This window comes from Equus asinus, chromosome 3, assembly GCF_041296235.1.
Source record: "Equus asinus isolate D_3611 breed Donkey chromosome 3, EquAss-T2T_v2, whole genome shotgun sequence".
Classification (NCBI taxonomy): Eukaryota; Metazoa; Chordata; class Mammalia; order Perissodactyla; family Equidae; genus Equus; species Equus asinus.
The window spans coordinates 151,975,730-152,119,908 of NC_091792.1; the positions used below are offsets into that span (position 1 = coordinate 151,975,730).

The window sequence follows — 144,179 nt, forward strand, 5'->3', positions numbered from 1 at the left end:
CTTTTTTTCTGGGTGTTTTAGTAGTTATTCTCTGTTCCTTTCTTCTTCTCTGACTCTCTTCCCTTGTGGTTTGATGGCTTTCTTTAGTATTATTTTTGGGTTCCTTTCTCTTCATTTTTTGTGTATTTTTTATAGGTTTCTGGTTTGTCGTTACCACAAGATTCATATATAATAGTCTACATATATAGCAATCTATATTGAGTTGATGGTGTCTTTAGTTTGATGTCTTTCTAAAAGCTCTACTCTTTTACTCCTCTCCTCCCAATTTTATGTTTTTGATATCATATCTAACCTCTTATTTTGTGTGCATGTATCCATTACTCCCTTATCATCGAATTAAGTAATTTTAGTACTTTTTTTTTTTTTTTTTTAAAGATTTTATTTTTTCCTTTTTCTCCCCAAAGCCCCCCGGTACATAGTTGTGTATTCTTCGTTGTGGGTTCTTCTAGTTGTGACATGTGGGACGCTGCCTCAGCGTGGTCTGATGAGCAGTGCCATGTCCGCGCCCAGGATTCGAACCAACGAAACACTGGGCCGCCTGCAGCGGAGCGCGCGAACTTAACCACTCGGCCACGGGGCCAGCCCCAGTAATTTTAGTACTTTTGTCTTTTGACTTTCATATTATCTTCATAGGTGGTTGATCTGCTGCCTTTACTGTATTTTTGCTTTTACTGTGATTTTATTGCCACTTTTTTAAATGATAATTTTTTTGTTCTTATTTGTGGTCTTCTCTTTCCCACTTAAATAAGTCCCTTTAGCATTTCTTGTAAAACTGTTTTCTTGGTGATAAACTCCTTTAACTTTTGCTTGTCTGGGAAAATGTTTACCTATCCTTACATACCGAATGATAACTTTGCTGGATAGCGTATTCTTGGCTGTAGGTTTTTTCCCTTCAGCACTTTAAACATGTCATGCCAGTCTCTTCTAGCCTGTAGGGTCTTGGCTGAGAAGTCCATCAATAGCCTTATGTGCTTTCCTTTGTATGTCACTTGTTGCCTTTCTCTTGCTGCTTTTAGGATTCTCATTTTATCTTTAATTTTGGACATTTTAAGTATAAATGTGTCTCAATGTGGGCCTGTTGGTGTTCATCTTGTTTGGTGCTCTCTGTGCATCCTGTACTTGGATGTCTGTTTCCTTCCTTAGGTTAAGAAAGTTTTCAGCTATTATTTCTTCAAATAGATTCTCTGTCCCTTTGTCTCTCTCTTCTCCTCTGGGACACCTATGATATGAACGTTAGTGTGCTTGATGTTGTCCTAGAGTTCCCTTAGACTGTTCTCATTCTGTCTAGTTCTTTTTTCTTTTATCTTTTCAGCTTGGGTGATTTCCTCTACTCTTTCTTCCAGCTCGCTGATCCGTTCTTCTGTTTTGTCTACTCTGCTATTGAGACCCTCTAGTGAATTTTTAATTTCCAATATTGTATTCTTCATTTCTGTGTTGGTTCTTTTTTATATTTTCCAATTCTTTCTTGACATTCTCACTGTGTTCATTCAGTCTTCTCCCAATATCAGTGAGCATCCTTATGAGTTTTTGTTTGAACTCTTTGTAGGTAGATTGCTTATTTCTGTTTCATTTAGTTCTTTTTCTGGGGTTTTGTCCTGTTCCCTTGCTTGGAATGTATTCCTTTGCCTCCTCATTATGCCTCTTTCTCTGTGCTTATATCTATGTATTAGGTGGGTCAGCTACATCTCCTGGTCTTGGAGAAGAGGCCTTATGTAGGAGACACCTTTTGGGGCCTAGCACTGTGCTTCCATCTCGTCACTAGTTCCAAATGTTCCAGGAGTGACCCCTGTGTGGGCCACATGTGTCCTTCTGTTGTGGCAGGGTTGCTCTTGATGCTGGTGCCTAGGGAGTCTAGGCTGTCCCCCTAGCTGCCTGGCTGTAATGCTCAGTTGCATGTGGCTGCTATGGACACTTCAGTCAGTTTTTCAGGTTTGAGGAGCCCCAGCACTATTGTCTGCAAAGTCTAAAAGCACATTCCTGTTGCAGTGTTTCTGTTAAGTGGGTAGGCCCCCAGCATGGCTGGTTGCTAGGCTCAGGGGCTTCCAATTGCTGTAGGCCTTTGGCCTGCAAGGCTGTTGTCAATTCTCTCAGGATTGCAGCTAAGTGGGGCTGGCCCCAGGCACTGGAGTCCCCAATTGTTTCAGGCTTTGTAAAGTGGGGGCCAATTTCCTATGCAGCTGTTTGAGAAGCACAGGTCTTCTGTCTCTGACAAGTCCCAATGTCCACAGGTCCACACTCACGGCCAACAACATGTCCTGTGCACATGTCCTGACCCTCCGGAGCAGACACAGTCGCCCCACTGCAAAGGCCCCCCCACACTCCACCAATGCCCCACACACTTCACCCATTCTTCACACCTGCCCTACCCTGCAGAAGCAGACCCACTTGCCCAGCTACAGAGGATCCAGGCACCCAGTCTTCACAGGCTGAAAAGTTGCCTGAGGCCTTGCTGTTGGGTGGGCAGTCCCTTTGGCAGGCTGCCTGCCCTGGCTGAGCTGGATTTAATCAGTCTCTAGTGAGTAGGGCAGACCCTGGGCTAATAGGCCAGGGAAAGAATTCCAATGTTGTCTGCCAGCATCTGTGTCAGCACACCTGCACCAGGTCACAAGAATGGCTGCTGCCAATATCCTAGCCCCTGGAGACATCCCACCTCCCACCAACATGCACCCAGAGCCTACCAGGTGAGTCTCTTTTCACCAAAGGACTTTGCACCTTTCTTTCTGGTGATTTTAGGTTGCTTTCTGAAATTGGTGAGTTTATGCATGGGCCCTTTAAGAGCTGGCTTTTTTCTGCTTATGTCCAATAGCTTTCCTAGGGGTATTCTCTGTTGTAGTTAATATCCAGCAAAGCCAGGTATTATAACACTCATCTCAGTTGTGCTGAGTCCAAAGGATGCTCATAGTGGTAATGTTCTCCCGTTCAGGTCCCCTGCTCCTCCAGGGAAGGCTGCGTACCTTAGGGTTGTTCCTGACCAGCTGTGAAGCTCTGCAGCTTAGGAAGGTGGATTTTTCTCTCTAGACAGGAATTTCTGCCTCTTCCACCTCAGTCAGGACTGTCCCTTGTTGTGGGGATTCTTTTTATCCAGTTTTCAGTTTTCTCTCAGGGGTAATTTTTCCAAAAATATTTGTAACTTGGTTGTGCTTGTGAGAGGAGGTGAGTTCAGAGTCTGCCTATGCTGCCATCTTGACCTCTGCTGAGACGGTAATAATTTTTAAATAAAGTATATTACATTATCTAATTTTGTAAAGTCAAATCAACGTTGCATTTCTGGCGTAAGCCCTATTCATCATGATTTTAAACCATTTTACTCCATTTACATCTTTCTCTGACTTATATGTTATTATTGTCATGCATTTTAATTCTACTCTTTTAAATGTCACAAGATATAATTATTATTATCTTATATATTCAGTGTCATTTGTTTATCCACATATTTATCACTTGCTTTGCTATTCTTACATGTCAGTCCATATGGGATCATTTTTCCTGCCTAAATTGTATTCTTTAAAATTTTCTTTAGCATGACTCTAATGATGCTAAATCATTTTCATTAGCCTAATACCAATCTTTATTTTACCTCCTTTCTTATATAGTATTTTCTCTGTATATGGAAATCTTGCATGGCAGTTATTTTCTCCTAGAACATCAAAGATCCCATTCCTTACTCTTGTGACTACCACTATGGCTGTTGAGAACCCAAGGGTCAATATGCTACTCTTCTGATGATAACCTAACTTTAAGACCCTCTCTTTGTCTTTGAAGTTCTGCATTTTCAAGAATGTATCTGGGTGTAAAATTATTTTTATTTAACTTGTTTGAGATTCATTGTGATTCTTGAATCAGTGGATGAATGTTTTTCATCAGTTTTTGGAAAACTCTCACCTCCTGTCATTATAAATATTGCAGCTGCCCTGTTTTCTCTGCCATTCATTTCTCTTTCTCTTTGTGAACTGCCCATTTTCTTAATTGTGAGGATTATTTGTGGCATAGGGTAAAGGTGCCTTCCTCTACAGATTTGTTTTTGTTTCTTTTGTGTGCCTAGGGGTCAAAGATCTTTATCATTCTTATTGCAGGAGATTCCAAGGGGTTTAGGAGTTCTGTGCCAGCAAGACCAAATATATATTTCTTATTATAAATCACAATATTACAACATAGTAGAAGAAATTGCCTCAAATCAAAAGCTTGCAGAACTATTTTAACTAGAAGGTTGATTGATAGGTATAGTGGGTTGAATGGTGGTCCCTAAAAAGATTTGTTCATGTCCTAACCTCTGAAACCTGTGAATGTAACCTTATTTGAAAACGTGTCTTTGCAGATGTAATTAAGGATCTCAAGTTGAGATCCTTGTAGATTATCTGTGTGACCCCTAAATCCAATGACCAGTGGTTATTCTAAGAGACACACAGAGGAGGAAGATACAGGGAGAAGGAGGAGAAAGCCATGTGGAGATGGAGGCAGGGATTGGAATCACGCAGCCACAAGCCAAGGAATGCCTAGAGCCACCGAAAACTGGAAGAGACAGGGAAAGATCGATTGCTAGAGTCTTCAGAGGGAGTGCAGCTGTAGAGACAACTTGATTTTGGACTTCTGGCCTCCAGAACTGTGAAACAATTTTCTGTTGGGGTGATTTGTTATGACAGCCCTAGAAAACTAGTACAGTAGGAATTACGCATTTATTCTGGTTTTAATTCTTTTTCTATTTTATATGTTGCAAACCTCTTCTATGAGCCTGTCTCTTATCTTGTAAGTGAATATGGGTGATCATTATCTCTCTTCACACAATAAGAGTCCCATTGTCTTCTGAAATGTCTGGGAGTTTTTTTCCAGAAAGATCAACAGTTTTTTTTTCCCTGAAATTAAGGTAAAGTTGGAGTCAAAGTAGTCTCATGGAAAGGTATGTTTCTTATTAGAGGCACTTATAGCAGGGAAGTTAACAGTATCTTTTGGCAAAAACACAAATCAAATTCATAGTTGACATAACATTATTGACAGGACCGAATGATGAAGGACTGCACTTTCACACGGAACATGAAGACAGTGTTTTTATTATCCTAGAAAAATCAGAATTATAGAAAAGTCACTAAAATTTATACATTCAATATATGCTTAGGTGAAGAATTCTCTGTGCATTTGCCTGTGTGTGTTTTAAAGTTCATTGTCTATAGCATTTAAGATGTAGCCTTTTCTAATTTCCTTATATTATTTTTCTTCATTTGAGATATATAACTTTGTATTTATAAATATTTCCCTTTAGGATGACTTTACCTGCAAAATCTCAAACAGATAATATGATGACACTAAGTATTAATAGATGATTATTCAGTAGCTCAGAAATTAAAGTGCATTATCTAAATAGAAAATTATTTTTAAGATTTCTAGGATGGATATTAAATTGCCGTTACTCTCTGAAAGCACAGATCTTCCCTCCCTCGGATCACCAGCAGAGGACCTTCACACACAGTCATATCAATCAGTAAGCATTTTTTCTCATTGATTAACAAGAAAATTGATATTTTTGGTGAGGACGTCGGAGGGGGGAAGCAGGAGTCTCTTACTTGAGCATATCATACAATGGAGCTCAGAGACAGGTATTTTCCCCTCAAGTACTTCGGCTGTGACCTGAACTACTGGAGTTCAGCTTCAACATAATTGCAGCACAGCAAGGAGTCCCTTCTGGAAACCAGCTGCTTGATCAGGGATTCATTTATCAGGAGGATTATGACTCCAAACATTTTTCTAGGCTGTTGTGGCCATTTAAAGGGGGAAAAAAAAGAGAGGAGTCTGGGGAACTAATTAGGAAGGAGTGGCTCCCCTCCGAGTCTTGACCTTAACCCCACTGAGAAAGTATGGGATTTACTTTACCTAAGTAAGGAAGGAACATAAATAGCTGCAAAAATGCTTTGTGGTGTGAGTTCCAGCAAGTAATGAATTGACCTGATACAGAGAGAGAGAAAGAAAGAGAGAGAGAGAGAAACAAAATGCAAAAAAACTCAAAATGCTTTAAAAATAACTGTTAACTATATCACAATGAAATGTTATTGTTTTGCATTTTCCTGATTCCAATAAAACAAATTAATTTGAATCTATGATTAGCAAATACAGAAAATAACATGAAGAAACATATTTTTTTGGTCTTTAACAGGTTATGAAGTGTTACCATGGTGAGTCTAGGTGTCATTTTCTATTAATCGACTTAGTGTATTGTGTTTTCTCTGTATTTTAACGCCTTTCGTTAGTTTTGGAAAATCCTCAGGCTTTATCTTTTAGAATGTCGCTTCTTCTGCATCTTCTCTCTCCTCTCTTTCTCCAACTCTATTTGTATGTTACACCTTCTTGTCTTATTCTCCATGTTTCTTAGTCCTTCTCATTTTTAAAAATCTTTTGATTTATTTGTGTTACATTCTGGGTAATTTCATTATATGTATCTTCCAGTTACTGAGCTGTTCCAAAAGTACTTCTTAATCCAGTCATAAAGATTTTTACTTCAATGATTATCATTTTCATTTCTAAAAGTTCTATTTTTTAAAAAAACCCAGAGGGTTAGTTTTTGAAAGTCTTTAATTTTACGTAGGAGGACTTTATAAAATATAGTTTGCAAAATGGCTAGAAGCAGAAATTTAATCTTTTTTAAAGTCTCTCTCTGCTATAATAAGTAAACTGTAGTACAAAAGAAAACATAATCACTAGGAAGCTCAAATTAACAAAAACAAGTACTTGCACATCCTTGTATAATTTATAGAGTTCTTCAAAATACTGATACTTAATTTGATCTTCATAGTATTCTTGTGAGGTTCTTACTCTTATTTCCATTGTATGGGTAACAAAACTGAGGCTATGAGACTTACCAAAGGCCTCCAAGCTAGTAATAAGTAGAGCTGAAATTAAACCCATGTTTTATGACTCTCATCATATTCCATACTTTTCCCCAGTATCTATCATTAAATAATATTTGTGTTTATGTCATGGTGTAGTGGAGGGTTGAGTAATTAGTGAAAGGTGTGCTTTATTCCACTATACCAAAGTTAAACTTTCTTTGGAAAAAGTTAATTAGGCTCATCTTGAGATAACTCAGAATATTTCCTGAGTAAATGACAATGGATTTTCAGAGTAATTTCTTTTCCCTACTTAAGTTGTTCATTTCCGCATTTTCTTATTTCCAGCTTTGTTTTTTGTATTGTTCTACCCCTCTGATTTAGGATCTTATGGTCTGTAAAACAATTCATAAATTGCAATTTATAATAATTTCAGATCTACTACTTTTTAATTTGTTGGACCATTATGAGAATAAATTATATAATGTATATACAGTTGCTCATAAAGTGTCTGTTTCATAATGGGCACTCAAAAAAAGAGGAATTGGTAAATTCTTTTATTTGCAAAGGTAGCATAAATACTAATCCAGTGAAGTCATAATTCTTCATATCTCTCACAGCATGTATCAGCCGGGGTTCTCCCAGAAACAAAACCACTAACGTGTGTGTGTGTGGAGAGAGAGAGAGACAGAGAGACAGAGATTGATTTTGTAGAACTGGCTCATGTGACTGTGGGAGACTGGCTTGTCTAAAATTTGTAGGGTAGGTCAGCAGGCTGGAAACTTAGGCAGGATTTCTATGTTGCAGTCTTGAGGTAGAATTTATTCTTGTCCAGGAAGCCTTAGTTTTTGAAAATTAACCATCATACAGCATGTAGTATTCATCCACAGCTTTAAATATACAGGGACTATATCAAATGTTTTTATTGAATTCAGTTATATTTTTTAGGAAAGTTTTTCTCATGTATCATACCAAACTTTAATTTATCCATACTTAGTCAGAAAGCTTGCTCTCCCTCCCTTCACCCACCTTTCAAAAAAGATACCTGAAAAATATTAGCATCACTGGCTTAACTGTATAACTTGCCATGGTGACCTCCTCATAGGCAAAATTCACTTGAATATTTATATTCTAGTGTGCTTACTTGATATTAAAATGAGACTTTAATAATAGGCTCTAACATGGATTTGGTGTTGTACCAAGCACTGTGTATGCATTATTGATAAACTTCAGAACAACCCTATGAAGTATATTACTATAATCTCTATTTTATAGATGAGGAAACCGAAACTCATAGAATTTAAATTACCTGTCCAATAAATGTGACTACATCTATCTGAATCTAGGCCACGGCTCTAACTACTATGCTTGAGTAGCTCTTCACATTCTTATGATAATAATTTATTTTGGTAATAATGACAAAGGTGCTGAGAAAGCTTTAAATACCTTCTGAATCAAAACATTTGTATGTTGTAAGATTTAACTATATATGTAAGGAGAAACTGAGGCCTTTTGCATATGAACCTTTCTATAATGAAGATTTGAGTATTAGAAATCAGCTTCTTTCCTTTTAAGACTTCTTTCTGTTCCGGAATGTTTTAGTTTTATAGTGGGGTTTCTGAAATAGTGTTTTATGCAACATTAGTTCTATACGATATCTGTAAATATTACTTTGGTCAAATAAGTTTGGGAAATTTTGGGTTAAAAAAATCCAAAGAGATTTTTTTATCGTAGTATTTCTCAGAGTATGATATGCTCAATTGCACTGTCACTTTCCAAAAGTACGGTAACTACAGCTGTTTCCAAACTTTATTTGAACAGTAATTCATGAGTCTAGTGTCCTAAAGAATTCGCTTTTGGGAAATGCTTATCCCAAGGTTAAGATAACATTTTATAATAGCATCTCCCTTGTCTGAATGTCTTAAACCTAATTTTAACAACATACATAAACTAGATATCCAGATGACATATACTCATACAGCAGCTACGCTAGAGAGCAGAGCTGTGCAAAACAAGGTTTCAGAAGGGATCAAAGTAGAGGACATTAGGTCTTAGGGAACATTTGTACCACTGCCAATCCATGGAATCTGGAAATGCAGAGTTTCCTTAGAATCACTGAGTTTTTTCTATGCCGGTTCTTGATGGTCAGGGAAATTCATGTCCCAAGTGTTCCCACAATCAAGTTTCAAATAATATTTTGCATTTGTACCATAATTTCTAGTTTTCCGAAACATTTCCACACATATTACCTTATTTAACCATGCCAGATTCACTGGTAAGTTGTGATAGGTTTGGTTTTCACAGCTGTAGAGGGGATTTGAGAACTCTCCTGCTTTACAAATTTTTGGTTTTGTCTGGAGCTATGCTTTGGGAATCAATGAAGCACATCCCCAAGCAATGAGGCAGAACTGTGGACAGCTGGGAAATCGCAGCTCACACACCAGCCTGGGGTTCTGTTACAAGCAAGATTCTTTTTTCTTTTCAAACAAAGGCTCAAAGATGATTATGAGACTAGCAGGTTTTCTATTTTAGTGGAATCTACTTGTCACACCACGAATTTCTCATCTGCGCACTCTGAGAAGGACTTTGGGTAACTATTTAGTCTTTTGCTATTATTGATGTACTTTTTCTTTTTCTGATTACAACACACATTCATGCACACTGTAAAAAATTCCTACAATAGAGAAATATATAACATCGAAAGTGATAGTTCCTGAAATCTTGCTACTGTTAATGGCTATTAATAACTTGATTTGTATTCTTCTAGATTTAGTTTTACTATGAGTTTACTATTGACCATATATGTATATATTCATAATTTTAATTTAAGAGTAACATACTTACAGAAAATTGCACTAATCTTAAGACTTTACCTTAGTGAATTATAAGAAACTGGACTTACCCATACAACAACCACCCAAGAAAGAAAAATACAATACCAGTACTCTGAAAGGTTCTCTTGTAATCTGTCTTCATTACTACATCCGCCTTTTTCCCAGAGTACCCATTATTTCGACTTCTAATACCAGAGTTCTTTTTTTTCCCAAACTTTATATAAATGGAATCACGGAGGATGTACTCATTTGTCTCTGGCTTCTTTCATTCCACATGATGTTGATGAGATTCTTCTGTGTTGTAACATGTAGCAATTTATTCATTTTCATTGCTGCATAATATCCCATGGTGGCAATATACCACAATTCAACTGTTGATGGACATTTGCATTGTTTCCAGTTTTGGGATATTATGAATAATGCTGCTATGAATATTCTTGTGCTCATCTTTGAATGCATCTTGGTTGGATAGATACTGAGAAATGAGATTGTTGGACTACAGGGCGTGTAGCTAGCTCTGGTAGATGATGCCAAACAGTTTGCTGAAGTGGCTGAAGAAATTTATGCTCCTATCAGCAGTTCATGGAATGCTTAATGGCTCCACCTCTGCAACACTTGGCAATGTCAGTCTTTGTAGTTTTAGCCATTCTGGTGGGAGTGCGGTGGTAGCTCATTATAGTTTTCCTCTGCATTTACTTGATTACCAAAGAAATTAAAAACTTTTTGATGTTACTGGCTATTTCGTGAAATGTCTACTCAAGCCTCATATCCAATGTTCTTTTGGGTTATTTGTGTCTGTTTCTTATTGGAATAGGTATACTTTCACAAGTCCCTTGTGAGTAATCTGTATTGAAAATATCTTCTTCAATTATGGAGTTTTCACTTTTCCCTTTCTTTTTTTTTTCCGAGGAAGACTGGCCCTGAGCTAACATCTGTGCTCATCTTCCTCTACTTTATATGTGGGATGCCTACCACAGCTTGGCTTCCCACGCGGTGCCATGTCTGCACCTGGGATCCAAACCGGTGAGCCCCAGGCTGCTGAAGCAGAATGTGTGCACTTAACCGCTGTGCCACTGGGCTGTCCCCACTTTTCACTTTCTTAAAGATGCCTTTTGATGAGCAGAATTTTAAAATTTTAATGTAACTCATTTAATCAACTTTTCCATAAAGGTTGGTTTCTTTTGCATCTTCTTGAAGAAATCTTTCCCAACCACAAGATCATGAAAATATTTTCCTATGTTATCTTTTGAAAACTTTCTTACTCTTAGATTTAGCTTTACAAAATGCCTGGAATTGACTTTTGAATATGATGTAAGGTAGGAGTCAAAATTCATTTTTGTTCTATATGAATACCAATTGATCTAGGACTATTTATTGAAAAGAGAGTCCTTTTCTCACTGCTCTGGAGTGCCACCTTCGTGATGAATCAAGAAAAAAAAGTATATCTCTTGGAACTCCAATTATACATTTTGACAGTATTCCATATGTCTCTTACCATCTTTTCTGTATTTTCTATCCCAGTGTCTTCAGTCTAGATACTGTCTTCTGACTTATCTTCTGCCTTATTATTTCTCTCTCCAACTGTGTCTAACCTGCTATTAAACATACTTATTGGGCTAATTTCAGTTGTTGTATTTTTTATTGCTAATTTACGTTTGTTTCTTTTTTATATTTTCAACTTCCCTGACAAAATTCTCAATCTTGTCATACAAACTCTTACACATATCAGCTATTTTCCAGTCCATGTTTTATATCTCCATTATCTGGATCTCTGTGGTGTACTTCTATTGTTTGCAATTTCTCTTGATTTTTAGTCACAAAGTCTTGCTCATTATACACCAAGTTTTTGATTGAGTGCCAGATATTGATCAAGGAAAATTGTGGAGATAATTTGATGCTCCTTCAGGTAGAATATAACTTGCTTCTGGTTGTTCACTGAGGGGCATAGCAACCCCAGATCATCTTAGTTCAAATAGGGATTGAGATAACACAAAAACTGGCTTCAGTTTCTGTGGAGGTGATCTATTTCTGGTTCACCCACCCTTACTCCCAAGATGTAGCTTTTCAGGGTCTTAGTCCAAAGAATTGGGGGCTGGTTTATGAAGGGTCCTCCTCCATGGTATGCCCTGAATGCCAACGTTTGACCCTTCTCCTTCCAGCTCTGTGAGACTATTAAAAGCCCTACTTTTCCTCTCTGTTTCTCAACTCTACTGTTGAATCAGCAGATACCTTCTGGGGAGAGTGGCTCTGAATGCTGACTTCCAATCTTTGGGCTTTCTTCCTCTTAGCCCCATAATTCCTCATATCATGACTTGGTAACTCTCTGATAACTTCAGACAGATTTAAAAAATGTTATAAATAGCTTTTATAAAAAGGTAAATAGTTTTTCTAGTTTTTCTCAGTGAGAATGTTGGTTCTAATCATCTGTTTTATATTTGGTAGAAGCTTATATGATCCTATTGGTGCCTTTTGCCACATGAATGTTTAAAATTTTATGTACCCAAATTATCAATATTTAATTTTTTGACTGAGATTAATGCCATGCTACGTGAGCTATTTCCAGCTTATAAATATTTACCCATTTTTTTCTAGTTTATTAAAGCTTCATCAAAAAATATACTTTAATTTCATGTGGAATTCATTTTGAAGTAAGAAATGAGGTAGACATTTAGTTTCAAAAATTAACACCCAAACACCATGTTTTCCCCCCTTATTAGAAATACCACCTTTACTATGCATTTAATTTGTTCATGTATTGAGACCTTTCTTTTTCTTTTGGTGAGGAAGATTGGCCCTGGGCTAACATCTGTTGCCAATCTTCCTCTTTTTTTTTTCTTCCCAAAGCCCCAGTACATAGTTGTATATCCTAGTGGTAAGTCATTCTAGTTCTTCTATGTGAGATACTGCCACAGCATGGCCCAATGAGTGGTGCTAGGTCCACGCCCAGGATCTGAACTGGCGAACACGGGGCTGCTGAAATAGAGCGCATGAACTCAACCACTCAGCTACGGGGCCAGCTCCCTATTGGGACCTTTTTTCTTTTATAACTTTTTATTGAGATTATGATAGTTTACAACCTTGTGAAATTTCAGTTGTACATTATTGTTTGCCAGTCGTGTTGTAGGTGCACCACTTCACCCTTTGTGCCCACCCCCCACCCCACCTTTCCCCTGGTAGCCACTGATCTGTTCTCTTTGTCTACACGTTTAACTTCCATATATGAGTGGAGTCATATGGAGATTGTTCTTCTCTGTCTGGCTTATTTCACTTAACATAATACCCTCAAGGTCCATCCATGTTGTTGTGAATGGGACGATTTTATCCTTTTTTATGGCTGAGTAGCTATTGGGACCTCTTTAAACTTTTCTGTTGAAAGAATTCAGCTATCTATTTCAGTGTCTATTTCACATAGCTTTAATTATCGTGGTTTAATAATACTTACAAAAACCCTGGAAGTTCTAATCTCTTTTCAATACTTAAAAACATTAGGCAAGTACCACTTATGTTTCATGTAGATATTGCTATGGACTGAATTGTGCCCCAAATCTGTTTAGTCAGTTCGGGCTGCCACAACAAATATTGTAGATTGGGTAGCTTAAACAACAGAAATTTATTTTCTCACGATTTTGGAGGCTAGAAGTCCCAGATCAAGGTTTGGCAGGGTCAGTCTCTGGTGAGGGCTCGCTTCCTGGCTTGCAGCTGGCTGCCTTCTCACCGTGTCCTCTGCATGTGTGGGTGTACAGATCTCTCTCTCTTTCTCTCTTTTCCTCTTATAAGGCCACCAATCCTGTAGGATTACAACTCCACCCTTATGACCTCATTTAACCTTTTTTTTTTGAGGAAGATTAGCCCTGAGCTAACATCTGCTGCCAAGCCTCCTCTTTTTGCTGAGGATCATTTAACCTTAATTACCTCCTAATATCCCTATCCAAATACAGTCATATTGGGGGTTAGGGTTTAAACATATGAATTTTGAGGTGTGTGTGTGTCTGTGTGTGTATGGGAGAGACACACACAATTTGTATGTTGAAGATCTAATCCCCAAGGTGACTGTTGCTCTCCTGTCTCATCCACCTTCTTCTTCCCATGTTAAGGTTATCACTAACTAGAATTTTATGTTTATGATTATCTTTTGGACAATTTTTCATCATATATGTATACACATAGATGTATATACATTTAGTTTTGAGCTCTTGTTTTAGAGTTTTATAAATATGGTATTATACTGTATGTAATCTTTTGGGATTAGCTTTTTTCATTCAATGTTATGTTTCTAAGATTAATCCACATAGCTATAGTTCATTCATTTTTCTCTGCTACGTAATATTTCCTTATGTGAATATGCCAAAATCTTTTTGCTGTTGAAGAACCTTTGGATTCTTTCTTTTTTTTTGAGGAAGATTAGCCCTGAGCTAACATCAGCCACCAATCCTCTTTTTTGCTGAGGAAGACTGGCCCTGAGCTAACACCTGTGCCCACCTTCCTGTAGTTCATATGTGGGACACCTGCCACAGCATGGCTTGCCAAGTGGTGCATATGTCCACACCCACTATCTCAACTGGCAAACCCCAGGCTGCTGAAGCGGAGCATGTGAACTTAACTGCTGAGCCACTGGGCTGGCCCTGGATTATTTCTTGAAGGAAAATGAGCCTATAAAACCGGCACATTTCTCCTGGTGCATTTATGCATAGGATTTTCCAGGATATATGCCTAGGAATGGCATTGCTGGGTCACAGAGTATACAAATCTTTAACTTTACAAAATAATGACAAGTTGTTTTCTAAAGTGGTTCCATGTACTCTCTACAAGAAATGTATGAGTTCTTGGTGACCCACATCCTTCTCAACAACTGGCATTGTACTGGTTGTAAAGGTCTTTAAGCTCCAAGCCTATCTGCTGTACCGACTGAGTGTGATGGGTCTAGTACTCTCCAAACTGTATTGCTCATTTGCTTCCTTTTAGCTTCTGCCAGTGTCAAGAGGCACTAGAGGGAGTTCCAAAGGTACAAGAAGGCCGAAGGGGCTTCCTTTCCTGTTAGTGTGGTATTCCTATCAATGTTCTCCCAATAATGGCATTTCACCTCAGCAGCAGCAGCTGGTTATAGCTGCGGTTATTTCCAGTCTCTTTCTGCACTCCCAGAATCAGCCTCATTGTGCTCATTGTGAGGAAACAGTGGGACGGTTTTCTTTCCTCAGAGCTGAGTTCCAGCTCTGTGGGGCTCCTCTACCGATCTTTCGATGAGCGGCCAATAGCAGCCAGGGGAACTCCCTCCTTAGAATTCTGACTATCAGCTCCTTGGGTCCTTCCTCTCTGTTCCTGAAGAAGAGCAGCGGTGAGACAAAAATCTGGATGCCACTTCCTCAGACTTTCTCCTTCAAGCTTTGATGTCATGACTATCCTTGACCACTTCCCTTTGTTTTCCTCATCTTAGGGGTAGTAACTTCTTCCTCTAGTAAATAACTTTGTGTTTCCTCAGTGTTCTCGTTTTGTTTTTTCTCAGCCCTTCAATACTAGTTAACCAATTCCCTATGTTAAATTCTTTTTGATAACATAACTATGTGGTTTCTATTTTCTTGACTGATAAAGATATTGTTGGGCTTCTTAATCTTTGTTAGTGTACTGGATATGAAATAGTATCTCATTAAGCTCGTTTCTTTGTGTTTCTCTGGTTATATTAAGGAGGTTGAAATTTGTTTTTTTTGAGGAAAATTAGCCCTCAGCTAACATCCGCCACCAATCCTCTTTTCGCTGAGGAACACTGGCCCTGAGCTAACATGCGTGCCCATCTTCCTCTACTTTATATGTGGGATGCCTGCCACAGCATGGCTTGATAAGCAGTGCGTAGGTCCACAGCCGGGGATCCGAACTGGCACATCCCAGGCTGCTGAAGCGGAGCGTGCAAACTTAACCACTGTGTCACCAGCCAGCCCCAAGGAGGTTGAACATTTTTGAATAAGTTTATTGATAATACATGTTGCATTTTCTCTGAAATACCTTTTCATGTAATTTGTTCATTTTTTTACTGGATTTTTCTTCTTATTGATTTGTAGTTCTTTCTAGATTCTGGATAACAGTTGGTTGTAAGTTTTATGTGTTGAAAATATCTTCTCCCAGTTTGTGACTTAACACTTTCACTTTCTTTATGGTATCTTTTGATGGAGTAGTTTTTTTTTTCTTTTTAAAGGCTGGCACCCGAGCAAACATCTGTTGCCAATCTTCAATCTTTTTTTCTTCTTCTTCTTCTTCCCAAAGTCCCCTAGTACATAGTTGTATTTTCCAGTTGTAGGTCCTTCTGGTTGTGCTACATGGGATGCCACCTCAGCATGGCTTGATGAGTGGAGATAGGTCTGAGCCTGGGATCCAAACCGGCGAAACCCTGGGCCACCAAAGCGGAGTGCGTAAAATTAACCACTCAGCCATGGGGCTGAACTCAGTAGTTTTCACTTTTAATGTAATTTTCTTTATATTATCTTTTATGATTAACTCTTTGTGTTACGTCAAGAAGTATTTTTCTATCCCAAGATAAGAAAGTCACCCCAGATTATTTAAATTTTGATTTTCATATTTATATTCTTTTAAACAATTATTTTATTGAGGTCATATTGGTTTATAACATTTTGTAAATTTCAGGTGTGTATCATTGTATTTCAGCTTCTATATAGACTGCATCGTGTTTACCAACAATAATCTAGTTTTTATCTGTCACCAGACATATGCCCCTTTACCCCTTTCACCCTCCCCCACCCTCTTCCCCTCGGGTAACACTAATGCATCCTCCTTATCTATGTGTTTGTTTATCTTCCACATATGAGTGAAATCATGTGGTATTGGTATTTGACTTTCTCTGTCTGACTTATTTCACTTAGCATAATACCCTCAAGCTCCATCCATGTTGCAAATGGCATGATTTTGTTTTTTTTTTTAATGACTGAGTAGTATTTCATTGTACATGTATATCACATCTTCTTTATCCATTCATCTGTTCATGGGCACATGAATTGCTTCCAAGTCTTGGCTATTGTGAGTAATGCTGTGATGAACATATGGTATTTCTATTTTTAATTTTTTGGGAAATCTCCATACTGTTTTCCAAAGTGGCTGCACCAGTTTGCATTTGCACCAGCAGTGGATGAGGGTTCCCTTTTCTCCACATCCTCTCCAACTCTTGTTATTTCTTGACTTTTCTTTGTTGAGGAAGATTGGCCCTGAGCTAACATTTGTTGCCAATCTTCCTCTTTTTGCTTGAGGAAGACTGTCCCTGAGCTAATATCTGTGCCAGTCTTCCTCTATTTTGTATGTGGGTTGGTGCCACAGCATGGCTTGATGAGTGGTGTAGGTCTGCACCCAGGATCCAAACCTGTGAACCTTAACCACTACGCCACCAGGCTGCTGAACTGGGCTACTGAAACAGAGGGCAAGAACTTAACCACTACACCACTGGGCCGGCCCTTTGACTTTTTAATAATAGCCATTCTGACAGTTGTGAGGTGATATCTCATTGTAGTTTTGACTCGAATTTCCCTAATAATTAGTGATGTTGAACATCTTTTCATGTGCCTGTTGGCCATCTGTGTATCTTCTTTGGAAAAATGTCTGTTCATATCCTTTGCCCATTTTTTGATTGGGTTGTTCATTTTGTTGTTGTTGTTGAGTTGCCTGAGTTGTATATATATTTTGGAAATTAACTCCTTGTTGGATATATGATTTGCAAATATTTTCTCCAGTTGATGGGCTGTCTTCTTATTTTCTTGATGGTTTCCTTTGCTCTGCAGAAGATTTTTAGTCTGATGTAGTTCCAAATGTTTATTTTTTCTTTTGTTTCCCTTGCCTGGTGAGACATAGTATTCAAAAAGATAGTGCTAAGACAAATGAAAAAGAGCATACTGCTTGGGTTTTATTCTAGAACTTTTATGGTTTCAGGTCTTACATTCAAGACTTTAATCCATTTTGGGTTAACTTTTATGTACGGTGTAAGATAATGGTTTACTTTCATTCTTTTGCATGTGGCTGTCCAGTTTTCCCAGCACCATCTATTGAAGAGACTTTCCTTTCTCCATTGTATGTTCTTGGCTCCTTTGTCAAAGATTAGCAGTCCGTAGATGTGTGGTTTTATTTCTGGGCTCTCAATTCTGTTCCATTGATCTGTGTGTCTATCTTCAGGCCAGTACCAGGCTGTTTTGATTACTATAGCTTTGTAGTATATTTCGAGATCAGGGAGTGTGATACCTCTAGCTTTGTTCTTTTTTCTCAGGAATGCTTTCACTATTTGGGGGTCTTTTGTTGTTCTACAAAAATTTTAGGATTCTTTGTTCTATTTCAGTGCAAAATGTCACTGGGATTCTGATTGGGATTGCATTGAATGTGTATATTGCTTTAGGTATTTGGATTCTTAATTCCTCTGGAATTTGTGTGTGTGTGTGTGTGTGTGTATGTATGTGTGAACTTATATCAAAGTTCTGCGTATTTGGGAGCCTATTTCATGGCTCTCTATTTTGTTATAATGGTCAATTTTTCTATTCCTGAAACGATAAATACATTATATCTTAATTACAAATTTATGTGAAGTCTTGATATCTAGTAAAACAAGTTCTTTGCCCCTCTTTTCCTGGAATAGATTTGCCATTCTTGGATCTTGCCTTCCATATGCATCATTTCAAATTTCATGAAAAATTTTATTAGAATTGCATTGACTCTGTAGATCATTTGGTAGAATTGATATATTTACAATATTGTGTTTCTATACATGCATGTGGGATATCACTCCATTTATTTAGTTTTATTTAATATCTTGCAATGTTTTGTAATTTTTCCATACATATATTTGTTTTAAGATGCATCCTAAGTATTGCATGATATAATTGCAATTGTAAATAGCGTCTTTTAGAAAAATTATGTTGCCTGTTGATGATCCCTTCATTTCTTTCTCCTTCCCTTAATTTTCCTCATATGTGTATTCTTACAGATGAAGTTTAGCATTGTTCTGTCAATTAAAAAAAGTCAGGGAGGGGGGCTGGCCCCGTGGCCGAGTGGTTAAGTTCGCGTGCTCCGCTGCAAGCGGCCCAGTGTTTCGTTGGTTCGAATCCTGGGCGCAGACATGGCACTGCTCATCAAGCCACGCTGAGGCAGCGTCCCACATGCCACAACTAGAAGGACCCACAACGAAGAATATACAACTATGTACTGGGGGGCTTTGGGGAGAAAAAGGAAAAAATAAAATCTAAAAAAAAAAAAAAAAGTCAGGGAGGTTTTGACTGAAAGTGAGTTTAATCTGTTTGTGTGTAACAGACATCTTTATAATGCTAAACGAAACGCTATGTGGAAACTGAAGTTTCAGTGGAGACCACTAGATACAATAGATGAGATACTCCAAGAGCAAATCAACAAATGTAGATGTTAAAAAGGTATATCCAAGAACCAGTTCCATGATTATTAAATACTCCAACATTTCAAGACTGTAAAATGTAGATGGAAGAATTTGTGTGTGTGTGTGTGTGAGGAGAGGGCTATTTGTGGACTGGGATTTCCTTTAGACAAGGGGTGAGGCAGCCTAAAGGGCTAAAGATATTTTTATAACATCCCCTAACTTGAGACAATCTCTATGTCCATCAACAGTAGGGTGGTTAACTAAGTTGTGGCTAATTTACACAACAGAATAGAAGGTAGCAGTGAAACAGAACAACTACTGCTACACATAACAAGGTGGATGACTCTCATAGAAGTAAGATTTAGTGAAAGGAGCCAGATACTGAAGAGTACGTACTCTGTGGAGCCTATTTATAGGAAGCTCAAAAACAGGTAAAACTAATTTATAGTGCTTGAGGTCGGAGAGATGGCACAAGGGAGCCTGCTGAGATTCTGAATTGTTGTATATCTTAATCTAGGTGGTGGTTGCATGCACATACACACACACACACACCACACATGTGTGTAAATGGATATAGACATATAACCAAGGGAAAAAAGAATTTCAGGAAGAAAGACTTATTTATTTATTTTTTGTCCTTTAGAAGCTTAATAAACCAATGAATTCTGGAGATCTTTGTTAATTTTTCTTATGTTTTTAGAGAAATATGGCAATACCAAGTACACAAGCTGGGAGCATGGCTGTTATTTTGCCTTACTCAGCAATATTTTCTCTCTCTTTCCAAATCTATATTCACTTGGACTTTAGTCCTAAGCTCTGTATCTTCAGAATTGTGAAATATTGCAAAAAGAGGAAGGGAAAATGATGGATGACTATAGAATTTCTTAAGATGATGGCAGAAATTGGCGGTTTTTGAAATCACTTTACTCTCTGATTCACTTACTATTTTCTTACCTTCATTAGTGATGACTAAAAATGTTCAGATATTTTTACTCTTTATCCCATCTATCAGCTGTTTTGCTATCTTTTAAAATCTGAATCTGAAATTTTTCTGTTGACTTATAAAATTTCTATTTCTCCTTGTATTAGTTTCCTGTGGTCATTGTAACAAGTTACCGCAAACCTGGTGGCTTAAAACAACATAAATTTCATCTCTCACAGTTTTGCAGGCCAGAAGTCCTAAATCAGCGTTCGTTGCCTGAAGCCAAGGTGTCGACAGGGCTGCACTCTCTTGGAGGCTCCAGGGGTAGAATTTCTTCCTTGCCTCTTCCAGCTTCTGGTGGCTGCCAGCATTTCTTGGCTTGTGGCTGCGTCACTCCAGTCTCTGCCTTTGTGGTCACATTACCTTTTCTTTTTCTGTCTGGGTAAAATTACCCTCTGTCTCTCTCTTATAAGGATACATGTGATTGCATTTCGGGCCCACCCTGATAACCCAGGATAATCTCTCCACCTTAAAAAGCCTTAATTTAATCACACCTGAAAGGTGCTTTTTCCAAATAAGGTGACATTTACAGGTTCCAGAGATTGGGAGTTGATATCTTTGGGGTGGTCATTGTTTAGTCTATTTCACCTCTCCATCAAATTACAAGTTCCCTGGGAACAGAGCCCTGTTATATTTTGGTCACTTGCATGTCCTCATTGTTTAGAGGAGTTGTGAACAAGAATGCCTGGCACACAGTAGGCATTCACTTAATATCTGTCAAATCAATCATTAATTATAATGGATCAATTCGAAGACATTCCTTTAGAATGGGGAAGTTCTGTTTTACTCCAGAAGACATACACAATACCATTAGTTGGAATTTATAGTGAGAGACTTCAGTTCATCTCATAAAGAATATTCTAATAACCGGGCTTATCTGTCCAGAATCCAAGTTGCTTCATGAGGGAATAAGTGTTTTGAATCTGGATATATTCCAACAAAGTTTGGATTATCATCTGTTAGGAATTCTAGAAAAGATATTTTGAAGTTAGGTGGAGTGGTGGTTTCACAGAGAGCAGTCAGGGTTATCTTGTGTAACTACTTTTGCTTCTTCCTATCTAAAGAACTCTAATTTCTTGAAATTTCTAGAACTCTTCTCTCAGTATTTTGTTAATTTAATTTATTAGTTTTAAGGCCACTGAAAAAGATTCCCCTAGTTTATAATGCTGTTGTGGGCATTTTACAGAGGCTCCAGAGACTTTTTTCTTTTGTGGATCAGCTTTATTTATCTTTAGAATGAGAGAAGCTTTCAGTGCTAGCTAGCACAGTCCTTCACACAATAAGAATATTTTTTCCTTTTAATTTATAAATATGGCTCCAACTCTTCAAATCTAATTTTCAACCTGGAATATTGCCATAGATGGTAAAATATGGTCACTAAAATAACACAATTGACTTTTTGTTTCATATAGTGACACAATCCTAGGGATGAATCCATATCCAAATAAATTATGTCTCTCCAGCAAAGCAGTTGTCTAGGAAATTGATGATCGGAAAATGCAAAGTTTTCTTCTAGATATCCCTTCATATGAAGATATACATGAAAATCCGTCCTATGCCCTTAGCTAAATCTAGTTTTTGGCCGCAGTAATCATGCCAGTGGGATGTGTTTGTGCAAATAATAGAATACACTTTTGTGCAAGTAATGAAATATATCCCCAAAGTGCCTTAGCATTATCTCCTATAACAAGAAGCCTGGAATGAGGGCTGAAGAAGGCTGTTACAGTTCCAAATATTATGCCTTTATCCAAATAATGACAACAAAGGAAGGGAGGGGGAGATCTTTCCTTCCACATCTATCTTTTATTTCTTTCTCTCTTTTCTCTCTTTTTTTTAAATCTGAGAGGAAAATCTTTCCCAGATGTCTCCTAAAGGGCATCCTCTTGTGTCTCATTGGTCGGAACTGGGTCATAGACCATCTCCATTAAGAAAGAGTGTAAAAGCAAATTTCTGCCATATTAGTTCTGCCATTAGTTCCCCTCTTGGACAAGAAGGGGTTAATTCCATCCTCATTAGAAACAGATTCCTCAAAGAAACAGTTACAAAGAATTTTGCAAACCCCTTTCACATATTCTTCTAATTCTCATTAACTCACTGAGTGACGTAGAAACTCGTCGTTGTTGGTAGAGGTGGTGGGGAGTAGAGAAAGAACTGGGAGCTGATACTAGCTACTATTGTGGACCAGCGTTATCTACAGATGAAGAGACTGAGGCTCTACACAAGAAACCTCTGTAACATGACTGGAAAGCAGTGATGCTCCAACATGGACCATATCTAATAATGATGATGAGTGTGATAATTACAGTGGTTAACATTGAGGGGCTTACTATATGTTAAGTACTGTGTTACTTTACATTGATTACTTTATTTAATTCTCAAGCCTATGAAGGAGGTATTATCTCTTTTTTATAGATGAGGAAACTGTGGCCCAAGGTCACACAGCTCGTAAGTGCAGGTCTGTGATTAGAACTCCAGCGCTGTCTCCAGGGCCGGGCACTTCTTTTCACTGTGCTGCTTGCCATTTTCCACGGACTACTGCCTCTGAGCTAAGCTTCTTGTGACGTAAGCTTTCTTATCTGTAAACAGGGATAATTCTACCTATTTTACGGAGTTCCCATGAGGAGTGAACCGATAATTTATGTAAAGTAATTCACAATGGGACAAACATAGTAGGCAGGAATTACTATTGTAGAATTTGTTTCCCTATATTGAAATTTTCGTTTACATCTTATACCTATCCTACTGGACTGAGATCATCCAGGACAACAGTTCTCAAACTTTTTGGACTCAGGGCCCCTCTACACTCTGAAGAATTATTGTGAACCCTAAAAGGCTTTGTTTATGTGAGTTATAGCTATCATTACTGCATTGAAATTAATAGTGAGAAATGTTTGAAACAGAATAAGAAGCAAATGCTCCTTCAGATGCCAGAGCGATAATGTCATACACATCACGAACGCTCCGGAAAACTTTTCTGTGTACTTTTGAGAGAATGAACGTGGAAAAGGAAAAAAAAAAAAAGGTGTTTGTATTATGAAAATAGTTTTGACTTCATCAGGATTCCCCCACCCCTACCCTGATGGTTCCCCGGAAGACACTTTGAGCACTACCGCCCTAGGGTGTGCGGTTGATGAATGAATCTACGGATTCTGTGGCTCGTACGAAGAAGCTCCAGACAGGCCAAAACAAGAGGCAGTGACAGAGCTCCACGGCACTCAGGGCGGCCACTGCAGCTTCCCCACCGGCAGCACTGGACTTAGCAACCGCCCCCTCCGCAGCCGCGCGGCCGCTCCTCCCGGGGCGCGACCCCCGGCGCCCAACCCAGCTCCAGGGGCCCCTCCTCTGTGCGCTACGCCTGGCAACCAGCTTGCCGGACGCCCAGAGACAGGCCCCGCCCCGCTGCCTCTCCTCCAACTCCCGGCTTCCATGGCAACCGCGGCGCGCAGCCCAGGCGTCATTCGCCCCAACACACATTGGGCTAAACCATTCGCCTCAGGGATCTTCTCAGGGCGAGAGCGAAGCCAGGGAATTTGACAGAACGTCTGCGAGCCACTCTGCTCCAATTTTTCTAACTAGTGTGAATAATACATTTCCAATTTTCCTCTCGCCACCTGCCCCTCCGAGGATAGCGCCGGGCTTCGCCTGCTCGGCTAGAATGCCTACCCCGTCCCAGGCCTGCAAATGGCCTGGCCCGCCGGGGAGACTCGCGGTCAGCGCGGGTTGGCGGAGAGGCGGGGGTGCGCGCCCGGCGTTGCGCGCAGGGGGCGGGGCGTCGCGCAGGGGGAGGGGAGGTGGGCAAGATGGCGCCTGGCGATAGTTTCCCTCTGGATACCTTCAGCGGCCGCTGAGACACTGGGGCTGGGGGTCCTGCCCCCACTGCCGCCCTTCCTCCTCTCCCCCGCCCCCGGAGACCCCTCCTTTCCTTCTTTCCTCTACGTCGGGGGAGGGGGAGGCGGGCCTGGTTCCCAGGACACCATGTCGGACTCTGAGGAGGAGAGCCAGGACCGGCAACTCAAAATCGTCGTGCTGGGGGACGGCACCTCCGGGAAGGTCAGTCCTCGAGCGGGCCCGCTGTCCCAGGCCTGCAGGAACCCCGGCGCGGCCCTGGCGCCCCCAGCCTCCTCCCCGCCGCCCGGCGTCGCCTCATTACCCCGAGTGCCGGGACCTCTGGGCCCGAGCCCGCCTTGGGCCGGACACGAAGGAGGCGCTTGGTGAAGGCCGACAAGAGCCGTCCACCTCCTCTTAAATTAAATTAAAAAAAAAAAAAAGTCACTTCCCAACTCCCTGCCTGGATGGGAACTCCTACTTCTTCTTCAAGACTCGGGTCAGCATCGCCTCCTTGGGAAGCTTTCCAGCTTCTTGTCTCTGAGGACTGGCAAGGATCTGCCAAGGCATCTTACCTCTTTTTACTTTAGTCCGGGTTACACTTTGCCGGCCCCCGGACCCCCCGCCCCCTTTTTACCGTTTGGATGCATTGGGAGCTCCCAAGAGCTTGGCTCTGGAATCAGATTCCCGGGGTGAGAGCTGGGGCTCCATCACTTAACTTGTCGGGTCATTGGAGGGCAAATTGCAAGCCTATTTGTGCTTCATCTGTAAGATGGGTATTGATAGGGGTCGCCTCAAAGGGTTAAGTGTGCAAATACACATTAAATGTGAAAATCCACATAAAGCTTTCAGAACATGGTGTGCACTCAATAAACGTTAGTTGGTGTTTTATAGCATCATACCTGTTCTTGTCTGTTGCCAGCACAGCACCTGTCAGCACAAGCATTACCTTCAACAAATATCTGTTGAGCTCCTGTTATGGGCTGGTTGCTGAGGGTAGAGCTGCTAGCATGATAGAGAGGATCCTTGCCTTAAGGTCTAGACTCCGGTGATGGTTGGTTGAGTGAATGAGAGTGAGTGCGTGCGTGAGAATATCCGGCAGCCCAGTCCCCTTAACTCCTAGGCAGAGGTCTTTAACCCGGGGTTGTGGAGCTCCTGAAATGCAATAAACATTGTCTGGTACTTGCTCTTTGGAGAGGGTCTGTAGGATCTCAAAGGGTCTGTGACACAGACCGCAAATAAAGTGAAGAGCCTCTGCCCGGGGTGCATTCACACCTGTCGATTCTGTCAAAGATGCCAGCACTCTTTCTGGGAATATTGCTAAAGTTTGTCTCCTTTCTTCTTCACTCCTTTTCCCCCAATCAGAGTCTTCAGAAATGTAGCTGATTACAGTTAACAGTTTCCCGATTCCAGCTTCACGTTTCCCTGTTGCTAGTATAGTTTGGACCTTGGTTTCTGTGGTGACGATTGCTCTTTGCCTCTTCCCTGGCCGTTGGCACTGCACAGCTGCTCCTGTGTTTGGTTCTGAGATTGGAGTTCGGAGGGCCTATGGGAAAGATGTCATTCAAATGCAAAATTTGGGGAATTCTAATTTCTTTCTTGCCCTCCCCGATATTCTGTTATTGATTTTTATGGCTGAGGAAAATCAACTTAGTATGCTCTGATTACTTTTAAATATTTTGGAGAAGGAAAGAACTTGGGATCACTTTTCTTTATAAAGTATTAACTGTATGAATTTTTGTACAAGAAAAACAATTTTCTGAATGGATGAATTGTTTTAAATAAATCGCCGTTGTTTCTAACACCCTTATTCAATAAAAATTTTGTTTTATATTTTTATAGTTTTCTCATCATTCATATTTTCTTTTGAATGCCTTCTAATTTTTCATTTCCTAAATCTTTTTATGGTCAACTCATAACTGAATTTATTTCCTGTTTAAAATTATAATAATCTATAGCACTAATACACTTGTAAAAAGACAAAAATTGCCCATCATTCTGCATTCTATTGCAATTCTTTAAACTTTTGTTTTTTTTCTCCTAGTAGTTGTTACAGTATATATATTAGTTGAAATTTGTTCATAATTTTGTATCTAGGTTTTTTATTTAGGCTGTCATACATTTTCTTCGTGTTGCTAATTTACTGTGAATAATTATGGCTTTTTATCTTTGTCTAAAATTCTGTCTGGTGTAGGACAAAGCATAATTTTTGCTGTTCACTGTTGTTGAATTAGGATTATTATTTTACTTCAAAGGATAAGATAACAGTGATACTCTTTATGGTGTTCTGATTTAGTCTTCATCATCTTGACTAATTTAAAACCGTAAAGGCTTTTTTCTGCCATAAATTTCTGCATATAAGCGTCAGAAACCTAACCTTTTTTCGTTGTTCATATGTCAAGCGTTTTCTTCCCCCCTCCATACCCTATTCAGCTCTCAAATTATTGTCAGCTACCAACATTCCCATTCTGTTTCCTTTGCTGTCCTTTTCTTCTATGAATTCAGCCTCTCTTTCCTTCTTATTTGTATCCTGATTTAACTCCTGGCCATTTTTCTTAGCATTAGTTTTTCTTGCTAGTTCTAACTCAGGGCATTTTTATACACACTGACAGAAGCAATAAAGTTTGAGATGACCACTTACAGTTTCTCCAAGAGAAATATAGCTCCTCCTCCTAGTAACACGTGTTTCTATTTCTTTCCTGTGTTGATTCATACTTTTGATTTTGTTAACATATTTCTTAAGATTTTTTTGAGGCAAAATATTCTTTTATGGTGTTTTCTCAGTATTAGTAAATGTAGTATTGTTAAAATTGTTAGCAGAAGTGGGCCAAACCAAGAAAAAAATTTTTTTTTGAATCAGATAAAAACATTTTAGATATGGTAGATGATTGTTCACCTCATAATTGTTTAAGAAGGGCATTTATACAATGACTTGAGAGAAATTATTAAATGTGAAAGATGGCACAAAGTCTAGATAATTGAAGAGGAAACGCCTCCCACTGATTTGGCTCATCTTCTGTTTAATTTTTATAGTAAGATGTCTGGAGAGGATATAAGAACCCATTTTAATTGTTCTGTTTTCTCAATGACCAGTACTTCTAACAGATTGTCAAATAGAGGTCCTATCTTTATGTTTGCCTCAAAAATGTGAGGCTAGGGCTTTCAAAAATCTAGAAGTCCCATTTCCAAGAAAAGAACCTTAGAGTTTTTCTGAATATTCATTAATATAAAAATATTGAACTTTGAGAATCTTAAAGGAAAGTGAAAAATTACCTTAAATGACATTATGCTGATGTTGTATGTGCCTTGAATTTCTCTTGGACTTATAAAAGTGTTTCAACCATCCATATAAACATTTTTAAATATCTGTAATAGTATAAGTAGTGATAATTCTTTTTATCTAGAACTCTCAGCCTCTTTACAGATGATTTTGTGCTCTAAGTTAAACAAGCTCAATGGCATAAATAAGGCTAAATAAAAACCAAAAGGCTTTAAAAAGGAATGCTTACCTTTTTTATTCTGACCTCTGAATTTCCCATATTGTTATATGCTTCAAGGAAGCCAAATACATTTTCATTTTGTTGTAGTGAATTTATTTCTCAGTGTCCAGCAGAACCTCCTTTTCAGGGTGCTCAGTAAATATTGACCAGATATCTTAGAAATTTATTACAAATCCTGAGTATTAAGAGAACTGGAGTTAGGGTGTGCAAATTGCCATTTGTGTGAAAAATATGATTCTTGTGTCAAGAGAAATTTTAGGTTTTTTTGTTTAAAAGAATTGAAATTTGGCTAGGTTTTCTTTTGTACTGCTGTAATTATGTGATAATTAATTATAATAAGCTATCTTGGAAATTTTATCTTAGTTTTTGTAATTTTAGGAGTTGACATCTAATTTTAACTTTAAAATTAAAAAAGACTGTTTTTCCTTAATTTTGGGAGTCTGTCTTGAAGAGCATAAAAGCTTCATGAAGCTGTGTTTCCCTTCTTTTTGGGAAAGTTTACAAGTAAATAGTGCATTTAAAATGTTTAAGAAGTTTTTGAGTTATTGAGTTATTTCTCTTATTAACAGAATGATTAATTATTCGTTTGCTTTGATAAGAAATGGTACCCTAAAAGGCGGCTTGAGAGTTTTGAATAGGACTTTGAGTCGTTGTTACAAACGTGCAGATAGATATCTGATCTGGTTATAATACTCTTGTGACTTTTAAGCTTTATGATTCTTGGATGGAAAATATTTATTTTTGCTTGCTTAATATTAATCTTAAAAATACCAGCTTCTTTATTTGAGAGATAAATATTATCAGTCATTCTGTAGAATTATTTTCATTTAACATCTTTAATACAGAGAAAAATTAGACCCTTAAAGATACTTTTCCTGTGGGGAAAAAGAAAAGAAATTCTATAAACAGATTTTTCCCTCCTTAGTTAGTACTTCTTATTATTGGCTGAGAGCACAAACTACTCAGAATATTTAACCTCAGAAGTGAAACTTTTGAGTTCTCTGAAATTTGTATTGAACTGATACATGTGGATATATAAGATTCAGATCTTCAGTCTGAATCTTTAGTTTTAGTTTTCTAAACTAAATCTTTTAGTTTTCTCTTTTGATAAATCTCAAATTCTAATTTCCCAGCAGGAGAAGGAGCTTGACAATCAGGGGATTGAAAGAGATCTAAGGGATTAGTCTGTTGTCCTCAGAGATAGCTGCTGGCAAGTGAAACTTACCTGGTGGAGTGTTTAGTCCCTCCTCCCCTTGTAACTGATCAGAACTGCTTAAAGCTGCTTGTTGGAGTAATAGGAGTATAAATATTAAGATTACTTAATAAGATTTAGTAGTGACTTTATGTTTACATTTCTAAAACAAAGGCAGTAATTTTGATATTCTGTGCATCAATTTTTTAGACCTCCTTGGCTACGTGTTTTGCTCAAGAAACTTTTGGGAAACAGTACAAACAAACTATAGGACTGGATTTCTTTTTGAGAAGGATAACATTGCCAGGTAAGAGACTAAAAAGTCTTAACATAGAAAATTGTGCATATCTTACAATAAGAGACATAAGCAGAAATGTTTAAATAAATTTTGGGGCTGCTTTTGCATGAACATATATGTAATCAGTAAATCTATCTTAGGGAGGTTAAATTTCATCAGCAGCATCTACCGTGAAGACATATTGTCCCTAGGTGTGAGAAAAAAGTTTATATACTCCCTGACTCTCCCACTGTTTTTGACCACTACATATTTTTCAATGATAAACAATAGTTGCTTATAAAATTCTGAAAAGTTAAAAAAACATCAAATGCCATGCAATTATCAACAGATATGGTATAAACTAAATGTGAAAAGACAGGAAAGGATTATTTTTTTAAATATTATTTTGATTAGCCTCTGCTTCAGTTTTTTGTTTGAGAGAAAGTTGGAACAGAAGTATAATGTAGCTATGGAACTTCTCTGCTCTAATATGTGAATGCTGTTTTATGCAAGGCAGCATGAAATTGCTGGCATTTAATAGACCACTAAAATTTAGGGTCCCTAGGCACTCATAAAAATACAGTTTGAGCATTCAAGATGTTTCAGTTCACCATGCAAAGAAACTATTTAGATGCCAGTTGCAGCACATTTTGTGGGAAATACAGGGAAATAATAACAAAAAAAGAGTGGTTTCTGTTTTAAGTTAGTTTCTGAACAATTGGGGCTTTAAAATGCTCTGTCCATTCACTTGTGATGGTTAAATTATGTTTAAAGTATTTTATTAAAAGCAGTTTATCTTTGTAACTTTGTAAACCAGTCCATCCCTCTCTCCTCTGAGGAAACACATTTGAATAAAAACGGTTACCTATGTAGTGTCAGATTCATATACTGAACGTGAGTGATATAGTGGGAAGGGGTTTAATAAATTTCAATATTGCTGAAGTATGTTCACTTCTCAAACACCCCATCTATCAGACAACTCTCCATAAAAGTTTTAGAGCAGTTAATGAAAACTTTTGGTAATGGAAGGTATTCTGCTTATCTCTCTAGTAATATACCCTGTTATATTGTTTGATCATCTGTATTTGGCTACCAATGAAAAATAAATTAGAAGATATAGCATGAGAAAAGAATTCCAATTTTCCATTACTAAGTTATTGTTCAGCAAGAGGTTTAATGAGAAACATATGCATATTTTGTTTCATTTGTATTTTCTTTTAATGTATTCAAAACTGAAAATCTCATTTTATTTTTATTATTCTCTTATAGGTAGGTTAATGCTACATTCAGAATATTAACAGCAGTCATCAGCAGAATGTGTGCACAGATCATATAATATACATGCTGAAAACTTATTTTTACAAGAGTTTTTTCAGAAATGCCAGTTATACACAAAGAACCTCAATATGTATTTAGTATTAACTATTTTGTTTTGAAGCTAATTAGCAAAAGCACCAATTTTCTGTATTGTTAATATTGTTTAATTTTTCTGTTTTTTTTTTAGTTCAAAGAGTTAAATAAAGGAACAAACACCTATTCAAACATTAAAAACATTTTAAGACTGGTTTTGGACATTTTATATATGTGATGTGATGATTTCTGATCTGTTGCACATTACTACCAATATTTAGATTTTGATTACTTTGTAACACATATTTGGTATTTTTGAAATCCAAATTTATAGTATAATATTTTAGAGTTAGAAAGTACTTAGGTTAAAAAATGTTATTAGGAAATGTGTCCTCTTAATGAATGTATATTTTAATTTTTCTGATTAAGTTTTTATTTTGATGGGCAGAGTTCCAGAAAAAATTTTTTTTTAAAGGCAGTTGGTTCTATGCTACTTAATGGACTTAAAATTATGGTAGAAATTTCAATAGGAAAAATTTGTTTTAATGTAAGTTGATTTTATATAATTAATAGGTACATTAAGAAATGAAGTGAATAAATTACAAGGTTTATAGTATATCCTTTATGTACTTTAACCATAATTTTAATTTATTGTAAGTGTCAAATGTAGGATGATTAATAATTGAATCATTTACTAAAATATTACAGGCAGCATTATTGAATTTATAGTAAAGCAACACAGTAGGTGAATCTAATATTTGTTAGTATTCTAGTAAGTCTTCTGTCCATTTAGATTGTTAGAGATGTAATACCTCCTGTCCATCTATTGACATTTTCCTCATGCAAGTTTTCAAGGTCATTACTTTGGAAATACTCATCCATTTTAGTATATTTCATGATTCGGTATGCTGTATAGTCTGGATGCAACCACTGTGCAGATTTTACTGCTTAAAACAGGGTATCTGTTAGTCAGAGATTCTGCTGATAGAGCTTCTTAAGAGCCTTAGTCAAAATACTTTCAGGAAGCTTGTGGGTACAGTCCAGTAAACAGCGTTCTACTGTGAAAAGGATTTCTAAGTCTTTAGTACAAGAAGTGGGCAGACTTGTGTTTTTAGTTCCATCTTGACTATGCAGCACTTTAAGTAAGGTTAACCAAGGCACCAAGTGTACTTTTACAAGGTCACTGTTGAACCCTCTTGGTGGCTTTGCTTCATACCAAAAGCAGCTTACCTGTATTTTGTCACCTCATTTATTTTATTTTTTCCCCTAGTTACATGTCGTTTCTTACAGAGGAGCAGGAATTTTTTTAGCATTTTGCATTTAGGATTAAATTGCTGACAATTTCCTTAATGTTCTTTGATTAGTTAGAAATTTATATTAGATGGATTCTTGATTTTTAAAAATTTTGCAATATTGATTATTTGAATACTTTTCTATAGCTTTATAGGTATGTCATTTTGAAAATATACTAGGAGACTTAGGTTTATGCTTGCAAAGACCAAAATGAATATTGATTTGAATTCCATCCTTCTGTGATTTGCTTCTCCAAATAGGGAACCCCTATTTATGTTTATTTTTATGTGTTACCAAGCCTAAAATTCATATGTGGAAGTTAAAAATATATTTCTAGATGTTCGATATAACTATGAGGTTAATATCATTTATTGAAGCTATAACGATAGTGATTTTTTTTGTTGTTGGCTAGCATTGTATATTAGTGGGTTATCAGTAATGCATAACTATTTTTATTTCTGAGGCACTAGAATATGTGTATTAAAAACAAGCCAACAGCAACAAACAGTGTTTATTTGGAAAGGTATGGATTTAAAAAAATACTCTCAATGCATGAATATAAACCTATCAGGAGACAAGTGAATAAACAATTTAGAGTCTTGAAATGATGTAGTCAGAATTTGAAAACATGTAATGAAGATCATGTGGCTAAAGGATGTATTTGAAGTGTTCACAACACCTAGTTCAGGTAGGATCTGAATATCAGAATTTAAAGCAAAAAAAGCTTCATATTTCTTGATATGAAGTTAAGTGACAAGGTTTATTGGCCTTGAATAAAATGGGAGTAAATGCTTTTTATTAAGTATTGCCTGAATTCTTACTCTAAAAAAGTTAATATTGTTAGGCACTGTTTTTTGAAGTATACAAATGGCTATAAAGAATTTTGCAAGTAAAATGAATCGAGTACTGCCTGTTTATCTAGGGGCTCCTGAAACTATTTTATGCTATAGTTCTAGTGACAGCTAGTCCTTTCTCACCTGCTTGATTTGAGACAGCATTATAGGAGAATGAGTTCAGCTTGGAATCTTAAAATTTTAGATTTTTAAGAAATTGGGTTTTTACAAGTTGTTGGATAAGTCTTAGTCTGTGACATTCTGGTTTTCATATTCATAGAGCTTTAAGAACATTTTGGTCATGACTCTGTGAGCATTGAAAGAGGAAGTATGTGAGAATGATGACGGGTAGTAGCTCTCATTAATGCTAATGGAAGTACCTCATGTGAATCCTCTGCACACTGACAGATGGAACAGACCTACATCCAAATAACGGGAAGATTGTAATACAAACCTAACAAAACTTGAGTTAAGGGTAAAACTTGGCTGGTTAATCCAGTGTCATATTTTGTTTTCAGTTGCAAAGTTGAAGGGTGTGACTAACATTCTCCAATTTTAGTGTTTTACATTGGTATAAAAATTCACGTCTTTATAATCCTTTTTTTTTGAAGTGAGACAATGTTTTTAGTGTCTTTTTATTTTGAGTTTTCCCAATTTGCAAATCATTCATAAATATACATTTTTCATGTGGGAGCTCATTTCTAAGGTACTGTTTGAGAGTTTGTCTACATTTGGAGAAAACTTCATGATGCTATTAGGAGAAATAATTTGAAATGTTAAATGAAAGGGTATAGTGGACATGGTCTTTAACTTTTGTAGTTTAGTCATTAATTGCATTGTTAAGAGAGAATAGTTTATAAATTTTTCTGTCAACCAAATATTTTGAAAAATGGACAAAAGAATTTTAAAGATTGCCTTTTAGTATTTTAGAATGCTTTTATAATACTTGTATGGGGAAGAAGATTTGTTACAGTGTTTTATGAAGGCTTTGAAGCACATATAGTTTGTTTCAATGGAAATTCTTTCAACAGGTATAAATGCATCACAATATTTAGTGATATCCTGGGTATGTATCCTATGTCAGTTCTGAAGAGGGCTATCAAACGTGTTTATATTTATAGGTTAAATTTGAAAACATTATTTTTAAAGTATGTTGACTATTGTGTATAGAGCTGACATTCAAGTTAAAATTTATTCATTTGATTTGAAAGTATGGGTCCATTTTTGTAGTCTGTTATTAATCTATGAGTTTTAGAACGTATAGAATTTAGAGCTTACAGCAAAATTCATTATGTGCAATAGGGTAGGTTAGTATATAAAGTTCAATTTTTATTTTAAAGTATATTTCTTAACCCCACATATAAGTGCTTTGTTGTTCTATTCTCTGTTTAAGAAAATTTTGCTTTATTTTCTTTTGTTTGTTTTTTGTTTTTTTGAGGAAGATTAGCCCTGATCTTACATCTGTGCCCATCTTCCTCTACTTTATATGTGGGATGCCTGTCACAGTATGGCTTGACAAGCGGTGCGTAGGTCTGCACCTGGGATCCAAACCCATGAACCCCTCGCCGCTGAAGTGGAATGTGCAAAATTAACTGCTGCGCTACCAGGCCGACCCCTTATTTTCTTTTGTTTTTAAGGTGATTATAAATATGGTTACATGGAAATGAGGTAAAAGTATAAACCTAAATTCACCCACTATGATTTCTTTTGACAAGATTATTTCACAATTCCACATATTGGACCAAATGATCATGCCGAATAAAAGGCAAATTAGGTTCAGAGTTTATCATTGTGACTTAGTGTTCTGTGAAACTGGATTCAGTTGTTATATTGTTACTTAACTTTTTTTGTATTCTTATTTTTCTTTTTTTATTTTAGGAAACTTGAATGTTACTCTTCAAGTTTGGGACATAGGAGGGCAGACAATAGGAGGCAAAATGTTGGATAAATATATCTATGGAGCACAGGTATGACATGAATTCTATGATTATTCCAATACTGAAAATACTCTCCTCACAAACACACAAGCAGGTACACAGACACACAGACACACACACACACTCTGTCTCTCTCTTCCTAACTTGATTTTTATCTGATATGTGTAGACTAATTTTACATTCGTGCTAATCTTTTAGTCTCATCTTTCCCAAATTGTGTTTGGAATGATTTGGGTCAGGGAACTGGTGTGATTCTAATAGCTTTCATATACTACTTGCATTACTAGATATTGTTGTCAGCAGTTGAATAAATGCAGTGATAAATGATATTTTGATATTTATTAGCTGATTTGGTTATAGTGACTACTTTCAGAATATGTAAACAGAATGAAAAACATTGGGAAAATTTAATTCCATTTTAAGTTGTAAGGACAAAAAGCATATTTTTATGTCTATTTTTGTGCTGTGAATTAGTCTACTAAATGTTTATAGTTCTACAGATTTAATAGATATCTTAATATAACAGAAAACTAAGTATGACTATGTATGAAGCACATAGTATTTTAACATGATAATGATATTTTTTCAGAAGAAAATCTATGTAGAATAAGAAAAACCCCTTGAGTAATTATATAACAAAAATTCTTTGGCAACATGAGTTTATATAGACATAATTTATAAGTTTTTAAATTAAATTATTATACAAATAGAAAATATGCATGATAGTAATATACTTTAAAAAGTTAATTATTGACATGCCATTTACTTTTGCTTTTTCTTCCACTTTTAATTAGTGTGTATCTTTCATATCGTGAGGCATTGGGGGGATGATATTCATAATCCTCATTGTGTGCTTTATTGGAATTTGATGTTTTAAGTGGGAGAATCATAACTTGGTTATGTGGTACTATGTTACACATAAGAAATAAATCTGGAGAATGTTAAGCACTCTTCTCTATGAAGTTTGATGCTTGACAAATACTATTGCTTTAATTTGGGATGGAAAGGAGATTCTAAATTATTTTCTAAAATATTCAGAGAAGGATAAATGACGCTCATATGGTTCTGAATCAGGTATATAGGCCCTAGAGTTTTGCTTTTCGCATTATTAATATATAGATTTGGCTGTTAGAACTCTTTCTTCTTTGCCTTTTCTTCTATATTATTCTTTGTCTCCTGGAAAATCTTTTTGCTCATTTCATGTTTTCACTTCTCACCATATGATTTGATATTTTATGCATGTTCATTTTTCTTTTAAAAAGTATGTCTCAGATTTTTGTGTCTAGCTTTTTTGTTGTTTAATTTTTTCTGTTTTAAACCGATTATGTTTAAAGTAGATATTAAACTAAAGGAAAATTGCTAGACAGAGATTTGTGGGAAGCCACAGTCCTTGTTTACTCACTAGTTGGGAAAATGGGATTTGAAAATAAGCTCTTCTTTGCTCCATTAAAGTGTATCTTCAGGGACACATACTGGATTTAAAAAAAAATTACAGTTAGGCTAGTCAACCTTTTAATGATAATGTCAAATAGAATAGCTTCTGATGGTTTGTAGATATATCTAGTATTAGTGGAAAACAGGAAGATTTTATTTGTCTCAGTGTAAATAATATAAAATTCAATTAATAAATTTTTCTTCTCTGAAAAACTAAGGGAATATAGTGCTCATGAATTGGATTCTCTTAATTTTACCTTCAAGTCATTTGAAAAGTTTTATTTGATGTATGTAAATTTATTAGATAATATTATAAAAATTATCGTGTATAAAAATTAATATTGATGTAAAATTAAACTAATATAAAATTAACTATTTTAAAAGTATATAGGCAGTCGCATTTAGTACATTCACAATATCGTGTGACCATCCGCTCAAGTCAGGTTTTTACAGTGATGTTTTATGCTATTACATAGCTGCTTAATATCAGCAGGCATTAATGGGGAAATATGTAGAAATTTTAAAATTTCCATCTCTTTTGATGGTACTTGAGTTAAGTAAAATGTCTCTCTTCTCTTCTAATGTACCTCATATCTTGGAAGAAAGAGAATATTATATTCCTTCTTAGAACTTGTCACATACGATTTATATTTTGGAGGTACATGTTGACTTTTTTCTCTTTTTGATGGTGTATTATATTGTTTATACTTCATAATTTCTATGAATGTTGTAAGCATATACCCTGTTTTATTAAACAATAATGTAGTACATTATTTCTGAGAAGTTCATAAGCATTTTTCTGCAAATGTACCAGGAAACTAGGAATTCTAAGATGACGAAATGAGTTGTCATAAATTAGTGATAATTTAATAAATTTTCTCTCCTTTCCAGAGATTCTAAATTAAATGCTATGTGAAATCATAAAGTACATTTACCAGTAGTTTCTTTTGTTAAAATATATATAAGTTTTTATCTAGGCCAGAGAAGCTCTCACTATAATTCACTATCATAAATTAGGAGAGATGTTACTTTTCAAAAACAATGCTTTCAAAAACATTCTAATAGCAGTTTAATATATTTAATAACATATAATCATATAATTATTCTTCAAAATGGATCTATATGGTTCCTGGAGTTGTTGTAGATGCTATATATTGCCCATCTGATGAATACTTTGGATTTTGGTATACATGCTATGGGATAGAAGTCTTTCAGAAATAATGATACGACAAACTATTTTAAGGACATTAGTTTAATGTATTATTTAGGGTTTTGTTTTAGTTTCTCTAGCTTATGAGTTGTGAAAGAATTATCTTATACCTGGCTATTAAGTGTTTTTTTTTTTAAAGTGTTTTTTAACATCCAGGAAGAAGCTTATTTGTAGGCTAGGAGTTAACTTAGATTCAAATAAAACTGATTATTTTACCCTCTTCACCTTTCCCTCCAATAGCATTAAACTTTAGCAATGGTGTATTGAATAGTGTTGGTTGAAACAAATTGAATTGACACCCAAGAAAGAATTAGTGAGGTATTTTGACAAGAACTAGTAAGTGTGTCTCAGTTATATTCCTAGATTTTTAAATCAACTTAAAATTTTCTGGGAGTCTTCAGAAAGATGTTATAGGCTATTTTTCCTAGTGGTTACAAGCAAACACACAGAACATAGTGTTTAGTGCCTTGTAACCTGTGGCTAACAGAGGCTAATAACAAACCTCAGAGAAGGACTGGATGTTTCATTTTTGTAGCTCTTTCCGTCCTGGAATCTAAGTGGTTTGCAAACACTGCGCTACTGAGCATAAACTCAATGAAGTGTAGTCATTTGTGAGGTGGAACATAACTACTATTGTGTGCCAGTGCCCCACACAGATGAGCTAGTGTGTTAACCACCAACAAAAGAATTTCGTGCCTGTATGACAGTTGGGGAAAGAGCTCATCTCAAAGCTGTACTCCCTGAGACCTTCTGCTGTCTTTTACTATTAATTTTTTAGTTGACTATTTTAATAACTGATTATATTTACAGAACTCTCTTGCATTAGTGTTCCTTCTTACAGGTTGTACTTATACAGCAAAGTATATGTTGTATGACTATTGTATAATCTGTATGATTTAATTCATTTCTATATATAATTAAAAATGAAAGTAGCTGATTTGTTGTACAAATCAGGGTGAAAAAATACCTGCATTTTTGGAATGGGGAAGCTTTCATTTTGGAGAAGGTTAAATTGTGTAGGTACAGTGCATGTTAAACATTAGAGCTAAATCTATGAAATACCTTACTGTTGGCATACTGTTAAGTGTTGCCATCAGTGTTTGTTCCTTCCAGACTGCTATCAGTTTTTCCTTTGAAAATGGTATCCATTTGATTTACTGACTCATCATGCTTATTAGATATGGTGATAAGTGAAATAGATGGAAACAAAGTACGATATAAAGTAACTTTATGTAATATTTACTAAAGGTCTTGAGGTTTAAAAGAGAAAGAGAAAGGTGATAGTATCTTCTGGGAATTGCAGGGGGAAAAAAGTGAAGTTAAGGCATAGAAAATGTAGGAAATTTTTGTTGAAGAATTTGCGGATATAGAAGGATTTATTAAGCTTACAATCTGATTTCCAAAAGTCATGGCAAAAAGATTTGGGAAGAAGAGGAACAGTTGGAGGGTAAATTGGAAAGAGGAAGCAGAGGGCAGTTGGGGATAAGACATAGGAGAGAGATGAATGGCAGAGAGATGGGTGATAAAAGAGGGTATCAGGAACATGAGACGCAGTGATGGGTTTAGACGGTCACAAGATTGCCAAGAAAATTGTTTCCAATAGTTCCAAGTAGATTCTTCTCAGACCTCAGTTGTTGCCATTATGTGTTGCATTTCTGAGGGAGTTGTACTTTCTTGTGCTAAGAAGATTGTGATAGTTTTCTGGAAGGAGTCGGAAGAGGCCTGGATTGATTGATGTGGTGAGAGACTCAGATCTTGAGGGTACGTGTATTATAGAGGTGAGTACTTAAGAGGTCTGGCTTTGGTGTGCTGAAGCTGGTGGGTAAAGACCTTGGAGTCAGTGCCTGCTTGTATGAGTTTTGGTGGTTTGTGCCTTGCAGAGAATTGGGCCATTTCATCAATGTTATCACATTTTTGGCCATAGAGTTGTTAATATTATTTCTTTATTATCCTTTTAATGTCTGTGAGATCAGTAGTGATGACCCCTCATTAATTTATGACTTTTCTCTCATTTTTTTTGTTAACCTGGCTAGAGGTTTACCACTTTTTGGTTTTGTTAATTTTCTTTATTGTTTTCCTCTTTTCATTGATCTCTGCTAGAATTTTTATTATTTTTTCTTCTGCTTAAATTAAGCTTAAATTTCTCTTCTTCCTCAATTTTCTAAAGTAGGAGCTAGATTATTGTTTCTTCTTTTCTAATGTATGCATTCAATGCTCTACATTTTCTCCTAAGCACTATTTTTGCTGTATCCCACAGTTTTGATGGGTTGTATTTTTATTGATTTAAGATATTTTTAAGCTTCTCTTGGAACGTCTCTTTTGACCAGTGTGTTATTGAGAAGTATGTTGTTTAATCTCCAAATATTTTGAGTTTTTCCATCTATCTTTCTATTATTGATTTCTAGTTTAATTCCATTGTAGTCTGAGAACATGCTTGGTATGATTTCTATTATAAATTTGTTAAAGTATGTTTTATGGTCCAGAATGTAGTCTGTTTTGGTGAATGTTTCATATGAGCTTGAGAAGAGTGTAAATTCTAATGTCTTTGGATAGACCACTCTATAAATGTCAATTAGATGAAACTACCGTTATATAATGGTATGATATATGATACCATTAGATAAATTTCATGTGTATGCCATTATATTTCAATTTCTGTTTAGACTACATCATGTTTACCACCTAAAGACTAATTAACATGCGTCATGTACACATGTGCCCTGTTACTTCCTTTGCCCTCCTCCTTCCCATATTCCCCTCTGGTAACCACCAATCTAATCTTTGTATCTGTGTGTTTGTTTGCTGTTGTTGTTTTGTCTGTCTTCCACTTATGAGTGAAATTCTATGGTATTTGACTTCATCTGACTTGTTTCACTTAGCATAATACCCTCAAGATCCATCTATGTTGTCGGAAATGGCAAGATTTCATCTTTTTTATGGCTGAGTAGTAGTCCATTGTGTGTATATGCCACATCTTCTTTATCCATTCATCCATTGATGGGCACTTATGTTATTTCCATGTCTTTTCCATTGTGAATAATGCTGCAATGAACATAGGAGTGCAAATAGCTTTTCAACTTATTATTTTCGTGTTCTTTGGGTAAATACCCAGAAGTGGAATAGGTAGATTATATGGTGGTTCTAGTCCTAATTTTTTGAGGACTCTTCATACTGTTTTCCATAGTGACTGCACCAGTTTACATTCCCACCAGCATGTATGAGAGTTCCCTTTTCTACATCCTTTCCAACATTTGTTATTTCTTGTCTTGTTTATTATATAGCCATTCTGATGGGCATGAGGTGATATCTCATTGTAGTTTTTATTTGCATTTCCCTAATAATTAGTGATGTTGAATAGCTTTTCATGTGCCTGTTGGCCATCTGTAGACTTCTTTGGAAAAATGTTCAGATCCTTTCCCCTTCTTTTTTTTTTTTTTTTTTAAAGATTTTATTTTTTCCTTTTTCTCCCCAAAGCCCCCCAGTACATAGTTGTATATTCTTCATTGTGGGTCCTTCTAGTTGTGGCATGTGGGACGCCGCCTCAGCGTGGTTTGATGAGCAGTGCCATGTCCGCGCCCAGGATTCGAACCAACGAAACACTGGGCCGCTTGCAGCGGAGCGCGCGAACTTAACCACTCGGCCACGGGGCCAGCCCCGTCCTTTCCCCTTCTTTTAATTGGGTGGTTTGTTTTTTGTTGTTGAGTTGCATGAGTTCTTTATGTATTTAGAATATTAACCCCTTATCAGATATATGATTTGCAAACATCTTCTCCCAATTGTTAGGTTGTCTTTTCGTTTTGTTGATGGTTTCCTTTGCTGTGCAGAAGCTTTTTAGTCTGATGTAGTCTCATTTGTTTATTTTTTCTTTTGTTTCCCTTGCCAAATAAGACATAGTATTCAAGAAGATACTGCTAAGACCAGTGTTGAAGAACATACTGCCTATATTTTCTTCTAGGATTTTTATGGTTTCAGGTCTTACATTCAAGTCTTCAATCCCTTTTGAGTTAGTTTTCGTGCATGGTGTAAGATAATGGTTTACTTTTCCTTCTTTTGCATGTGGCCATCCGGTTTTCCCAGCACCATTTATGGAAGAGACTTTCCTTCTCCCTTGTATGTTCTTGGCTCTTTTGTTGAAGATTAGCTGTCTATAGATGTGTGGTTTTATTTCTGGCGTCTCCATACTGTTCCATTGATCTGTGTATCTGTTTTTCCACCAGTATCAGGCTGTTTTGATTATTATAGCTTTGTAGTATATTTTGAAATCAAGAAGTGTAATAACTCCAACTTTGTTCTTTTTTCTCAGGATTGCTTTCGCTATTCCGGGTCTTTTGTTGCTCTATATAAATTTTAGGATTCTTTGTTCTATTTCCATGAAAAGTATTGTTGGGATTTTGGTAGGGATTGCATTGACTCTGTAGATTGCTTTAGGAAGTGTGGACATTTTAACCACGTTAATTCTTCCAATCTATGAGCACAGAATATCTTTGCATTTTCTTTGTGTCATCTTTGATTTCTTTATTTTTTGTAATTTTCATTGTCCAGATCTTGCAATTCTTTGGATAAATTTATTCCTAGGTATTTTATTCTTTTGTTGCGGTTGTAAATAGGATTATATTCTTGATTTCTCTTTCCACTAGTTCATTGTCAGTGTCTAGAAATGCAACTGATTTTCATATATTGATTTTGTACCCTGCAACTTTACTGTATTCATTTATTATTTCTAATAGTTTTGTGGATTCTTTAGGGCTTTCTATGTATAAAATCATATCATCTGCCAATACTGGCAGTTTACTTCTTCCTTTCCAATTTGGATCCCTTTTATTTCTTTTTCTTGCCTGATCGCTCTAGCTAGGACTTCCAATAGTATGTTAAGTAAGAGTGGTGAAAGTGGGCATCCTTCTCTTGTTCCTGTTCTTAGAGTGATAGCTTTCAGTTTTTCACTGATGAGCATCATGTTAGTTGTGGGTTTGTCATATTTGGCCTTTATTATGTTGAGGTACTTTCCTTCTATACCCATTTTATTCAGAATTTTTGTTGTAAATGGATGCTGTATCTTGTCGAATGCTTTCTCTGCATTTATTGAGATGATCATAAGATTTTTATTCTTCATTTTGTTGATGAAGTGTATCACGTTGATTGATTTGCAGGTGTTGAACCATCCTTGCATACCTGGACTAAATCCCACTTGATCATAGTGAATGATCTTTTTAATGTATTGTATTTAATTTATTAGTATTTTGTTGAGGACTTTTACATCTATGTTCATCAGTGATATTGGCCTGTAATTTTCTTTTTTTATGTTCTCCTTGTCTGTTTTTGGTATCAGGGTAACGTTGGCCTCATAGAATGAGTTGGGAAGTGTCACCTCCTCTTCAGTCTTTTGGAAGAGTTTGAGAAGGATACGTATTAAGTCTTCTTTGAATGGTGGAATTCACCAGGGAAGCCATCTGGTCCTGGACTTATATTTTTTTGGAGATTTTTGATTACTGTTTCGATCTTCTTACTGATGTTTGGTCTATTCAAATTCTCTATGTCTTATTGATTCAGTTTTGGAAGGTTGTATAATTCTAAGAATTTATCCATTTCTTCTAGATTATCCACTTTGTTGGTATAGCTTTTTGTAGTATTCTCTTATAATCCTTTGTATTTCAGTGGTGTGTCCATTGTAATTTCTCCTCTTTCATTTCTGATTTTATTTATTTGAGCCTTTTCTCTTTTTTTCTTGGTGAGTCTAGCTAAAAGTTTCTTAACTTTGTTTATCTTTTCAAAGAACCAGCTCTTAGTTTCCTTGATTTTTTTCTATTTTTTTTTTTGTTTCTATTTCATGTATTTCCATTCACATTTTTATTATTTCCTTCCTTCTACCGATTTGGGTTTTGTTTGTTCCTCTTTTTCTAATTCTGTTAGGTGTGGTGTTATATTGTTTATTTGAGGTTTTTCTTGTTTGTTGAGGTAGGCCTCTATTGCTGTAAACTTCTCTCTTAGAAGCGCTTTTGCTGCTCCATAAATTTTGGTATGCCATATTTTCATTTGTCTCCAGGTATTTTTTTATTCTTTGATTTCTTTGTTGACCCAAAGTTGTTCAGTAGGTTTACTGATTTTCTGCTTGCTTGACGTCTCAATTAACGAAAAAGCAGTATCGAAGTCTCCAACTATAATAGTGGGTCTGTGGATTTGGAATTCCTTACAGTTCTATTAATTTTGGCCTAACATATTTTGATACTGTTTTGTTAGATGTATATACATAAAAGATTGTTATGTTTCTTGGAGAATTGACCTCTTTATCATTATGCCAATCTTTACATCCAATAATTTTCCTTATTCTGAAGTTTGCTTTTTCAGAAATTGATGTAGCTACTCCAGCTTTCTTTTCATTAGTTGTTAGCATGGTATTTCTCTATCCCTTTACTTTTAACCTGTCCTTATATTAAAGCAAGTTTCCTGAAAGCAATATATAGTTGAGTCTTGGTTTTTCATCCACTCTAACAATCTGTCTTTTAATTGGTATATTTGGACCATTCACTTTAAAGTGATTATTGATAAAGTTGAGTTAATATCTTTCATGTTTGTTTTCTATTCCTTGTGCTTGTTCTTTGTTTTACTCTCTCTCTTTCTATCTTTTCTGGTTTTATGTGAGCCTTTTATCTCCTCTCTTGGCCTATGAATTATTTAAAAAAAATCTTTTTTAGCAGTTGCCCTAGAGTTTGCAATATATATTTTTGACAAACTCCATTTTCATATGATACTATTTTGGTCCATGTTTAGTTCAGATACTTCATAGAAGAGTATTCTCAATTCATCCCTCCCATACCTTATGATATCACTGTTATTCACTTCACTTATCCGTATGCTATAATCACTCAATATATTGTTACTGTTATTACTTTAAACAGTTATATTTTAGATCAGTTAAGAATGAGGAAAATAAATGATTTTATTTTACTTTTATTGTTCCTTCTCTGATACTTTTCCCTTTTTTTGGTAGAACTGAGTTTTTGACCCATATCATTTCCTTCTCCCTGAAGAACCTCTTTTAACATTTCTTCCATGGCAGGTCTGCTGGCTATGAATTCCCTCAGTGATTGTTTCTTCTTTTTTAATGTGTGTGTGTGTGTGTGTGTGTGTGTGTGTATGCACATATATATATATTTTATTTTATTGAGGTAAATTGGTTTATAACATTATATAAATTTTAGTTGTATATCATTATATTTTGACTTCTGTATAGACTGTATCGTGTTCACCACCAAAAGTCTGGCTGCCATCTGTCACTGTACAAATATCATGCTTTACCCCTTTCACCCTCCCTCCACCCTGTGTCTCCTCTGGTAACCACCACCTCAGTTTTTTTTAATTTGAGAAAGTTCTTATTTCTCTCTCACTTATGAATGATAATTTTACATACAGAAGTCTATATTGGTCCTTTTCTTTCTTTTAACACTTTACTATTTCACTTCCTTCTTTTCTTACTTACATGGTTTCTGATGAGAAATTCTCTGTAATTTTTATTCTTGTTCCTCTATAGATAAAATATTCTCTCTCTCTCCCCACCTCCACTTGCCCACCAGAAAATCTTCTTTTAAGATTTTCTCTTTGTGTTTTGTTTTATGCAGCTTGAATATATGATGTGCCTAGGTATAGATGTTTTGGTATTTATCCTACTTAGTGTCTTTGGAGATTCCTGGATCTGTGGTTTCGTGTCTTTAATTAACTTTGACTATTTTTTGGCCAGTATTTCTTCAAATATTTCTTAAGCTCCATTCTGTCTTCTCCTTCTGATATTCCAGTTACACGTATGATATACCATTCTGAATTGTCCTGTAGTTCTTTGATGTTCTGTTTTATTCATTCTTTTTTCTCTTTACATTTTAATTTTGGAAGTTTCTATTACATGATCTTTAATGTCACTAATTCTTTCCTAGGCTGTGTCCAGTTTACTGATGAGCCCATCAATGGCATACATTACTTGCCTGTTCTTGGATCTTGTCTACCTTTTCCATTAGAGCTTTTAAAATATTAATCATGGTTATTTTAAATTCCTGGTCTGGTCGTTCCAAAAGTCTGTGTCATATTTGATTCTGGTTCTGATGCTTGCTTTTTCTCTTCAAACTGCCTTTTACTGTGCCTTCTAATTTTTTTAAAAGCTAGATATGATGTATTGAGTTATATAAATTGAGGTAAATAAGCCTTTAGTGTGAGGTTTTATGCTAATTTGGTCTGTGTTTAACAGTTTGTTGAAGCTCTAAGTGCCAGAGACATCAAATTCCTCTAGTGTCCTTGTTTTTTTCCTCCCCCTTTTGTTGGGGGAATCCCAAAGAGCTCTTCCTTAGCTGAAGTTTGTGTTTTGCAGCTCTTTTGTGTGTAATCAACTACTGTTTTACTGGGACTGGTTGGTGTTGTGGTAAAGTATGGGGGAGGGAAAGCATTCTATACTCTCATGATTAAGTCTTAGACTTTTAGTGGACCTTTGCCCTGGCCTGTGACTTTCACAGATGTTTCTTAGCTCTTCCCACTTAGGTGAGACAGGATGGCTAGAAAGGGCCGGGGTTGGGAATTGCTCTTCCCTCGTGAGGAATAAGACTCTGATTAAGCTTTTTTCTTGGAGAATATGCCTTTTTTATGGATAATGTTCAGGGCATATTTTAGAATGATTGCTTTCTCCCTCCCTGTGCCAGAGCCACCGGGGGATTTTTCTTGACTCTTCACCATGAGGATCTGGAGGCAAAACCTGTGAAAGTGTGATGGTACCTCTAAGACTGTGTCCCCAGGAGTTTCTCATTCTCAAGCTAGACCCCATTTACCCTCTAGCAGTTTGTCAAAATTACCATTAAAATGTTCTACCATTTACTGGCTCTAGTGGTTTCTGCTCCTGGTAAGCAGATTTTTACTGTGACTCTGGATTCACCTGTCTCTCCAGATTTTAGGATGGCAATTTGCCCTGCAAACTCAGCTCTCTGCTGTGTCCAAGAAAAGTCATTGCTTTTGGTTTGTTCAGCTTTTTTCTTATCATAAGGATAGATGTGATGACTTCCAAGCTCTTTACATGTCAGAGCTGAAACTGAAAGTCCTAGAACTTCTTTTGTATTTTAATGTCTTCGATTTTTCTCATTTTCCCTTCTCAGATTTTTGTGACATTGGTGTAGTTGAAAACTGATACAAAATTTTAATGTTAGGTACGTAATAGGTGCAAAAAAGTAGTCAACATTTATGGTTATAACCTAAGAAGAAGGAGACATAAATGCTATTAGGGTCCAGACTTATACTGTATGCAGAGCTTTGTATTAAATGTTTGACCACAATCTGGATGAGAATCAAGAATGTGGCACTTTTATTTTTGTGTATGTACATACTTATTCTCCTTCCCACACAAAATAATGGGATATATTAAACGGAATATGATATATAAGAGGCAGGAAGCAGTCCCTCTGTTATATTTGGCTTTGTTCAGGCTCTTATTACAGTATCATGTCCAGTTTTACATTGCTCATTTTAAAGAGGATGTCAAAAAACTATATGTAGTGTGTCCTGGGAAGAACCAACAACTATGATTAAAGGGATAGAAAATAGGTCCTTTGAGGCAAGTTTTAGGAATTGAGTTTGTTTATTCTGGAAAGGAGATGGTAAAGAGTTACTTAACTATCTTCAAGTACATGAATGGTTATTATAAGGATGATACTGTCATGTTGTTCTCCAAATGCACAGAGGACCCAAAGAGGAAATAGACTTATTTCATTTAAAGAAAATTGTGTTAAACGCTGAAATTGACTATCAAGGGATGTCATGGAATCTCTGCTTTTGAAAATATTTAAAAAGAGCAGCAGCAGATGGTTATTTATTGAAAGGCTTAAATGTTTGACGTCATGAAAGTGACAGGCAGGATTGTAGACCTTGCAGCTTTTTCCACCTCTGTGATATGATTTTCTTATATTTATTGTAACTTACTAAGCATATCCCAGATATCTTATTGGGAAGCCTCTTACAATTTGGTAAAATTATTCTTGAGCTTGCATTGCATCTTTTGTTGGATTTATCTTGAATGGAAACATTTCAGTGTTATCTGTCTGCTAGTAACTAAATTGAAGTCAGTTTTATAGAAAACAGTCTACATTTGTATTTTTATACTCTACTAGGCATATCTGAAGTATCACCTGAGTGTTCAGTGTTAATATTTTTTTCAAGTACTAAATTACAAATATTCTGTAACTTTTGTGACAGGGAATCCTCTTGGTATATGATATTACAAATTACCAAAGCTTTGAGAATTTAGAAGACTGGTATTCTGTGGTGAAGAAAGTGAATGAGGAGTCAGAAACTCAGCCGCTGATTGCCTTGGTGGGCAATAAAAGTAAGTTATTAATGCTTATTTATGTATAGTAAAGTTTATTTGCCTATCTTGTAGTTTTTATTCCTAAAAAAATTTCATGTTTGGCAACATAAATAGGTATAGCTTTCCTGGAGTGAGCAAATTGCTAAAGGAGAAAATTCCTAAAGATGAGTACACATCTTTTCAATAACAGTTTTGATTCTCAATCTATCATAACTGCTCTCCTGCTTTGGCCAATTCCTGTTAAGGTAAGTTCTGTTTGGACAGTGTGTGTTTTGGCTTCCTGTGGTCTAAGGAAGCAGCGTGGACTATTAAGAACAGCAACACAGCTGCAGATTTTATGATATTTCACTGCAGCTTCAGTTCTGCCCCAGAGATTTTGAGAGATACATTTCATTAAATGATCCTCTGTTCTAGGGAAGAAAGTAGTGTCTGCGTGGAATTTTGTGTGCATTGTTTCTTGCACCCATCTCTCAGAAAGTTCCTTTTATGAATTTTTGAGGTTTGTCCTGAAATATAGATAATTTTTTTTTTTGAGAAAGAGTGTATTAATTTAGGGGAGGAGTAGTGCTTGGTAAAAATGATGGATAAGTAATTTTTGATATTTGTCTCTTGGGCTATGATTACAGCATATAAAAATTATGAGACTGAATTCAGTACAGGACTGTTATTTGGTTCATAGTCCTGCAATGCAGTTACCTGGGAAAGGAGACATTAATAAGGATTTTAAAATGTTTAAAATACTATTATATGATCTAATCTTTTACAACTTATTTGAGGTCAGAAAAAGAGAAAATAAATTCAGATTATACCATGGAGGATTTAAGTCAGGAACTGTTTCCTGGCTGTAAGCGTTCTTAAATCAATACCCAAGTATACTACCAAGAGAATTATCTTCTCCAATGGTCTTTAAAAATATAGTGTATTTTTGTTAGTAATTGTTTAGGAAATAGTACTTCCTAAAGGACCAAACCAAGATTTATTCATTATGTGGTTTTGCACACTTAGATGAACATTTAATAATTCTAAGCCTTACTTTAAAACCATTGCAAAACAGGTGTGAATATCATTTCTCTGAAGAGTTCATAATACAAATTTTATAATACATTCTAGAAAACAGTATTACATATAAGAAATGGATGGCTTAGGTAAAAGGCACAGTTTTTTTTAAGCTTTAGTTAAATTTTGCTCATCTGTTTTATAAATAATTCTGATTGAGTGAATCAGCTGCTTTTCAATTCATTGAAATCCCCCTTTACAAATCATAAGTTTTGATGAGCTTAGGTTCTATTTCTGAGTGCAACTTTTCATTTTAGGGGATCATTTCTTAGTCAGTTGTCATGTTACCATAGCATTGGCTTATATTATGGTTAAATTTGTGCTTTAAATTGGAGATTTCCCATTACCTTTTGGGAAATTATAGAGTAGGGAAGAGATAGGGGGTTGGAATTTGATTTCATTTCTTTGAGGTTATAATCTAACTACCATCTGGAGTAATGGTGTACTGGTGCATAATTATATACATTATGTTATGTATTTATGCTGTCCTGTGAGGCAACCACCATTGGTCACTGTCAAAGACAGGATATCAGACTAGATGGGCTATTGGACTGTGCTGGTGATGCTATTCCTAGGTTTTAAAAACAAACATTTATGTAAGTTGTATGAATTTATGCAAAAAATTATTGCAATGTTGTGTTTGAGATTTAATAGCATAAAAGTCTGGAATATTTTTGCTTATTGCTTAGCTCTAACCCTTTTCTTGTATATATAATACTGTATTTTAGAATATGTAGTAGAGTATATAGTCATACAGAATGTTATAAATGTAAAATGAAGAGATTATAGATGAACATTTTCGTGGTTATTATTTACTGCATAATCTGTCACTGACTTGATTTCATATGATCATGTAATGGAAGATCTTATAATTTCTGTTTCCAAGTTGATGTTACATTAGCATAGTAGTATGTATTCATTTCCTTTTTTGGGGATATAATTGTAATAAAAAGCAAAGACTTTACATACTGGTTAAAGGCAAAGAAAAAGAAACGTGATGGGAAGACATTTGAAACTTAATTATTATTTTCATTATCTACAGAGTCATCTTCTGCCTAAATGTGCTTTTGAAAATTCATCGTTGTGTCCTATTCTTTGCAGCTTGAATAGAAAGTATATGTTGAAAAGAAATATGTATAGGCTGTGAAAACATTGGCAGCAGTAGCCAACTTTTAGCCAAAGATTAGCATAAGGATAGGATAGAGAGATAATTTCCATACAAAGAGAGAGAGAGTGTATGTGTGAATTTGTTCTATAGTAAGTGCTTGTAATTAGTAAGTTATAAACTCATTTGCTTTTTATTAAAATATAGCAAACTCTCAGAAATTTGGACTAATGATTGAGGGTAGTCTTTGGTGAGGATGAATTATGGCTTTATTTTTGTAAAAAATTGAGTTTTATTATGTTTAAATATAAAGAGTAATTAGAATAGGTTAATGAAATAGCCAGTAGAGGAAGGGACTTGCTTTAATGAAATAAACAGAATTGGTAATTAGTAAATTAATTATTTCAGTATATAATACTTAAAACAAATTATTTTATTCTATATTCTATTCTGAAAAGCTCTAAGACACTAGTTAGTGTTCTTTCTTTGTACCATTTAAGGTTTTAAATGAAGTATTAAGCCATAGTTAAGATCGTAGGGCTTTGAATTTACAAAGATGTTGCTTTCAAGCCCACTTTCTTCACTTAACGGCAGTGTGACTTTAGACAATTTACTTTATATCATTAAGCCTCAATTTCCTCATCTGGAAATAGGGATAATAGTTTCTGTTTAATCAAGTTGGTTTAAAGATTAAATGAGATATTTCATAAAAAGCTCTTTGCATGTGGTCTTATACACTGTAAATGCTCAATAACTATTAATTATTGTTATTATTAATCGTAATAGCCTTTTAAAAGCACTGACTATAGCTTCAATTCAAATGATCACAAATTACAGATTAGAAGAGCTGAGATAGTTATTTTACAAAAGTGGCCTGGAGGAAATGGTTCCTAGAGAATTCCTTTGTCACCATCTTATTCCTTGTTTCGTGTTTTTGTTTTTTTCCATATTGTTAGTTCTCATACCATGTGTTGGGTAGGACAGTTCATTCAGCAGACATTCTTGAGTGCTAGCTGTCTGTGTTTTCAGCTAGCCATTGTTAGTTTCCACAAAGGTTGAGCCGAAGAGAGTGCTTAAGGAGTGGGACCTGCTAACCTAGGTCTTAATTTTATTCTTTTTCTCTGTCTTCACGTTTTCTGAAAATTTGACTGCCATTCTTTTGCTCTGTCTGGTTGTTGGGATTAATAAATACAAGTATATCCAAATCTTCATGGAAGGCCCTACTTTTCCCTAGTGAGGTAAAAATAAATTCTTGGTAGGTAACTTTCAAAATGGGAAAGAGGGTAAGCCATTTACTTATTCTGTGTATTTTACGGAAGTTCTGTTGAAGTTTGATCATGTCTGCAGCCCCATGTGGAATGAAATGTCTGGCAGGCTAGAGATCCAGCCACACAAACACTAAGAAATAATTATATTACCATCTAAGGCAACTTCTGCAATTCAGGGAGCCAAATCCACCAGGCCGAATACCTGATTTCCTAGCCTTGAAGGTCTTGCTCTCCTGGCATCGGGGCATTCTCACTTGATCATAGCCTGTGCTGCAGAGCCTTGGGATTTTCAATTTATGTCCATTTATGGACTTATTACAGGTGGACCTGGCTGTGACCTAAAACACCATCATCACCTCTCATGTAAACTACTGCAGTAGCCTCCTAACTGTTCTTCCTGCTCCTAACTTTGCTTTCTTACAATCTGGTTCCCAAACGGCAAATCATATGACTTCTGCTTAAAACCCCCTAGTGCTTTCTCATCACACTTAGAATGAAATCCTAACTCCTTAATCCGAGTTTGCCAAGCACTAGTTCTCAGACCTCATCTGCTACTGCATGCTCCCTTGCCCCACTATATGCATAAGGTACATTTGTCTTTTTTTCTGTTCCTAGAACATTCCAAGTTTGTACCTTAGGGTTTCTTCTGCTTGAATGCTTTTCCTTCTGGTCTTCGCTTGGCTGGCTCCATTATGTCATTTGGATCTCATCTTAAATGTCATCTGCTCAGAGTTGCATTCCTCGATCACTGTCTAAACAAGCCATCTAGTCCCTTTCTGTCAGGACATCCTGTTTCAGTTATCTGCGTAGTCTTGTTGCTATCTGATATTGTTTTTTGTTTGTTTCTTGTCTGTCTTTCCCCACTAAAATCCAAGCTCTATGAAAGCTAAAGACCTCATCACTTAGAACAGTGCCTGAATGAATGAATACTGAATGAATGAATAAAAGCCTTTTCATGAAGACTGTTGAAATTAGAAGTGTTTATGGCCTGGGATGTGTTATTCAGGGAAAATGGTTTTCTTAATGAGGAAAAATACATATGTAGATACAGGGAATCTATTAGATGGCCTTCAGGCCCTACTGGCCTGCTGAATTCCAACCTGGTGAAGAACATCAGAGAGAGTTTCTTAGGAAATACATAGAAGTTATCTTATGCTGGATCATGTTTGAGATAAAATGTCATAGATTTTATGTCATGATTTTAGGTTAAATAAACATTATAAAAGAATTAAGAATTTTGCTTGTCTTTCTTAACTTGTGACTTTACATAAGGGTAGAAACCTATACTTTTTACTTTATTTACAAATTTTTTGTTTTAGTGTTTAATTTCAAAAATAATAATCTGCACTAAAGTACGGCTTTAATTTTTCTTTAGTGTTTCAGGGAAGGTTCAAATTGAAGTGAATAGACATTCAGGAATATTAATTTTTTTAAAAATTAATTTTAAATTCAATCCGTGTTTTATAATCACATGGCATTTTAATTTGTCATTTTGTTATTTTCTATCTTTAAGCTGTTATGTTTTCCTACTATCTGATCCATCAGCTAGTTTCTCCCCTGACTAGCTAACATTCTCAGTTGGATAGATTGTAAACAGAAATTAACAGGGGTTGCATAGGAGCTGCTCTCTTCTTGATTTATAGCTTCTTAGTTAGTGGAGGGGTGGTGGTTATCAGTAACTTGTATTGGGGGTAGGAATTATCACGCTCCAGGATAGAGTGGATGGATGAATGATTTCTACTCTTAAAGATATTAACCAGATCCTTTCCCAAATAAAGACTAATAACTCAGATTTTTAAACAATCTTCATGACAGATGAGGGCATAGAGAAGAGTGCATCAACACTAATTAACAATGTTGAATGTATATTCTTCTTAACAGTGATTGATTGTTCTTGGAGTACTATCTCTGCCCAGGAAGTGATGTTTTACACTGTGAGGTTCAAAGGTTACATTTTAATGTACCTTGTAAGTTGTGTTCCCTGAACTCAGTGGAAATGTATTATTAAAACAAGTAAATTTCAAGTTGAAAATTTTACTGATGCTCTCAGTAAAATTATCACAAGTCTTTTTAAAAGACTATTCTTTATTCTCAGTAATAAAGGAGAGTAAGAAATGGTTATAGGTCCAGCTTGAAAAACTTCACAGGAATTTACATGAAAGTACTTGCCTATACAGTGACTCTTTTGAGTCTTCAAAAATTCTTATTTATCTAGAGAGTAGAAATGTGAAACTATGAAGTAGGTAACATTTACTCTGATTCCTATTTTGAAGAATTCATATTCATATCAACTTCTATAAAATTTGTCATCTACAATATTACAACAAAGTGAATGAGTGAGTCATTATTATCAGTTTGCTTGAGAGAGTTTCTAATTTAAAAGCATAAACAAAAACTCTTTTGAGGATTTGAAAAGTTCATTGTGTTTATACATTCTAAATTTAAACATCCCGCGCCCTCATCCATTTCTTTTAATACTTTAGTTCTTTTTTGTTCCAGGAATAGTAATCCCGAAGTATCAGAACCAAGTGTCTTTTTCAGATGAGTGCAATATTTCTGTTTCTATTGCTTCATTCTTTTGCTTTTTCCTCTCTTTACGTGTAAATTTGTCAGACAGAGCTATGATTACTTACTGGAAGATGCTGATCGCATCTTATTTTGATACTGATCGCATCTTATTTTGATACTGATGATATCAGTATCCTGAGTAAGAGAGTATTTTAATATACAGGCATGCACTCCATAACACTGTTTCAGTCAACAACAGACCACATATCTAATGGCGTTCCCGTAAGATTGGTACCATATAGCCTAGGTGTGTAGTAGGCTATACCATCTAGGTTTGTGTAAGTACACTCTGTGATGTTTGTACAATGACAGAATCTCAGAGTCACAGAATTGTGACTGTATATACTTAAAGCTGTTCTCTTACGTGATACTTCACACCCTTACTGTACTTTCAGAACATTTTGATAGCATTTCAAGTTTAATTGGTTGAATAGTTTCCTCAAGTTAAATACATAAATTTGCATTCAGACTGATGTTATGACTGATAATTATTGGGTAAGAAAAATGTCAGATGAGTGCCTTTTCATAGTACTGATCAAAAACCATTTTCACCTGACGGTTGTTGCGGTGATGTGATGTCATTTCATAGTTACTTTTTTGAGATAACCTCCTTCAAACCATTTTGGCAGTATTACAGTTTACCTAGCCTGAGAAGTAGTAAGGTTTTTGTGGTTTTGTTCTGGGGGAATTATGTAAGTGTTTCAGTCACAACAATCTGTTTATAGGATTTCTGTCCATTTTCTCATTGTCATAATGGAGAGAGCTTATTAAATGCTTAAGGAAGCGTAATCCACCTTACTTTTGTTTCTTTTATGATGAATCTCTGATTTTAAATTTGAGGAAATTAATTATTAGATATTAAATAAAAGAACACAGCTTTCTTTTATTTATTAAAAAGATTTCTTCGTGAAAAGGAGATCTGAAATTTTCATTAATGTAATTAAGCCCCTTTAATAATTTATTTTAATTTATATTTGCGATAATTGTGGTACAAATCCAATATAGATTAAAGGAACACTAGAGTGGAGATCGGAAAACTTCAGCTTTTGTCCTGGTGCTGTCATTTTATCTAGCTTCATGACACTGGGCAATTTACTTAATCACTTAGGATCATCTTCATGCATAAAGTGAGGGGATTGTACTAGGTAATCATAAGTATCTTCTATTCCTAAAATATGATGATCCAAACTATGTTTAGTTGTAAGTCTGCTTAACTGAACATGTTTATTGACATACAATTTTAAGAGAGTATACTTTTAACTTTTTTTTAAAGTGTTTATTTAAGGTATACTTTTTTTTGGTGAGGAAGATTGGCCCTGAGTTAACCTCTGCTGCCAGTCTTCCTCTTTTTTCTTTTTTTGTTTTCTCCCCAAGGTCCCAGCACATAGTTGTATATCCTAGTTGTAAGTCACTGTAATTCTTCTTCTATGTGGGATGCTGCCACAGCATGGCTTTGTGAGCAGCGTGTAGGTCCACACTCAGGATCTGAACCGGTGAACCCTGGGCTGCCAAAGTAGAGCATGCGAACTTAAACCACTTGGCTTATGGGGCTGGCCCCATAATTTTAACTTTATGTGCAGTGTAAACCCTGTTTTCTTATCTTTGCAGAGATGATTTCTTAGGCTCATTTTATCATTCCATTGATAGATTATTAAGAATCTGTTTTCTATATACATAGGTGCATATACCTGGTAACAATAATAATAATGAATCTAGCTAAGATTTATTGAATTCTTACTATTTTCCAGGCACACCCTGGAAATTTGCCGAGCTAGGAGTGTTTTGGGGGCTCTAAAAGTAGCATTTGTTTTTAACTTAAAATTGTTCTTGAGCTTAGAATTTAATTATTTTTCATTTTTTGTTATATTTTCTAAAATTTCACACGAATGTCTAGTTTTTGCAGTATAAATAAAGCAATTCAGCAGGTATTTTCTTTGTTTGCTTTCCTATGTCTTCTCTCATTCATTCATTTAACAAATAGTCATTGAGCATAGTCCTGTCTAGGTGTTAGGGATACAGAAATAAACAGACAAACAAAAATCCCTGCCCTCATCTAGCTGTATTTCAGTAGAGGAAGATAGGTGATAAATAAATGAGTAACATATATGATATGTTAAATGGTGATAAGTGTTGTATAGATAGATAAAACAAGGAAGGGAGAAAAGGGAAGTCTTTGGGGAGGGTGTTAAGATTTTAAATATGGTAGTCAAGGAAAGTCTGAGGAGATGATACCTGAGCAAAGACATAAAGGAGGGGAGAGAGAGAGTGCCACATAGATATCTGGAAGAAGAGTTATCCGTATAGAGGGGAAGATTAAGTGCAAAGGCCTTGAGGTAGTAGTCCGTCCTCCATCTCCCCCCCCCCCCCCCCCCCCCGCCGTAACTCAGAGCAGGTATGTATATGTTTGTGTGTGTGTGTGTGTAGCTATGTGATGTTACGGGAATAGTGAGTGAAAGGAGTAGTGTAGGAGATGAAGTTAGATATAAAGAGGGAAGGGTCTAGGAAGAGGACAGATCAGGAAATACTTTGTAGGCCATTTTAAGGGCTTTGACTTCTACTCAGTGTGAGATGGAAAGCCACTTAAGGATTTGAGCAGAGTGAAGTGATTTAACTTGAAAAGATCACTACAGTTCTTGTTTTGAGGATATATTATAGCAGGTAAGGGTGGAACCAAGGTAAACAGATAGGAGGCTTTTGACATAATCCATGTTAGAAATAATGGTGGCATGGATCATGGTGATAGCAGTGGATAGTGGAAGTGGTTGACTTCTGGATATATTTTGAAGGTAGGGATGATGAATTTTCTTATAAATTAGTTGTGGAGTAGAGGAAAGAAGAGGCAAGATAATACCAAGATTTTTGGCCTAAGCATCTGGAAGGCTGAAATTCAACTTACTGAGATGAGGAAAAGTGCGGGAGGAATAGATTTTGGGTGAGAATCAAAAATTTGCTTTGGACATGTTAAATTTGAGATACTTATTAAGCATCAATATGGAGATGTTTAGTAGGAAGATGGAAATATGAATATAGAGTTCAAGGGCGAGATGAGGTCTAGAGATAAAAACCTGGGAGTCAGTAGCATGTTGGTGATATTTAAATCCTTGAGACTGGGTGAACTTTACATAGAAGTGGCTATAAAAAGAGAAGTGGTCTAAAGATTAATCCTTGGGTTAGAGCCATGTTTTAAAGTTTGGGTAAGTGAAGAGAGATTAGCAAAGGAATTGAAATGTGGCCAGTGGAAGTAAGAGGAAAATCACGAGAGTGAAGTGCCCTGGAAGCCAACTGTAAAGATGTTTTAAGGAGAAGGGAGTAATCAACAGATGAGGACTGAGAATGGTTATCAGATTAAGCAGTGTATCGGTGGTTGGTGTGACCTTGGCAAGCAGGTTCATTGGAGTGGTAGGGATGAAAGCTGAGTAGAGTGAGTTCAAGAGACAAGGGAAAGAAATGAAATGTGGACAATGAAGAGAGGCAACATGTATATGTAATGCCACTGTACAAGAGAGTCAATAAATGGGTTAGCAGCTGGAGGGATTGTGGGTCAGAACTCTTTTAGTGTTATTTTTAAAGGATGGGAGATATGTTTTATATTCACAAGGAAGAGAGAGACAGACATAAAAGGGGAGTTTGCTAATAACTGGTGATATAAACTGCGTGTCTTTTTAAATTTTTTGAACTTGTTCTGTTTTTAGATATGGTTTTGAATGAGTCCTCTCCATTCCTTACTCTTTAGTTTATTGCATTGATTCTGATTAAGTGAAAAGGTACAACATGAGGAGTCTGTGAGAACTTTGCCAATTCCTAACTCCTTATAGGGGGTTGAGGGAAATGCACAAATAGAAAAGGACTAGGACAGAATACTAGAGGGTTTCTAATTTGATTTTAATAATTATTAACTATTTTTTGCTTTTTAAACTGTGTAATTCTTCTGAAAAAGTCACCTTTTTTGGAGCAAAGTTTTTTTGTTGTCTTTGGAGTTACACAGGGGTTCTGTAATTAAAGCTCCACAAAGGCAGAGATTGTCTGCCTTGTTCACTGCTGTCCCTCTAGTATCTAGCTCGTCCGCGGCACACAGAGAGTGCTCAATAAATGCTTGTTATGAATGACTAGAAAATTGTTAGTTTTCTGCTTCAGTAAAAGATAGAACTATGGATCTTTTGAGGTGTAAAGTGAAAATTATACTGGTTTTTTTTTTTGAGGTTTTGTAAAACTCTGAGCCTAGGTTTTTCATCTGGAAGAGCTGTTTAATAATAACAGCCTCACTTGGTGCTTATAAGTTACTACCACGTAAGATCAAGTAAAAAGCCTTTAACATTACACACATAGTTCTTTTGAAAACTGAACTCTTAGCTCTAATTAATCTGTTAATTTTCATTCAAAATTTTAATTTTAAAAAGATGACAAATTGTATTTTCCCCTATGGATATTTATTTTATAGTGTGTTCTAGCACTTTAATATAGAGAAAAAGTATAGAGTAGTGGTTAAAGGCACAGACTTCTAAGACCACTTAGGTTCAGATATGGTCTCACTTATTAATTGTGTGACCATGATAAGGTACTTACCATCTTTGTACCTCAGTTTTCTCATCTGTTATGAGGGGAATAATAATAGCATCTACCTTATAGGGAGGTTGTTATAACAATTATATATAAAGCTAGAACCATGCCTAGTATATAATAAGTTCTCTGTGCATTAGTTGTTACTATTGTGTTTTCCACCATCTCTTCAAATCCTGGGTAAGGGAGGAAGTATTGCTAAGTGTATATATATATTTTTTAATTTAAGGATTTAAAAATAAAAACCAGTAAAAATTGTGTGAAATGTCTCTGAAATAATGATGAATAAAATTTTGGCTATAATTAATGTTTGGAAGCCAACTTTCACTTCACTTGTAGTTTAGAAGTGTATTTTTCTGAAAAATAATTTCAGTTGGTGGAGGTGATATAATTTTGATATCCAATCTAAATGGTGAAAGCTGGTGTACAGTTGCCATGAATTTTTATCTCAAGTTTATTTTGCTATGTAGACATGTGTCTAATAAAAAAAAAGATGCTGCATAAACCATTGTTTGAGTTTGAATGTGCTTCTGTTTTTGGTTGAGGTATAAATGTTATTTCTGGCTGTGTCCTTCATACTTAGCTCTTCTTACAACAAATGGAAAGGCCTTAATTGTACCTAAGGGAATAGTTAATCCACAGTGGACACATGGTGGACAAAAGCTGAGTCTAGTAAACGAAATAAAATTATAAATGGTAAACATGTGAATGCTTACAAAGTTTGGCAGCTAGGAAAGATAGAGTATTGTTTCAGATTAGCAGATTTTGTGTGTAGCATAATAATAATTCTTTTCTTGGCATGTTTATGTTATATATTTATATATAAATTCGATTAAAAGACCTGTTCTCAGTTTATGTATAAAGCATATTTGTCTTTTTTTCTTATTGTTCATTAAACTTTGTAATGTGACTTTGATGTCAACAATAGAGGCTGATGATCTCACATTTTTCTAAAGTTACTGCTCTTTTGATTGGGGGCAGTTAATTAGCATTAACCCAGAACAGCTCTTGGGCTTTATGGATTTGAGCATTATATGTGGTTGCACTGCTCCAGTAAAAGGTTAAGTATTAATGGAAAATGGTCACAGCCCTTTTACTTAAAGAAAACATGTTACTTGTAAGTTTTCTTTTGATTTTACTTTTACAGTTACATTGAATGTCTTCATTCATTTAGCCATCCATAAAGCAAATATTGTTGCACATGCAGTGGATAATAAGTCTTTTTAGGACTACTTGTGTGGTATGTCACAGATCATTAACTGCAAGTAACCACCTGACTTGAGGGAAGCCTGGAAGCATCATTATAGTGAAATAACCTTTTATTTAGGTATCACTGTAACACATTGATTTATTGAAGTGTCACCAGTTGCTACTGTGAAAATATATTCTCATTATCATTCAGGGAATGGTAGGGATTAACCTCTGTAGACTGTAAAAGAGATATATTGCCAACAATGGAAAAAAATAAGAAAAAAATGAAAAAATGTTATTGTCTGTATTTTATCTAATAATTACTTTAAAAGAATTAATTGGGTCATTAATTAGGCTAAATTAGGTCATTGTTTAGGACACTTTTAAATCTGTGTGTGATTCTGTATATCTGTTATATTAAAGGCATTCTGAGTTCTCTCTAATTTGAAATGCCTTTAAATTAATCAGCATAGAAAGGCAATAGCCAATTTATAACTATTTAACACAGTCAATCCAAAAAGTAATAAATTGTTTCTGAGAGCACATGGCTGCTTCCTAGGCACATATATCATGACTCCTGCCTTCAGGAAACTTAAAATCTTATTGTGGAAGTAAGATTAACATAAGGGACAAAAGATATTAAAGAAAGAAACGTAATTTAGTATTATTGTATGAAAGGGGGGGAAATTGTCAGCTAAGGATTAAGTGGAATGTGGAACTCAGAGTCTTTGCAAAATTAGTAGTGTTTGGATGTATAAATGGTAGGACTGAATTTTAGGCAAAATGTAACATTTTAAGATAAAATGTGTTTAGTGAGAAGTTGACAGAAATCTTGAATCCTTCTTAAGTATTTGATTCATTAAATAGAGTCTCTGCAGGTATTTACTATTTTTTAAAAGTGGCATAAGCTATTGTGCTAATTTTTATTTTATTTGGGCTTTATTATTTATAGTAAACATTAGATTGCACTTGGGCACATTGGTGCTATTTTTTTTTTTTTTTTTTGTAGTAGTGGTTAGGTAGGTAGCTTGCTAGTCCTTTTGGGCCAGTGCTGAGTTGTTTAAATATGATGATGAAATGATGTCCCCTTTTGTAAAGCATCTGTTATGTGCCAGGCATTGTGCTAAGTGATCTCTCCTATAAGACTGAGCCTCAGAGATTAACTTGCCTCACATGAAATAGCTAGTAGGAGATGGAGCTAAGATTTGAACCCAGCTATTTTCCTCCAAAGTACTTCCACTTCTTTCCATCTTGTTACCAGTAAGTCTTGAGCCAATTCAAGGATAGCTCTCCATTTGGAATTTAATGTTGGCCCTTTTGCATTTAAAAAAAACCCCAGCAAACATATGTATACATATACCATAACACCAAAAGCTAGTAGGAAGTTAACTCTTGCTTTAGGAGTGTGGAATTTAATATTCCTAAAGTCCCACTGCACCCAAAGTGATTCAACTTATTGGAAAGGAAGCCCAGAGCCCTTTTATACATTTATGTCTCCGAAGAACTCATTTTAGAGTTTCTTGAAATCTGAGTTTCATTTCTGTATTTTGATGGTTGTTTCCATTGCTCCTTACAGGTTAGAGAATCAAAATAACTGAAAAATATTAGAGCCTGTATTAGTTTGTCAGGGCTGCCATAACAAAGCACCTCAGACTGGGTGGTTTAGACAGCAAATTTATCTCCTCACGGTTCTAGAGACTAGAAGTCCAAGATCAAGGTGCTGGCAGAGTTGATTTCATTTTAAGATCTCTCTCTGGCTTGTAGATGGCTGTCTTCTCTCTTTGTCTTCAAATGGGCTTTCCTCCATTCATGTCTTTGTCCTAATCTCCTTTTATAAAGACACCAGTCATATTGGATTAGAGCTCATCTATATGACCTCAATTTTACCTAAAGTATTTCTTTTAAAGACCGTTATCTCTAAACATAGTCACATTCTGAGGGACTAGTGGATTAGAACTTCAACATATGAATATGAGGGGGCAGGGTGACAATTCAGCCCATAACAGAGCCATTATGGTTTAGTATGTTAGAAGTATGTAAATCTCAGATTCACGGAAGTGGAAACTAGGGAAAAAATAAAAATCTTTTAATTTTATTGTTTTGTTTACTAATGAGGAAACCAAAATTAGAACTCTTTAGAAAACATAAAAATCAGTGGGAATTATATTTGTAGACTACTTTTAAAAATTTAGTATATAAGGAGGATTATTGTGTGTGATTAGTCAGATTATTTAAATAATGTATTTTTTTGGTATTAGGAGACTCAAATGCACATACTATACAAATTAAGGAAGAATGCTTAAAAGTAAATGGTGCCCTCACTCTTTTTTTTCTGTTCCAATGCTTCTAAAATTACAATGGAAGCCAAAGGAGGGGTGAAAGTGAGTTGATTTACAGAAATACAGTATTACATAGGAATTTTAGAAGCATATCTAGCATTCAAGTGAACTCTCTTTTTTTACTGAATATGGTAGGTTTCATTCCAAAAGCTTGATTATTTTACCTCTTTTTGAACTAATGCTTTTTCATGGACTTTTCTCAAATTTAATAAATATCATGGCATATAGAACTATCAACTTTAAATCATTTTTGGAAGATGATGAGGTAGAACTGAACTATCCAAGAATCTGTTGGACACATAAATAATAGCTATGTTTTTAGCAAAAAGCTCTCCTTACAGCTTATTCTGACATTTTATGTAAATGGAATCATGAAATACGTGGCCTTTTGTGTCTGGCTTCTTTGACTTATATAATGTTTTCAGTGTTCACCCACATTATAATGTGTATCAGTACTTCCTTTCTTTTTTTTATGGCTGAATAATATTCCATTGAATGGATATACCTTACCACATTTTGTTTATCCATTCATTAGTTGATGGACAGTGGGCTGTCTCCCAATTTATGACTATTATAAGTAATGCTGTTATGAACATTTGTGTACAAGTTTTTGTGTGGACACAGGTTTTTATTTCTCTTAGGAAGATACCTAGGAATGGAGTTGCTGGATCATATGGTAACTCTGACTTTTTGAAGAACTGCCAAGCAGTTTTTCATAACAGCGGCACCATTTTACGTTTCTAGCAGCAGTGTATGAGGGCTGCAATTTTTCCACGTCTTCACCAGCACTTGTTATTTTACTTAAAAAAAAATTATTATAGCCATCCTAGTGTGTGTGGAATGATATCTTATTGTAGTTTTGATTTGCATGTCCCTAACAATGATGTTGAGTATGTTTCATGTACTTAATGTATATTTCTATATCTTCTTGTTGGAGGAATGTGTGTTGCCCATTTTTAAATTGGGTTTATTGTTGAGTTGTAAGTTTTCTTTATAGCATATTATATGTTTACCAGATATGATTTGTAAATATTTTCTTTGATTCTGCAGGTTACCTTTTCATTTACTTGGTAGTGTCATGTGATACACAAAAGTTTTTATTTTGATGAAATCCAATTTATCTGTTTTTTCTTTGGTTGCTTATCCTTTAGGTATTATAGCTAAGAAACTGTTGCCTTATCCAAAGTTATCAAGATTTATACCTTTGTTTTCTTTTAAAGAGTTTTATGGTTTTAGCTCTTAAGTTTAGGTCTTCCATCCATTTCGAGTAAATTTTTTATATGGTGTGACTAGAAGTCCAAATTCATTCTTTTCCATGTGGATATCTTGACCCAGCACAATTTATTGAAAACATTCTTCTTTTCCCATTGAATGGTTCTTGGCATTCTTGTCAAAAATCAATTGACAGGAGATGTATGGGTTTATTTCTGGATTCTCACTTTTATTTCATTGATCTGTATGTCTATCCTTATGTATGTACCCCCCTGTGTTATTAACGTAGTTTTGTAGTAAGTTTTGAAATCAGGAAGTGTGATTTCTCTACTTTGTTCTTCTTTTTCAAGATCATTTTGACTATTCTGTGTACCTGCATTTTCATATGAATTTTAGGATCAGCCTGTCATTTTCTGCAAAGAAGTCAGCTGGGAATTTGGTAGGTATTGTGTTGAACATGTACATCAATTTGGGGAGTATTGCTATCTTAACAATATTGTCTTCAATCCATGAACATGGAAAATCTTTCCATTTATGTAGTTTTTCCTTGATTTCTTTCAACAATGGTTTGTGGCTTTCAGAGAATGAAATTCACAGTTCTTTTGTTAAACTTATTCCTAAATATTTTATTCTTTTTAATGCTATTGTACTATTATAGATGAAAGTGTTTTTTAATTTCATTTTCTGATTGTTTATTGCTAGTGTATAAAAATGCAAATGATTTTTGTATATTGATATTATATTCTACAACCTTGCTGAACTAATTTATTAGCTCTAGTTTTTCTTGTGTGAATTCTTTATGATTTTCAATATGTGAGATCATGTCATCTGTAAGTAGAGATAATTTTACTTCTTCCTTTCCAATTTTATTTATTTTTCATTTTATTTTAACTCATTTTCTTGCCTAGTTGCCCCAGGGAGAACTTCCATTGAACAGAAATGATGAGAGCAGGTACTCTTGTCATGTTTTTATCATGACAAGACAAAATCAAGAGTGTTGGATTTTGTGAAATGCTTTTTCTGTATCTATTGAGACAATCTTTTGGTTTTTCCTGCTGTTCCAGTTTGGTTATGGGTAATCTCAGTTGACCTATCTTCAAGTTCATTGCTTATTTCTTCTGCCTGCTTGAATCTGCTGTTGAGTCTCCTCTAGTGAGTTTTTCATTTAAAAAGTGCTTGTTGATTAATTCCATGACTTTTGTCATTTCTGGCTCTCTTTCTCTGATTTTCATCCTGGTTGTTGCTCATATTTTGTTGTTTCTTCATATGTCTAATACTATTTTATTGGGCTTTGGACATTTTACATTCTTGAATGCTGTACTTTGTTCTCATCTTTTGTACTTTGGTAGGCACTTAAATTATTTGTAGCTTGATAGTTTTTAAGCTTTGTGAGAGTGCCTATACTCTATGGCTAGTTTAGCCCCATTCCTAAGGTAGTTACTTCCTTTTTTTATTTTTAATTTTTGCTGAGGAAGATTCACCCTGAGCTAACATCTGTGCCAATTTTCTATTTTTTAGTATGTGGGCCACCAGCACAGCGTGGCTGCTAATAGAGCTATGTAGGTTCATGCCCGGGAACCAAACCCAGGCCGCCGAAGCAGAGAGTGCTGAACCTAACCACTAGGTAACCAGGAGCTGGTCCAGGTAGTTACCCTTTTGTGTTCTCCATTGAATGCCCTGGGTATTCAGCAAGTTCCTTCCTCTTTAGTTGCTTGGAAGTTGAATTATCTTCCAGGTCTGCTTGCATTCTGGGAATTTTTCTGGTTGTAGCTTTCTGGTTCTTCTTTGCCCAGCTACAAGGACTTTTGCCCTGTACACATGTAGCTTAGCAGTCAAGAACAGGCTCAAGGAGGCTCTTATAAAAATTTCTGAACCTTTTTCTTTGTAGATATCTTCTTTCCAGTATGGTGCTTTACAGAATCCCAGATGCTTTAGCTTATTTGAACTGAGATCTCAGTTTTCTCTAGTCAACAAGCTGATCATGCTCTCCTTGTGTTCTCTCTCTCCTTAGTATGATTTGGAAAATACCTCCAGGGGCTGGACCTGTGGCTGAGTGGTTAAGTTCATGCTCTCTGCTTTGGCTGCCCAGGGTTTCGCAAGTTAGAATCCTGGGTGCAGACATGGCACTGCTCTTCAATACATGCTGAGGCAGTGTCCCACGTAGCACAACCAGAAGGACTTACGGCTAGAATATACAACTATGTACTGGGGAGCTTTGGGGAGAAGAAGAAGAAAATGAAAAAAGAAGATTGGCATCAGATGTTAGCTCAGGTGCCAATCTTTGGGGAGAAAAAAAAGAAAATACCCCTGTTAGAAAGTCAGAGTGATTATAAACCTCCCCTTATTTGTTTGTCATGTCTCAGGGATTACCCTGACTGATGTTCAGTGTTGGCTTTATATGTTTTATCCAGTTCTCTAGTTTTTTATGGCAGGAGGAAAATCTTGTCCCAGTTATTCTGTCATAGCTGGAACAGTAGTCTTTTAAGAAGGTTTTTATGTCTTTAAATATTTTATATCTTCAAAGTGTTTTGTATCTTCAAATTTGCATGTCAAATAAAATATAGATTATACTTTCCAGTGTTTTGGGTTAGCTGTTATGAAGAGAGTTTCAAAAATTAGAAATAGTTAGAAAAATTCAATAATAGATCAGTTCGTTTCGGAATCAGATCTATGGGGAATTCTGATCATTTGGATCAGGGGACTGAGCCATTTTCTTACACCACATATATCTTGATTTCATGCAAAGCAAGGAGGAGAAGGATGATGTTAATGATGATTAAAAAAACACACAAACTGACATTTTTCTTTTAGAGACTGGTCTTGAAAATACAAACCTCTAAAGTGTGTATTGTACCCATAGGGTGAAAATATTCTCATTAGCTATAATCTAGAAAGTAAAGGTTACCAAGACTAAAACTAATACTAAAGTATTTTAAAGGCCAACCAAATGTTTTGATTAATACTGTTGAGTAATATGTGTATACAGCCATGCACTGCATAACGACATTTCAGTCAACAGTGGACTGCATATAACGGTGATGCCATAAGATTAGTATTATATGGCCTAAGCGTGTAGTAGGCTGTACCATCTAGGTATGTGTAAGTACACTCTATGACGTTCGCACAATGATGATATTGCTTAACAATGCATTTCTCAGAATATACCCCAGTAGTTAAACAATACTTGGCTGTAATCTCATCAGTGCAAGTAAGGTATTATGTTTATTTAGCAAACATCCATTGAGGGCCTGTTTTGTCTAGGAATCATGCTAAATATTGGGAATACAAAAAGAGTAAGACATGGTCCCTACCCTTAAAGACCTGATAGTTTTCTAGATGTAGCCATAAAATTATGAGGAAGGTTAGGTTTACAGGATTAAAAATGGACAGCAGCCAGTTTATGGCCAGAAGGGGAAGTTGGGGTATTAAATGGGGATCATGGTAACGGATCAGTACCATGTGAAGATTATGGAATAAAAGTCAAAGTTATAGATATGGATGAAGCATCATTTGGGGCTTATGAAAGCATTTAATCTCTTTCCTCATGGTTCTCATTGTAGCATGGTCTCCATTCATGTTCCCTTCTCAGAGATCCTTTTCCAAGGTTGCATCCTCATTTGTGCAGGAATCCTATCAGATAGGATGAGACTAGGTGATAACCTGAGGCTAAGAAAAGGATGAATTCTCTGCTCCCTCTTCCCCAGTAAGGCTTTTGCATTGAATCTTTATGAAAATCTCACAGGAATTTTTTTAAAAGATGGGAATGTCAAAGAGAGGTTCTCCAGATTGAAATTAAGCAATCAGGTAAATTTTTGCCCTCTTTATTTTGAACATTATTTCAAGTTTAATACTTCAGAGATAATAAATTTAATAGTAATATGATAGTCATAAAACATAAGTTAAAGTTATCAATGTGACATTTTAAATCAAATATTTCCTTTAACTTAAGCTGTAATTTTTTTCTTTTATATTTCACTGCTATAATTAACAAGCAGATACTGAGAGCAAATAGAAGGGAAGAGTAGTACCTCAAAGTGGTAATCCTGTGAGGATAATCACTGTGTATTGTTTAGAATTGATGCAGCTCCAGAGTGTGACTACTGTACTGTCTGATTTTTCTTTCCACAGAACTCTGTATACATGTGTTAAATTAGAAAAACCAAACCCCAAAAAACTGCCATGACCTGTTAAAATCAAGATCTTTGCCAGAGGTTAAACATTTCTGTTAATTCTCCTATAATGCAAAGTTCATCAAGATCTTGAAAAAATGTATTTGGACCAAACTTGGCTTTCTCTAAGAATTCCTACTGCTCTGTAGTGTGGGTACACACACACACAGCTTTAATGTAGGATCTTGAGTGCTTTTCATGATGCTGGAGATGGAATTTGCTAATATTGGAGTTTTTGAAATAGAATTATCTGTATTAAATTACTGTGACGGATTTCAGGGAAACATTTGTTGACATAATTTTATATCGGATTCAGTGTTAATTTTATTAACATCCAAGGGTGCTTAATTCCAGAATCAATTGATATTCTTTAAGACTTTATTAATTAAGACTGGTTTTTTTACAGAAGTTTAAGGTTCACAGCAAAATTGAGGGGAAGGTACAGAGATTTTCCATGTACCCCCTAATCCCACACATGCATAGCCTACTCCCTCCGTTATTAACACCCCACCAGAGTGGTACATTTTTTACAATTGATGAACCTACAGTGATACATCATAAACACCCAGAGTTCATAGTTTACATTATGATTCACTCTTGGTGTTATACATCCTGTAGGTTTGAACAAACATATAATGACATGTATCCATCATTATGATATCATACAGAGTATTTCCATTGCCCTGAAAATGCTCTGTGCTCTGCCTATTCATCCCTTCCTCCTCAACCCCAGCCAACCGCTGATCTTTTTACTGTCTCCACAGTTTTGCCTGTTCCAGAATATCGTATTGTTTGAATCATATAGTATGTGGTTTTCTCAGATCGTCTTCTTTCACTTAGTAATACGCATTTAAAACTCATCCATGTCTTTTTATGACTTGATAGTTCATTTCTTTTTAGCACAATTTATCCATTTACCTACTGAAGGACATCTTGGTTACCTCTAAATTTTGGCAGTTATAATTAAAGCTGCTGTAAACATCAATGTGCGGGTTTTTGTGTGGACATAAGTTTTCAGTTCATTTACGTAATTACCACGGGGCATAATTGCTGGATCACATGGTAACTATGTTTTTAGTTTTTTAAGAAACTGCCAAACTGTCTTCCAAAGTGACGGTACCATTTTGCAGTCCTGCCAGCAGTGTATGAGAGTTCTTGGTACTCTACATCCTTGCTAGCATTTGGTGTTGTCAGTGTTCTGGATTTTGACCATTCTAGTAGGTTATGGTGGTATATCATTGTTGTTTTAATTTCCATTCCCCTGATGACATATGATGTGGAACATCTTTTCATATGCTATTTGCCATCTGTATATCTTCTTTGATGAGGTGTCTGCTAAGGCCTTTGGCCCAGTTTTTAATTGAGCTGTTTGTTTTTTCATTGTTGATTTTTAAGAGTTCTTTGTATATTTTGGATGATAACGGTACTTTATCAGATGTGTCTTTTGCAAATATTTTCTGTTAGTCTGGGGCTTATGTTATTCTCTTGATACTGCCTTTCCCAGAGCAGAAGTTTTTAATTTTAATGAAGTCCAGCTTATCAATTTTTTCTTTCATGGATTGTGCCTTTGTGTTGTATCTAAAAAGGTATTACCATACCCAGGGTCATCTAGGTTTTCTCCTGTGTTATCTTCTAGGAGTTTTATAGTTTTGTATTTACATGTAGGTCTATGATCTATTTTTAGTTAACTTTTGTAAACGGTGTACGGTCTGTGTCTAGATTCATTTTTTGCATGTAGATGTCCAGTTATTCTAGCACCATTTGTTGAAAAGACTGTCTTTGCTCCATTGTATTGTCTTTGCTTCTTTGTCAAAGATCACTTGACTATATTTATATGGCTCTATTTCTGATCTGTCTATTCTGTTCCATTGATCTTTTTTTTTTTTTTAATTGGCATCTGAGCTAACAACTGTTGCCAATCTTTTCTTCTTCTTCTTCTTCTTCTCCCCAAAGCCCCCAAGTACATAGTTGTATATTCTAGTTGTGAGTGCCTCTGGTTGTGCTCGGTGGGATGCTGCCTCAGCATGGCCTGACGAGTGGTGTCCGTGCCCAGGATCCAAACCAGGACAACCCGGGCTGCCAAGGCAGAGTGTGCGAACTTAACCACTCAGCCACAGGGCCAGCTCCCCATTGATCTATTTGTTTATTCTTTTGCATACCATTTTGCTTACTGGAGCTTTTTAGTAAGTCTTGAAGTTGAGTAGTGTCAGTTCTCTGACTTTCTTCTCCTTCAGTATTGTTTTGGCTATTCTGGATCTTTTGCCTCTCCATGTAAACTTTAGAATGAATTTGTCACTACCTGAAAAATAACTGGTTGGGATTTTGATTGGGATTATATTGAATCTGTAGAGCAAATTGGATAGAACTGACATCTTGAGCCTTCCTACCCACGAACATGGAATCTCTCTCATTTATTTAGTTCTTCTGTGATTTTGTTTCCAAAGTTTTGTATTTTTCCTTTACATGTATATTTCCTCTACAAGATATAGATCTTGTACATATTTTGTTAGATTTATACCTAAATATTTCACTTTTGAGGGTTGCTAATGTAAATAGTATTATGTTTTTAATTTCAAATTTCACTTGTTTGTCGCTGGTAGATAGGAAAGTCATTGACTTTTGTATAGTAACTTGTATCCTGTAACCTTGCTGATATTCTTGATGAAATTGATGTAATTTCAAAGAATGCCTTAAAAGTACTGTCTCTCACTGTACCTCTAGAACATTTCAAAGAATTTTACTTGTCTGGTTTGGTATTGAGTATGATATTCTGGAAGCTAGGTGAAGAGAATGTTTCAAGGAGGGAGGAATCAACTGTCAAGTGCTGCTGATAGGTAAGTAAGAAGAGGATCAATAATTGACTAATGGATTTAGCAACAATTCATTGTTTATCTTTATAAGATCAATTTTGGTGAAATGATGAGGACAAAAGCCAGGTTAGAATTAATAAGTATAGATGATTCTTCTGAGGAACTTGCTGTAAAAAAAGCAGAGAAATGGAACAGGGAGGGAGTGGGGTCAAGAGTTTTAAAATTGTTTTTTTAAGATGGGAGAAATATGCCAATAGAAATGAAATAGTAGACAGAGTAAAATTGATGATGTAGGAGAGAGATGTTAGAATTGCTGGAATGATGTCATTAAGTAGTTGAGAGAGGATAGGATTTAGTGTACAAGTAAATGGTTTGGCTTTAGGTAGGAGCGTGGAGCATTTATTGATTCATGGTATCAGGAGTATAGGTCACTGCCTATACTATGTTTGATGTATAGCTCTGGTGACATGCACAAGGTCTCTTGACTGTTTCCAGTTTCTCAGTGAAATAGGAAGCACAGTCTGCTCTTTGTTGAATTGTTTCCCCCTAAAAGATATGTTGAAATCCCAAACTTCAGTACCTGTGAGTGTGACCTTATTTGGAAATAGGGTCTTTGCAGATGAGTCATACTTGATAGGGTTGACTGTAAATCCAGTGACTGGTATCCTTATAAGGAGAGAGAAATTTAGGGCCGGCCCAGTGGGGCAGCGGTTAAGTTGGCACATTCCGCTTCTCGGCGGCCTGGGGTTCACCGGTTCGGATCCTGGGTGTGGACATGGCACCGCTTGGCACGCCATGCTGTGGTAGGCGTCCCACATATAAAGGAGAGGAAGATGGGCACAGATGTTAGCTCAGGGCCAGGCTTCCTCAGCGAAAAAGAGGAGGACTGGCAGGAAGAAAACCATCTGAAGATGGAAGCAGAGACTGGAGTGCTACGAGTCAAGGAATATCAAGGTTTGCCAGTAACCACAAGAAGCTAGGGAGAGTCAGGAAGGATTCTTCCCAAGAGGCTTCAGAAGGAACATGGCCCTGCCGAAACTTTGATTTCTGACTTCCGGCCTCCAGAACTGTGAGAGAACAAATGTCTGCTGTTTTAAGCCACCCAGTTTGTGGTACTTTGTTATGGAGCCCTGGAAAACATACCAGTCTTCATCTGAGAGTGAGAATAGGGGAAGGCTTGATGTTTTGATTTCTCGTGGCTGTTTTTTTACTTTTCTTTCTTTGACCTAAAGCTTCATATGATGTCAGCTTCCTTGACACTTTCATTTGCCGATAGGTGGAATGTTTCTAGGCCTGTTTTTAATACATAGAGCATTTCTTTCAGACCAAGTCTTGGTTCTAGTTTTCTCACCTTTTGCAACTCCAAGCACATAACTCTTCCAGGTAGGTTTTAGAAAAGCTGCCTGCAGCACTAAGAACTGATAGACTCCCCTCTCCTCCCAATGGGACACTGTAGAATCAGTTTTTGATTATTGCTCTGATTTTTTTTAACATTCTGTTAGATAAAATTTCAAACATAGAGAAAAGTTGAAAGAATTTTACAGTAAACATCTGTATAGTCACTGTCTAGAGCAGGGGTCAGCAAAGTTTTTCTGAAAAGAGCCAGATAGTAAATATTTTACACTTTGCTGTCCATACAGTATGTGTTCTAACTACAGGTATATCTTGTGTTATCATGCTTTGCAGATACTGTGTTTTTTACAAATTAATTGGTGGCAACCCTGGTTGGGCAAGTCTAGTGGTGCCATTTTTCTAACAACATTTGCATTTTTTAGCTATAAATGTGTTTTTTGTTTTTTGTGGTTTTCTTTGTGAGGAAGATTGACCCTGAGCTAACATCCATTGTCAATCTTCCTCTTTTTGCTTGAGGAAGATTGTTACTGAGCTAACATCTTGTACCAATCTTCCTCTATTTTGTATGTGGGACACTGCCATAGCACAGCTTGATGACCCGTGTATAGGTCCACACCTGGGATCTGAACCTGCAAATCCCGGGCCACCAAAGCGGAGCATAGGAACTTAACCACTATGCCACCGGGCTGGCCTCAATAAAGTATTTCTTTATGAAGGTATGTGCATTGTTTTTTTAGACGTAATGCTATTGCACACTTGATAGACTACAATATAGTGTAAACATAACTTTTATATGCACTGGGAAACCAAAAAATTTGTGTGACTCATCTTTATTGTGATACTTGATTTATTGTGTTGGTGTGGAACTGAACTTGGCATATCTCCAAAGTATGCTTGTATTCGACTGTTCCACTGTAGTGCAAATACAGCCACGGACAATATGTAAATGAATGAGTGTGGATGTGTCCAATAAAACCTTATTTGTGGACACTGAAATTTGGATGTCATATTTCATCTCATGAATGATTCTTCTTTTCATCTATCTTTCACCTTCTGAAAATGGAAAATTGGTTCTTAGCTCATGAGCTGCAACAAAAACAGGCAGCAGACCAGCTTTGGCCCACAGACTATAGTTTGCTGATTCCTGGTCTAGAGTTTACCATGAACATTCTGCTATGTTTGCTTTCTCACATACATATCTATCTGTCTATCCATTCCTTTATCAGTGTAGTAGTTTGTCTACTTTTTGATGCATTTCAAAATAAGTTGCAGACAGCACGGTTTACACCTAAATGCTTCATCATACATATTATTACTTAGAGCTCAGTTTTTTTGTGTGTGTGGTAAAATTTACTTAACGGTGAAATGAAAAGAACTTGTGTGCTATTTGTTGATTTTGACAAATCATATACCTATATAACGTAAATCCTTATCAAGGTATAGAATTTTGTTATCCCAGATGAGCCCCAGCCTTCCTCACTGCCCTCCAAGTCCTACTGCAGCCATGGCCTCATCCACGATGTCAAAATGAAAGGCAAAATGAGCAACATCCGCCACTGCAGCAGCCTCCACTGCCAAAGTAGGGAAGAGACTGGAGATGAGAAGGATGGAATGCTTGCATTTTTTTCTTTTTGCATTGTCTTTCATTTTCTTTATTGACTAATTTCTTGAGGGCCAACAGCTCTGTGGCCTCAAGTTCATGTTTTTGGTTCTTCAAGATCTGTAGACTCTTGCTTATTCCTATTTAAATATGAGATAGAATTGAATAGTGTTAGTAGCTGATCTGGGTTTTAAAATTTATGATGAAGGTCATTGTTGCATTTTCTAGCTGTTTTTACCTTGAATGTGGGGACAAACTTTAGGGCTTACAATATATTTCACCCTGGCCATAGAATATTGGTGTCATTTTGACAATCAGGCTCTACTATGTGTATATAGACAGTCAGTAACTGAGACCTCCTGTCCATTGTAGAAGTTAGGAAGGAATTTCCTTGGACTGATTTAGAGGATTTCACCACTCTGTACAGCTGTCCTTCCTTTTTCTCTTTATACTTCTGTAGCAGCTTGAGGTTACGTGGGGACCACTGACCTGTTTCTCTCTGTGGTGGCATCGTACTAGGTCAACTTGACTAAACTGGAAATATGTTCCTCAAATTTCCTTCCCTGTATTGTTCTGGCTAGCGTTAGTTACAAGAGACATTTGTGCAAGATTTGTAAGGAGAAAGTGAAGTGGCAGGCATGCTTTTTGACTCTCTGAGGGTCAGAGCTGAGTACCAGGTACTGTGGCAGCTCTCATACCATGTCACTGATTTGCTAGTTCACCTTGTAGGTGTGGGATAGCACCTGGACCAGGAGTTCCTTCAGCTTCTGCCAGATTTCACCCTTCAGCTTCTCTGAGTACTTGCCTCGCATGTACAGCTCCTTAGTGAAGGGTGCAAGCTTCTTCCATAGGTTGCCCTTGGCATCAGGTTTGGAGCTGGTGAGAAACAGATGTGAGTTCCAGTTTGTCATTGCCAATTCCTGTTGTCCTCACAGATTCCAGTTTGTTCTTGTGGATTTCAATTGTCCTTATTAGTTTTAGGTCATCTTCACAGGTACCAATTTGTCCTTGCTCTTTTCCTTATCCAGTTCCTTTCCTGACAGTCTGGCAGTCAGGATATAGTGACTTCAGAAGGATCAAGACTAGATACAGAGGCAATAGCTTACACCTACTGCTCTGACAGCTCCCACAGCTATGTAAGGTCTAAGCCCTATAATAAATCCTTCTTCTTTATCACCCACATTGGTTCTGCTGCTTTGATGTTCCCTAATTGATACACTTTACCTATTCCAGGGTTTATACTAGAAACCTTTTATATTAGGTCTCATACTTAGAGAGTTATTTCTGCCAGCTCATTTTATCTTCCAGAAATTTTTCTGTTTCTCTTCTACTCTTGGTACCTTCTCTTTATTTTTGTTTACTGTTGCTATGTATTCTCATTTTTTAATCTTTCATCTGGCATATCAATGGTAGTTTGGACTAAAAAATCCTTATTGTGCTTAAATATTAGTTTTAAAGACATTTAAACAGATGTAACAATCTTTTAAAGCCAGTTGAAGTCTTATTTTATCATAAAGATCCATTTAACAAAATAGTGAGCTGGAGAGTGTACAAAGAAACCAAAAGAAGTTTTTATATTTAAATGGCCCAGTGAGAGAGAACTGTCATTTTAAATCAGCACTATGGCACAGGCATAGTGAGAGGTGTTTGACAGCCAACATTCAGACATATTTTCACGTTATGCTGTAGATGCATAATGTAATGTGATGTGATCAATTATAAAGTAAGGTCTAAAACTTTTCTTTTGGCAAACTTTAAAGGTTGAACACCTGTTTCAGTGACATGTGATTCTTCATTGGTTTCAGTATCTCTTTTTATCATGATTATTTAATATCAGAGGTAGTATATTTTGATTTTTGAGGTTGACTTTTTTGCTGGCAATAGACAGAATTCTGTAGCCATTTAGGTTAATTGACGCCACTTTTGGCCCCAAGTGAGATTTTGTTATAGTGCTTTATTTTCTTCTGAGGCTGTTATATGTAAAAGACAATGTAGTAAATAATTGTTGAATGAATTAATGTCAGATGGGAAGGTCCAAATATATTACTAAATTTTAATAAAATGTAGTATCAAATATTAGTGAAGTAACCGTAACTTCTTGGAGTGTAGATACTGTTGATATGCATGTTTAAAAATTACTTTTATTTCCATATATTTATATCTCATATTGAAGTATTAGCATAGTGAATTATTTAAAATATATAACTTGTGTAATATATTCTAAGATATTGCTATAGTGGGAGTTATTCTTGACTTATTCTCTAATAGATTTTTTTAGGATTTTAAAGTAAAGTGTGATTATTACATATTCAATTCAGAAGGTTTGGAAATTCAGAAACCTATGAAGAAAAATAAAATCACTCATAGTTCTACCTCACAGAACCAACTACTTGTTAATATGTGTATATATTCTTTCAATATTTTTCCATACAGTTTTTTTCACTTAAGGTTTTTAGCCCACATATTTTTTCTTGTTATACATACTTTTTAAAATTTATTTTTATTTTTTTTCTGCTGAGGAGGATTAGCCCTGAGCTAGCATCTGTTGCCACTCTTCCTCTTCTTTTTGCTTGAGAAAGATTAGCTCTGAGCTAACATCTGTACCAATCTTCCTCCACTTTATATGTGGGTTGCTGCCACAGTGTGGCTGTTGAGTGGTGTTGGTCCAGGCCTGGGATCTGAATTCGTGAACCCAGGCTGCTGAGAAGGATTGTGCCAAACTTAACCACTACACCATGGGGCTGGCCCCAGACTTTTTTTTTAAGCTTTGTTTTGAAGAGTTACCTAAAATTTGTACCCCATAGTTTATTCATTTTTTAATTCCTGATTATTTCTTTGTGATTATTTATGAATTTAAAAAACATGACTTTTATAATGTTTTATAAAGGGGGAAAAATTAACAAGGAGTCAAACTTAAATGAATAGTGATCCCAGTAAACTCAGAAAATGATAGATTTGGCTGTGTAGGGGAGGAGGACATTTCCTCTCCCCAAATAGGGGTTCGTCTGGCCGGAGAACGAGTTAAATTCACATGAGACAGAATAGCAAGAGAAAATTAAACAAAGCTTTATGAGGAGCCATGGCCCGGGGCCTTTCTTCCCGAAGGAAGAAAGAGCACTGAAGAAGTGGGGTGCACAGAGTGGTTATATACCCCCAAAGAGGGTGTTTCACATGTGATTGAAATGTCCCTCCCACAATAGTCACAAGATTGCCCTGTCGCACAGTGCTTGATGGACACAGCAGGTAGTGGTCTGCTATCTCAGTGGGCGTAGCAGGAGGCAAGTCTACGTCTGGAGCTGGGCGGCCACAGGTGAGCGCAGCAATCAGTTCCTAGCCTAAGGAAAGATGCTTAATCCTTAAAGAAATGCCAAAGTTGGGAGGGGGAGGGAAGTCAGTTACAGGAGGTTACCAGAGAAGCACAATAAAATGCAGATTTTAAGTCCTTGCCTTTGGTATTGATTAAGAGTTTTTAGAGAGAAGGTCATCTCCTTTCTTCTTCCTGGTACAGAGAGGGAGGCACCTTTTACAGATAGAGATTTACCTTATAAATGTAAACGTGTCCTAAGGAAGGGCAAGTTCCATTCCTCAGAGCCTCCTTCCCTGTCCCAGTTTATCAAAAGCAATCAGCCTCAAATAATCCTGATGCCAAAGAGACATATCTTGGGGTGGCCAATTCCAGGTCCCCACAGCTGTTAAAAGGAGGAATGCAAAATTTTTGTTAGTACTCCAAAAGCTGTAATGCTTATTTTTTCTAAATTCTTAGAGTGCTCTTTGTTTATTCTTAAAATAGTGAGTATTCTGAAAAGTGGGAATCAGAGTTCGGTAATTCCCCTTTCATTGCTCCCCCATGATTACAGTATTCATTAAGAAATCTCAGAATTTTATCCATAAATACTGATTGTATTTTTGACATATAATAGGGAAGATTGTCAGTTTTTCTGATTAAAAGCTTTTTTCTCAGGGTGTCAATAAAAGAAGTCTATTTTTTGACAATCTCAAAATCAGATTCATTAACATAAGAACAGTTACCTAGCCAAAGAACTGTAATTTTCAAGTGGATTTTCAGTAGTCTCTTTAACTTACAATATATTTCATATAGGCTAACAGTTTTCTTTTGCCTCTTTTGGCTTCAAACTCATAAGTTTATTGTTTTACCTTCATAGAATGTTTTATACCCATGAGATATACTTCTTGGATTTAATTTCAAATAAGAAGCATTTTTTAATACTTGTGCTGTATTTGAATGTATTTTAAAGTTAGAGTGTATCATTTAGTAACGCGTTTCAGTAAAAGAAAGACTGCTAGTTCTAAATCATATATTCATAGATTTGGGATTTTGTTTATGTGGATTTGTTTCTTCCGTAGCCAGAAAATTTTCAGTCTTCCAGCACTAGCCATTTACTTCTCAAATATGGGTTTAAATTTTCATTAGAAGACAGAGATATCCTACACAAAAGCGATGAATCTTTTGAAAATGCGTACCTGAATGTGGGGTTTCAAAGATCTTTGGGTGGTTATTAAATTCTATTTTAGAATTTTCTGTAATTTGGGATTAGTCAAAAAGTAGAGTGGTCAGTTCAGTCTTAACAAAAACACAGCCAAATGGCAGGTGTATGAAAACAAACAAAAAACAAATTAGTGTTGTGAAAACTTTTCAACTGAATTTGTCTATTTTAGTTTCTGTACAAAAGGATTTTTTGGTTTAAAACTGAATACCAGAGATGGTTGTAAAATTTTGTTTCCTCCTTTATGCCTACTTCCTTCCTCACCATTGCCATTTATATCCATAGAGATATCATTTGATATGCTAATATATTGAGACTGTGAACTGAATCTTTGTCGGTGGAGATGAATGTTTTCTAGGTTTGCAATTAAGCTCCCCCTTTCTTCAGGATCTCGTATTTTTTAAGCATTAAAGATTATTGATCGCTATTCTATATTTTAATAAGAGTTGGTAAAAAATGATTAAATTTTACGTTTATTCTTAGATTCAGGAATGAAATTTTCCTCTTTCAAAAGAAGTTTTCTATTAGGAATTATCTGTGCTTGTGTTTTTTCCTTAAGTAGATCCATTATTTTGTTTTTAGAGGAAGCATTTTTTTTAACTTTTTATTGAGATTGTGATAGTTTACAACCTTGTGAAATTTCAGTTATACATTATTATTTGTCACTCATATTGTAGGTGCACCACTTCACCCTTTGTGTCCACCCCCTACTTCCCCTTTCCCTTGGTAACTGCTAATCTGTTCTCTTTGTCCACATGTTTAATTTCCACATATCAGTGGAGTCATACAGAGATTGTCTTTCTCTATCTGGCTTATTTCACTTAACATAATTCCCTCAAGGTCTATCCATGTTGTTGTGAATGGGACGATTTTATCCTTTTTTATGGCTGAGTAGTATTAGATTGTGTGTGTACACACACACACACACACACACACACACACACACACCCCATATCTTCTTTATCCAATTATCGGTTGATGAGGACTTAGTTTACTTCCACGTCTTGGCTATTGTGACTAATGCTGCAGTGAACAAAGGGGTGCATGGATCTTTTTGAATTGCTGATTGCAAGTTCTTTGGATAGATACCCAGTAGTGGGATGGCTGGGTCATATGGTATTTCTATTTTTAATTTTTTGAGAAATCTCCATACTGTTTTTCATAGTGGCTGCACCAGTTTGCATTCCCACCAGCAGTTTATAAGGGTTCCTTTTTCTCCACAACCTCTCCGACATTTGTTATTTTTTGTTTTTGTTATTTTAGCCATTCTAACGGGTGTAAGGTGATATCTCATTGTAGTTTTGATTTGCATTTCCCTGATGACTAGTGATGATGAGCATCTTTTTATGTCCCTATTTGCCATCCGTATATCTTCTTTGGAGAAATGTTTGTTCATGTCCCCTGCTCATTTTTTGATCGGGTTGTTTGATTTCTTGTTGTTGAGTTGTGTGAGTTCTTTATGTGTTATGGAGATTAAGCCTTTGTCAGATACATGATTTGCAAATATTTTTTCCCAATTAGTGGGTTGTTTTTTTGTTTCAATCCTGTTTTCCCTTGCCTTGTAGAAGCTCTTTAATCTGATGAAGTCCCATTTATTTATTCTTTCTATTGTTTCCCTTGTCTGAGAAGACATGGTGTCTGAAAAGATCTTTTAAGACTGGTGTCAAAGAGTATACTGCCTATATTTTCTGCTAGAAGTCTTATGGTTTCAGGTCTTACCTTTAGTCTTTGAGCCATTTTGAGTTTATTTTTGTGAACGGTGTAAAAAAATGGTCAATTTTCATTCTTTTACATGTGGCTGTCCAGTTTTCCCATCACCATTTGTTGAAGAGACTTTCTTTTCTCCGTTGTATGTTTTCAGCTCCTTTATCAAAGATTAGCTGTCCATAGATGAGTGGTTTTATTTTTGGGCTTTCAGTTGTGTTCCATTGATCTGTGTGCCTGTTTTTGTACCAGTACCATGCTGTTTTGATTACTATAGATTTGTAGTATGTTTTGAAGTCAGGGATTCTGGTGCCTCCAGCTTTGTTCTTTTTTTTCAGGATTGGGAAGTACTTTTTTTTGAATGGTTGTCTTATTATTTATTTATTTCTAGACTTACTGACATATTGGGCTAGCACCATCTTCTGAGAGTTTGTTACATTACAGTTTAATGTTAAAGTCTAAGGAACATCTTATACTTAATAAAATGCTTTCAGTTTTTATCACATTTTTTTTATTTTTCTAAAATCAGTTTGGTTAAAATGCATTTTGATGACCATAGAAACATAACTACATGTTAGAATTTCAGTTTGTTCTTATATATTGTAAATATTTGCACACATTTCAGTTTCCTCTTGTATTTTAAAATATTCATTCATTCACGAGTACCTTTGATGTACCAAGCACAATGGTAGGGGAGACAGTATGATAATGTCATAGAGTAATGTACTTGGTATATAGAGGAACTTTACAGAAGAAGTAAATACTTAGATGGAATCTTAAGGGATATGCAGGAATGTGTCATACAGAGTAAGGGAAGAAAGGACGGTCCAGGAAGAAGTAAAAGAATGAATAAACCTGAAGAAGCTAGGAAATAGTCTGAAATATGAGAAAAATTTACAACATTTTGTCACAACTGGAGCATAGGTGTAAGGCAAGAAGAGTTGAGAAACAGAGACAGTGTTTTAAGAAGTTCAGATTTTCTCCTAAGAGCTATAAAAGTCATTAAAGGTTTTTAAGCAGAGGAGAGATTTAAGCAGTAGTGTAGAGCAAAGGTCAGCAAATTATGGTTCATGGCCTCTGTTTGTATGGCCTAAGAATGGTTTTTATATTTTTAATGGTTGGAAAAAAATTAAAAGGATAATAATTCATGATACCTGAAAACTATATGAAAATCAAATTTTAGTGTCCATAAATAGTTTTCTTGTAGCAGAACTGTACTTATCTGTTTAGATCTTGTCTGTGGTTGCTTTTTCACTACAACAGTGAGTTGAGTAGTTGCTATGAAGAACGTATGACCAGCAAAACCTAAAATATTTGCTATCTGGCCCTTTACAGAAAAGTTTGCCAACACCTGGTCTAAATACACCAATTAAAATATAGAGATAGAATGGATAGAAAAGTAAGATCCAACTATAAGCTGTCTAAAAGAAGCCCACTTTAAATATGAAGATATAGATAGGTTAAAAGTAAAGGGATGGAAAAAGATAGATTCTGCAAACACTAATCAGAACAAAGTTGGAGTAGCTGTGTTAATGCCAGAAATGAGGAATTTAGCAGGGATATAGAAAGACGTTACATAATGACCAAAGGGTCAATTAACAAAATAGGCATTACAATTCCAAATGTACATAAACCCACCAACAGAACTTCAAAATCCAGGCATACCTCGGAGATATTGCTGTTTGGTTCCAGACCACCACAATAAAGCAAATGTCACAATAAAGTGAGTCATGTGAATTTTTTGATTTCTTGTGCATATAGAAGTTATGTTAATACTATACTGTGGTCTATTAAGCGTGCAATAGCATTATGTCTAAAAAAAGAAGGTACATACTTTAATTAAAAAATACTCTTATTCCGAAAAAATGCTAGCCATCATCTGAGCCTTCAGCGAGTTGTAATCTTTTTGCTGGTGAATGATCTTGCCTTGATATTGATGGCTGCTGACTGATCAGGGTGGTGGTTGCTGAAGGTGGGTGGCTGTGGCAATTTCTTAAAATAAGACAGCAATGAAGTTTGACACATTTATTGACGCTTCCTTTCACGAATGATTTCTCTGTAGCATGTGATGCTGTTTGATACCATTTTACCCACAGTAGAACTTCTTTCACAATTGGAGTCAGTCCTCTCAAACCCTGCTGCTGCTTTGTCAACTAAGTTTATATAATATTCTAAATCCTATGTTGTCATTTCAACCATTTTCACAGCGTCTTCACCAGGAGTGGATTCCGTCTCAAAAAACCACTTTCTTTGGTCATCCATAGGAAGCACCTCGTCATCCATTAAAGTTTTATCATGAGATTGCAGCAGTTCAGTCACATCTTCTGGCTCCCCTTCTAATTCTAGTTCTTTTGCTATTTCTACCACATCTGCAGTTACTTCCTCCACTGAAGTCTTGAACTCCTGAAAGTTATCCGTGAGGGTTGGAATCAACTTCCAAACTCCTGTTAATGTTGATATTTTGACTTCTTCCCGTGAATCATGAACATTCTTAATAGCATCTATAGTGGTGAATTCTTCCCAGAAGGTTTTCAGTTTACTTTGCCCAGGTCCCAGAGGAATCACTGTCTATGGCAACCAAAGCCTTGTGAAATGTATTTCTTAAATATTAAGACAAAGAATAATTGAAAGTTGAAATTGCTCCTTGATCCATGGGCTACAGAATGGATGTTGTATTAGCAGGCATGAAAACAGCATTAATCTCATTATACATCTCTATCAGAGCTCTTGGGTGATCAGATGCATTGTCAATGAGCAGTAATGTTTTATTTATTTTTTATTATTTTTTTATTGCAGTAGTACTAGTTTATAACATTATATAAATTTCAGGTGTACATCATTGTATATTTAGATTTCTCTGTGGATTAACAGTAATATTTTAAAAGGAATCTTTTTTTCTGAGTAGTTGGTCTCAACAGTGGTCTTGAAATATTCAGTAAACCATGTTGTCAACAGATGTGCTGTCATTCAGGCTTTGTTGTTCCATTTTTAGAGCATAGGCAGAGTGGATTTAGCATAATTCTTATGGGCCTAGGATTTTCAGAATAGTAAGTGAACATTGGCTTCAACTTAAAGTCATCAGCTTCATTAGCCCCTAACAAAAGAGTCAGCTTGTCCTTTGAAGCTTTGAAGCCAGGCATTGACGTCTCTCTAGGTATGAAAGTTCCAGATGGCATCTTCTTCCAATATAAGGCTGTTTCCTCTGCATTGAAAATATCCCTCATGAACATAGACACACAAAAAATCCTTAACAAAATATTAACAGATTGAATTCAGCAATATATAAAAAGGATACTGTCTTATGACCAAGTAGGGTTTATCCTGGAAATGCAAGCCTGATTCAGTAGTCAAAATCAATTAGTATAATTTACTGTATTAATAGGTTAAAGAAGAAGAGTCATATGATGATCTCAATACATGCATAGAAAGCATTTGATAAAATTCAGCATCCATTCCTGATTTTAAAACTCTCAGCAAACTAGGAATGAGAAGGAACTTCTTCAACTTGATAAATGGCATCTATGAAAAACCTACTCTTAATATCATTATAGTGAAAGAGTGAATACTTTCCTCCTAAAATCAGTACAAGGCAAGGATGTCCACTCTCAGCACTCCTATATTCAACATCATTCTTTAGGTTCCAGCTATTTTAAACAGTAAGAAAAAGATATATATACAGATTAAAAAGGAAGACGTAAACTACCAAGTTCTCAGATGATATGATTAGCTATAGTGAAAATCCCTGTGTTGAGAAAATTATACAATTTTAATATAAGGCATGAAAACAAGACCCAAGTGAAAGAAGACAAATACTACATTCAAGGATACAAATACTTAGTATAATAAAGATGCCAGTTCTCCTCAAATTGATTTGTTGATTTAACATAATTTCAGTCAATGCCCACAGGTACTTATGTGTATGAAGTTTAAGTAAACGAATCTAAAATGTATATGGAAGGATAAAGGGCCAAGAATAGTCAGTACACTCCTGAATTACAAGGTGAGAAGCATTTGCCATGCCAGTGATCAAGGCTTTTTATAAGTAGCTTGTATTAAAGACGTTGTGAAATTCACTCAAGGAAACAGAATAGACATGCTGGGAACAAACCCTCACAAAAATGGAACTTTGATGTTAAATGGAAGTGGTATTGAAGTTCTCTGAGAAAGAAGAAAATGTGTAATAAGTGTAAAAAAGTTGTTTTTATGGAGAAAAAGAAAATGGATCCCTGTATTATCCCCATACACAAAAATCAGTTCCAAGTGGATTAAAGCCTGAAATGTTAATAGCACAACTTTTTAGAAGAAAAAAAAATAAAAATATTTTTCCTACCTTGGGGTATGGAAGGATTTCTTAAACAAGATGCAGTTGCTAAATTTAAATGTTGAATATATCAACCACCTAAGATAAACATGTTTGTTTCTATCAAGTGACACATAAAAGAATTAAAGATAAGCCACAAACTGGGAAAAGGTACATGTAACACAAATAACGGATAGAAGATTAGTATACTTTTGCAAATCTACAAGAAAAAGGCAACTCACTAGAAAAATGGATGTAAAACAGAAATAGGAATTACACAGAAGAAGAAAGACAAATGACCCAAAGACATATGAAAATAAGTGCAATCTCATCACTAATCTAGGAAGTGGAAAAATAAGACCACACGTAAGTGATAAGGTACAAATCGAGAAGCCTAAGAATAACAAGTAATAGAGACACAATATGAACCTACAGGAATTTGTATTCACTGCTGGATGGATTATAAATTGGTATAACCACTTTGAAAATAATTCAGCATTATTCTGTAATGTTGAACATTTATAGACTATGATTCAGCAGTTTTACTCTGCTCTGCATCAAACAGACTGCTACACGTATGTATCAGGTGATATGTATTAAGAATAGTTATGGTGCTTCATTGTTGATAATAGCTAACAAATCGAAACAACTCAAATGTCCATCAGTTGGAAAAAAGATGTACAAATTGTAGTATGTTCATTCAAAGGTATGTTACATGACAATGAAAATGAATGAGGTATTTTACTTGGGATGACATGGATGAAACAATGTTGTGTGAAAAGACAGTCCCCAGAAATCTACATGTTAGTAGATTTTTGTAAGATCTATCCTAGATCATTGTAAGATCCTAGGATATGCTGATGTCTAGACAAGACAAACATACTTCATTTTTTCCTACAAGTCTATGTATGAAAGACATAAGTGAACTTGGACCTTATTATATCTATCATGCAGAACTTTGCAAATAAACCTATGTAGTACTGTACCAGTATGAAATTCTCTCATGAGTTATAATAAAGAAAGGCAGTTTATTAATTTTCCAGTTCCTTTAGGCTTTTGGCATGTGGGCAAATGCTAATCTTAATGATTTATGCACAAATATTGTAGAAAGCAATATAAGTTGTAGACAGCCGCAAATGTAGAACAACTTACTTACTCTATGGTTCTATGTCCTCATTTAGACATATTGTTTTATTTTAGCCTGAATTTAGTAGTAGTTGCCCATTATCCCTCACCAGAAAGAATTTAAGTAATCTAATTAATGGTACTAAATAAGTTGAGAAGTTGAGGAAATAATATAATTATTATTATATGTAAATAATATGAATTAATAATATGAATTAGTACATACTCCCTCCATGTCCTCTTGATACTGTTAGTGTTGTTCTGGTGACTTCACAGAGTTAACAGTATTCATCATTATCCTCTCAGAATCCACATAGGTCCATTGGAGGATATGTGTGTGACTATACAATAGAAATACAAGGAGCAAAGTGATTAGGCAAATTTTGTAGCAATACGGAGAATCTATAAAAGTGTGGAGAATTGCTAGAGGCAAGATAATTAATAAAGGAGGATCTGAAAGTGTAAGGTAATAAATAATTTTAGAGAAAATCTGCAAGATTCATGACATATATAGGTAAGTCAAAAGAGTATGATTTGCTAATTAAAGGATTAATAGAAGTCCTTGGGAAAAATTATGAAAACTATGAATATTTTTGCAACAGTGACCTTTCTTTATGTTCATATGAAAAATTAGGTTTGAAGAGAAGATGGTCATATTATTATTGTAATTTTAATAGGAATTTTTAATATAGTGAGATGCACAGCAGAAAAGTATGTAAAATATATGTGTAGGTTAAAGAATAGTTATTCCAAAGTGAGGAAATAGAACATTGCCAAGCATGCCAGAGGCCTACCAGGTACCTTATCAATCCTTTCTCTACCTTCAGAGATAACTGTTATCCTTTGTCCTTATCTTTTCCTTGCTGTTCTTTTTATTTTATTTTATTTTATTTTTGAGGAAAATTAGCCCTGAGCTAATGTCTGCTGCCAATCCTCCTCTTTTTTGCCAAGGAAGACATGAAACATTTGAAAGGAAGACTGGCCCTGAGCTTAACATCCGTGCCCATCTTCCTCTGCTTTATATGTGAGACGCCTGCCACAGCATGGCTTGACCAGCGGTGCGTAGGTCTGCACCCAAGATCTGAACCAACGAACCCCGGGCTGCTGAAGCGGAACATGCGAACTTAACTGCTGCACCTCCGGGCCAGCCCCTTTGCTGTTCTTTTCAGTTTCATCATCTGTATATGCTTCACTAAATAATATTTAGTTTTGTCATTTAAAATTTAATATGAATGCTATCATTTATATGTATTTCTTTGTGTCTTGCTTCTTTAGCTCAGCATTTTTGTGCTACTCATTCTTATTGTGGTATGAGACTTGAGTTCATAAAATTTTCAGTCCTGTATTATATTCCTATAAAATGAAGGAATATATATTATTTTAGACAGTTGATATTTCGTATTTCTTTTAAGGGCCTAAAAATATATATATACTTTTTACTTTTTTTCACTTTTATTTAATTAATTTATTTTTGTTGAGGAAGATTAGCCCAGAGCTACCATCTGTGCCAGTCTTCCTCCACTTTATATGTGGGTTGTAGCTACAACATGGCTGATGAGTGGTGTCAGTCCACGCCCAGGATCTTAACCTGCGAACCCCAGTCTGCCCAAGCAGAGCGTGCCAAACTTAACCACTACACCATGGGGCTAGCCTCCTAAAAATATTTTTTCTTTATTCAACAAATACTTTATGAGTGGCTGTTGTATTAGGTGCTTTTTTGTTTATCTGTTTTTGTTCTTAGCTGCACGTAACAAAAGAACCAAGTAAGTGTAACTTAAAAGCTCAGAAATGAGCTTATTCTCACTGTATTTGATTTCATAACATCTTAATTTCTGTGTCTCTAAAGCATCATGAAACATTTGAAAGGAAAATCCTAACCTGAGGGAAATGTTTGGAACAAATATGGCAGAGGTCCTTATTATAGAAAGCGCTTATACACACTGATAAGATAAACGCTTAAAACAGTAGAAAATGGGAAAAGGAAGGAAGAGACATTTCACAAAGAAATTTAAAACCTAGTATACAGGAAAAATGTTAAACTGCACTGAGGTTTTCAAATTTATACTAGAAATTAGTTTTTTGATGACACCTTTTTTCTTTATCTGTTTGTGGATCTCTGATTTTCAGGCAGTTATATTTTTTTAAAAAGGTCGGTTTAAGAATCTACTAAATCAAAGTCAAGTTCTGGTAATTTTTTATTTTCTTGCATTAGCAATTCTTCTAATACAGTATGATTTACTATGTCATCATAGAAAGACAGCATAAGAGAGTGTACATGGCGGGGTAAAATTAAACACATGCTCACAATCAAATTAATGTATTTCATCTGTCTTCAACTAATAACAATCTGTCATGTTATCTATCTGAGTAGGGGCATAAACAGTTTATTTTGTGTTTGGAGTAACTTCCTGGAGGTAGTTAATGTGACAAGTAGTTTGTTTGAATTGAGTATAACCAGATCAACACTCTAGATGTTTCCTTGATAACCTAAAAATTACTCTGAAAGTCTGTACAAGTGCTATATTTGTATTTTGCTTTTACTTCTTTAAGTTAGACTGTGACATATTTTATAATCATTTCACTGAGAATATTCTTTTTCTGCCATCATATATGGACTGAGCAGCAAAAATAGTGTATACTTTTAATGCTTTCTTTCCATTGACAGGGACTAGACATTAATAATATAATTAAGTAGCATCATATAATACTCTCCCTTTTTTTAAAAATATGAAGTAATACATTGTAGTTTGAATGAAAAAAGTCATATTCATTGTAGAATATGTTCTTATAGCTTGTGAAAAATGAATATTTAGGAAAATAGGAATATTGTAAAGTCTCAGGCCTATATAAATATAATGTAGATTTTATTGTAATGTTTTTCAAAATTTTAAAATTTTACATTATTTAGTCAGATCTGTACCTTTGATTATTATACATTTGATATATCTAGTTCTTCAGCTATTTATGACGTTTAGTACTGTATCTTTGAAGACTATTCTGTTCATTATATCAGTAATCCAATAGATAGATACAATGGACATCCTGAATAAGGATGCCTGAATCCCAATAAACAAATAGGACTTAAAAAGAGAAGTTGTCATATCCTTGCCTTCTTAGCATTAGTGTGTGTGTTTTAGACGTCAAAACATATACATAATTTTAAGCACATGTAAATCAAATTTAATAAATTATTAAGGGTGTTTTACTTGTCATGTTTGGGCTAATCATGATGGATCATTTTTAAACATTATGTAATTTCTCGATTTGTATGTACAGCTGCAAGTACTTTGTAAAGGACTTTATGTAATCAAGTACTAAGGCAAAGAGTATCTTTTTATTATTTTATAATGCTGATGGGCTCAGTTTTGTGATTTATTCTTATTAATGAGTGTTTTTAAAGTACTAATAATTAATGACCAAGTATATGAACATTTAAAGTTTGTATGTCTTTATTCTTTTAATTAAAATTCTAAATAAAAGTTAGACTAAGTGATCTTGCCCAAAGCTGATATTCTTTCTTCTTTCTTAGACACTAACTGGATTTGGAATCAGATGGTTTGTTTCTAATGCTGGTGCTACTAATGACTAGCATTGGGACTTTGGTTACGTTACTCTGAACCTCAGTTTTTTTGTGCGTGAAATTAGATTAATGCTTTCCTATCTGCCAGGATTGTTATGAGGCCCTGAAGTGTTCTGTATGTTTTGAAACGGAGTTTAGGTTGCTTTAGAAATCTCCTAAAGTGGTTTCTCTGCATCTGCTTTTGCCCCCTTCCTTCCTCTTCATCGTAGCCAAAGTAATGTTTTGAAACTGCAAAGCTCACATGGTCCCACTGGTACAACCCTCCAATGGCTTTGCATTGCTGTATTTGAGTAATATCCTCATAGTAGACTACAGGTCCCCACTCTTGTTCGTTATTCTTCGTTTCCCTCAGTTGTGCTTATTTTTCACTTTGAGCTTTTGTTCTAGTTGTTCCAGTGACTGAAACGTTTTTCTCTTCCAACCTCCTCTTAACTTGGTTGGCTTATTCTTATTCTTTAAATTTCAGATTAACGAGGTCTTCCATGGCTATCATAGATAAAATTGTCGTAATTGCTCTCCTGGTTCTTATCACTCTGTTACTGTCTGTCTGCTCATCTTTGCCTAATCCCACCCCCATTTTAGATTATGATAATTGTTACATTGCCCTGTTTATTTATGTGTTTACTTGTTTACCAGTCTTTCTCATTAATGTGAGAGTAAGGATAGTATCTATTTTGTTCTTTAATGTATTGCTTGTACTTAGTGCAGTACTTGACTCATAATAGGTGCTTATATTTATTTAATAAATGACTTTTAGGGTATTATTTTGTCTCTTTTAAAGAAGTACATGAGCTATCCTTTCCTTTTTCTTTTCTTTTTCTTTCTTTTTTGTTTTTTTGGTGAGGAAAAGTGTCCCTGAGCCAACATCTGTTGCAATCTTCCTCTTTTTGCTTGAGAAAGATTGTCTCTGAGCTAACATCTGTGCCACCGTTCCTTTGTTTTGTACGTGGGATGCCACCATATTGTGGCTTGGTGAGAGATATATAGGTCCATGCCCGGGATCTGAACCTGCAAACCCAGGGATGCTTGAAGTGGAGTGCGTGAACTTAACCACTATGCCACTGGACCAGCCCATATCTTTTTCTTTTTTTAACCTGCGATTTTTGCAACTACACAGTTAATGTGAATCATCTTTAGGTTGATTAATGTATAGGACTGTAATGACTTTCAGGAGGAAGAATAATCAACTGTATGTGTATAAGTATAAAACTTGCCATCTTCTTCAAGGGCCGGCCCCGTGGCCGAGTGGTTGGGTTCACCCACTCCACTTCAGTGGCCCGGGGTTTTACCGGTTCAAATCCTGGGCTCAGACATGGCACTGCTCATCAGGCCATGCCGAGGTGGCGTCCCACATGCCACAACTAGAAGGACCCACAACTAAAACTACGCAACTATGTACTGGGGGGATTTGGGGAGAAAAAGCAGGAAGAAAAAAAAGAAGATTGGCAATAGGTGTTAGCTCAGGTGCCAATTTTTGAAAAAACAAAAAACAAAACTTGCCATCTTCTATTTTTAAAGTTATGATTTAGATAATGGTAACTATTTATGTATATGAGATGGCTGAACTGAAAAGAACGTCATATTCATGAAATCTATAGGAATGCAACATTTTTTATCATTTATAATTTTGTTTTGAAAAGCCTCTGAATTTAGAAACAGAATTATCACTGTATAGGGAATGGAAGTGTCTTGAAGCCAACAGGGGAAAGTTGAAGATTTTCTAACATGTGTCACCCACAGGATTTCCTTTTTGTGCTTATATTTTTGTGTGTGAGGTAAGATGGGTGAAAAGAGTAGCTGTGTGGATGTTATCTATGTGCATATAAACTTCTTAGCATCCCATGCAAGACCCTCATGCTGATTTCACCAGCTCTTAGAAGCTACGTTCTTTCAGATGATTTTGCACACATTCTTTTGGAAAGGAATGTACATCCTCTCTACTCCCAAGGTTGTCTGGCTAATTTTTCCTCATTCTTCAGGAGTTAGCTGAAGTGTCACCTTTTTTGTGAGATCTTTCCTGTTCCCCTAAGCAGTTTTAGAAATTTTCTTTCTCTGTTCTCCTGTCGTACTTCGTCTTATACAGACCACTATTGTTCTCTTGGTTTCAGAATTTTATTGTATATTATCTTTGTACATATATTCCTCTTAGCCTTCCCAGCAGTTAGCACTTAGAAGGTGCTGGGTAAATATTTCATAAATAAATGAATGGATAGATAAACCACAGTAACACTAGCTAATACTTATTATTATGTGCCAGTCATGCTCTGTGTGCTTTATATGTATTTACTTATTTTATTTATTATGATAACATTGTGAGGTATGTATTATTGTTGTCCCCATTTTATAAGTGAGAAAACTGAGACAAAAAGATTAAGTGATTTGCTCAAGGTCTTACAAATAGTAACAGAACAGGGAATCAAACCCAGGCAGTTTGGCTCTGGAGACTGCATTCTTTACTACCACATTCTATTTCCTCTCCAAATGAATCAGTGAGTAATTGAAAAACTGTACATTTGCCTAATGTAAAGAATTGAGAAGTTCAGAAAAGTTATTTCTTGTATGAGACTAGTTCATGTATATAATCCATCACTCTAGATCAATAAAATAGTAACAAAGATCATCTATTGTGGTATGAAAAATTTTGCTATATTTATATTTTCTTTATAACGTTTGCCATATTGTGATTTTTATCAGAATTGTTTATTGTTTATTATACACCATTTACTTCCTGTTACTCGTCAAAATCTTCTCTATATCCTAATGTATGAGCCACTTTATCCTGGAGGTTATCCAAGTAAATAAATTTTGGAAGTCACTGTTCCATTGGAATCAGCAGGGCCAACTGAAGGATAAAAGTGACAGCTTTAGAATCAAAATTCAGATTTGTTCCTTCTAAATCAATGCTTTGAACCTCAATAAAATCAAAACAAAATATTTTAAGAAAACGATACTTATTTTTGGATGAAGTCATATGTTATGTGTTTGATTTGTTTTAAAATAATCTGAGAGTAGGGATATGGATGAAACAAGATTAGTCGTGACTTGATAATTTTTGAGACATCTTTCTTTTTATCTTCCAACAAAACGTATTGGTAAAGGAGAATGCATTTTTGGTTTCATGCTATTTTCCATGTATTACTTGAGCCATTTAATGGCAGAAGAAAGAACATTTCTCCAATGGTAGATGTTTATTTTTCCCTAGTAAGTATAAAAATGCAAAAGATGCGTCTCAATTTATAATTTAATTTGATGTAATTTTGTGACCATTTAATTGGGTATGACCTCACCAAAATCACAGAGACACTTATAATGCTTATATTTTTGTCTTGCTAATTATAACTTTGAGTTACTAGCTCAAGACACAGTATATTCTCAGGAAGAAGTTCATTGTTAACAAGAGTGGATGTAAATCTATACTTTAAATTGTTTTTCTGTTAGTTAAGGTAATGCTAGATCCTATGAACACACAATCCCTAAAGTTTCAATGTCTTAGGACAATAGAAATTTATTTCTTATTTAGGAATAAGACCAAAACCAGGTAATGCTTATCAGTAATGGTTCATCGCCTTTTCAGCACCCAGACTTCTGGCTTCACAGTTTACCATGAAAAAGGAAGAGTAAGGACTACCACACATGGAGGTTTTTTGTGGGTCAAGCCTAGTAGGTATTGCTGTCACTTTTTCTTCGTTCAGAAGTTAGTCTTATGGCCACACCTAACTGCAAGCCAAGCTGGGAAATGTGGTATAGGTGAATGAACAGCTATCCAGTCTGCTCAGCTTATCATTATATATTTATTTTTCTCTTCTTTTTTTCAAGAACAGTAGAGGATCTTAGATTTTACCCTACTCGGAAGCTAATGAATTAGCCTGCTAACACCTTGGTTACTGGCAGAAGGTGTGAGGCTCCTGGGTGAGAGATAAAGGACTTTATTACTTGTTGCATAGGCAGCAGGACGAGCTCCATATTTGCATTGGTTCTCCTTACCCACAAAGTTCCGCTAGGGCAATCTAAGGGAACCTGCGCAGATGATGTACATGCAGTGGTTTGTATCACAGCTCAGGAACCCTGAGCTTAGGAAACTTAAATCTTTTGTAATGGGCTATGAGTAAACCTCTGACCTTTGCTCTGGAGGGAAATATTATCTTTATTATACCAGACAGTGAACAAACTTATACTTTATCCCTGAGGGATAACTATCTCTAGGCTGCTTGCCATGTAAACATCCTTGAAAGGATGGTCCAAAACAAAAGCTGTCGTTTTTAAATTTTAGTCTTCCCAATTTTAATTTTTAAAAATTTATTTAAAAAGTTCTAGTGTATTTTTATTTGTTTATGCATATATACATATAATATGTTTATAAAGTAGTTTTATTGTATGAGTGTTTTGTACTCTACTTTTTAATTTAACATCCTGTACTATTATTGTATATTTCACTTAATTTTTTTTCTCCAGCTTGATTGAAATATAACTGACAAAATTTAAGGTGTACAATGTGTTGATTTGATACACTTATATGTTACAAAAGATTACCATCATGGCATGGTAACACCTTCATCACCTCAGGTAATTACCATTTCTTTTTTGTGGTGAGAACATTTAAGATTTACTCTCTCAGCAACTTTCAAGTTTATAATATATTCGTGTTAACTATAATCACTATGCTGTATATTAAAATCCCAGAACTTATTCATATTATAATGGGAAGGTCATACCAACATCTTCCCATTTCCCCACCCCTCAGTCCCTGGTAACCACCATTCTGCTCTCTGTTTCTATGTGTTCGACTTTTTTAGATTCCACACGTAACTGATATCATACAGTATTTGTCTTTCTCTGTCTGACTTATTTCACTTAGCATAATGCTCTCAAGTTTCATCCATGTTGTCTCAAATGACAGATTTCCTTCTTTCTCATGGCTGAATAATATTCCATTGTATATGTATGTACCTCATCTTCTTTATCCATTCCTCTGTTGACAGACACTGAGGTTGTTTCCATATCTTCGCTATTGTGAATAATAATGTAGTGGTCATGGGAGTGCAGGTAGCTCTTCGAGATCCTTTTTCATTTCCTTTGGTTAAATATTCAGAAGTGAAATTGCTAAGTCATGTGGTAGTTCTATTTTTAATTTTTTGAGGAACCTCCTTACTGTTTTCTGTAGTGGCTGCAACAATTTACATTCCCACCAACAGTGCAGAAGAATTCCCTTTTTTCCACATCCTTGCCAATGCTTATCTCTTATCTGTTAGGATGGTAGCCATTCTAACAGATATGAAGTAATATCTCATTGTGGTTTTTTTTTTTTTGAGGAAGATTAGCCCTGAGCTAACTACTACCAGTCCTCCTCTTTTTGCTGAGGAAGCCTGGCCCTGAGCTAACATTGTGCCCATCTTCCTCTACTTTATATGTGGGACACCTACCACAGCATGGCATGCCGAGCGATGCCATGTCCGCACCTGGGATCTGAACCGGCAAACTCTGGGCCGCCGAGAAGCGGAACGTGCAAACTTAACCGCTGCGCCACCGGGCCAGCCCCTTATTGTGGTTTTGATATGCATTTCCTAGATGATTAGTGATGTTGAGTATCTTTTCATGTACCTGTATGTCTTCTTTGGAAAATGTCTATTCAATTCTTCTGCCCATTTTTTAATCAGATTATTTGTTCTTTCACTAGTGAGTTGTATGAGTTTTTTATATATTTTGGATATTAATCTCTTATCAGATAGATGATTTGCAAATATTTTCTACCATTCTATAGGTTACCTTTTCATTTTGTTGATAGTTTCCTTTGCTGTGCAGAAGTGTTTTAATTTTATGTAGTCCCACTTGTTTTTTTTTGCTCTGTTGCCTTTGCTTTTGGTATCAAATCCAAGAAAGTCATTGCCAATACCTCACCTAATAGTCTTTAAGTCCAGAGATTTTTTTATGGCCAGAGAGTATTGTGTTATGTGGTTGTATCATTTAACTGTATTTCTATTTTGGGACATTTATATTGCTTCCAATATTTTTTATATTACAAGTAACTCTGTGGTGGAGATATAATTTATAATTCTTATTATAAATCCCTGATAACTTATCATTCTTATTATACACCCCTGATGTTTTCCTCATGATAAGCTCTTCCAAGTTGTGTTACTTGGTCACAGAGTATAAATGTTTGTAAGGCTCAATACACATTTCTAAATTGCTTGTCAGAAAGCCAGTACTACCAGCTCTCATCAACACTGGTTGTTCTCATTTTTTTTTTTCAGTTTCACCAATTTGAAAGGTAAACGTCAGTACTTAATTTTTTTAAGTTGCATTTCTTTGCATACTGAGATTGAACAATGATTTCACAGGTTTATGTGAAATATTTTAAAAGGCCTTTCAGGTGGTCTAACATTCTGTAACATATGATTATTAGTTACATTTCTGAGAAAATGTCACTTCTTACTGAATTGTTAATATTTTGTGAAGCCCTGAAATGTACTTTTGTTGGTATCTTTTTCTTGTTGTAAACCTAAAGGATAAAATATGAAATACTGTAACTTTCTTTTTAAAATTTATTAAACTAAAAATTGTACATATTATTCTTTCAAACAACTTTCCAGGTTGTATTAAAATTACTCTTATTAACCAAAATTAATTGCATTCTCTTAAGACTTCTATTTCCTGTACCATGTGATTTTAAGAACATGACAGACTTAGTATTTTACCTTTTTTTTTCTTTTCACTTTAATATCCAGGTCAGGGTTAGTAAACCAAGTGATTTTTTTTGCACAGTTGGTTTTGACAGTAAAAAAGTTTGGATTTTCTTGTTCTGTTTAATGCAGTCTTAGAGTTTTTTCGTCTTCATTTTTTTTTTTAATCCCCATTTATGTTAGCTACACAAGAAAGCCCAAGACAATGATACCATTGGTGTAGCTCCTGCATTCTTACCCTACGCTACTCTGTCCTCTGCTTTTCAGACACCAGTTTTATCCTTTCTTAACTTTTGAGACTTCCCTTGAGTCTTCAGGAGCTTACAAATAAGACATCAATAAAACTCCTTTATTCTCAACATCTTCCTCAAACAAAAGTTTATAAAATTCTTCTTATGTCACTTGCTCACCCAAAAGGACAGTACTGCCTTCTCCTGAAGCTCTTTGAGGTGTTGATTTTTCCCTACTATCTCTATGTTATCATTAGGACTGGATGTGGGGAAGGTGACCTTCTTGTTCCATGTTGCTCTTTCCAGATCATTTTCCTTCCTCTTCCCTTAGAGCCCTTAGATTTGAATATCCAGCTATATGATTATACTTCCTGTTACTTAAATTTGTTGGAGTTATCAGCCAAACCCTGAATCACTGTCTTGAATTTCTTGAAGATTTTGGCTCCCGGTCACAGTTATTCCATTACTGTTGCTGTCATGATTCTTGGTAATTTCTGCAGATTATCCTTCTAAAACCTTGGTCTCTTAGTTCCTCGAATTCTTCACCTCTGGTCATCTTGCCCCCCACTTACACTAACATAGTTATTCTGTAGACCTGGTCAATGTCAGTTTCTGCACCCTCTCCATAATTTCAGTATTAATTTCATGCATCCCAGTCTGTCTATTATCTCCTGTCTTTCCAGTTCACTTTCTTTACTAACCAACTCCAGTAATTTTTAAACCCACACAAGACCTTAAAATCAGTTCATCTTATCAGTTTTTCATTTTCCTGAGCCCCCTCCTTACCCAACTTAGATTCCATGCTCCATCAATATATAACTCTATTACGTTTACTATCTTCAACTTTCTTGCCCTTCTTTTCAGTTATTGTACATGGTTGGGAAAACCCCAGCTCTACTTAAATGCAAATCTTTATCTGCTCAGCACCTCCACCCATGCAGCTGAATGTGTCTGGAACAAAACCTACCCATACACTGTCTCATTTTAAATTCAGGTTAACTATCTTCAAGTGACTTCTCTGTATCTTTCACATCCCACGTGAAATCCATTAGCATATCTTATTCATTTCTTATTCCAAAAAGATATTGAGAATCTGCCCCACTTTTTACTATCTCTACAGCTACCACTCTTATCTGAGATACCATCTTCTCTTTCTTCGATTTTTACAGTAGCCTCCTCAGTGGCTTCTCTGCTTTGCATTTGACCGTCTATAGTTTATTCTCAACAAAACAGCCCAAAAGAACTTTTTACAATGTAAGTCAGATTACCTGTTTTTATTTTTTCCTCACAACCCCCCAGTAACTTCCCATCTCTTTTACACTGGCCTATACGCCCTGCATGATCTGGTCCCTGGCTTTTTAAACCTCATTTCCCACTATGTCCCCTCTCTTGCTAACTCATTTCAGCCCCTCTGGCCTTCTGGCTTTTCTTTGAATCTGCAAAGCATGATCTTGCTTTACTTTAGGGCCTTTGCACTTTTTAATTCCCTCTGCTGGGAAGGCTTTTACCCAGATTTTCTTGCTCCTTAGCCTTCTTAAGGTCTTTGACCTACCTGTTTAAAATAGTCCTTCCACTTATGTACTATTTATTTTTCTCCATAAAATCTGTCAGCATTTGCCATGCTATATATTTTACTTATTGGTCTCTTTCCTTTTGTTAAAATGCAAGCTCATTGTTATATCTGCAGCACCCAGGACAGTGCCTGGCCGTAGTAGGCACTCAAATATTTGTTGAATGAATGAATGAATGATCAATAAAGTGGTTACCATTGAAACTGTTAAGCACTTGTTTAAGCAGGGTGTAGTATGGTTGAAGTAAAAGAAATTGCACGTATACAGTATTAATGCCTTTGTCCTTCAGTTGCTTAGACACACCAAAATGTTAACAGTTGTTATCTCTGGTTAAGGGCATTTTTTATATCATTTTATGAATATTTGGGAAATGAGCATGTATTACTGTTATAAGGAAATTTTAATTCCATTTTGAAAAATAAATTTGAAGAACTAGAAAAATGATATGGTTTACTGAAGGACATAAAGGAAATTAAATCATTACAGCAGAGAGAGTGTTATCACATGTATGAGAGACGAATACTGGATATTAATTTAAGGATGCTGTTAAAAATGTAAGAAAAGAAAGATTTTGCCTGTGTCTCACTATGACTTTACATTTCTGGGTTATTTAGAATGAAATACTCTAGTAACTAAGTCCTCTTAAATGTTGCTCACCAAATTCTAACACAACAGAGGAAAACTTTGAAGTGAAGTTCTGTGAGGGCGTTTTCTGTATCTACTGTCTCATTTGTCAGAATCTCAGTTATTTAAAATAACTTCTATGACTCATAACAGTTCATAATACTGGTGGTGATGTTTTAAGGACCTGGATTATGTCTTTTTCATCTTTGGGTTCTCAATGTCTACTACAGCGCTTGGTATATAATAGGTGCTCAGTAAATGTTTGTTGAATAAATGTTTGTTTTCTTCAATTGATCAGTTATGGTTATCTTTATTAGGAAAGGACTTTTGCTTGGATAGTCACTCCCCCAATGCTATAGATAAACTGATGTGGTATTAGGGAGTTGAAGAAGGGGGAGGAAGAAAGGAAAAAAAGAGAAAGAAAAAACAGAACAATGATAGACTATTTTATTAGAAAGACAAATGCACACACACATTAAATGACAAATTTCACGGTCTTTTTTTAATTGGGTAGTGATTTCATTGGGGAATTTTCCTAGTGACATGATTTGTTCTTAGTCTTGTTGAATTAGGAAAGTATTTTAGCTTCAATATTATGATAAACCAGATATATAAATGTCAATGCTAATAGCTTAGTATTTTAGTCTTCTACAACTTGATGCCTGTGGTATCTGGATATTTTTTGGCCTGTTCTTGTAAATAAGGTCTTAATGATGTTTAAGGAACAGCAACTTGTGGCCAGAAAAGAAAAAAACTCCATATTATCCAAGCTAAGCAATATAAATGGGGCTTAGGAATCTCCCGCTAGATCAGAATTCTCCTAGAGAAAGATCTCTTGAGCCTACAAACTAAAAACCTTCAATATAATTTTAAATAAAGCCTTTTATGTAGTATGAGAGCATTTTTTTAGTTGATAATCAATTGCCACTATTATGTAGGCTTACTAGATTTGCAAATTTACAAGTTTTTACAAGTCTGTTGGGTCCCTTCCTCAGGAAATCAGTTTAAGTTTTTTTTTCCTATATTGACTCAAAGAGCCTAGTTGTCCTTAAATCCTGTGAATATATTTGCCTTATAATTTGACGGCATTGAGTCAACACCCTTATAGGGTCTGTAGTGTTGTAAAAAGAGAAACTGTTCAATAAAGGATCACATTTGAAAAAATGAACTGTGCCGGATGAAACCAGCATTGGATATGAGTACTGAGCTTTGCTTTAAAGCACTCACAACTATTCAAGGAAATATACCCTTGCCCATTACTTTCAAAATGGATCCTTTAGGTTTGGAAAGCAACTGAGCGGTATCTTTGTGCAATTAAACCATAGATGTAAAAAAATTAAAATAAATATGTAATGAAATATTGATTATCTTTTAGCAGAAAATTAATTATATATTTGTGTTAACATTAAAATTTGTATAGATTCCAGAAATATTCTATCAAAGTAATTAGACTGTTTCAAATCAGATATGTTTGGGTAAGTGCTTCTTACTTTCAATTAATCACTGGGTTTAAACACATCGTTATACTAAGTAGATCTTTTCTGAGTATCATCAGTGTCCCTGAAGCTAAATAGATAACAAGAATGAGCTTTCATTTTTTGAGCACTTTCCATGTGCTGGTCATTGTGTGCTATACATGGAGTAATTCTCAAAGAACTAGATATAACATAGGTATATTTGTTTTCCAAGTTTTTAGATTTAGAGACTGAAGCATAAAGAGGTTAAAGAAGTTGCCCCGGATTACACAGCTAGTGTCTAAGCTGGGATATAATATTGGAAAATAAGTCAAATTTAAAAATGTTAAAAATTTATTGATTGACCCTAATATTGAATTTTGTTCTCTGTTTGTTTTTGTTTACCTTTCTAGTTGATTTGGAGCATATGCGAACAGTAAAGCCTGAAAAACACTTACGGTTTTGCCAGGAAAATGGTTTTAGTAGCCACTTTGTCTCAGCAAAGACAGGAGACTCTGTAAGTAAAATAATGAATACTGAATATCTTAAGTGATGTTTCACTTTTATTTACTAATATTCATAGGAAGTATACTTTCTTTACTTAACTTTTGGAAGAAATTAATTCCTGTTGAAGATTTGAAATAGATTAGCTATAACATATTTATTCTGTTTATATTTTTAATTCATTTACATAATTTTGTGGCTGTTTTAGGGAATTTAAAAATATGAGAGTTAAAAAGAGTATAAATCACCCTTAATTTCAGCATCCAGAGATGCCCATTCATAACCTTATATGATTCCTTCTAGTCATCTTTTTCAGATACTCACAAGTACTAGTGCTACTGTGCTACTGCTGCAGATTTCATTTACTGAGTGCTTACTTTGTGTTAGGCACTGTACTACTCTATGTCTGATTTATAGATAAGTCTTAGAGAGGTTATGTAATGAGGGCCCAGGTTACAGAGCTAGTTAAGTGGGTAGAGATAGGATTTGTAGTGACACTCAGGGTTCACCATATTAACCACACTAAATATTTACTTTAAAAAATTAAGATGACAATATAGAAATAATTTTGTATTTTACATTTTTTTTTTTAAAGATTGGAACCTGAGCTAACATCTGTTGCCAATCTTCTTTTTTTTCTTCTTCTCCCCAAAGCCCCCCAGTACATAGTTGTATATTCTAGTTGTAGGTCCTTCTGGCTCTGCTCTGTAGGGCACCGCCTAGCATGGCCTGATGAATGGTGCTAGGTCTGCGCCCAGGATCTGAACCAGTAAAACCCTGGGCCACCTACGTGGAGTGCCCGAACTTGACCACTTGGCCACGGGGCCTGCCCCTACTTTTTAATTTAATATATTTATGTGTAGGAAATTTTGCCATGTCATTCAGTATTATGAAATAGATTTAATAATTCATTAGATTTAATGATCCATTAAATAATTGTTCAAAAATTTATTCAACCAGGTCCCTGTTGTTGGACATATAGGTTGTTTCCAAGTTTTGGACATAATACTCTAAAATTTTGTCCATAAGCTTTGATGTTTTGATTATTTCCTTCAGGTAGATTCCTTGAAAGGGAATTGAAACATATTGCCAAATTACCACCAGAAAGGCTAATTTATACTACCACCAGCGTTGTATGAGTGCCATATCACTGTATTCTTTTTTAACAGTCAAGATTTATTTATTTTGTAATCTTTGTCAATTTGGTAGGCAAGAAAAAATGAAAGGTATTTCGCTATTTAAATTTGAATCTTTTTGATTGCTGTTGAGGTTGAAATTTTAAAAATTTCATTACCTATTTATTTTTCGCTTATAATCTGTTTATAATTTTCTATTGCTTTTTACAATTTTGTATGACGATTTTTTTTAGGGATACCAACATTTGTTGTAATTTTTGCAAATATTCTCCACTGCCCAATTTTTGTGTGACTCTTAATTTTTTTGACATTTGTAACCAAAGGAAGTTCTTCTGTGGTTTAATCTTTTTGATGTTTTTTCTATATGATTTCTTTCATGGTTTTTGTGTTTAGGATAAATAATAAATAATATAAAGGGTGTTTAATCTTTTTTGGGATCAGATTCATTTAAAAATTTGACCTTTTGGAACCCTTTCCCCTGGGATAATACAAACAAAGGCACATACCCACACATGCTATTTGAAAAAATACAATATCAATACTCTTTGATAAGTCCATCCATGGATTGGGCTTCTACCCTCACTTATCTTCCTAGGATTTTTTTGCCATTTTAGAATAATTTTAACTTGCAGTATTTTATCTTGTGTTTAACCACTTAGTACTTTTTGTATACTTATGTTGAACCACCCTTAAAAATCCTCATTGTTTTCTTTTTAAATGCAACTTTGAAATGATTTGTTCTTGTGGAATCACTTTAAGACTTATAGTCATCTCCAACTGCAGGTTACTTCTCTTCATTGCTTGAGGAGTTGAGCTCCTGGCTTACTGTACTTTCTCTAATACTACCTTAGACATAATTCTTAGTGATTTCAGTATCTTTGTCCTTTACCTTATCTCAGCCACTCACTCCCATGCATTGTCATTACAAATCACTGCAGCTCTTCTGTTATCTCATATTTCAACATCAGACATCCTGATCATTGACTACCATCTCATCTTTCCAGCTCACACCCTTGAATGCCCTAATCCAATCAGTCTGCAACCCCAGCAGGACCTACAAGACATTGATGCTAACACCTTTTCTATGTCCCTAACCTCCTTTCATGTCCTCATTTTCCTCTTCCTAACTTAAATCTCATGGCCAATCAAAATCATTTCCATGCACATACCTTCAATTCTCTTTCCCCTCTTTCACTTTATCAGACTTACTTGGCTAAACCTTAACTCTGATTTGAACTGGGCCCCCACCTTTCTATGGCTGCACCCGTGTATTTGAACATGATCAGAGAAAAACACAGAGGCATGCTGGAAGTTTCACTTAAAATTTGGAATTACTAACCTTAACTAGGCCCATAATGATCCTCAATAATTATAGCACATATCCTTAGTCCTTTGTCTCCTCCTCACCCAGAAGACTGTTTCATAGCTTCTCTTTTCTCCTCAAATCTTCAAAACTTCCTTGTCCATTCTTTCAGCTGATGACTTTGTTTCTTATTTTACAAGAAATTTGAAACAAACAAGGCAACTTCCACGTATTCCTGCCACCACATCTGCCCCCACTCTCCTTCCCACCCTTCATATGTCCCCATATCTTCTGTCTCCTTTGTGGTTACTGTGGGATGAATTATCTCTGCTCTAGCTAGGGTCAACTCCTCCATTGTGCATTAGTCCCTCTTCTCTTTGCCTAGTAATGAACGTTGCTTAGCAGTTCTCTCTTCCCTACGTCATCATTTTTTTCAGTCTACTGGATTATTCTATCAGCATACAAAATATTGTGACTTTTCTTAATCTTAAAAACAAGAAAACTCTTGATCCCACTTCTCTCTCTAGCTATTGCTTGCTTTCCTCCACTTTCCAGTAGAATGTTTTAAAAGAGTTGTTTCCAGTTCCCTTCTCCCAGTTTCTCTTGAACGGTTCTAGACAGACTTTTTCCCCCAACATTTCACCCAGACTGGTGTCATCAATGTCATCAGTGACTTCCTTTTTGCTGAATTCAGTGGCCAGTTTTTAGTCCTCATCTTACTTGACTTAGTTGCAGCATATAAAATAATTGATCACTCTCCCCTCTTTGAAATACTTTTTTCACTTAGCTTCCAGGATACTATACCTCCTGGTTTTCCTCTTACCTTGCTAACTGCTCTCTCTTAGTCCTCTTTGCTGATTCCTTCTTATCTTTCCAACTTCTAAATATGGAAGTTTCCTAGGACTCAGTCCTTGAATATCGCTTTTTCCTAACTTATTGCCTTTGTGACCTCATCTAGTCTCATAGCTTTGACCAGACCTCTCCTATGAACTCCAGATCATATATTCAACTGCCCCCAGCTCCTCTGCTTAGAAGTCTAATAGGCAGCCCCAATTTAATTCAGGTCCGGAGCTGAGCTCTTGATATTCCCTCTTCAGATCTCTCATAGTCTCCCCCACTTCAGTAAATGGCAGGTCTTCTACAAGTTGCTAAGGCCAAGAAAATTTTGGAGTCATCCTTGACTCTTTTCTTTCTTTGACATCCCACATCTGTCTATCACCAAGTCTTTTTGGTTCTGCTTTGAAAATATATCCAGAATCTGGTAACTATTTCTTACTGTCTCCATTGCTACCACTTTGTTTCAGGCTTCCATCATGTTTTACATAAGTGTCCTTCCTGATTTCTCTTTTTGTATCCTTGATCTTCTATAGTGAATACTCAATACAATAACCAAATTGACCCTGTTAAGACAAAAGTCAAACTAAGTCACCCTCCCATGGCTTCCATTTCACTTACAGTAAAAGCCAAAGCCCTGCCAAGGTCTTACATGATTTATACCCCCTTAATCTCTTTGCTCATTTTGTTTTACAATCCCCCTCTTTCTCTCCATTCCACCACATTAGCTTTTCTACTTTTTCTTGAACACTGACCACCAGTGAACTATAATATTAATGCCTTTTTGGCTACAGATGACCTAAGTCTTTTGGGGATACTATATTTTTTTGTTTAGAAATCAAAATTAAATTAGTAAAGTTGCAGTAAATATTTAGTAAGTAATCATGAGATAAGTAGGGATAAGAATATGATAGGACACTTATGAAACAAAGACAAGTTATACATGACAGTGAATGTCTGGATTGGAGCTCTGGGAATCATAGTGGACTCAGCAAAAGGTAACTATGTATGAAAGGCTGTTTATCGAGAAGTATTTGTAGATTTTTGTTTAACGGTAATGGAGCATACTGCTCCTTTACTCTGAACTGATAAAATACAGTAAAGATTACTCAGTTGTTTTGCTCAAGAGATATGGAGAATTTATTGAAATTGAAGAGAGCCACAAAGATTATTAAAGGGTTGAAAAGTAGGACCTTTTAAGAGAGGCTAAAACCAGTTCAAAAGACCAATATAGAATTTGGCAGTGAAAAACCTGGATAGTAAAGTAGAGACTAATTTATTCTCATTTTCTTCAGGACTTATGGGAGTTTGTTATGCCAGTAGTTTTTTTTGGTTTTTTGTTCGTTTTTTTTAACATGGTAGCTGTTATTAATTGTTTTATTTTAAATTTTTAAAAATGTAAATTTTGGGGCTGGCCCGGTGGCACAGCAGTTAAGTGCGCATGTTGCGCTTTGGTGGCCCGGGGTTCTCTGGTTCGGATTCTGGGTGCGGACCTACACACCGCTTGTCAAGCCATGCTGGGGCAGACGTCCCACATATAAAGTGGAGGAAGATGGGCACGGATGTTAGCTCAGGGCCAGTCTTCCTCAGCAAAAAGAGGAGGATTGGCAGCAGTTAGCTCAGGGCTAATCTTCCTCAAAAAAAATTAAAAAATAAAAGAAATAAAAATGTAAGTTTTTAGGGATAAATGTGTCTGTTTAGACCAACTCAGTGAATTACATGGATTTTCAAATTATGGTTTAATCATTTAAAGAAATTATTACACTTAAAATGTTGCTGTATTTGACAAATAAAACTATTTTTGGAATAACCTGGTACATCATATTTTTGTAATTCTTTCTGTTTATCATTTTTTAGAAAGTTCAGTTTATTTGAAGGTAACTTAAGCATGCCTGTTTTAAATCATTTAAATCTGTTTTTGTTATGTAGGTCTTCCTGTGTTTTCAGAAAGTTGCTGCTGAAATCCTTGGAATCAAGTTAAACAAAGCAGAAATAGAACAGTCACAGGTGATTATATTGAATTTTATATTTTAAAAAATAATTTATTTCTGGAAAGACATTAATTTTCACCCCAAATCCTTTCACATTTATACATTCTATATACATATCCCTAAAAGCCTTAGAAATAGATTGTGTGTATAAATCAGTGTTTATTGCAGAAGATGGAGGATATTAACTTTTTGCCAAATTATGATACCTTTGAAACTTCATTTTGTCATTTTTGTTGGAAAAATGAGATTATATAATAAAAGTTTCATCAATGTTTAAATAATGGGTTAAGGTGCTGACCATATTGTTTTGTACTTTAAGTTCTTCCAGGACTACTGTATAATATTCTTTTTATGTTTCATACAAAATCCCAGCTGTTTATCAGCGTTTAGTCTTATTTAGTGAGAGTTTACTCCATTTGGCATCTTCCATGTTTGCTTTAGTCAAACATTAGTTTTTCAGTTTTTTTTAAGTCTGTGCTCTCTTGTCTAAAATGTCTCCCACTGTAATGATACTAATTTTTGATGTTATTTCATTGTTGATTTAATAGTGGTATTAATTATTGAGGATTTCTGAATTCTTTCACTATTCCTGGACAATTCTCTTAGACTAAGAAATAAACATGATACTAACAGTCAAGCATTTAAAAATACCATATAATAGCACACCAGTTCACATGTTTGAATGAACAAAGAGCCAGAGCAAGAGCCTTTAGTTTAAAGTTAAGCTTCAGAAGTGGTTTGGTTAGAAGCAACAAAAAATTATATTTTTCCTTAATTACTTCCACTCCATCCTCATCTCATGCAGCTAAAAAGGTATAATTATCTTTTCTTAAATTTTTCTTTAATTCTTTTAGAGTTAGTTCTGTGTCTTATTTTCATGCTCATTCCGTGTATGTGTGTGTTTTAAAACAATTAGAGCAAATATCAATTAAAAATTGCTATGCTGATGTGGCTATTTCTAGAACTTGATTAAAATATTTGGAATTCTGGATATCTGCTACTTTTACTTCTCATTATTCAAAAGACATTTATTTCAGCATTTACTATGGCCAGGCACAATGTTAAGACATTTTGTGCTCTATAAATTGCTCCCAGACACACAAAAACAGTTACATGGTTTTGGCTAAGGAGGATGGATATTAAAAGAGAAATTGCCATGATTTGCTTGATTGCGCACAAGTTGGCAGACTCCAGAGGTCAAGTGATTCCCTTGCTTTTGAGCTTCTCTTTCTAAATGATGTTTGTCTCTGATTAGAGTCCATGAGTGATTATCAAACAATCATGAATGATTTATTGATCATATATTATATATATGGTATGGTAGTGGGTCTAAAGAAGATTTAAAGGAGTTTAAAAAGTAGTCCCTGCTTTCAGTAAAGAAAATTAATATATGATTTGCCAGGCACTGTGTTATCTCATTTAATCCTCCTGATAACTCTGTGGGGCAGGTGCTATTTCATCATTTTATGGGCAGGAAGCTGAGACTGTGGGGAGGTTAAGTAGGTTGATCCACTAAACCTAAGGTTAGGCCGTGGTGGAACCAGGTTTTGAACTCAGGCCTGTCTGACTGCAGTCCCCCTAGTGTTTCTACTCTACCATATTGGGGGAAGATTTACTGGGCAGTTTGGAGTGGGTGGTAAGAAAATGGCTGAAAGAGAAGCTGGCATTAACAATTTGAAAAGCTTGGGTTGTATTTTAGAAACAGAAGACAAGTTTGGTTAAAATAAATGACCATGTGTGTTGGAGTGTGAAGGGAATTTGAGAAAAGATTATGGAGATTTATGAATGCCAAATTGATAAATTTTATCTAACGTATTGACAGTGAGAAATAATTTTTTAAGCAGGGAAATAAATGAAAGCAGTTTTTAGATAGAATTAATCTAATGGGATTGGCGTATGTGTGGTTGGATGGGAAAGAGATTGAAGCAAGGAGACTGTGTTTTGGCTCTCATGTGATAAGGACCAGAATCAGGGTGAAAGGGAAAGAATGGATGTAAGAGACATTTCAAAGAAGAATCAATAAGGCTTGTGGAATGACTGGATGAAAGAGAGAAGGAGTCCAAGATCACTTTGAAGTTTCTTGCCTGGGGGAATGGAGAAAAGGGAGACCCAGTGATTGGTGGGCCCTCCCTAGAGGAGAAGGTGTGCTGATACAACACAGGCAGCCTCTCTGAGAATGAACTCTGTATACTGCCTGAGCTCTGTGGCAGTACTCAGGTTCAAGCATAACACTCCAGAGAGATGGAGTAACTCAGATACTTTTGAAAGGCAAAATTTTAGGGAAGCTTTATTCATATTCTTAGCTCACTGTTATCCGCCAAGAGTCAGAAAGTTACTATTTTGACTTTAGAGAGAGATTTAACATCTAGGCATATTTTAACGAAAGAGATATCAGATGTGTTAACTACATAGCTCTCTACCCTTCCTGTACACTGCACCTTGTTTATTAGTGTACTCTATCTTGTTTATTGTGCAATGAGATTTAATTCGATCGTTTGTTGGTGGCATTTACTTTGAATTCATTCATTTGAAGGTGAATTCAGGTTACTAGAGCCCTGTTCTATTATGTTTGTCAGAATCCTTTGAATAGGGAAGAATGAATTTGGTGCCTTTGCCAATTAAATTATTCATTTCACAATTAACATTTCTCAGTGTTAACATCTCTCAAGGAACAGTTTTGAAAGGTCATTTTTTTAAAAGATGTTTTTAAGAACATACTTGTAAGCTGTGTTGAGCAGCTTGTATTTCTTTTTTTATGGAAGTTTATTTGACTTATAACATTTAAATTTATAGATGTATAATATGTTAATTTGATGCATTTATGTATTGTAATATAATTGCCATTGTAGCAATAATTAGCATCTCTGTCAAGTTACGTAATTACCCTTTCTTTTTAGTAGTTGGAATAATTAAATTTTACTCTCTTAGCAAGTTTGATGATCATAATACAATATTTTTGTCTGTATTCACTGTACTGTGCATTCTATTGCTAGGGCTTATTTATTACTCTGCGTGAGTTTATACCCTTAAACTAACATCTGTCCTGTACCTCCACCCCCTCCCCAGGTAACCACCATTTTATTCTGTTTTTACAAGTTTTTTTTTTTAAATTCCACATGTAAGTGATATTATACAGTACCTGTCTTTTCTCTGTTTGACTTATCTCACTTAACGTAATGTGTTCAAGGTCCATCCATGTTGTTGCAAATGGCAGAATGTTCTCCTTTCTCATGGCTGAATAATATTCCATTGTATATGTGTGTACCACATTTTCTTTATCCATTAATCTATCAGTGGACACTTAGGTTGTTTCCATATCTTGGCTATTGTAAATAACACTGCAATGAACACTGGGATGCATGTGTCTTTTCAAGTTAGTGATTTCATTTTCTTTGAATGACTACCGAGAAGTGGAATTGCTGGAAGTTCTGTTTTTAATAGCGTCTTTTCTTGTACCTCTTGGTCACTTGGATGTCTTCTAAAGTTCATTTAAAAGACAAAGAAGTTTAGATCTTATATATAAGGGAGGGGGCAGAGAGAGAGGGAGAGGAGGGTGAGGGAGAGCATGTGAGCACCTGTTTTCTGTGGCTTTTATGCCATTGGAAAGATCCCTGAGGGAATTCGGTGTAATGTTTGAAAGTGTTATGTATTATTTTACAGAGAACGAGCTGGATGGTAGATTCACCACTCACATGGAAATTGATGCTATAGTAATTTAGTTTGTGACATAAATACTCGTAATGAGGTTTTAGTCTTACTTCCATTCACTGATTATTTAAAGAGATTCTGCTATTTTAGTTCTAACCTAGATTGTTTCTGTTTGGAAGTCATACAAAGTGAGTTATCAGCACATTTTGCAAGCTTTGCAAGGAGGGGAAAGGGGAAGAGGGAGAAAAGAAAGGGAATGCAGTTAATTAATACAGCATTTATCTTTTTGCTGTTTAACACAGCAAACATTTTTTGAAGGTCTCCTTTGTGCCAGGGACCACATCAGGATCTAAGGATACTGCGATGAATGAGTTAAAGTCCTTGTCCTCAAGGAGCTCCCAGAATAAACGGGGGCAGACATATATTTAGACAATTAAGTATACTCTACATGCGTTTTTCACAATTCCCAGTGTAGTTAATAGTTTCATCTACATTACTTATCTGTTCTCCTCTTTGCTTCCCCTAACTATTCTCCTCTAAGAGAGTGTAGTAGTTGGGCATAGTTGTTAGCAAATGTACTAGCTTCCCAGATTGTTCAGAATTTTGTTTACAAAGTAGTCAAATCTTTAGGAGAAAAAATAAATTTTCAACTGCTATTCTCCAGGAAGTCCAGCATTCAGCTCTTTAAGAATTTGTTAGATAATCTAAGAAGAAAATGCATAATCCTGTATCTTATTTCTTTCAGTCTTAATTGCAAGAAGGTTTTGCGTATATACTTGGTGTTAAGCGTTCTTAATACATTTTTATGCCTTGACATTTTCACTTGCCAGTTAATAAATTGTGAATTTCTGTATTGTTCGAACTAGGTCTGCATTAGTTTCTTCAAAACAAAATTTCTCTCATGTCTGAGATACTCATGAAACTTGCTAAAAATTCCTTATGTCCCCTCTGAATATTTTCATACTTTGTATGAAAGTATCTAGGATAGGGCCTGGCATGTACTAGTCATGCTCAAGATTTTAGTTAAGTTTTACTTAGCACACAACTGTACAGCGCAAGCACGCATTTAAACCCTGATCCTAGGGGCCCTCTCTTTTTGGCTTTGTCTGAATATTGACCTTCCTTAAGGACCCATAAGGAACTTAGATTCTTCTAACCTAGGTGTTAATCTTTTCAGCATTTTCTCCAGTGTATTACAAAGACTGCACTGGAATTCCTTTCTTATCCTAAACATTACCTGTTTTCCTTGTAGAACATATTTATTCCCTTTGTGCATATTATTCTAACTCAAAGATATTGAACATTGCTTAATAGATTTCCATATCATATCCCATTTTTTCATTTTTCTACTCATGTTTTTAATTTATTTTTTCATATAGTTTCAGAACCAGATGGGTCCTTGAGACCATGTAGATAAATTTTGTTTTACAGATTAAGAGATTGTGAAGACCAAAGAAGTGAAGTAACTTGCCCAAAATTATGAATGTTGCTGGTAGCATGTAATGGTACATTATATAGAAGAAAAAGAATAGTAGCTTTCTTTAAGCTCCTGCTGTATGCAGAGTATTGTGCTTTTAAAAATCCTGTATCCATGCTTTAAGTGCAAATCTATAATCTTGTTGCACTTTTTATGTGTATCAATCAGAATATTCTTTAATAGTTTACACATCTGTTTTCCATGCTAGACTCTTATGCATCTCAAAAACAGATCATGACTTATTTATCTGAATGTCTTCAATACCTAGAATAGTGATTGGCTAAAACAAGTGTTTTAGCCTTCGATGTATGTTTACTCCATACCCTGAGCATGAAAAATTGACTTTTGCAATGGTAAATATGTTACTGCTATCTGGATTAAGGCATAGTTGCAAAATTAAGACTAAATTTATCTTTAGTGTCTTCCCAAGAATCCATCTCTACTCCTTATACCTTACTATTCCAACTCCTAGGTTGCTTTCTTGCTTTCCCTCTGAATAGCTACCACTTTCATTCCCAGTATCTATTCACAAATATTCTTAGATAAAATAAGGGTTAAGTTTGTGTTCAGCCACACAGCTTCTTTCCTTTTAGGGATACTTCATTATTTTTACTCCATTGACTAATAGCAGAGAATAATTGAATTTACTCTGTGGCTCCAAAAATAAAAGTTGGTGTTTTGTAAGTAAGATTTCCTCTGAAAGCCTCAATGAATGGCTTGTAAACAAGCCAACTACTGTAAAATCACCTATCATGAAGTTTATGTCATGGAAATTATGTTTTTTCTACTCAAAAAGCAAAGTTTTTAATCTACAGAGCCTTGGTTCTGGCTTTCAGTTGAGAAACTATACAAAGCTTTATGTCAAACAGCCAAGGACCTCAAGAAGGATGTTGGCTTGTTAGTTCAATTTGATGAAAATTAATGGTGAAAATCTAAGTCATTTATGTTAGTCAATACTTTGACCAAAATGTCTTGACTGTAGGTCAGAACCTGGTTGTGTTTATAGGATAGGGTTTAAACCACCATTTTGGAGGATTAGTGAGTTGCTTACTGATTATGAAAATCCCTTCTCTTTATTGTAACCCATAGTTTGGCCTGAAACAATTAGGTTTGGGGAGGTCAGATAGTGGTGTTCAACATTTCACTCACGTACCCCCTCATACCCTCATATCTCATGTGGCAGTTGGTAATGCCTCTGTTGATAGCATCAGGCTGAGTGCCTTGTAAATCAAGAGTCTTGTCCAGAAGTTAATACTACTTGATAGAGAACTGGAGCAGAGCCCATCCAAGGCTAATATACCATAGCATCCTGTTCATTTACTTGGGGTTGTTTATCCAGTCTTTATAAATGTTATCACAAACAACAGCCCATATTAACATGTTTTTCTATATGTGTTAATTAATAGATGCTATTATGAAGGAAGAGTTTTTTGAAATAAGGTATCTGAATCATTAAAAAAAAGGATAATTTCATGTCTAAAAAATTTGGGGAGCATGTTATCTCTATCTTACATAGTTTTCATAAATGGTCTTTTCGTCCTAAGGGTTATAGCAATCAAAAACCTAACAAAGTAGTTTTGAGTCTTTATTTAGCAAAACTCTTAGATATTTGAAAACAACAGGTGTTGTATTTTAAGTATTGTATGTTAGGATTTGTTTTTAAATGACAGAAAAGTGCATTTTGAACTTGTTTATTTCTATATGAAATTCGAAGCATGGAGGTTAGAGTGGTGAAGGATTGGGGAGTGAGCATCAAAAGGAAGTCTTTGACAAGTAATAAATATTATCAAATGTAAAACTTGTAAGTGGCATATGGCTTCCTCTGATTTATGCATTCTCTCCCCACCTTCAAAGAAAATTAATTACTCTTTCCTCTATTTTCCCACAACGTAAGTCCACTAGTAAAGCACTTATCTTGTATGACAATTAGCTGTGTACGTGTTTCTCTTCCAGTTAGATCCACAGCAATCTGTGAACAAATCCTGTGTAATTCACCCATACTTTCCCAGTATGGAGTGACTGGCACATAATAGATCCTCAGTAAAATTTATTGAAGGAAATGGAATTAATACTTTTACTATACTTTAGCATAGAAAAGCCCCATAATTCTTCTTTGTCGTCTGAAATACTGGGTATTATATATATTATGTATAATTGTGATATCAAAAATAGAACTGACAACTTGCCTGGGAGGTTCAGTAGACTTGTCTATTTCAAGAATTAAATAGAATTGTAAAGGATAATGTTTCTTGGATCTTTGTTCATTTTCTTTCCTTTTATATGTATATGTTCTGCTGTTTCTTTTGTGACATATTTAAATTTATGTGTGTATTTCTTTTTCTACTTTAGTGGTCCCTTCTATTTTCAGTCATTGAACATACTTTCTATTTTTTCTTCTTTTTTTTTCTTTCTTCTTCATCTTGTTTATGTTGTATGGAATTGACAGCATATTGTCAGGGCAGAAATAGTGAAGTACCCGGAAGAAGATATTCAACATATCAACTCTGCTCAAAGTAGAATCTGTTCAGTACAGTAGTGCAGGTATTAATGAATAAATTATTGCAATTTTGGGGAGGTGGGGGGGAGAACTAGTGAATGCTATCTTATTCCTTATCAATAGAGGATTTCCAATGATTATTGTACATTATTAGGAATTAATATTGCATAAGTCCTGTTTTAGAACTTTGAAAAGTTGATCCTTTGCCAGGAGGCTTATGAATTAAACAAGGAATTGGGAACAAATTAAAATAACATTTCAATTACTTTCCAAGTATTTGTCTTTATGGGTTTGTTTATTACATATGCAGTGAAGTAGAAAATTGAGGCAGTTATTTCATTATTCATTCCTTACCATTTTTCCTGAAATAGCCTGGTAATTGAAAGAGTATTTTTAAAATTTGCCTTGAAATTACCTTTTGTCTGCTTATGTGTGCAGCCTCAGTAACAGTCAAAAACAATCAAGAATTTGTTTTAATTTAAATTGTTACTTAGAGATGAATATTAGGGCATATTGGTAAATTCATTGTTTAAGGTATTCTTGAGGTGTAGGTTAGAAGGAAGGAAGGCAGTGTTAAAAGTATCTTTGGTTTAAATTATTTTAAAACCATGAATGTGAGGTAATTTTCTAAATTTCTCATTATTCTGTATTTTGTTAGAATCATTATTCATAATCTAATAGTGAGCTACTTGGAAGTAAGTTGGAGATTTAGGAGGAAAGTTTTAAAAATTGGAGAAGTTTTAAAAATTGGCTTGCTCAAAACATTTCTGCTTTATATATGACTCTTTTTAACATTTATACCTTTTCTCACTAACTCACAAATTGTTGTAAACATTCTAAAAACAGTTATGGCTGGGTATAATAATGGTGTATGAAATATTAATAAATCATGACTTTTTAACTTTGAAATGATGAGGTCTTGTCTATGAATTAAAATATGTAAATAATTAATTTTAATTCCTTTGCATTAAATTATAACCAGGGTTTAATTTTTCATATTGATGTGTTAGTTTTTTGTTAGACTTGCGATAACCTCAAGGTGATGTCATAAAACCAGGCAAGACTCAGTAAAGAAATTGTTGTTACATTGTTAAACCACCCCCTCCCCGCCCCTAATCCCAGCTCTGCATTAGTTTGTTCTGGTTGATGCTTTTAATATCAACTCCTGCTTCATTTATGATGTCTGTCATCAGGAGTTCACCAAAGTTCAAAAAATAAAAATATACTTTAAGGAGTTCTTTCTAAATGTTCTGATGTCCTGATAATAACTCTGTTTTCTTTTATGACAGCGGGTGGTGAAGGCAGATATTGTAAACTACAACCAGGAACCTATGTCAAGAACTGTTAACCCTCCTAGAAGCTCTATGTGTGCAGTTCAGTGAGCGTATTTTTCTTTTGTACTGATAGTTTTGGCTGCCCTCCGCCTCTGTGTGGGCCCTAGGACCTCTAGGAACTTGTTTTATCAGTGACCATCTCTGTAGTTCAGTTAACACTTTCCTCCCAACTTGCTTCATCATTAAGTGTTGCCTCACAGCCGCAGGCAGCTCCTTGGACTGGAAAGAATTCAACTTTGGGACCACACACTTTGAATTCAAAATGGAAAGCCCATTCTATGGAATTAGACTGCTTCATTGAAAAAGAGTAATGTTGGTTCTCTTTGTGTCCTCACTTCTTTTTTCCCTGATGTAAATTTTTTTAAACAAATATGAAAACTATCCAAGGCTTGATTATCAGCCAGGATTTTGCCACAGCACAGTTTCATTCTCTTAGCTAAACTCATACATGGCAAAGTATGCTTCAGAGTGCAAACATTTAAACAAGTAATATATTTTATCTACGGATACTTAAGAAGGCATTCTTTTGCTATCTATTGTGAGTGAAAATATATAAAGCTGTATCTAAATGAAAATGCTTGAAATAAAGCTGTAATAGAAATATTTTTTTCATTTTTTAAGAAAAGGCCTAAATTGTTTATACTGTAGCTGTAGCTTACAAAGTAGTATTTGATATTGTATTTTTATTACTGTATCATGGTCATTATGCATTGTATAATATTCAGGGTAGACGGCTTTATGAATTTTGATAAATGTTCAGCTGATGCTCCACATGGACTTTCTCCTGCAAACTGCTTAAGGGTACTCCCAGAATGAGTTACGACTATTGTTGAATCATTGTGGATCAGACTGTACCTGATGTTCAGATGTTTTTCTCCTGCAAATAAATTTATTTAAATTACTTCTTTTGGGGATTTTCTTTCAGCCATTTTCCTTTTGTTTACAGGAAAAAAGTGTATTTGGATACAAAATCAGTGATCCTGTGAAGTTTAATAAGCATTCAGTTACTTAGAGTTGTTAGGTTATTTTGTTGGACTGGTTAAAATCTAGACTCCATAGCCTGGCATTTCAGGGGCTCCATATCAGCTGCCTCCTACCCCTCTGCCTTGTCTCATGCCCATCTTCTGTGCACTGCCTACCTCTGTGCAAGTAGAGCTATGGACTTGCTCCTGTGTGCTTTATGATGCTCTGCCTTCCTGTCTTTGCTATGCAGGTCCCTCCACCTGGAATTCCTCCCCCTCTCTAAATGTCTACCTTCTGTCAGCCAGCCTTTAGGCACCATGAGGGCAGGGATCTGTCTTGGTCACAGTTGTGTTGTGCTTTTTGTGCTAAGGCACAGTCCCTGGCATGGTTGCTGCTGCATATTTACCACATCGAAACAGGAATGAGTGCTGCCCCTCCATGAAGCCAGTCCTGGACTCCACAGCTGAAAGTTCCATGTGAGTACCTCATGGGTGGTGATAACCCCTTCTTGCCTTGAATCACAGTTATTTGTGTCCTTGTGTTTTATTAATAGGCCATGAGCTTAGTGAAGGACAGTCCCAAGTCTGTTCTTTCTCACTTCCTTCAGGAGTGCCTAGCAGGGTACTTTTCTTGCAGGAGACTTACCGTAAGCGTGTGCAGAAATTTTGGACACCTAATTTTACAGCTGTAAGGAATTTTAGAAAACTTGTTATTTCACATTCTGTGTGGCTAAGGAAACTGAAGTTTGGAGAGAAAAAGGAACTTGTCAGAGGTCATGAAATCACAGAGCTAGACCTGAAGGGAAATCTTCTGTCTCTAAGCCATGGTGACACTTTATCAAGAATGATTTGAAATCTAAGAAATTTTAAAAATTGTGACTGCTCTACTCATTAGGCAGGGGGTCCAATCTTTCTCTATTTTTATTTCTATATTTTTTAATGTTGTAGCAATGCAGCAGCCTTGACTTTCAAGGTGATGAGCCCTTCAAGGTAGTTCAGTTTATGCCTCCTTTTCACATCTTCATAATATAGGTTGGTCAGTCTGCTAGGGAAAATATATTCTCCTTATTTTCTTTAGGAGAATATAAAGTTGAATTAAAGAGATCTCAACCCTCAAGGACCTTACGGTCTGGTAGGAGACATGTTTGTTGTTGTTGCTTTTTTAAAAGCTGTGATTGATTGAAGTCTACTATTAAACTAAACTTGCCCAAGGTTTTACATTCAGTAAGGGATGAGGCCATGTTCTTTTGGTCATTTTGTGTTGTTTTTACATCTGTTGAAAACTTGAGGATTTTCAAAAGTTTTTTTTTTTTTAATCCAATTGTAGTACTAAAAGCTATGACTTGACACGTATATATGATTTTACAAGCTAAGTGCTACAAGCATTCTTAGAGGAGGCAGAGAGAAATTACACAAGGTCGATGATCAGATCAAATACTTTGGTTGTGTGCTTATAAAGTTAGAACACTGATGGGACTGAGCAGGGGACAGAGGAGAGAATGACCTTTTGTAGGTTTGCTCTGTCCTGGACATTCCAGGCACTCGTCACATGAGCTGTTTTTTTTTCTCACACCAATCTATGACAGGGGTATATTGTCCTCATTTTACACATAAGGACCCTGAAGCTGAGAGTGAGTGATTACATCAAGTCCCTCCTTGAGTAAGTGGTAGAGCGAAGATCCACAAAAACCGTTTCTGAGATCAGATGGGCAAGGCTGGGTACCGATTCAGGCTCCTTTCCGTTGGTGGATAACTCACAACTGACCTCCCTTCCGGGAGTTGATCAGGCCTGGACGTTAAGTTGTTCTTTTGAGAAGTGTTGATGGCCAGTGCTCATCCATGCAGCTCCTCACACTGACCACCGGGACCAGCAGTGTGTGTCCAAAAGTGGCTGGGGATGGTAAGTTTGCCCTCTGATCACTGAAGTGATGACAGAAAATTGTTCCCCCTGCCTTTGGTCTCATTGGTTTATGTTTATGTCTCCCAGCTAAGCTTGACCAGCCATTGAGAGCCTTTGGCTCAAGGAAAGCAGAAACAGTGAACATTCAGTATAGCATATGGCCAAAGCAGATTTCTGAATTCCATATTACAATTTTCCCCATACCTCAGGCTTTATTTTTGAAGCAAAAACCTAGGATTCATGCTTATTTTACTTTGACTGTTACCTCTCCTGTCTACAGTTTTTAATTTAAAAAATTACAAGTCTTTCCGTCTAGTTTTAGGCACTTTGTCTCCTGAAGACGCATGCTATAAAGTTTCAAACACATTGTGGTCACTTCTGCTGCTTATTGAACTTTTGAAAAACACAAAAGTTTTCAGCCAGAACTGGTCATCGGACGCTGCCTTTCAAGTGCACCCTCTATTATGTGTGGCAAACCGCTCTGGAGTGGTTTTTGGAGTGGCCCAAAGAACTCCTCCTGTGACTGCTTTATTATTCCAGGAGGAGGTAAGCCAGGGCCCTTTAAAGTCGATCACTGAAACAATGTGATGGAGCATAATAATTTATGTGTCGTTTAAAAATAGGAAAGTTTTCTGGCCATAACCCATGCTAGTGATTGCTGTAATGTTGGACATCCTGAAAAACAGTTGCAGGATTCAAAAGAAATGGAAATGCAGACCTACTGAGCATTGTGGTAGACATCTGTCAGCTGCCTCCTCAGTATCCATGTCACCATGTCTCCCAGCATCAGTTTCCTGATTTCCCAATGGACCCCTCCTTCATTTACAGTCACTCACAGCTTTAGGAATGAATCCTCACTGGCTTAATAAACACATTGAGATAGTAAATCCTTCTGGCCTCAGTGATTGGCTCAGAAATGGGAGGATAATTCCATCAGAGTTAATGAAACTGGGGGTGATATTTGCTGAGGCTTCTGAAAAAGAAAAAGAAAAGAAAAAATACTTCCATCACTGAAGTTTTCAGGTGACTCTCTGCCCACTAGACTTGAATGAGAAAGGCTGTAGCTCTGAGCAGCATTGGCAGCCATCTTGACGATGCAAAGGGAAGCCTGCCCCAGTACCAGGCTGGCTCCAGTGGAGCAGAGGTGAGAAGGGGAGAGAATCCCAGTCCCCAACACTGAGCCCCAGATCAAGTCTGCCATGAATTAACAGTGTATCTCTGTTTCCTTTATCATTTTGGCTAGTGTTAATTTATTATATTTTTTGTTAATTCTTATATAAGCAGCTATTACATACCAGGGCCTTTGCTTGGCACCAAAGGCAGAGATGAAAATGATCTGTATTTTGTCCTCAAAATCTTAGTCTAGAATGAGTATAACTCATCAAAATGTAATCAGACTGTTAAATGCTTCAATAAAACTGTAATATACTATGGGAAGATGTGGCTTAGCAGTGAGTGTGGAAAAACAGGGATTTCAGATAACAGGAATCAGGGTCCACAGTGTAACATAATTGCCTTCAAAAGCTAATGTAGTCTTAGGCTACATTAGTGCAAAAAGAGTCTTTGTTCTCTGAGTTGGTTTTTGCGCATACAAAATCACCTGGAGACTCTTGATTCAGTAGATCTGGGGTGGGGTTTGAGGTTCTGCATTTATTACAAGCTCCCATTGATGCTAATGTTGCTCACTTTTGGATTACACTTTGAATTGCAAGGGATTAGACCATGCCTACAGTATTTTTCCACTTATGGGTGCCCCTCTTTAAAAGGATAGCAGGGTGCATTCTGATTATGGTGAGAGGATCCAGTGTCATATGAAACAGTTGAAGGAAGAAAAGTATGCTTAATATGGAAAGGAGAGGGCCTCAGAGAGACTCTGATGGTGGTTTCCAAATAAGTGAAAGACCGTGCTTTAGAAAAAAGTTAAACTGCTACTAAAGAAGCTATAGCACCCCAGAAATAGGACAGGTAGGTAGAAGCTATAGAAAGAAGATTTAGATCTAGCCCAAGAAAGATGCAAACATCTGCTTCCCAAAGAGAGAAGAAAAGAGATTGCTTTATGAAGTGTGTCATGTTGCAGGGTTGCAAACTCATATGACATCAGGGGCGAGATAGGTAAAAAAAATTAAAAAAAAAGCAGTTAGGAGTACAAGACAAGAGGAAGTAGGGGGTAAGCTGGAGAGCATATGCCTATCTAAAGCCATTCCAATCAAGTTTTTACAGTTATATTGGCCATATAAAACCTATGTATGGATAGGGCCACTGCTAGCCTATATAGAACTGTTGTGCCATTTAGAAAAAATTTTCCTTTCTCCATCACTTTACTTTCCTCTTTTTGAAAATTGTTACAGTATTTTGTTACAACAAGGCACTTTACTGTCCTGAAAATGAGTGATAAATCTATAATACTTGTTTTGGGAATGGCAGCCCTATTGATGGGCTGAATTCAGCCCTTTGGTGGCCAGATTGCAACCCTTATGACTGTAAACCTTAGTGTCTGGAAGTAAAGCTGATGAAATTAAGAGAGAAAATTATTTGTCAGATTTTTTCAGAGGGGAAAATCATAGTGTTCAGGCTGGGCGCTAGGGACACACGATGCCTAGGGACATAGTTTCTGTCCTCAAGTTAGCAGGGTATTGTGGCATCCTAGGTATCAGTAGAGAATCCATCCTGGTAACTGGTGTGCAGAGCACTGAGAGCAGGTCAGTTCTGTGTGGATGAGGGTGAGGGAGTGGTCAGAACAGATTTGACAGGGGAAGTGAGACTTGGACTGACAGCCTTGGGTGAGACAACCCTCTCTTCCAACACCTTCAGCCCCGGAAAGAGAGCCTTTCAGTAAGGCAGGGCCTTTGGGCTAAACTCAGAACCGCATACATTCCATTCTGTCTGGCCCTTCATCGCATCAGTTTTCCCCACTGGAGAGCTGGAAGTGAGACGAAAGTCAGACTATTTGTTTTAAAGTCCTGCTTCCAAGTCATATTGAATGTTCTTAGGCCTCCCACACTGCAGACTGAAGTAGACTCAGGGCTAGAGGTCGGGCTGAGGGAGGCAAATATCCTTGGCACTGCCCACATACCAGCTCAGTTAGCCACTCTCACCTTAGCCTTGTGACTTGGCCTCCTTGATCCTTAACTAACCTGAATCCACAGCTTGCGCATGGATAGGGTTCCTAGCCACTGTGTCTCTTGGGCCCCTTCTCTTCTTCCACTCCTGCTGCCCTCATCCCCTGGTGCCTGGATAGCTCCAACAGCCTACTTCCTTCAGAGACCTCCACAGTCTGCTGTACACACAGCTATGATAATGAACTTGATTTGAATTAAGTCACTCTTACTCCACACTCCTCAATGGCTCCTCATGGCCTTTTCCATCAAAGGAAAATGACTTCCTCAGCCTGACTTTCAGAATCTTCTAATGGCTTCCCCATCCTTCCTTCTGAGACATCTGTTCATCTTCAACTCTGGTGACTACTTTGTTCTAGCAAATGGTCCTTCACTTCTGTGTCTCTACTGGGATTACTGGGATTTCTGCTAGGGAAAGAGGGACCCTGAAGAGGCAAGCTAGAAAACCTGCTTTTTCTCCTGGCTCAAAAACCAAATGACTATATGACTAGTCAAACTGTGTTAACATCTCTGGGCTCAGTTTCCTGGGACCAGTTCCTGGAGTGCAGTTGTCTGTGATCTTTTTCATCACTATGGCTATGGCTGCAGTGCAGGTATACTGAGCTCTTTGTAAACATCTTCTCATTTGATGTATGTAATAGTCAGCCTTCAAGATGGCCCCTGTGATTCTTGCCTCCTGGTATTCACACCCTGTGTTATCCCCTCTCACATTGAATCAGGGCTAACCCATGTGACCCATAGAATACTGCAGACCTGATGGTGTGTGATTTCCAAGGTGAGGTCATAAGAGGCTTTGCAGCTTCCACCTTGGTCCCTCGAATTGCTCCTTCTGAGGGAAGCCAGAGGAACCTCATGTGATGAGGACACTCAAGAAGCAATGTGGAGAGGGCCATCTAAAGAAGATGTCTCACCAACAGGGAACATCGACTTGCCAGCCCTTTGATGTAGCCAGCTTGGAACTGGATCCCAGGGCTTTTTATCTGATTGCAACCTCACCAGAGACCCCGAGCTAGAAGCACTCAGCCGAAGTGCTCCCCAAATTCCTGATCCAAGAATCTATGAGAGTTAATAAATCATTATTTTAAGGCACTAAATCTTGGGATAATTTGCTTCACGGTAATAGGTGACTAGTACAATGGGTATTTGTATATCTCTAACAGATGGGGAAACTGAGGCTGGGGGTAGTTTAATAACCTGTCTGAGGTTCTACACTTGGGGAGTGATGGGACAGGGATCCAAACCCAGGTTAACCTGGCCCTGAAGCCTGACTTCTTAACTATCGTGTTATACTCCTCATTTATTAGTATCCCTGTGCCTGATTCATTGTAGGTGCTTATTAAACAGTTTCAAATGAATGTACAAACTGTTTTCATGACTGTATATGTAAATGAATTACATGAGTGTATATTTACAAGGGAAGACTGTAAAAGTAAAGAATGAATAAATATTTGCAGTCTTCATTAAATCAGGTTGGAGTCTCTTATCACCTAGGACCAACTTCTTCAAGAATTTTAATCTCCAAATGAAAATAACCCTGTCTTTTGTTTGGATTATATAATATTGTAAAATACTTAATACAGAGAAAAATAAAGAAATTAAAATCACCCCTCCACTGTTCATTATTGTTGACATTTTGGTGAAAAGTCATCTTTCAAATGTCTCTCTATGCATAAGTCCATGCATCCAGAAGTTATAGTAAGTTGCATTATATTAAATAACTCATTTTGAAATTTGATTTTTTCTCTAAGTCGTATTATAGACATTTTCCTACATCCAGAAGTATAAATACACATCATCATTTTTAGTGGCTTCACGGTTTTCAAGTATATAATATGGTAATTTATTTAATCATTCCCCTATCTATGGACATTTGTTTTTTCCCAAGTTTTCACTGTTATTATACACTGTGCTTTATTGAACATCCTATGTATATGTTTCTATATTTGCTTTTATATACTTATCCTTGGGATAAATTCCTAGAAGTAGAATTGCTGGTTCAAGGGCTATTTTGGAAATATTTTATATTTTCATAAATTTTGCCAAACTGCACTATAGAAATATAATATGGCTTACCCTGCTAATGGTAAATGAAAGTGTCTACTTCCTCATGATCTGGCGACATTAGAGACAGTAAATTCCTCATGTAAATTTTGCAGTTTGCTGGGCTGCCTGGTCCTCTACACAGAACTGATATGGACTGACTTTCATCAACAACTGCGAACACAGGCAGCATGCTCTCCTTATGGTAGTGAAGACTTGTGCCTACAGGGATGTTTTCCTGGTGCTTCTGTTTTGGTCTTAACATATTTTAGTAATGTCAAATTGTTTCTTATACACCCACTAAATATCCTTAGAAAGCTTTCATTCGAAATTGTTTATTCTAACTTGAGTTGTATAAAGTCACAGCACACAAGTGGCTTATTAAAACAAAAGTAACCAAGCTTCTATATAAGGAGCCTTTGTTTTCTTTATTTTTCTCTCCCTTCTTCTGCAGCCTTAGTCCCTCCCGCCCCCTGCCCCCTTGCACTGCACCCCACCTCCTTCGCTCCCTCCAGCAGAAGTTACTAAGCCCTCTTGTGCTCTTTGCTTGTACATGGCAATGAGTCCTCGAGCTTTTCATCTGACCACAGCTTCACCAGAGACCCCAAGCTAGAAGCACTCAGCCAAGCTCATAGCACCACTACACCACCTTGCAGCCACGAGGTTACTTGTCCCACTCCCCTTCAGACCTTGAATTCTCTAAAGCTGAGAACCCTGTTGATTTTATCTGTCTCCCTGGCACCTGACATCAAAGAAGCACCCAATAAAGGTTTATTGGATGACTGAAACCTGGGAAGAGCTCTGCCCTGGAGACTGTTGACCAAGTGACTAAACTTCTCTTAGCCACTAACCAGCTGTGTGACCTTGGGCAAATAGTTCTGTCAGGCTCCACCTATGTCAAGCTCCATTTCGTTATCTGCAGTGAGTTTGTTAGATGCTGTCTGTGGTTCCCAAACCTAGTTGGTCATCAGAATCACCTGGGAAGCTTAACAAAATTGCAATTCTGGGTTCCACTTCAGATGCAGGGCCTTGGCTTCTCTTTGAGACCCACTGGACAGACTCATCTCTCTTTGTATCTACCTCTCCCTTATGTGAGCAAGAACATATTGTCAGCTTTGAAGGCTCAGTTTGCACATCTGTGAAGTGGGGATGATAACCATGGTGACTTCCCTGAGACTACATAGGGCTGAGGTGAGACTAATCATGAGGGGGAAGGATCTCAAAAACTTACAACAATTTCAAACAAGTACATGAACTATTGGTCTTTTCTGTCTGCTTTTCTTAGTGTGACGTGGAGTCTAATTTTGGCTAACCAACCCTAACAGAGCAGTAATGGAGCTTACCCTTGTTATCATAGGTAATCCCCTACTGAGGCCTCATCTTTTGCCTCTCCATTAGCAGTCCAGATTGACTTGAAATCCTCTCATTTGTTTCTAACTTAGGGGTGGGGGATTGTCTCTTTGCAGCTTCCCAAAGTCCCTTGGAGCCAACTTAACCACTTCCTCTCACCCCATCTCTACCCCCTATTCTGTCCCTTATCCCAATCCTCTGACACCCTCTCAAATTTTCTTCCAAATTGGCAGCTGGCCTACTAACAGGTTGGCTAGCTGCCCTGTGTTTGGGTCATGGTGTAGGGATGATGCTGTAAAAAGCTGACAGCGAGCTGAGTGAGCCAAGATGTGGGTGCTGTCTCATTACTCCTACAACCAAGTACAGAGGGGACCTAGTCTAGTTTGTTTTTGGTGCACTCTTTGGAGGCCCACTCCTGAAAATTGTTGATGATGAGGAACAGGAGAGGGAAGATAGAGGGAAGGCATCAAAAACTTACTGAGTACCATGCTGGGCACTTTGTACATATTTTTCGTAACAGCCAAGGTTTATAGCATATCTACTTTGCCATGCAGTTTACATAGGCCATTTAATCTTTATCCCAGTCTTGCAGTGGGAGTTGTGATTCTCATCTTTTAGATGAGGAAGCTGAGACTCGGAGGAGTGAAACATCTTGTCCAATGTCACATGGTCAGCAAGAGGCAGGATCAGGATTTGAACCCTGCTCTTACTGACTCCAGAGTCTGCCCTGCCCGATGGGAATGGTATTTAGTCACGCTCCATATTTAGCATTTAAATTTCCAGGGAAATGCTTGAACTTAGAATGGGATTTCTTTTAAGTTTTTTGGAGCCAAAATTATTTTAATTTTATGGCTAGGAAAAATGTAAACTTACATTTTCAGCAGACCAGAGATGATAAAGTATGCATTTGTCAAATAAAATTCTTTGCTATGATAAAGTAAATCATTCCTTGGCCTTGTAAAAAATTAGGCCTCACTTGAACTGTTTTCACTTCAGCCTTTGCTAATATTTCTGTTATCTCCATTAGGGATTACTATGATGAATGCCTTTTATTCGCATCGTTAAGCACTTCAGTGAATGTGTGAACACACAGAACATCATAAGTCACAGGGAAATGAAACAGCATGGTCTCCTAGAAAGAAGAAAAATCTTGAGAGTCTGACAGATTGGGGTTAGCATCCTGTCTCTGCCACTCTCTAGCTGTGCAAACTTGGTCAAATTCCTTAGCTTCTCTGGGTCTCAGTTTCCTGAAGTGTAAAACATAGATAATAATACTTATCTCACTGGGTAATTGAAGGATGGAATGAGAAGACTTAGCACTTTGCACAGTTCCTGGCGTAAAGTAAGTACATAGTAAATGCCATGGTTATTATTGGAATAGCTCTCGTGGTAACTAGTTATTTAATGACACATCCAGGGCTCACTTTATTTGTTAAGAAGTCCTTTGGGCAGCAAGACTGAGTTTAGGTCTTACTGTCTGGTGGGCCCCAGCTGCTATGTACTTCTGCCCCTGTTTGAAATAGCACAGGCAGTAGGCAGGTAAAGCTCATTAATGGGTGTAGCTGTTGAGATCCTTTTGGCTGCAAGTAAAAAAATATCCAACTTAAAGTGTCTTAAACGTTTAAGAATATTGATCACCTCTCACAACAAGTATTCTCAGGGTAAGGTGATTCCAGGGTTGTTTAAGTTGCTCAAAGATGCCAGAAAATTCCCAGGTTCTTTCCTTTCTCTGTTGCCATCCTTAGTCTGTTGGCTATTTGACTGAGTCCCTCATGGTCTCAAGGTGGCTCTAATAACTCCAGGCATCACATCTTTACATCACAAAATCCAAAGGTCAGAATGAGAAAAGAGGGCCTATCCCACCATGTTTCCTTGAAGAAAAATTTTCCCCAAAGCCTCACCTACCAGAAGACTTCTCACCCTTGTTTTTTGGCCAGAATTTTATCCAATGCTCATTCCAGACCAGTGGTAAGGGAAATGGTTAGGGCCAATGATTCTCAGCTCTGGCTGCAAATGAATTGGGGAGTCTTTAAAGTACATACAGCTGTCTAGGTTCCACCCTTAGAGATTGATTTAATTATGCTTCCTTGGGGGCCTGGGGTGTGTGTGTGTGTGTGGGTGGGTGTGTGTGTGTGTGCGCGTGCATGCGTGCGTGTGTGTGTGTATATTCCAAGGGCCTCTGACGAGCATCTAGGGTTGAGAATTATTGGTTTAGACTCTCGAAGCTTCACCCTCTGGGATGGGGAGTATCTTTGTCTTCACTGAATCACATGGCCATAGGATATCTGAGCCAATTAAAGTTCTGGAAAGGGGAGTGTGGCTATTGGGTAGATATCCAAAAGAATCTGCCAACGCAGGTACAGTTGGGGTATCTGGATTTGGCCACATGGTTTTGTGCAAAGAACATATATTAAAATCCGACAGACCCGAGTTGGAACTCGAGAGTTGTACCGCCTGTAAATTGCATCAGTTCGGTTAACTTAATCTCTCTCAGCCTCAGTTTTCTTATCCAGACAATAAAGAGAATACTATTTACCTCCCGGAGTAGTTTTGAGGTTAAATGAAATCAAGGAGGAGAACAGCTGACACAGATTAGGGCTCAGTGCATTTAAGTTAATGTCCCCGGAGGTCAGATTTTCCTATTGCAGATCAGAAAATATAATTGGACTTGCCCTGGAGTCCTTTTGGCCTGTCTGATGTGGTTTTGACCTGAATACTTGACCAAAGCAACAACAGCAAAGTTCCTTTGTGTTGTTTGGACAGGAGCCTCGGCACAGAGTTGGTCAGAAAGAGGCCCTAGGCAGGGTTGGGTGGAAGGTTTTCGATGACCATGTAGGAAAGAGTGAGGTGTGAGTTCTGGCTAGATTTTAGGGTGTATCAGAGCCCACAGAGTCCATGCTTAATTGCCTAATGGAAGCTCTGGGCATGGCCAGCCTCCTCCCCATCAACCCAGTGGCCTCTGTATTTGCCTACCGTCCAGGAAAAGAGTGAAGTGTAAACTAACAGTTCATGGACGTGGGTTGTCAGGTCACTGACCCAGTATGTTACAATTAATGTGTTAAAAACAGCAAGTCTCCCCATTTGTAAACATCTCCTTGATAAGCTCTTCATAGCACATAAAACCTAGGAAAATGAATGGTATCCCACCAGCTTCCCTGGAATCACTGTCCTCCTGTGCTTGTCCAGATGACCTCCCAATTCAGCTCGGCCCAGCCCAGCCCAACCCAACCCAACCCTACACACATGAACCCACCTGAGCAGAACTCTGTACTGCTTCTGGGCTGCGGGCCTGGGATTTCCAGTGAGGAGAAGGTGGGGACCGCCATCTTTAAAAGACTCAGAGAATGGGGGATGAAGTAACTCCAGGACACTTCGTGGTATAGAGGCATGATCATGGACTGAAAAGTCAGGCAACCCTGGGCTTGGATTCTGCTGCTCAAGTCAATGATATGTGGCTTTGGTAAATTAATGAGTCATCCTATATGTGTTTAACTTCTGTAGATTTAACTCCACAAACTTGGTAAAGAAAGCATGAGAAGAAGAGAGACTACTATAAATAGATAGTATTTCAAGATAGTGTGAGTGATTTTTGCCTGCCAGTCTATTCAGTGAGCACGTACCCTAGAGGGAGATGTGAACCTGTGTTGTCTGTTAGTTTGGGTTCTGCTTCTCTCTTATGCCATGAGCATTTTGTGTTGGGTATGATTCAAGTATTTAGGACAATCATATTTGGCTATAGACCTTTTTTTTTCCTTGCTTGCTAACTTTGGAATCCAAATCCTGTGTAAGATGAGATTCCATTCTATCTGCTCAACATGGTGGTGGCACTGGCTAGGCCGTATCATGTCATTTTCTCTTCCAGAGTGGGAGATTCTTTGAGGGAGGAATCTGGTTATTTTCCAACTTTTTCTTTCCTTTGCTGCCCTACCCTAGAACCTAATACAGAGCCCTACACTTATAAACATGAAAATTAACACTTGGTCCCTGTCTGCTTCTACCTCATCCTAAAATGGAACCAGAGGCAGGAACATTCCATTGTGACTCACCCTCTCTAGCTAAGGTGGTCAACTCAGTGGTGAGTTCCTTCTCTAGGATTACTCAATTCAGTAATGGAACAGTGGCTTAGAAATGAAAGATGGAGAGAGAGTTTTTGATGGCCTTCAAACCCCTAGTTCTGATATGTCCTGGAGTCCAATACCTATATATCCTTTAGTGAGACCCGGTGTCCTAATAAGAAACTCACCGGCTCACCTAAGCTAGCTCATGGTAGATTTCAGTCACTTGCAGCCAAAGTAGTCTTAAGCAACACAACAATTTAGGTTAGGAAATCACCGCATGTCACTTGGCTCAAAGGTTCTTGTTCTCAAAGTTTCAAGATAGACTTATTGGCAATTCCGCCTTAGGAATGAACCCTGTTGAGAGATATTGGAGTGGCCACAGAGCTGAAGCAAGTAGTTGATTGTCATAGGCCTGGACCATCAAGGCTTGAGCCAAACCTGATATAAGTGTACCCTATAGATGAAAATCTCTCAGGCCATACAGTTAGGATACACTGGTTATGTATCTTCAGACATAACTACAGAATCAGATGAAATATGGAGACTGTTGGCTTTGCCTTTCCCATGATGACTCTCCCCTCAAGCAATTGTACTTTGTGGAAATGCCTCAGCTTCAATGCTTTGGTTCATTCTAACCTAGGGATAGTGCTCCCATTCTACTGCTTTTGGTAAAACCATAACAAACTATTTTGGGAGGCAGTGTGGGAAATCAGAAGATCTGAATTCTAGTTTGCTGTGTGATTATGAACAATTTGCTTCATCTCTCTGGTCCTCCATTCAATGGTTTGTAAAATGAGAGTATTAGATCAGGAATGGAACAGAGGTTTGTCTGGCCGTGTGCTCCCACACTTGGCTGCTGACTCTACTTCTATCTTTCTACCCAAATTACCATGGAATGTTCAGTGTGCAGACTCGAGACTGCAAGAAATACACCTTTGTTTTTCTACAGTGAACTTAATTTTTGTCTCAAGCCTCTTTTTACACCTGAGTGGTCTGTCCTACCTTTCCCCACAGTCATTCACAAGTTCTGGAAGATTTTTAAAAGGTGATCCATTTGGCCTTTACTACCATCTACCTTTATTAGCATCCAGAGACATCCCCCGTTATCCTGTCTTGTCCTCCATCATTGGTAGTTCAGTGACTTGCTCAAGGTCTCACACAGTTGGTAAATGCCCACATTGAAATGCAAACCCCAGGCTGCAAAATTCTAAAGTTGATTTGGATATTGTTAGATATAGATGCAATAAGATATACGTATATATACACATATATGTGATGCTTCTTTTTTGAGAATTTGGTGAAGTAGGTGTCATTACCTCCATTTTACAAATGTAGCGATTGATGCTCCTTTTTCATAATTGTCTTGCCCTAATAAGAAGAAGGCCTGGAGATTCTAAGCCACTTCTGTCTCATTCCAATCCCTGGGTTTTCCCCTACAATCCCTAACTCGATTACCTTTTCAGAATTAGGCAAAACCTTAGGCAAAGTGTCAAATGGAACATATACTAACTTCAGGCTTGGCTTACACCTCAGCCACCTGCCTTATGGTGAGGACAGAAGCTTTCCTGTGGGTTGGACACAGTTCTTTGGATATTCCCACTGAAAGCCTGTATTTATGCCAGTGGCGGACTTCAAATTCTCCAGGGGAAGGGCTGTGAAGGAAAAGGTGAGGAGTAAATTATAAGGCAGGTGGGATGGTCCCATCATGTGTAAACTGAAGGATGGAAGAAAGATTTCTAGTAGAGGGAAATGCTTTCTGGGCCTCTGATTCCCAGATACTTTAGTGTAGAACAATGAGAATTACTGCCTATGGAAAAACTTGGCTATCATCAAGTAAGTCCTATTTTAACTTAATTTTTTAAAAAATTTTCAAAATAAATTCAATGAACTTGTAGAAAATCAAAGACAAAGTACTAAGAAACACTCACAAAATCTCCATACCTTAACACAATCACTGTTGGTGTTAATATTCTAGAACTTTTTCTTAAGTTTCTTTTAAAAATAATTGTAACTCTTATATTAGTAATTGTCCATCCTTTTCATTTAGCTTTGTTTTATAACTCCTTTTCTTATGGCCACATAGGTTCATAACTGTTTTTTTTACAAGTGTAAAATATTTCATTGGATAGATATATCATAATTATACAACCATTTCTCTATTTTTGGACATAGAGGGTTCTTGTAACTTTTTAGCTATAGTAAGCGATTCACCATCCATCCTCTGCACTTACAAAGCAATCTCCGTGCCTAGCCTGCATCTTCTCACTGTCTCAGATGAAGCCACATCATGCATTCTCTCTACTTTGTTGCCAGTCTCCTGTGTGGGCACCTCCTGTGGGATCTTATAGAGTAGATGATCCCATTTCTCTCCTATATTCTCGACTCTCTAACACTTCCAGCCATATGTAAGGTTCTCTTGTCCTAAAACATCACCCCATTTGCCTTGAGTTCCCCTATTACCCTACCAATATCCCTCTTCTCACTCCCATGTTACATCTCAGGGTATTCTGGCTTCTGTCTCCTCCATTCCACTGGAATCACTCTTGCAAAGACCCCAAATGGGTCCCATGGATCCTTCTCAGGGTGTATTTTTAGGACCTTGCTTCTCCATATGACTTCCTTGGCCTCTGTGATGTTGCTGTCTTAGTCCTCTTCCAACTTCTGTGCCTTTGGTCTCCATCTCCTTCCACTGGTCTGTCTTGACCATTCCTTGCATGTTGGTGCTCCCCAGCATCTCGTTCTTGGTCCTCTTCTCACTCTAGAGACTCTCTTTCTCTGGAGTTTCATTCATTCTCAGCTTTAACCACTCTCAATAGGTTGCTAACCTTCCCCTTAAAACCTCTATTTCTACCTCATAGCCTTCTCCTAAGCTTTATGCAGGCTCCCATCCTTCCAATTTACAAAAACTTGTCAAGAGCTTTTTGTGTGCCAGGATTTGCTCTATTTTGGATCCAAAGATGAATAAAGCATGGTCTTCTCTGCAAACTTGTATGTCCATTTGCTGTTGGACTTCTCCACTTGGATGACACACGCACACAACTTATGTTGTACTCATTTTGTGACTCCTCTCCCACTCAGACCTGCTGTTATGCCTGTGCTTAGTTAATGGTATCACTATCCAGCTAGTTACCCAAGACAGAAACTCAGTGGTTATCCTAGACTGGCTCTAACATCTATCTCTATGTCCTTTGATTCTCTCAATGAGTATTTCTGAATCTGTATGCTGACCCTCTCCCATTCTCCCACCTCTCTATCCTTGGCCCTCGTCTCCTACCTATACTTTTGCAATTACTTTTTAATGGACTTTGGGACCTTCAGGATGGTTCCTAAACACCAACAAAGCTATGCCACTCCCTGGTTAAAACTTCTGATGGCTTCCCATTGCATATGGGGTAAACTCCAGATACTCTGCTGTGATATCCAAGGTCCTTATGCAGCCTGGTCCTTGCTTACCTCTAGCTGTTTTTCTTCCATTCTGTGTCTTACATGCTATGCTTTTAGCACTGAACTGCTTGTAGTTTAACCATCCTAGTTGGTTAGTAGCCACATTATTCCCTTTGCTGGTAATGCTCTAATCTAATTTCTCACTTATACAGTTCCATTTTGTTTCTTTAAATCTAACTTCAGTTATCATCATCTCAGAACACCTTACTTGATCTCTCCCTCCCACCTCACTGGGCTTAGTCACCCCAGGTTCTGTGCAATCCTAACAGCCTGTACATGTCTTTTCCACTACACACATCACGTTGTGTATCTGTTCACATGTCTGTCTTCCTTAGGAATTCAAATAAATGTTGAGTAAATTAATTTAAAAATTCCACATATGTGCCTAGCAATTCTATGTTAGTAACTGATCACTCTAGTTCAGAATAATTTGTGGGATTTCCTGTCATAAAACCAGGGGAGAAATGTACCTACAAGATTCTCCAAAAGTTCCCCAAATGGGCCAAGAGTTGGGATTTCACCTTTGACTTCCTGACTTCCCCTCCCAGGCACTGATTTTGAGACCACAGCAAAGCTCCCAGAATTTCAAGGCGCTGGACAAACTCTCTGCCCCATAGATTAATTTTAGAGTCATTGAAATTCTGCCAACTCTGGGGGGAATGATTGGGAGCCAGGCTGACAATCAGCAAAGGAGGAAATTACTCTGTGTCTATTTCAAGATGAGAGAGCTGTAACCACGGTGCCTCCCCCAGTGATGCTGTTCAAAAAAACATAAATTTAATACTTTCATGAAACTCAATCTTCTAACCATAAGTGTTTCAGGGCTCTCTTTGATGTTTAGGAAAAGTAGCCTGGTGCCAATGTTTTTTGCACATACGGTGTGAAAGCCACCTTCCATATTAGCCCAGCGTCTTGGGCCCACAAGTATCTGGAAGGAAGAGTTAACATTTATTTCAATAATTCAACAGATATTTATTTAGTGCCTGCTATGTTCAAAACACATTGTGTTGCTGAAGAATGAGCACAGATTTTTGGGTCAGATGAAAGGATGTTCAAATCCTATCTTGGCCCCTAACTGGCCACAGATCATTAGCAAACCCTTTCTTCCCCTGAGCTTTGTTTTCTTCATGTGTGAAATAGGGTTATAATATTTACCTTTCCGGGGTATACTAAGGATTATGTCAAGTAGAATAAGAAAGAGTGTGCCTAGCACAGTGCCTGGTACCTAAATGGTCATTTAAAAGAGAAACCAGGAGAATCCAGTTCCCTACAAATATAATTTCAGTTGGCAATTGTGGCTCTTATCTTACAAGTAGCATTAAAAACCATTAGGGATGCATCAGTTAGAAATGTGTTTGGCTGCAGAAACATAAAACCAGTGGCAGATGAGTAAATGATTAACAGTTGACTCTGAGGAAAAATAAAACCCTGATTTGTAGTGTTTGCTGATTTCTGTGGTGGAAATACTCCCATCATGGCTGATTTCAAGCTACCAGTCTGATGGAACTGAATGTGGAGTTGGGAAGATATACAGTATCTAGTATAGTATAGACTGTAGTATATGGCATAGATGGTATCTCGACCATGTAGATACAATAGATGTATATAGCCTCAAGAGCATAGAGAATGGTAAAATTTGTGAAATATTTAGGAATTGATGAGTTTTGAGTATTTATTACCTTTATTTTTAACGTAATTTATTTTATTATAAGATTATATAACTTATTTTAAAATAAGTTTTAACAGCTAGCCCACAAAATTCCTGTAATTTTAACAATTCCCTCTCAGGAGCTAGTTGGGTCAGCCGCAGCATACCACTGCGCAAAGTCGTACTATAGTGACTTAAACATACCACGTTTTGTCTTATGTGTAAAGAAGTTCAGGGATGGGCAGCCCAGGGCTGGTGGCTCAGTGAAGCCATCAAGGACCTGAGGCTGTCCCAAGCTTGAATCCTTCATCCTCATGGGTATTGCTGCAAGATTGCAAGATGGCTGCTATTCCTCTAGACTCCGTATCCACATTCCATGCAGCAAGAAGGGGGAAGGAGAAAAAGAGTGACATGTTTATTTGAGAAGAGATACTGTATTAGTTTCCAGTTGCTGCTGTTAACAAATTACCACAAACAACACAAAAGCAACAGTGACTGGAAACAATATAAATACAAATTCTTTCTGGACTAAGGTCAAAGTGTCAGCAGGGCTGTGTTCCTTCTGGAGAGTCTAGGGGTGAATCCTTTTCCTTGCCTTTTCCAGCTTCCAGAGGCCGCCCATATTCCTTGGCTTGTGAACCCCTTCTAGCTTCAAAGCCAGTTGAGTGTTTCTCTTATCACATCACTCTGACTCTGCTCTTGTCACATCTCCTTCTCTGACTCTCTTGCCCCCCTCTTTCACTTATAAGGACCCTTGTGCTAACATTGGGCCTACCTAGATAATCCAGAATGATCTCCTCACCTCAAGATCCTTACCTTAATTCCATCTGCAAAGTCCCTTTTGCCAGGGAAGGTGACATATTCGCAAGTTCCAGTGATTAGGACATGAACAACTTTGGGGATCCTTATTCTGCCTACCACAGACACCTTCCCCAGGGACTATTTCCTTCCTCCCACTGGCCAGAGTGGACCATCACAAGGCCATCTGTAGTACAAGGCAGGCCGGGAGATCAAGTTTTAGCTTGTAGAGCAATATAGAAAATGTGGATAAGATAGTCGAGACTGGAAATAACAGTTGGGTCAGCTAACCAACAGTGTCTGCCACATGGGGAAATAATTCATAAGTAACCAAGCAGGTCCATCCAGAGGGTAATACACCTCAAGGTCTGCTACTTGAGTCAATGAAATTATTTTTTTAAAGTGAACTACTATCTTAAACTAGTGATTGGTGGGTTTACTATATTGAAGGTTATTGTTCAAGTGTGCTTTCTTGCTTGCCCTCCCCTCTCCTCTTTCTTCCTGTGGGCTTATCTCAGTGTCCCAGCCTGTCTTCTGGCATGCAGTAGACAAAGGAGATGAGTTTCTGTGCTCACTTTTATGTCTTACCCAGGGCGAATGAGAGGTTAACATCTCTTCCCTTCTAAGCAGGGAGGAGGGAATAGGATGCAGCATTGCAGCCAGTTGCTTTCACCAATCCACCATTAATCATGTTGGAAAATTTATCCCACATGACTCTTCCATCCATTTTCAGTTGTAATGGGAGGGGGCTATGGGTGAGGGATTAAGTAGCCACAGGCATCTGACGGTCAGGTATGCTGACTTAGAGAGTAGAGTTACCTTTAGAAGAGGAAGGACTTAAGGTGTGGGCTGACAAAATAGCTCCTTCTTAGCTTTGCCATGGGAGCTGAATTTTTCCACATGGCAGGAAATATGGCATTGAAAACTTTGTAACTGGAAGACCTCTTGATCCCCAACTTGGCCACTGTGAAGAGAATAGAGCCCAAGAGAAAATGGTCTTACCAAGAGGTAAGCAGTAAAAATTGGAACATGACAAAGCCACATGAAATTTTTCATATCCCATAAAAGTGTTGTTAATATCCTATTATGTCACTCAATGTCCCTTTTATAGGGTAAGAAACTTCAGAATTTACTACCCTCAAAAGCTTTGTTTCCCTTAGAAATTTCTAGGCTTTTTCTTTTTGACAAGGAGAGCTGGTATGATGGTGCATCTCTCTCTCTGGAGCTCAGCTACAGCAGCCATGATAACTTTTACAGTTTAAATGTTTTCCTTCTCCCTTTCTTTTTCAGTCCTGATTATGTCTATTCTGCTTATGTTTATGTATATATGTGCTTCACCAATCTATTGGGCAAATAAGTGAAGTAAAAATAAATGTGAAAACTAAAAGAATGCGCAAGCGAGAGGAAAGCTAGAAGATCAGCTATGGCAGTCCAAGAGAAGCCAGGACATTCAGAGCCAGGGAACTGAGAAGCCACATTCAGAAAGAGGCTGAGCCACAGACAGCAGGAGGCGATTTGGATAAACACTTGACATCTCTATATAGTGCTGAGGTCGGATGAGGCCCGGAAGGAATTTTCAGGGAAGAGATATTATAGACTAAGAACTTCCCTTTTGAGCCTCTCTAAACAAGGGCTTCATATGCATATGGAGTGGTGTGGTTTTTGCTGCTGCTTCTCCTTTTTGTAAACCACATCTGCTGTATAAATGAAACCAGCATCTCTGAGATGGAGCTGAGCAAGCTGAGAAGTCGGTTGATGATACACGAGCCCCCCTGGAGTAGGCTCCATGCCTCTAATGGCTCGTTCAGCCACTTGAGACAGTAGGGGCTTAACATTTTGACACTGATGTCCAATTTTTCTTTGTTCCTTCCTGTTCTCTGCCACATGGTGGTAGCCTGGGTTACACAGGATCTTGTGAATCCACTTAGTCATGTCTGCAAATGGGAGCCTTTGGAGTGTAAACTTTTTTCATCAGGGTGATTTAAGCCACGTCGTGGTGAAAGGGCATCCATCTTAACAAATGGTGTGGGGCCAGCAGGAGCCAAAGACTCTCAGCCTGGGTACATGACCATTGTTCAGACATGTGAGAAGTATGGAAAGTACAGAGTCTTTTTAAAAAATTGTGGTAAAATATACATAGTATACAATTTACCATTTTAATACTTTTTAAGCGTACAGTTCTGTGGCATTAAATATATTCATATTGTTTTCAACCGTCACCATCATCTATCTCCAGAACTTCTTTGCGTCTCAGATGAGAACTCTGTATCCATTAAACAATGGTTCTGTTTCTCCTCCCTCTAGCCTCTTGCCTCACCATTCTGCACTGTTCTACTTTCTGTCTCTCTGATTTAACTAGTCTAGATACCTCCTATAAGTGGAATCACCCAATATTTGTCCTTTTGTATTTGGTTTATTTCACTTAATGTAATATCTTCAAGGTTTATCCGTGTTGTAATATGTGTCAGAATTTCATTCTTTTTTATGGCTAAATGATATTCCATTGTATGTATGTATATGTATATATATACCCTATTTTGTTTATGCATGCATCTCCTTGAAGTCCTATCTTATTGTGGTTTTGATTTGCAGTTCCCTAGTGATTAGTGAAGTCGAGCATCTTTTCCTGTGCTTACTGGCCATTTGTATGTCTTCTTTGGAGAAATGTCAATTCAGGTCCTTTGCCCCTTTTTTAACCAGGTTTTTTGTTTGTTTGTTTGTTTTAGCTATATACAGTACAGATTCTTGGACAACAGACCAGGTAACAGTGATAACTGTGACTTTTAGAGTATTCAATCACCAGTAAACAGGTCTGCCCACACTTCTCTCATTTTAGGCCCAAGGTTTTTAAGTATCATTTCCATTAACTTGTGTCTAGAATATTCCAATCTCATTTCATCACCTTGACAATCACTGGGTGTATCAGTTAAAAGGTATTCATGCAAATGATGCAGCATTGTTTTAGAAATAGAGAATTCACAATGGGGAGAGTTGGAAATCTGGCAGCTGGTCTCAGTTTGAATCTATAATGTCGACTTGGGCAGAGGGCCTGAAATGGTAGAACCCAACCCAAGATTTCCATGTTCTAATTATCTTCTGACCACTGTTGGGAAAAGCTCCATTTGGCCTACCTTATTGGCACTTCTGCTGCCCAGGCCATACCATCTTGAGGGAAAATAGAGTGGCTCTCTGCATAAAATGCCAAGGAATATAAAAATAAAGCCACTCCGCCTTACTGCAGGAGGAGAGAGGGTGGGAGTGGAGTGGGGAGAAACTCCAGCCTCCAAGTGCCTCTTAAAATCTTTCAAGTGATTCTGGGAATCTCAAGAAGTGAGTACATCTTGTGTCTTCTAGGAACTTGTCCTTTGGAGTTGTGTGGCTTTCGCTTTTCCCTCTACCACTCTTGATTTCTGGAGCATGTATCTTCTGGTATTGCCTGTCAAAGCTATCACCAGGTCTGCTGATACCCACTAGTATCTGCCTCAAGGCTGCTGAAACTGGCCTCAAACACGCCATGTCCAATTGGTACTTCAGCTGTTGGCTTAAAGGTTCTGAGCATCTTACACTTAACTTGTCCCATTCTTCCAACTTGTATTTGCTCTTTTATGGCAGACCCCTTACCACAAACCAGGCCAAGCCCTCTGTACAGGACTTAAGGGCTGTCTGACTGGTAGCAAGAGCTGTATCCAGACTCATCCCACTGATCCAAACACTTGCTCTCTGGTCAGACTGGTGTGAAGGAAACCACTCTCTTTAGGGCAAGCTTTTTCCTACCAGGATACTCTTATCTCTCTCTCTTATTAAAATATATCCCGTTGGGCCCCACTGTACCTTCATCATTACCAACTGAGAATAAATCTCAAGATAGGTACAGATGAGGCTCTAACTAGGATCCCATTACATTATTTTGAAGAGAAAAACACTATATTTCAGCTACAGTTTTTCATTCACTCATTTTTCTCTGGAGATGATTCTAGCACAAAGGTACTTCCATATTTCAAATTGGAAGATCTAAATTTTATGCTTCCAATGAGAATATTCTCAAATATTTTGGCATTTTATCTTAAAATGTCTATGTATGTATGTATATTTTAACACCTTCATTTACCAACCTTCCCAGAGAGAATGCTGAACCTAGAGAATTTAATTGAGTTTGGAGTCTTCCTGGAATAACTAAAGGAACAGCCATTAAAGGGTAATGGGATGTATTTAATACCCTGCAAACCTCCTCTGCATACTATCCTAATAAACAACTCTGGTGGAGAAGAAACCAAAGCTAATCTGTGTTACATGGAGACTCACAGATGGGCAAGGCAAAGTGCTATGCTCATTGAAGAGATATTCCCTTTTTTGACTTGGCTTTAAGTGGTATTATAACTGAAAATGGAAGAAGCACTTGTGGTTAATTTAACAGATCTGTTAGTGTAAGGACCTTTGGAAACATGTCCAAATTTTTCATTGTATAAATATGTAAACTGCTCAGATGAGGAAAATGAGTTGCTTGAACTCAACTACTAAGAGCCAAATGTCACTTGTCCATCATTTATGGCCACATAAGTCTATGCAGGTAGTTCTGAATCATAGTTATCCTTGAACCATTTGTTAATGGTTGTTACTAACTAGTAATGGCTTGTTGTATTTACTTTTCCAGGGTCTAACATTTTAACATGTAACAGAACCTTGATGCATAGGAAGAAGAAGATTTTGACAGTAAAATCATCTCTAATCTAAGACCATCTGGAAAACTAGATGGGCAGGGATTCTTTACCTGGGATCTTTGGAAGGACTCTAGCCTCTGATATTATATACAGCAAGCCCTTGAAGTGATATGAATTAGTTTATGCATGTGTAGCTATGTGTGTTTTCTTTAGGGAGAAGACCTGTTTATCCTGGACTCTTTTAGTTGGAATAAGACAGAAACCTTGAGCATAAAGGTATTTTATTGGCTTATTTTCATGGGCTCATACCCAGGATGCTAATAGCTTCCAGAATGGCTGAATATGGTTGTATCTGTTTCTCCCTTTCTCCACCTCTTAGCTTGCCTGTCACCTCATTCTGATTTGAGGTTATTTCTATTTGGTGGACAGAAGGTCACCAATGACTCCACACTTACACCTCCCAGCTTAGTACTACCGAGTGGTCAGAGAATGACTCCCAATCGCCTGCATGGGTCACATAGACATGCCTTCACTGTTCACTGGGCCTAAGACATTGATCCACTCTTGGTTGATCAACCTGGGTCATATCTGCACCCCATCCTCACATCTTACGGAACCTCTTGGAGCAGGTTAGGAGTTCCGAGTAGGCACCTGAAGAAGGGAGAAGGGGAAAGTAAATGGAGCAAGTAAAGCTATAGCAAACTTAGGCTACCTTTCACTAGATTCCCAAAGGGTGTGTGATCAAAAAGGTTAAGAAGCCTATATGTTCTCAGGGGCAAAGGCCATATTATATATCTCCTGCTGGATCACATTACCCACTCTTCTGGCCTAACTTAAGAACACAGAACATTTGGTTTTATACAGGAACACATTTTTTGCTTTTTTACAAAAGTGTACTTTGAGTACTCACTCTGCAACATAAACGTGTTTGTGCTTTAGTTTGTTGTGGGAGACATGCTGTGTTTGGGTTCACTTCGTCTGCACAGCCTACTGATACGCTCAGTGTCAGTTACTTGGAACAAATGAAAACAACTTTATTCTCAGTAACATGTACTTTGTACATGATATGATTTTATCACAGCCTGCCTGTCTGTGAGCCTGCATCCCTGAAGGACTGCCAAAATTTCCATCAATCAGAACTCAAGAGTGTCCTAATTCAAGGAGATCCCAAATGTTTACCTTAGTCTCAGTGCCGGGGAACCCTGCTGTAGTGAACAGCTCAAAGGGGCTCAAAACCTTTACAAAATTACATGGACACTCAACTTATTTTGTCTTCCTTTTTGGAATGAAAAGACGTGATATTTTGAGCCATTCTAAAGCAGGGGAGTTATCTTTCCTGGGATTGATAGAAAACACCTCCTCAGGAGAATGAAAATTAGACAACGTTTTGTGTAGGCAGGGCCCTCAAGGAGAAGGGAATGAGCTTTCATTGCTATTAATGAGGGAATCTCTTGTAATGCTCCATCGAGGCTCTTTCTGATGGCACATCGGGGTCTGTTGAGAGGGATATTAAACTCCAGGGCTTTCTGTATGAGACGTCAGGTCAGATGGGATGGGGTGATGGAGCAGCAGGGAGGAAGAGAAAAGCAGAGAGATCCTGATTGTCAGGTGTCCTGGTTTCAGTGCTGGTCAACTCTCTTGTCTGAGGGAGAACAGCGCTGAATCAATAGCCCACCAGCTGACTGTTCCCTCTGGGAGCTAAGTTCTACCACTGGGAGAATTGTACCCCCTATCTTCCCTCAGGACGACTGTAAGACTGAGGAGACCTAGGGGATAAAAGCTCTAGTACTCTACTTGAGATGCTAAACTGAGCCTATGGGTGCTTACCCTGGGCTGGGATAGTGGGGTAGGGACACCACTATTACACAAGTTACATTTATCAGCTGAAAACTATAGTGAGTTCCCTGTGCAGGAGAGTCTGTTGTTAATGTCAGCATGCTTCCCACCATTCTAGGGTGAAGATTCCATGCTCCTCTCTAAATCACAGGGTCTGGAGCCTGGGAATGATTTTTCCAGAACTCCTTGCAGCAAGTTTCCAGATTAGATTTGATCAGTGATGACAGTCACTAAGATGTGATATACAAGCCAAACAGAGGCAAAATCATTATCATTGCTCCTCTGGCAGTGATGGGCAGATACATGGATTTGGCAAATGGGAGCTTTGTGATGGCTTCCAGATGTCGTCCTCAGATTACCTGTCCCCCTGCTGCCTGCTGTTGTCATCAGTGGTCAGTTTTCGACTCCTTCAACTTCCTGATCCTCTAAAAGCCGGAAGTGAATCTGGGAGCTTTTGGGAGCCCTCCCTAGCTTTCTCTTTTTTAGCTCTTCTAATGGTTTTAGTAGAACCTATTTTCCTTACTGTTTGAAAAACCTACCATATATTTTTCTGACAGATCATTGACTACTACTAATAAGGGTATTGTTGAAATAAATTTCTAGGCCCAGCGTGGCGCCACTCCTGCCTGGGGTGCCATGGCAGCAAACAGAAACTTTGGTAACTTTCTTGTCCCTATAAATGCTCCAGTTGATCAGAAACACAGTATATCCAGTCAGCCAAGCCCTGAATGGCCAGGCCAACTCTTGGCCTTCTCATCCCAAACAAGGTTGACTGTGTGACCACAGCCAATCAGATATTTTCTACTTTTCTCTTCCTTGTTCTTCATTTTTTATCCTATAAAAGCTTCCTGCCTTCTGCCCCATCTTGTAGTTCTCCAGATGGAGACTGACTGCTTCATGAAGTGTTAAATAAAGTTTGTTTCTATCACGTAAATTGTCCTCTTTAATCATTTTTTAACAGTATACATATGCAAACATATCTGCGAGTGAGAGAGAATGTGAAAAGTCGAATTTTTCAAAAAGGTGAAAGTCCAAAGTAGCTTTGAAAGAATACCACCTGCCATGAGTATTGCTTTTGATACGGTGGTTATTTGGGGACAGAGAGTCTATCAGAATTTCTGGGCAGTGGCTGTTTCATTTGAAAGAGCATATTTAATATTATAACATTTTATATTTGGATTTATATATATTTATTTTTTGCATATATATATATATCTCCAAATACTATATATATATAGTATTTTATGTTGTGCTAAAAAACACAACAAAACAACTCAGGATATTGTTTTGTTAATGCAAATTCCTAAAAGTAAAGCTCAACGAAATCTTGTTGGTGGTGACACTTGGCAGACGGACTTGATACCTAGGGATTTAAAGGAGAGGACTGAGTCCCCGGAGAGAGGAATTTCAGAATCTCCTCTGGGTTCTGGTCACTCCCTTGCGTTTTTCAGGTCTGTGTTCAGACATTATCTTGTCAGAGGAGCCCTCCCTGAACACTGTTTCAAACAGCACTCGGCTTCACCTTCTGAGCCTTCCCTGTCTCCCACCTCTGCTTCATTTTTCTTCCTGGCACTTATCACTGTCTGATAGATTATATATCTCACTTGTTTCAGTTTTACCGTTTGTCTTTCCCCGCTGAAGTCCATGGGCATAGCCAAGTTGTCTGCTGTGTTCACCACTGTATCCTTAGTGCCTGAGCTGTGCTCCGTACCTAGGAGGCTCTTAGACAGTTGTTGGACAAGTGAGTCCCACTACCCAGACATAACCACAGTAATTGTTTTTCTTTCCTTCTTTTTACATATATATTTAACGTAGTTCTATATGGAGGATCTTAGATTCTTATTTTTTTTTTTTAATTTTAATTTTTTTCCACTTAGCCTACAGGGTATACCTTGATGGAAAATAAAATGAAGGCGCGCATTTCTTTTTCAAGGACTTTAGGTTTGGAGGTATGGATGAGTAAAGCATGGTCTCTGGCACTTGGCTAGTCTTTGGGCCCTGCCTCCTGCTGGGGATTCATGCTGGTGCCTGAAAAGAGGAAGATGCACCATTAAAAAAACAGCAAAGACTGCACATCACTGAAAGGTCTGAAAGATGCCGTTTACTGAGACAAAGGCATATAGGTGGTAGATGTTTCCTCTACCTTCGTCTGCCTCTGACTGGGAGGAGGCCACAGGTGTCTCTTGCTTCTGAAGCAGGAAGTGGCAATGGTGTCACCTGACAAGGCCTGGCAGGAGAAGGCAAAATGTCAGGCTCTGTCCCCCAGCCAAGAGGACTGTCTTTCCAAACAACGGTCTGTGTGTTCTCAGGCACACAGGGGACACCCCGTGCAGACTTTCTGAATGGGTTGGGAGGAATTAGGAGGCAGGGGTGCCTGCAGAGTCTGACAATAGTGTTTTCTTGCTGTGACTGTGGACTCTATTTTGCTCTCAGCATGGAGGCCTGAGAAGTCACTCGAGTCTCTGCTGCTTCATTCGATTCTCCCATGGTTGCAGATACCATTACAGCAACCCTCGAGCTGTCACCTGCCTCTTCTCCTCTATGCTAATATGGCAGCTTTCATTACTGCTCCTGCTAGGCACACATAATGCTAACTAAGTTCTTGGTCTTTTTAGCATTAGCCTTTGTCAGAGTGGTATTGTTTGGCTCTTATTCAGTGGTCAAGACATCATAATTGGAGGTCTTAAATCTTATGGCAATATTTGCTAATGAAACAACAATCTAGAACAGCACTGTCTACTGCAACTTTCTGCACTGTCCAATATGTAGCCACGAGCACTTAGTGGCTGGTGTGACTGAAGAGCTGAATTTTTAAATTTATATAATTCTAATTAATTTGAATTTAAAATTTTAGTAGCCGCATATGGTAGTGCAGATCTAGAATATATTTATACACTTTTTTTAGACTGTCTTCTGAAAGAAAATACAAAATGTAACTGAAAATATAATCCTTGGAGAACAGCAGTCTAGATGACATCTGGATTCAGCCCTTCTGTACCATTGCTTTCATTTCACTCATTATGTAATGATTTTGATAACTAATCTTAAGGATGGTAATCTTTGAGAAAGGGATCCCAGGAAAGGGATAGACTTCCTTGACGGCTACAGGATATATCCATTCGTTAGCAGGAGACTGATCCTCTGGGTGTACTGAACCAGTTTCTAAACCTCAAAGACTGAGGATCAGACCCCAGACGGTGATGCATTACCCAAGGAGGTGCCTCACTGGGGGCCACCAACTGGCTGGTCACCCTTTGATGTCACCTCATCAGCACTGCCTATAACCTTCCTTTCAAAGGTCAATGGTACTCATGGTAACTACGAAGACAGACACAGACATGACAATTTGGGACAGACACTGTGCTAGGTGTTTCACTACACATCATTTTATTTAATTCAACTTTTCCTGAGCAGTATTGTCATCTTCATTTTACACATGAATAAACAAACTGAGCCATCTTCTTCTGGTCACACAGCTAGAATGGGGCACTTGGCCTTGAACTCAGGACTCTGGTTCCCAAAGATGGTGCTCTTCCTCTGTGCTACTTGCCACCATAGCTGGGCTTGAAGCAGCCTGATGAAGACAGGAAATGTAGCTTGACCCACTTACGCAGAAGTGAAAAGGCTCTTCTTAAGCAGCAAGATATTAACTTGGATAATTCTCCCAAAGCATACATCCTTTTGGGCTTTAGGCTTCCATTTTACAGAGCATATGTTTAAAATGAAATCTCCCTGTGAGTCCTCTTGTTGAGCACTATTATTGTCTTTGAGAGATTTGTCAAAAGATGCTTGTTCCTACTGGGATCTTGTCTACAAAGGAATCCTTTGTTGTTCACAGAGACTCTCCAGTCTCGGATTGGGGAGCAACCAAGTCACGTTTGGGATGATCTAAGTGAGCGGAAGCCAGCTCTCTCTGCACACAGGTTACAGTCGGGCTCAGGCTTAGCTCAACTGTCGGAATGCCAGAGCAACGATGGCGCCTTTTGCAGCTGTCCAATAAAAGAGACACAAGCCAGATATTTGGTTTGACTAGAGATTAGGGAACAGAACAATTGCCATTCTCCCAGCAGTCCTGGCCCCAGGAATTATGGGTGGGTTGTTGACAATAAGCAGAGGATGCTGTTGAGAAGAGGCATTCCCAGAGCATTGCATGTGATGCCTTTTCTTTGAAGACATGCTCAAGTTACCTTGGTCTTCGTTCTGGGAGAATCCTTCCTTTGACATTGTGTGTGTGATCACACTCCTTTGAGCTTCCTCTGAACAGATTCTGGGTAGTACCCTCAGAAGTGCTTCCAATTCAGATTTTACTCAGCAGCCAGTTGGGATCTGAGAGGGATTTTCTTTATTTGCCAAGAAGCCCTTTGTAGCAGAATGGGTTGTGGTGGGGAGAGCGTGGGTTTTGGAGTTGGGCAGACCTGGTGTCTAGCTTGTTGGTGCCCCTGCTTATCCGTGTGACCCTGGGAAAGTCATTTCTGGATGGACCTCTGTGGTAGGGACTTCTGATGTCACCCATATTCAGTTCTCAGTGCAAAGGAGGGCCACCCTCACCATTCCCTTTGTCTTTAGGTGGGCCATGTGACCAGTCCTGGCCAATGGGCTGTAAGCACAGGAGAGGTGTGTCACCTCTAGGTGAAATCATTTAACCACCAGAATGAAACCCTCCTGTGTTCATTTACACTGTTGTGTTCATGCTGGAAGCTTGGAGGGAAGTGGGAAGGAGGGGAAGAAAGGGAACTGACACCACAGTGAGATGGAGGTTCCACGAGATTGAGGCAGGATGAATCTCTGAGCCACTAGTAAAGGCCATCTGCCTTGAAGTTATCCAAATCCCCAATGGACTTTCTGGATAAAAAATAAAAGCTAATTAGATGTGAGGGTTTTTGTTTCCCAAACATAATCTTGCCTATTTCAATGATATAACATCTTTTTTGTTCTGTACAATGAGAATACTAAAAAGGACCAGGTGTTCTGTCCCACCGCATGCCCAGGCTGGTACTGAGCCATGGGTAGATATTATCTCTTTCAGCCTCAGCATCACTTTGCAAGTAGTAGATGTTTTTACTTGGAGGGGCAATTTTGAGGATAAAATTTAGATAATAGTATGATAGAGATTCTTTACTTGGCATATCCAACACCCTAGCCCTAAATGGAGGGAGTGGCCACATCAAAACCGTGGGACAGGCCATTTTAGTAGAAAAAAAGATTCAGACCACAATTTGAGAACCACTGATATAATATTTCAAATTTGTATATACCTTAGGGCCTTTGCACAGGGTGCATCTCTGCCTGCTCTATGTTCTTACCCCAGATAGTTTAATGACTCATTTGCTCAGCACTTTCAAGTGTTTCTTAATGAAGCCAATCCTGACTACCTCATTAAATCACAGTTAGTGCTCCCCCCCACAGCCACTCAAATTGTTTTTTACTCTGCTATTGTTTCTTCCGACAGCACTTATCCTCTTCTAATATTGTAT

General features: G+C 36.9%; 1 protein-coding gene across 2 annotated transcripts; it reads left to right on the top strand.

The window, feature by feature from the left end:
• The first annotated feature begins 23,723 nt into the window (after window positions 1-23,723).
• RAB28 (RAB28, member RAS oncogene family) lies at window positions 23,724-113,796 on the top strand. Of its 2 annotated transcripts, XM_014851822.3 has the most exons (8): window positions 23,727-24,042; window positions 28,720-28,816; window positions 34,141-34,229; window positions 47,059-47,188; window positions 98,585-98,688; window positions 103,878-103,955; window positions 111,511-111,605; window positions 112,851-113,796. In XM_014851822.3, the coding sequence occupies exons 1-7, from the start codon at window positions 23,968-23,970 to the stop codon at window positions 111,598-111,600; spliced, it is 663 nt and encodes a 220-aa protein (XP_014707308.1). In that variant the 5' UTR covers window positions 23,727-23,967; the 3' UTR covers window positions 111,601-111,605; window positions 112,851-113,796. The 2 variants fall into 2 exon arrangements, with proteins under 2 accessions (XP_014707307.1, XP_014707308.1); XM_014851821.3 differs by lacking the exon at window positions 111,511-111,605 and having other exon boundaries at window positions 23,724-24,042.
• The last annotated feature ends 30,383 nt before the right edge of the window (window positions 113,797-144,179 follow it).

What these genes read in the sequence shown, in the direction of transcription:
- RAB28 (XM_014851821.3), top strand. Translation starts at nt 23,968, where the DNA reads ATGTCGGACTCTGAGGAGGAGAGCCAGGACCGGCAACTCAAAATCGTC. An exon ending in TGCCTTGGTGGGCAATAAAA is followed by an intron (nt 47,189 to 98,584) that starts GTAAGTTATTAA and finishes TTACCTTTCTAG; the next exon opens with TTGATTTGGAGCATATGCGA. An exon ending in CAGAAATAGAACAGTCACAG is followed by an intron (nt 103,956 to 112,850) that starts GTGATTATATTG and finishes CTTTTATGACAG; the next exon opens with CGGGTGGTGAAGGCAGATAT.